General features: G+C 52.3%; 1 protein-coding gene across 2 annotated transcripts; it reads right to left on the reverse strand.

Annotated features, from left to right (window-relative positions):
* Nucleotides 1-4543: 4543 nt before the first annotated feature.
* GFRA2 (GDNF family receptor alpha 2) lies at nucleotides 4544-101959 on the reverse strand. Of its 2 annotated transcripts, none has more exons than XM_060153576.1 (9): nucleotides 101271-101959; nucleotides 95902-96175; nucleotides 89974-90057; nucleotides 60302-60656; nucleotides 20146-20255; nucleotides 19299-19439; nucleotides 17245-17417; nucleotides 6991-7044; nucleotides 4544-6079 (listed from the first exon to the last, which is right to left on the reverse strand). In XM_060153576.1, the coding sequence occupies exons 2-9, from the start codon at nucleotides 96041-96043 to the stop codon at nucleotides 5957-5959; spliced, it is 1182 nt and encodes a 393-aa protein (XP_060009559.1). In that variant the 5' UTR covers nucleotides 96044-96175; nucleotides 101271-101959; the 3' UTR covers nucleotides 4544-5956. The 2 variants fall into 2 exon arrangements, with proteins under 2 accessions (XP_060009559.1, XP_060009558.1); XM_060153575.1 differs by having other exon boundaries at nucleotides 95902-96216.
* Nucleotides 101960-144179: the final 42220 nt, after the last annotated feature.

Here is a 144179-nt window from a genome sequence, read left to right on the forward strand (position 1 = left end):
GGTAACTATGCAAACTCCTCCTACGGGGACGTTAGATGAGAATTAGTCACTTCTGCCTGGCTGGTCCCAGTGGAGGAGGCTCTGTGACCTCTGACTGCCCAGCAGGATCCAGGTCAAAGTGGTGACTAGAGAGCACCCTACCCAGGGAGGGAGGCCACGGCCGGCTCGGTGGGTGCGCCATGTGGCCGATGGGTATGAACTTTCCAGGAAACACTGTTGTCTGAAAAGAGGAAATGGGGCAAAGCATGAGGGGCACTACTGTCCGCCATACCCAGAATGAGACCCAAGGCAGCAGTCTGCAGTTCTGCATAAGATGATGGGTGAAAAATTGGAGCAGCCAAGCAGGGTGGTGTTTATTGAAAGAGAGATGAATTCCGCCTCCTTCCAAGTTATTCCGTGCCAGGCTGGTGAGTTCAGAAATAGCCGGCGGTCATAGAATCACAGAATCCTACTGTGGACGGGAACCTTGGAGAGCAGCGTCTCTGACCCTTCCCTTTGTAGACGAGGAAAGTGGGGGCCGGCCAGGTTAAGTGACTTGCCGACAGCCACGTGGGGGCTCTCAGAGCCCCACTGCCCTGCTGGACCTTCTCTGCATTCACGGTTGAACTTCTCCCCTCACACCCCTGGAGCGGCAGCTTCCCTTGCCCTGGACCACAGGTCCTTCTGATGCCTTCCTGCAGACCAGGGAATGGCACCCCCTCCTTAGGGCTCAGGTGGCTACACGGATGGATGAGTTGAGAGCAGCTGAATTGCAACCTCACATGCCCTCCCGGCCCGATGCCCCTGTACAGAGGACAACTTCAAAATCACCCGTGCAGCCCTCGTGCTCCAGACCACACCTATGTTTGTATGGCCCACAGGCTACCTGGATTCTCCCTCACAGCCCCTGCCCAATGTGGGGCTTCTCCTCCCAGCGTCCCCTTCCACCAGCTCATCTGCCTTTACCTCCCTGTCGCGATGGCAACCTGCCCTCTCTCTTCCTCCGACCTGTGGATGATTTCAGCCCCACCACCCGTCATCACTTCCTGCCACCAAAGCCCTATGGTCAGAGAGCCTGGGATTGAGAGCTTGGTCTCAGAGACCATCTAGAACAGGGGGGTCAACTCCAGCCTGGGTCTGTTTTTGTAAATCCAGTTTTATTGGAACACAGCCAGGTCCCATCACTTACGTATTGCCTCTGTTTTCGAGCTACAGTGGCCGAGTTGGTAGTGGCAACCGAGACGCCATGGCCCACGAAGCCTATCGTATTTATTACCTGGCCCTTGAAAAAAAATGCTTGCCAATCCCCAATCTAGAGCAACATTTCTGAAGCTCAGGGAAGTTCAGTGACTTAGCTAGGGTCACTAGCTGATGGGTGGCCAAGCCAGAGTTTGAGCCCAGGTCCCCTGACAGCCTCTCCAGGTATACCCCAGACTTCAGGAGGAGAGAATATGGACTTGAATATGTCCTCAGACTCCCGCCTCATTGCCAGCCCTTTTTCCTATAGGGAAGTCACAGGGGAGGCGGTTCTGCTCACAAAGCGTCAAGATGACTCAGAACTCATTCCCCAAAGCTTGGGTTGCGGACCTGGGGCTCCCTCCCTGCAGGGAGTTCCTCAAAACCCCTGGGGGTGAAGCTGCTCTGGTCTTGCCTTGGGCCCCACCCGGGATGCCACGCCAGCCTGCCTGCCCCAGCTCCCACGGCCAGTCGATGCGTCCTGGGCTCAGGTTTGAGCTGGTGCACCCACGGCAAAGGCACACCTTTTGCCCTCCCGAGGGGAGAGGGCGTGGCCACTCAGACAGCGGACTCCAGGGAGCGTGACATTTGCATGTTCTGTCGCCACTGTCCTCAGTGACTCGCAGATCAAATCAACTCTGCTTTACATACGGGAGGAAGTTCCCTTTTTTCCCTCACCTCCCCCCCCGCCGCCCTCTCAACTCCACTTGGCCATGCTTCCAAGAGCAGAGTCCGGGGGCCTGATCATGTCTTGTTTCTGCCGCAGGGAATCCGTGAAAACATCTCAGGACACAGAGAGGAGGAGGAAGGAGGGAGAAGCTCCAAGGGCAGACCCCAGCACCGCTCCTCCCGCTGCCAGGAGGAGGAACCCTGGCCGGCCAGGCAGGAGCTAAGAATCTACAGAGGCCCAGCGTCATGTGGCCACGGGGCGAAGGGAGGGGCGTAGCTGAGTGCCAGGCACTTGGCAGGATATCCCGTTTAATCCCAACACCGTTCTCATGAGGCAGGGCTGCCAGCCCCTTTTCACAGATGAGAAGCTGAGGCTCACATTGGACATGGTCACCCAGCTGGTGATCAGCAGATTTGGAATTCAACCCCAGGTCTGCCTCACCCCCAAACGTACCCTCTTTCCCGCCCTGGAGCTGCCACAGCCGGGCCCAACTGGGGCCTGGGGATGAAATCCTTGGAAGGACTCATGAGAGCAGCGTTGGGCAGTCCTGGGAAACCCGTGTTGCCAAACAGGGCCTGGGGTGCAGGGAACTGAGATAACAACTCTGTGTCTGATCTCAGAACAAGGCAGGGAACCAGCCGTGCGGCCCACACACCAGGGCCACCCAGGGCCAGGGAGCGGCCCGCTGGATGCCAAGTCCTCTGAGCCCCTGAACCAGCCTCTTTGGATCCCCCACTGCCGCTGTGGGTCTCTTCTAGGCCTTTAGCCCAGTCGAGTGGTCCCAGCTTCATTGAGAGGAGGGTGGCAGGGCAAGAGCCAGGCAGGAAGCTGATGTCTGGGTTCTGGGCAGAACCACAATTGCCCCAGGCTGGAAGCTTCCCCAGGGAGGACAGAAGTATCCCTATAGGATTTCAGTTTTGACAATATACTAGAGCTTAGAAAACAGGATAAGACAGCCTTGTAGACAGATGCATATCCCAGATCAGCAGTCCCCATGGGGCTGGTGGCAAAAAGAAAAAGCTCATTTTACAGACTGCTGACTCTGCAGTAAAGGCACAGTGGGCCTGTACTCCATGTGGACGACTCTCCCCGAAAGAACGCGAAAGTAATTTCAGATCTCCGGTGGCCCCTACCAATCTTGTCTCAATTCCTTTCCTGCTTCTCTTCACTTATCTGTCCCCCCAGCCTAACTTCAAAGTGTAGGCTCAAATGCCTTAATGTTACTAAGATTCATTCAAGCCATTAAACTAATTAGCATTAAGATAATGAAACTTTATTCTTCCCAGTTTTATTTACATATTTTGAGAGGATCATGGAGAACGGGAATCATCTCAACCAAAGGAATGAATATTTAATGGTAAAATTTCAGCTATGTGATACCTGGGTGGGGAGAAGTTTTAAGGCAGAGTAAAGCTGCCCAGCCTCTATTCCTCCTTCATAATGGCACCTCCATTTCATTTGGGGAAATTTTCTCTCCCCCATGATGCAAGCCAAGGGCTTACCTCCCATTAGGGAGGCCAGACGTGACATACAGCCTCCTCTCCCACCCAAGTGGGGCAGGAGGTAGGCACAAGGCCCCAGCTGAGCCAGCTGGATGACAATGGTTGGTTGTCGCTCATCACAGAGACAGTGGCACGCTGACCCTGTAGATTGTTCCTTCTGTCCCTTCAAATGTCCTTTGGTTCCTGCCCGAGCCTCCCTTGGTCCTCCCATCTCCCACTGACTCTATAAGCCAACTTCTCCCAAAGCCTTCTAAGTGAATCAGTCCTTGCTGTTTGCAAAGAACATGGATTGCCAGCTGAATGCCACAGCTGCTCTACCTTGCTCTACCCACGTAAGGCCAGCGGTGGCTGGGGAAGAGGGCAGGCTGGCTCACTGTCCCTCCATCAGAGGCTGGAACATAGCACACCAACCTGATCACCACCAGGGACCAATGTTCCTAGTGCGTGTGCAGCCAGGAACAAGAGCCACTGGGGGGACCCAGGATTGGGAGAGAGAAGCATCTCATCTCCCAGGGGTGACAGGATGGGATCCTGTGCAGCCCTGAAGGTCATGCTGACACAAGGAACATCCCTTCTCCTGGCAGTCTTCCCTCCTGCCTGCCGCTGTGTGCATACTCACACATGCCCTGAACACACACGAGGCCACATCCGCCAGCACGCATGCGCACACACACACATGCACACACACACACTCGGCCAGCAGGCATTCCCCTAGTATTCTCTGAAGGAGAGTCTCTCCAAGAGAATATGGCAGGCCCAAGGTCCGGGCAGAGCCTGGGTGGCAAACGGAGAAAAAGAGAAAAAGGATGGACTACAATTGTCTTCCTTCTCTGCTGGGACCCAAGAGGCCAGGTCTCTGCCTTCACAATCACATACCTTAAAAAAAAAAACAGGAGTCGCAGCAGGAAGATACCACCCACCCTACCTAAGACAAACTGTGCCGCCTCACAGGGCCACCCAGGCAGCCTTCTAACAAAAACATCTGCAAGATGTGATGTCAGGTTGTCTCCACCCCCCCCATCCCCACGGCTACTTTCATTCTCTTCCAGTTTGGGACCAACGGGCATCGCTGCCGATTGGGAAGGGAGGGAAGTGATGACAGGTGAACAGCCCACAGCCTCAGCACAGCTGGGACCTCAGCCCCACCGTGTCCTAACAGAGTTCTATCACCCACACCGAGCACACACGACAGACACACGTGTGCACACGCGGACACACACGCTCTCCCAAGGCCCACCAGGAGCCCCCGGGGAAGCAGCCACGAGGTTGGCACTGGGCCAAGAACAAAATAGGGGCAAAGGCACACCCAGAGTGAGGCAGAAGGGCAGACTGCTTCCTAGTACGTTTATTGGAGCCTCTGCTAAGCGTGATATAGATCAGAAACCCTCTTCCGCTGCCCAGTCAACCCGACTGGGGCGGGGACACAGGGAGCCAACCTCCTTCGTTTCCCATCATAGACAACATTATTAAAAAAAATAAACTTTACAGTAATACATTTTCGATCATCTGTTAGGGTATTATTTCATTAGTTTTGTTCCTTAAAAAAAAGGAAAGGAGGGGGAACCACACGATATATGTATACGGATGTGTATATACATATATGTCGAGAAAGGAGCCGTGTAATGTACATACAGTGTGCATACGTCTCGGAAATGAGGAAAGAGAAGAGCGAGGCAGAGAGAAAAGAGTTGGAGAGAGCCGCAGAGACCAGAGTGTGGTGCAGGTAGACGGGCCCCGGTGGTCTTCTCTGCCGCTCTCAGCGCCAGCCCCTCCCTCCCAAGGGAGAACCACCAAATGGACCCAAGAGAAACCAAGGGACTGGACAAAAAATCATTTCTCTTTGATTTCAAAACTCCTGCCACCAAGCAGGAAGAATCAGCCTTGAGGTGGTATCCAAGTTTTGCTCCCAACCCCCAACGGGATATCCCAGGCAGGCTGGGCTCCCAAGCCCCCTGGAACTGCCCCGCCTCCCACCCTGTGCTTCAGTGGAGGTCAAGGGGGCTCAGCACCGCAACCCTCCACAGGTCAGATCCAGCCCTCAGAGAAGGGAGGCGAGATAACCTCCATCCTTGAAGCCAGCTGGAGGTGCTGAAGGTACCCAGCTGGACCCCAAGGCGGGCAGCCTCGCTGCTCTGCTGCCTGACGTCCCCCGCCAGCCCCCGGCAGGTCCCCAGAATGGGGAGCTTGAGGAGAGCGGCAGCCATCCTGCCCCAGCCCATGTCCCTTAGGCGGTGGGGATGTCATCCTGGTCTCTCATGTCAGCAGGGTCCAGAGAGGAAAACACCAGAAGAAAGTGAAGGGCATCTCTAGACCCTTGTGCCCTCCTCAGCACTGGGCTTCCCCTGCCAGGGGACCTCTGGGCCAGCTCTTAGGCTGCCCGCCTGCTTGTCTGTTTGGTTTAGAAAAACTTCTCCAGAGAAGAAACCTGGGAGGAGACAGGTTCAGAGACAAGGTGGGAAAAGACTTTTTTTTTTTTTTTTTTTTTGCAAGGTGTGTGTGTGTCTGTGTGTGTTTCCATTTTGTCAGGCGGGTGTGCTCGTCCGTGTAGCTTTCGGAAACCTCCCAGAGTCTACAAGGCCAGCTTCAGCATCAGGAAGGAGACAGCGGTCAAGGCAGCCGATGGTCTGGCTCTGCGAGGGCCTGAGTTAGGTTTGACCACCCTTTTACTCCCTGGGATGATACTGGTCGTGAGCTGTGGCCAGGCAGAAGCGGGAACAGAAGCAGAGAGAAGGACAAACGAGTCAGTAGGGCTGGGATCAGGCAAAAAAAAAAAAAAAAAAAGAATAAAAGACTCTGGAAGTGGAGCACTAAGGCCCCTGCCCTCCTGGTCACCCAGGGGACCCTCTTCGCAGAGCCAGGCTTCCATGGAGCTGGGCTATGCCTCAGCTGACTACTCGGGGAACAAGGCAGCAGCCCCCAGGGCAACGGGCTGCTCTCCCTGCCTGGCTAATGCAGACCAGCGAGGATGGGGATGGTATAAAGATCTAAAGGAAGAAAGTCCCGGGGTCCACAGGACCTGCTTCTGGAGAGGGGAAGGGAGGGGAGGGGAGGGGTGAAGAGAGAAGCTACGTTCTCCGGGTTCCTAAGTTTGCTGGAATCCCTCCTCCACAGAGCCTCCACTGCACACCCCTGTCTGAACTCTCCCTCCTTCTGCAGACTCTTTCACTAATTTTACTTCTCCTCTAAGTTATATATACGCTATACATATACATAGTCACAGATCTACTCCTGTGCTGGGGCTCCTTCACGGAAGGGCCCACGTCCTGTGCCATCATTCCACCTCCTCAATGTCACAGAACCAGCACAGAGCAGGCTGCTGGGAACACCTGTCTTAAAGAGCCAGGAAGGCTTGCCAGGACCTCTGCTCAGAGCGGCCTCCTGCGTCTCACCCAAGAGACAAGTAAGGGCCCTGGCTGCAACATCTATACCCACCCACCCTCACCCCCAACAGAGTGAGCACCTACCAAGGTCCAGGTGGGCCAGAAGCTCAGCCAGCCCAGTCCATGCAATGGAATCTGGGAGCTTCAAGTCCAAGGCACTCCTGGAAAACAACCCACTCTGGCCCAGCCCCCAGCACCCACCCCCACTCAGGCCCTCACTCACCTCTGTGAAGCACATGCTTAACTCTTTGGAGTTATTGGCCTTCAGTCCCTGCTCCTGTGGGAGAGAAGGCGCTAGTAAGGATGGATCACTGGGGCTGGGTCTCTGGCCGGGCTTTGTCCCATGACTCAGATGAGACGACACATTCCATGGCCCTGCTGCCCACCCCTGACATCACAGTGTACACGTAAAGAGCACTGGCAGCACAGAGACCTTTGCCCTTCTCCGACACTCTCAGTGATCAGGGCTCTTGAAGAAGGGAGTTCTAACTCTGCTCTCCCACTTACAGCCTAATAAAATAATAAGCCACTCCCGGGTCTGTCTACCATACTCAGAGTTCCTCTGGATGAAGCAGGGACCATGTTTTCTTTCCTTGTATAACAGCAGCTCAATAAATGTTATACTCAGTTACTGTTTATTAACCACCATTCATTAACATATCTGTGAATGAATGAATGAATGAATGAATGCCACAGATCAGAACTAGCATCCCAGTGCCAGCTCCAGAAAAATCATGAGTCCTCATGGGGCTCATGGGGAAGAGAGCTGTGATTGATTAGTGATGTCTGCCACTGGGGCAGGTTAGGCGGACATCTGGCCATGGTGCCAGGTGTTGGCTGTTCCACCCTAAACAGTTGTGTGGCACCTGGGAGCTCTGTGGTCCAGGTGAGGAATGAGGAAGGAAAGCTGGCTTGGTGATGACTCCAGGGTTTTCCACCCCTGGCACACCACCTGGATGAGGACCAGAGGGTAGGTGTGATAAGCAGCGCTTTGCTGTCTCCATCATAATAGTGACCCATGGGAACCAGCTGGGAGATGTGATGTTTCTAAACTGGCCTCAAATGGCTCTGGCCACCAGAAGCAACTGGGAAGCCCAAGAAATTATGCCTAAACCACTGCTCTTGGCCAGAGATATGAATGATGCCTTGAACATCACAGGCAATCTACCACCCAGGGCATCTGGTCAGCTAAACAAGGCCCCAGCTGTCACACAAAGGCCCAGCCAAGAGCAGAGTCACTACCGAAGGTAGAAATGTGATCATGGGGACAACGAGTGCAGTCGAGACAGAATCAGGGACTCAACCAAGGAGGATCCTGTATAAGACCTCAGCACCAGTGACTCTGGGTGCCAAGATCTAGCCCGGCCAAGCCACCAACCTGCATCCCTGCAGAAGGGTGTGTGCTCGGAGGCCCTTGCAGACCCAAGGACTGGATTCCACTGCCCAGGACCAAGTGCAGCTCCAGATAGGGCTGTGGGAGGTCACTGCCTGATGGAGCCTGCCCACCCCACCTCAGAGGCTGTGCTGTCACCATTAGCTTACACCTGACTGCCCCCCACCATCCTCACTCGGTCACCTCCCTGAGCAACTCCCAGCCCCAGCTAGGTCCCCACCTATGACATCCTGTAGCCTGTCAGGGTCTGTGCCACGCAGCCCAGCACCTATATTTCCTGGCAGCCTTTCCAGCTCTAACTGTTGCAGGTACAGCAGCCGTGTCTCCGCCCCTTCCAGGGTCCCTGTCTTCTCCCTGGCGCCCCCTCCCACAGTGCTCACTAAACAGGAGGCTGTGTGGAATCACAGGCAGACAGCTGGGGATCCCAGTCCTCCCCCCTACCTCAACCAAGAAGCTCTATTTTGACTTGTTTTATATGTTGAAGTTATATACAGAATTATTTTTAAAAATAGTCTGTGGTGGGCTTCCCTGGTGGCACAGTGGTTGAGAGTCCACCTGCCAATGCACGGGACATGGGTTCGTGCCCCAGTCCGGGAGGATCCCACTTGCCGCGGAGCGGCTGGGCCCGTGAGCCACAACTATTGAGCCTGCGCGTCCGGAGCCTGTGCTCCGCAACGGGAGAGGCCACAGCAGTGAGAGGCCCGTGTACTGCGAAAAAAGGAAAAAAAAATAGTCTGTGGCTTAAAAATAAATAAGGTTTGAGAAAATAGCTAAACTAGACGACCTCTTGGCCTGACCTTCTGTGACAGGATGCCAGCTCTCAGGGAACCCCGGGTCCTGGGCACAGACCTGGACACAACTTAGCCTGGCCAACCACACAGAGAGGAGCCGTGGGGGGAGGAGGTGGGATCTGAACGCTCAGCTCTGGAGCCGCCTGGGACTTGATAGCCTCCTCTGAAGAGGGAAGACACAGGAGGGGGTGTTGGCAAATATTAGATAGGAAGCAAGAGGAAGAGGAGAAGGAGGAAAGGGATAGGAGTAAGAGGAAATGAGAGGAGGGATGAAGTAGAGAAAAAGGGAAAGACAGCACCCAAGGAGACAGGAGCACCAGGTAGGGAAGAGGGGGAGGGAGGGAGCATCGGGGGAGGAGAAGAAACAGGAGAGGACCCCTTCATCCTGTCCTCTGACCCATATTACTGGGAGAGAGGGATGCCACCTCCCAGGAACAGGGCCAAAGGAATCCAACCCACTGTGTGGTCTCTGACAGGCCACAGGGACCTGGTTTGGGTAAAAGGACTGGGCTCTATGAATATCAGGACAGGACCCCTCCCCATGCCCCTTCAGTGACCCACCTTGGATCCGTCATCCACAGCACTTGCCCAAGCCCTTCTGAACCAATGGCATTTCCATCTGGCAGGCTCCAGGGCTGACCTGCCACACACTGAACATGTGCTGAGTGGCCAGTGACACACTGGGCTTCCTCTCACTGTCCTCAAGTACTTCCTCCAAGTGCTACAACACCCAGCTTACAGATTTTTGTCCTCAGAGACCCATCCCAGCCTTTCCTTTTTAGACTGCGGGGTCCTAAGCCTTGGTGCCCATCCCCGTGGCACAGCCCCTTGATCCAAGGAAGGACCCCAGAGGCCAGAGGCCAGGGCTCCAGTCTTGGTTCAGCCACTGACCCCAGGCAAATCCCTTCATCTACCGGCACCTCGGTTTCCTCATCTATAAAATAGCGATAGTCAAGCGAACCTCACTGATGCACCGTGAGATACATGAGACCGTGCGTATGGTGCAGTAAAGCTCTGGACAAGTATAAACGCCCCTTAATCCCCAAGCGTGATGCAGAGCGAAGCAGCGTTTGCATCCAGTAAACTCCCAGGACTGGGGCTGCAGGGTGAGACCCAGGTCAGCTGGTAGCCTGGGGCTATCCTAGCTCTACCCTGACAGCTCAGCAAGCAAAGCCAGGGAGAAGTCTGGGCCCCCGTGGACCCCTCCACCTGACTTCCAGAAAACACAGAACAGACAGCGAAGGGGTGAAGGCTGCAGTAATCTCCCCCGACAGCAAGCCCAAGACCTCTCCCCCAGTCCTGGGCACACAGAACAGTGTGGGTGTTTGCCAGTCAGCCGACCTTTTCTGAAAGTGGCAGATGGGGGAAGTGCAGAGAGAAAGAGGTTCCACTACCTAATGCCCAAGCCTCAGGCTCAAATTCACCGTCTCCTTCACCATTAACTCCCCCCCACTACCATTCCCCTGCAGGGGGTTCCAAAGATGAAAGAGTCACAGCCCTGCTCACACCCAGATGAGAGAAATAAACACCCACAAGGTCACCTCTGCCCCAGTTCAGCAAATGGGAGGGGAAAGAGGCTGTATCTTCCCCAAGCCCCCCACGGTGCAGCTGTCCTCTGAGGTCACACCCCCTCCCCAAGACCACCCTTGATGCCTATCTCACCTGATTATCTTGGTGGCAGGAAGGGAGGATGGCAGAAAAGACAAGATTCATCCTTCTAGAAATTTCTCTCAGAGGGGCCCTTTGCTCAGGAAGTTAGAAGGAAATTATCGTCTTCCTCCTCTTCCTTGCCACCTCTGTCCACACTCCCGAAACTGGGTCTGGCATGTCCAGGTGCCAGGGACCAAGTCCAGTGTTGTCTCTATGGGAAAACCCCTGGCCGGGGCTGGCAGGCCCTCTCCTGTGTCCCCTGCTTCTGTCCCCAGCCCCATCCCCAAATCTCAGTGCCCTTGGGGACCTCCGTCCTGCACACGCCCACCCCCAGTAACACACCTCGCCCTCCTCTACTCCCCACCATCCACTAGTACAACCCCTCTTTTCTTACCTCTGATGACCATTGACTATCACTGACTATTGCAAAAATCTCCTAACAGGTCCCCCAGTCACTCTCCCTCGACAACAAGTCTCCACCTGCTGTCAGATTAATTTCCCAAATCACACTTGTCATCAGACATCCCTGTTCAGAAGCCTTCAGCGGCCTCTCCACACTCACCAGTTCAACCTGAAAATTAGGTTTGACTCCCCACCCGCTCCTTCCCATATCAGAAAACTGCGTTCTCCCAAACGCACGGCCTGTGTTCCTCTAGGTCAGGGGGAGGCAAACATTTTCTGCAAAGGGGCAGAGAGTAACAATTTTAGGCTCTGCCGGCCATAGCGTCAGTCCCAACTTAACTCTGCCTGCAGCACGTGGACAATACATAACAATAGGGTATGGCCCGTGTTCCAGTAAAACTTAATTTATTCAGGTGTGGCCCGTGTTCCAATAAAACTTAATTTATTCAAACAGTCAGCAGGTCAGATTCAGCCGGCAGGACCCGCCCCCCTCCTCAGCTGCCCTGTACTGTCCTGACTCCCGTCTCTGCTCCCTCCTCGCCCACCCCTCCCGGTTCCACATCTCTGCATCTCTGTGTCCTCAATTCTCCCTGTTCCTCCAGGCCCAGCGGCAGGGTACACCTGGTCCATGAGTCCTGTGCTTCCACTGCCAACCCAAAGCCGCCTCCCCGCTCTGCGTCCATAACGCCTTAGCCAGCCCCCTGGCGCACCCATCACCTCCTGCCCCGTAATTCTCTGAGCGTGTACCCTGTCCCTCCTGCTGGTATGAGGACCAAGGTACCAGCCTCATATGCTGGTCAGCCTCAGTGCCTGGAACAGGGTGACGTGCGGTAAGAATTTACGTTGAATAAATGAGGGAATGCATTGACGGATGAATAAATGAATGAGTACAAGGGAGGGAAGAAAAGAAGGAATGCATCAGCCTCTCAAAGCTTTGAAACGAGCCGAATTTGTAAATCAGAAACGTATGCCTAATAGGCAGACGGATACACTGAGCAGCCTCTGGGTCCCGTGCTCTGACAGCCAACGGCCTGCGTGCTGAGTAAGAGACCCGTCCAGGGAACAGGCAGGGGGCTGAGGAGACGGACGTGGCTGCCGGCTGCTGAGCCTGTGGCCGGCATGTGGTGAGGAGGGTTCATGGCAAGCCCTCCAAACTCATTTTTAATTCCCCCAGATGTGATGGGCACTAGCAAGGGTGAGAGCAGAAACTGGCTGGTGGAGACAAGGAAAGCAAAGGAGATTGCGTTAATAGGGCCCCGCAGCCCTGCAGAAGGTGATATGACAGGGTCCCGCAAACTGGCCCAGAGCCACCCGCCGGGAACACCAAGGACACTGGAAACAAACCAAGTCCAGGGAAAGTGGGAACCCACTGCCAGTCTGCCCTGCCCACGCTGCACTGCCCCGGTCCAGGCCCCATCTTATGACAAAAGAGCCTTCTATCCAATCCTCCTGCATCTTCACCTTCTTTACCTACTTCTTTACCTTCATACCTCACGGCACACAGAGGGCATCAATGAGAGAGAGGGAAGCTGAATAGAGTTGCCTGCGAGCGACACAACAGACCGTTTTCTAGAACAGAGAGCAGGAAGTTCCCATCAATCCGATGATCGGGAACTCTGGGCTCTTTCTCTTGACCTGTGTGGAGCGCCCACTCGATGCCAGGCACTAAGCACTCAGTTATAAGGGCTACCAGGGGGTGATGCGGCCCCTGCCTTCCAGGGATGCTTGTCTGGTGCGGGGAGCAGAACACGTCGTGATGGGGGCTGAAGGGAGGCAAAGCGGGAGCCCTAAGCAAAGAGAAGGCAGTTCTGCCAGAGTCGAGTCAGGAGACCACCCAAGAGGTGACATCCAAGTAGGACTCAGAGGCAGAGGGTTGGAAGAGAAGGGAAGGAGACGCCTTTCGCTCAGAGGAACTGACGAGCACAAGGGCCAGCATGTTGCTCAGCCTGGCCGTTGGGCCTACACCAGGGGTGCCTGATGGGCTTCAGAAACAAAGGACCTTGGAGGAGGGTGCAAGGTTGATGGCCTGTAGATTCCTCGCTTTAGGGACCACTGGGCAGGAGGGAGGGAATTCACACAAGGGGTGTGTGTGTGTGTGTGTGTGTGTGTGTGTGTGTAGCAGGGACAGAGGGAGACACTGTTCTGCAGATTCTGCCACAGTTTCTCCAAGTTCCAGAGAGCCCCAGGCTGGCAGGGCCACCCGGAGAGGGAACCACAGCCAGGAACGGAAGCGTATGAGAGCCAGACTCTAGAGAGCGTCAAGGACCACAGACACGGGGCCCACTCGGGGCCTGCCCAGCTGCCGGCTCCTTTCTGGTACCTAAGACACCCACAGTTCTGCTCAGCCGCCCCTCGGTGGAGACAACAGTCCCTCCAATTCCAGCCCCCGCCCCACTGTGGGAAAGTCCTTTGGGGGAGCGGATTTGGAGGAAGAGTCAGCACAGCGTAGCCAAAAGAAAACTGTCCGGGAGCCGGGGGCGCTGTGCACAAGCTACTGTCCACACTGGCCTCCCATCCTTTGGGATTCGGGAAGCAGCTCTCGGAGAGCCCACTGACGCTAACATCCAATCACTCATGTGAGGTCCCCACCTGGCTACCATCTCTGGGTCAGTGAAGGAGGTTCCTAAGGCTTCCCCCAGGGTCCACCTGTGGATAAGAAGGAGGACAGAGGTAAGTGATCTTGCCGCTCTCTCCAGGGGTGTCTGGGGTGTGCGGGCTTCCTCTCCCTCCCTCCCTCCCTCCCTCCCTCGCTCAGCTCCCTGTCTCTGCCCTCACTCAGAGACTCCCTTCTGTGGCCATGGGTTGCTGTCATTCCCAAAGGCCCCACAAGGGCCACCACGGAGCCCTTCCAAGCTAGCAGAGCTGAGGGAGGGGGCACGGGCTGGGGAGGGACAGACCACCCACACCAGCCTCCAGCCAAGCTGAGGGCAGGGACGTGGGCTTATTCCCTCTGCACGCCCAGCACCTGGCACAGAGTAGTAGGTGCTCATTTAAAAGACCGCAATTAGGGCTTCCCTGGTGGTGCAGTGGTTGAGAGTCCGCCTGCCGATGCAGGGGACACGGGTTCGTGCCCCAGTCCGGGAAGATCCCACAGGCCGCGGAGCGGCTGAGCCCGTGAGCCATGGCCACTGAGCCTGTGCATACGGAGCCTGTGCTCCGCAGCAGGAGAGGCCACAACAGTGAGAGGCCTGCGTATCACATTAAAAAAAAAAAAAAACCACAAAAATAAAAGACCGCAATTAGGACTTCTCTGGTGGTGCAGTGGTTAAGAATCCGCCTGCCAATACGGGGGACACGGGTTCGAGCCCTGGTCCGGGAAGATCCCACATGCCACAGAGCAACTAAGCCTGTGCGCCACAACTACGGAAGCCCACGTGTGTTCTGCAACAAGAGAAGCCACCGCAATGAGAAGCCCGCGCACCGCAAGAAAGAGTAGCCCCCGCTCGCCGCAACTAGAGAAAGCCCGCACACAGCAACAAAGACCCAACGCTGCCAAAAATAAAATTAAAATAAAGAAATTTTTAAAAATGAAAGAATAAAAAAAATAAAAGACCGCAATTAAAACAGAATCAGAGGCCCTTTCCTTTCAGTTTCTGTGAGAAAGAACGGGGGTATGAGGGTGATCGTGGGTGGGTCCCTCTGAGGGTCTGCTTCTCTTCCATTCCTCCTGGGAGGTCCGCCCCTGCTGTCCCACCCAGAGTGACTTAGTCAACACATCCGAGTGGACGGACCCTGGGGCCAGGCCTGGGGGAGCCCCCTGCCAGACAGCCCTCCAGGATTCAAAACACCTATCATGTGTGTAAGGTTCCTCACATACGTCATCTCTCATACAGATCGTGTGTTAACCTCACTGGAATCAAACCAAGTGTAAGACAAGCCCCCAGATGGTGAGTCTGCAGAAAACCAGGCTGGGGCTGAAAGAAACCAGGCGATGGTTTAGCAAACCACTGGAGGGAAACAGCGAGGGGGAAAAAGGGAGTCAGAGTCATCAGGCACTGAGGGGGCTGCGGTGGGCATGAGACCAGGGCTTTGAACTTCTCCACGCCCACAGTGACTCTGTGGGAGTATTAAGGAAGGGTCCACAGCCCTTGATGAGTGGGCATCTCCCCGGTGAGCCAGCCCCAAGGGGCTGGGGAGGAAGGTTGGCAGTGCCCAGAGAGACCACGCCAGAGCCTGGTCACCTGACAGGTGACACAGCCCTGACCTGCCGAGCTGCCCGCCACTCTAGCATGAAATTGAACTGGCAACCGTCTGTGGAGTGGCCCCCGAGCCCCGCCAGCAGCCGCTGAAGCGTGTTGAGTGTAATTAGAAGCCACCCAGGGGTGACACGGGCACCTCAGCCCAAATCAGGAGGGGCGGCCTAATGGAGGGGAGCGGGGCATGGAGGAGCCCACGCTGGGCCTGACCTGAAGGCACTTGGAGGTCAGCTGTTACAGCCCACCGGGAAGGGAAGGGGGAGTGGGCTTCCCAACCAGGACGGGCACCAGTAAGGGGTGCCCGGGGCAACCTGGATACCTCTGCCAGGCCCCATCCCTGCTCGGGTCTCATGCCAGCACTCTGAAAGCCCACTGCTCTTCATCTCTGGCTGTATTGAGGTTATATTGACCATCAAAAATTGTATCTATTTGCGAATTCTCTGGTGGTCCCATGGTTAGGACTCTGCGCTTCCGCTGCAGTTGCCCGGTTCGATCCCTGGTTGGGGAATTAAGATCCCTCAAGCCGAGCGGCATGGCCAGAAAAAAAAAAAAAAAGTATATTTTTAAGGTGCACAATCTAATATATATAAATATTCTAAAACACTCACCACGAGTCAATCAACACATCCATCGCTTCACACTTCTACCATCTTCTTTTTGTGCTTTTTTTTTTTTGCACTGAGAACACTTAAGGTCTATACGAATTTCAAGTACACAGTACAACACTGTCAACTACAGTCACCATCACTGTAACCAGTTCTCCAGGACTTACTCATCTTGCAAGACTGAAACTTCGTAGTGAGTGCTCACTGGTGATCACACGAGCCCGCCCCACTCAGACTGGCATCTTCATTGCCACACGCAGCCGGGCCTGTTCCCCCAGTCCCCAAACCTATGCTCACGTTGTGCTCTCACTGGCTGGACTCCAGACCCCACCTCTCCTTAGCAATTCCAGCCCCAATTCCCGCCTGAAACATCCCCTTATCCCCACCACCACACCCTTACTGTTTCCCCCCTCCTCTGTTTTCCCTGATATTCTGCACAAGGTCTTCTTTTAAACTCTTTGTTCTATAGTATGAGTGTGTATATGAGTATATATGAGTGTGTGTGAGAGTGTGTGTGAGAGAGAGTGTGTATGAGTGTGTGTGGGGGTCACGTTCTGATTAGAACCAACATCCTAAGCAAAGAATCTACTGTAGCAAATGGTGTGACAGCATGAGGATAGCTCAGCAGAGAGAAAGGCTGAGTGGGGAGCCCTGTGGTGTGTCTCCACAATGCCACCCACGTGGTCTCCTCTTGTGGCACTGACCGCAGCCCACGTCTGGTGCTTGTTGAACTGTCTGACCCTCGACAAGACCACAAGGACCACAAAACACAGGACTGCATCAGCCTCATTCACCAGTGTCTCCCTAGCATCTCACATAAGACGTCGAACACAATGCATGCATGACACAAATTGGATGGATGCATGGATAGATGCATGGATGGACGGATGGACAAACAAATGAAAATCACAGGTTTTGGAATCAGATGTAGGTTTGAAATCTTATTCCACCACTAACCAGCTGTGTGACCTTGGGTGTGTCGCCTAACACCCCTGGGCTAGTTTCCTGCATGTACAACAAGAATCCCAACAGGTCATGGTGTGAGAATCAATGAAATAGGTAGAGTCTACTAGCGCAGTACCCAGTAATTAGTACCCAGTAAATAGGTAGAGTCTACTAGCACAGTACCCAGTAATTAGTAGGTGCTTAATAAATGGTAACCATTCCATTTCTCCGGCACCCCCGTGGTATCTAGTACAATCCTGTGACAGAACAGGTGTCTGATACTTGCAAGGTGATAGTTAGTGAATTAATCATGGAAAAGTAGCCCGCATCAGCTCTTCCTGCCTCTTGGGTCCTGATCCAAAGGGAGGAACTTGCACGCCCCGTCCCGGGTCCCCAGGCTGTAATTTCCCACCTCGCCTCTGGCGTCAGGTGATTCTCTAAGCCCTCAGACTGCCCCGGCTCCGTTTCCCCAGCGGCAGAGCTGCATCCCCTCACCTGGACAGATGTGCAGGTAGTGATGACGCTGGTCCCCAGGCTGGTGCTATCACTGAGGTCATCTGGCAAAGAAGGCGTTTTCTCTACCCGAGGGGCCTGCGTGGCCTGGAATGAGGGGTTTTTAGGGGACAGGTTCACATCTGTGCCATTGCCAAAGGCCTGGATGGCGTTCCCTGTGGGGAAAGAGAGCAGGAGACACAGAGAAATCAGGGGCCGCTCCATCACTCTGCCCCTTGCCATCCCAAACTTGACCTTCCCTGTGATAGCCCAGAGCTGGGGGCAGGGTGGAACTCGTCCAAACGAACTTGGCTGAAGCTCCCTTTCAGATAGCTACCAAGGTCTCATATTGAGAGAAGAAAAGAGCAGGAAGGAAGTTGAAAAAGAGAAACCGGAATAAAGGAAATGTACCAGATGCGGAATGAAGAGGAAAACAGGAGGAGAAGTGGGGTGTGGGGAGCCAGGAGGCGAGGGGCAGGCTGTGCCCAGGGCGCAAGCCCACCTTCTCTGCGGCATTCAGTATTGCGGACCACCACGCTCACGTGGCCCCCGACGTAGTCCCCCTCCCCAGGTGGCCTCAGCCACCCCCCACTCAGTCCGTTACACTAATCCACTCAGGACCAACTAATGGCACCTCTTGGACAAAACTGCGTCCCCAGGCCAAGAGCCTGCATGGAGCTCCACCTCCAAGTCCCAGGGGCACTTCAAGTTCATCATGTCACCCCTGAACTAAGCACCACTCCCTCCACCGCAACATTGCCTCCCGCTGCGTTTCCAGTCCTGACGGTGACATCTTTCTCCACCCAAGTCTCCCAAGTCAGAAATCTGGGTTACTCAGGACACTTCCCTAACCACCCGCTTGCCATCAACCAAGGCCACCTCCCCACTCCACCCCCCGCCGCTGCTCTGGATCAGTGGGTGCTGTCCTCCCCCGAGAGCACCTACAACAACCTCTAGCGGACTCTGTGTTGGGTCACCTGTGCGAACCACATCCCTACCCCCACCCCCTCCACACCAGAACCAGAGAGTGAGCCTTCCGAAATCAGATCTGACCATGGTACCACCTGCCGACACCCCTTCAGCGAGCTTCACGCCACCTCCGCCACCTGCAGGACCCTAAGATCCAAACGCCTCCAGATCTTCAAGGGCCCTCACCAGGAGGACTCTCTCCACCTGTCCAGGTGACCCTGGGCATCCTTATGCAGTGTGGCAAGGCTAAGTGGTCTGCAGTTCCTGAAACCCACCTCTGCCCAGAGCGGACGAGCAGGCCCTCCCTGCCCCTTCAGCTGACCGGTGGCCAGTGATCCCCAAGTGGGTCTGAGATGCCTTCAGGGCACCCCTCCTCCAGGCTGACTTGGGCAGCCCCACCCTGGGCTTCTGCAGACCCCTCTGCAGACCTCCATGCTAGCACGGTTCCTCCCCCACCGTACTGTGATGGCTGTGACCCCCTGACAGTGCACCTCCTTCAGAGGGTGAGCTGCTCAATGACAAACACTGTGACTTCCATCTCTAAGCCCCCCCGTGCTGTCAGAAAGGCAGGATGGACAGATGGACGGAAGGAAGAAAAGAAGGCAGGAAAGAGGGAGGAGATCTCCAGGTGGGTGTGGATAGCGAGGGTGTCAGACTAGAAAGACCAGGCAGGCAGAGCTTGTGGCTGACCTTTCCTTCTCTCTAGCCTTCGGATTAGGAGTTTGATGACACTCCAATTCCAAGGGGAAATCGATCCTTAAAGGGAAAAGTGACAGATGCTAAGACCTCACCCCAGGGCTGTGCCTGAAGGAACCTGGCTGAGACTGTCAGGATCACAGACCAGAAACCTTCGGCCTTGACTTGACATAGGTGGAGGGCCTCCAGTGGCCTCCAGACAGCTCCAGGGTGAATCTCCGAGAGCACAAAACCCATGGTCTCCGCAGGCAACCCCCCTGCTGGAGAAGCCCTGCAGGTGTCACTGGCCACCGCAAGGGGAAGGAGGGAATGGCCAGGCAGAGCTCCAGGGCCCCCTGGGATAGGCGGGGTGGGGGGTGGCTGCTGGCTGCAGAGGACGTGGCAGGACTCACGGAGGCACGGGTTCTCGGTGAAGTCCCTCAGGAACTTCTCACACTCCTCCTCCATGTTTCCACTCCCACGACAACTACACCAGGGAGACACCACGATGCCAGTGGGGCTGGAGTCCACGTAGTTGGGTGTTATATCGAACCCTAGGCAGGGAGAAAGGGAGGCAAAGGAGAGAGGAACAGTAAGGCTTCCCCTAGGGCCCCCAGACCCCAGGCCTATCAGAGAAGAGGCTTCGGACACCACCCTCCCTCCCATCCACCTGCCCCTCAACACACATATATCCCAGCTCACATTCCAAACCAAGGGGGTCAGCATGGGGGCATGGCATAAAGGACAGACCAGGGCGGCAGAGGGGATACCCAGGAGCCCCCCGACCCCGCACCCGAGAGCACGGGCCCTCGCTTTCTCTTTCACCAACAAGCAGAGCATGTGTCCTCCAGTCAGGGAGGCTAAGGCTCTCTCTTGGGTTTGGATCCCAGTGCCAATGTTGGCCAGCAGGGTGAACCTGCACAAGTTACTTAGCTTCCCCAAGCCTCAGTTTTCCCATCTGTAAAATGGAGCCCCACCCCCTGCCTAGTAAGGGCTGCCGTGAGACTTAAATAAGACAGTCCCTGTAAACTGCTTAGCACAGCGTCTGGAATGTTGCACAATGAATGTTACCCTTTCTTCTTATTTGGGAAGCTCCTAAGGCCCCAGGGGCCTCCTCCCCCATGATAAACCTCTGGCTCCCATCACAGCAGAGAGGGGCCAGCTCAGGCTGTCCACCCGCCGGCCCTGAGCTGGGCCTCGGTCCCTAACTGAGCCTGGGGCAGCCAGGAGCCACCGAGAGCCCGGGTGGGGGCAGCTTACCGATCATGCCCGCGTAGGAGCCCAGACACGCCTGGTAATTGTCGGTGGGGCAGCCGGTGAGCGTCCGGTAGGAGGCACGACAGTTGGCGTGAAAGTCCGCCAGCCGGGACCTGGGGTCAAGAGAAGACCCATGGGACAGCAAGTTAGTCTGGTGGCCCTCCCACTTTCCCGGCGGCAGAGCGGCCCCTCCACAGCCTCCCAGGGTGGGAAGAAGCCAGGAAGACAGAGAGGAGGAAGACGGAGGGAAAGAGCTTGGAGGGCTTTAGGCTAGGAGCTCCTTGAGGACAGGACTTCCTGGAGACTCAGGCACCCAGGTTAGGCAAGGCCTGCTCTGAATGGGTCTCTCCGTCGGAGGAACACAGAGGGAACCCGGGTGGGTTTGCTGAGAATGCCTGGGACCCAGGCAGGAAGGCCAGGCCCTGCTTCCTGCTCAACCCACTCCTGGTGACCTTTCCCAAGTCCTCCAACACAGCACCACTGCCACTCACAGAATGGGTACAATCATCCCTGCCCAGCCACTTCATAGAATCCATCTGGGGGTCAAAGGGCACAGCCCCCAGGGAGGTTAAAGAAAGAGTCCCCCTAGGACGAGACATCCCCTGGGCATTCCTGACCCATCTCTTCTGCATCAATCAGAGCAAAGCCTCCCCTGCCGTCCCTCCACCAGCTTCCCCATCCTGCAAGGCAGAATCAGCCTTTTCTTCCCCTGGTGATGTAACCTGTCATCAGCGTTCCTCTCTGTCAGTGCAGATAAAGCTGCTTTGGAACCACCTGCACACAGCTCTGTGCTCCCCACTCGACCATGAGCTGCCTGAAGGCCGCTGCTGTCTGACCCGGTCTGTCTCCAGCCCCCAGTACCTGGATGCAGAGGTCACAGGGAGCCCAGGGCACCCAAGTCCAACCTGCATAGTAATTCCCGTTCCTTCTTCTTCCTGCCCGAGCACCCTGGCCCCAGGCTGTTACCATCCATCAGCCCAGGCCACCGCCCACCTCCCCACCCACCGGGGTTTCCTATAGGCGAGTGCCCTTTGCCACAAGGTCCTCGCCATCATATCCCGAGTGTCTTACAGCAGCTGCATGCAGCAAGTACCAAGGTCTTGTTCACTGGTGTTTTCCCAGTGATGGGCACATAGTAGGACCTCGAAAATACGGGCTCGGTGAGAACTACTACAGTAGCCACAGGAAGGACCAGAACCCAGGCCATCTGCCTCCCTGCCCAAGCTCTGTCCATACCGTGAGGTACCTCACAAAGCCATCCCAAAGGTCACCCCGAATTCAGCTCCCCTGCTTCTCCACTGGAACTCAGTCCATATCAGGAAGGAGCAGATAGAGAAAAAGACAAGAAGTTGAGAGAGACCAGGACAGCCTAAGACGAACGCTCTCAACACAGAGGCGGCTCCTTGGGTCCCACCTGGTTTCCCTGGAGGCCCCACAGTCCCGGGAGAGGGGGTTTAGGAGAACGAGGAAGCTCTCCAGAGTGATTTGACCCCAAAGAGACCTTGAGTGTCCCTGGATCCCTGCAGCCCGCAGAGGCAGCGAGGTGCTGGAGATGGAAGGTGAGCTCCCAGCTGAGAGCTGGGGGTGAGGTCTCACTTCAGCTCCGCCCCATCTTGCTGCGAGACCTCAGATGAGTCCTTGCTTCTTGGGGACTAATTTGCCTTATTTATGCAATGAATAAAAGTATTTTCACAGTCAGGGAAGATGAAAAAGTTCTGGAGACGGATGGTGGTAATGGCTGTGCAACAATGGGAGTGCACTTAACACCACTGAGCTGTACGTTTAAATATGGTGGAAACGGTCAATTTTATGTTGTGTGTAATTGACCACGATAAAAACGTGACTTAAGAAGAGGTCCTTTCACATCCACCTTTTATCACGTAATCCTCACAGAAACTTTGCCAAGATCTGCCAAGCAGCTGTTATCACCATCCTCCTTCACAGAGGAGGAAGTTGAGCCTAAGAGAAGCTGAATAACTTGCCCAAGACCCCAGAGCTTCCGAGCAGCGGAGCCAAGACTCCAGCCCAGAACCCCAACAATAAGGGCCACCCCTTCCGGCAGGTCCTCCACCCACATCCTGCTCCTCTATAAAAGTATCTCGTCTTCCATAGGAAAAGAGAAGGAAAGCTGCAGTGTCTCCGCCCTCCTTCCTGCCCGTAAATCATACCCTCTATTGCCTCACCACACAGTCCCCAAAACAGGGAAAAGCAGCATTTCCAACCAAGCCCCCAGCCCCTGCAGAATGACACTTGGGGGCTTCCCTGGTGGCGCAGTGGTTGAGAGTCCGCCTGCCAATGCAGGAGATGTGGGTTCGTGCCCCGGTCCGGGAAGATCCCACATGCCGCGGAGCGGCTGGGTACGTGAGCCATGGCCGCTGAGCCTGCGCGTACGGAGCCTGTGCTCTGGAACGGGAGAGGCCACAGCAGTGAGAGGCCCACGTCCCACAAAAAAAAAAAAAAAAAAAAAAAAAAAAGACAAGAATGACATTTGGTCTTGAATGGCCAGACCGGAGTCTGTCCTGCTCCATGGACTAGCAAATGAATGAAGGTCAATGAGAGATGGTCTCTGCCCACACCCCGGACCTCCAGAGACCTGTCAGGGGGCCAGGAGGGGACACAGACTTAACAGGTAAAGGAGATTGGGAGGCCAACAGACCAAAATCTCTCAGCAGCTATCGTGGGTTGAATTGTGTCACCCAAAGAGCTAGGTCCTCATCCTTGGTACCCGTGAACGTGACCTTACTCAGAAATAAGTTCTTTGCAGATGTAACCAAGATGAGGTCACGGTGGATGTGGGTGGGCCCCCAACCCCCCAACCCAGTGTCTGGTGTCCTTATAAGAAGAAGAGAAGAGACACAGACACAGAGTGAGAATGCATGTGAAGATCAAGGAAGCATTTGGAGTGAGGCGCCCACAGGTCCAGAAATGCCAGAGATTGCCGGCAACACCAGAAGCTAAGAGGAAGGCATGGAACAGGTTCTCCCTTCAAGCCTTCACAGGGAGCACAGACCTGCCAACACCTTGATTTTGGACTTCTGGCCTCCAGAATTGTGAAAAAATCAGTGCCACCCAGTTGTGGCGCTCTGTTACAGCAGCTAGGGAAATGAATACAGCACCTTCAAAGATTTCACTGTTTTGGCCAAATGTCTGCCTCCAGAAGGAGCCAAGGGGCTGTGGTCAGGCCCTGCAGTGAGGAGGACCACAGGGGTCAGCGTGAAGCCACATCCAAGCTCCTGCAGGGTGTGGGGCTGCAAGATTACAAGCAGAGCTGCTAGGTACCATCTCCTCCCCACCAAAGAGACGTTCTAATAGGATCTCTCAGCCAAAATACAGGAGTCCATTCTAATGTCATTTGATCACACAGAGAGCCCAAGCCCCTCCTACCAGCTCCCCAATGCTCACTGTCAGTCCAGCCCGTGAAGCCCTTTCTGCCCCTCCAGCCACATGGACTTCGTCCACCTCTGTATTCCAGCTACACATATAGTCTGGACCAGTCAATTTCATACTTAATTGCATACAGACTTACTGATATTGCCCTGTTCGCTCTCTCCAACTGAAACACACATTCCCAAAGTGGCAGACTCTACTGATTTCTTCACCCATATCCTCCAAACCCCTTTGGGCAAGTGGTAGATATCCATTCATCTTTTCTCCAAATACGTATTGAGGCCCTGCCATGTGGCTGACAGACTAAGGATGGGAATGGCACGCATGTCAGTGCAATGTCAGGAAGGTAATTCCAGCTGATGGGGTCAGGGCTCCACAGAGGTCAATGCCGGCTCACCAGCCTGGAGGAGCATGCCACCTGCTGCAGCAGACCTGAGAGCCCAGCTCCATCCTCCCGGAAGCTCACCTCCCTTCTGCAAGGCTGGTTCTCCAATCACTGACATTAAGAACCTCAAGGATCTTGCTGTCCTCACCATCCATGAGGCTTCTTAAAATATCACTGGGTCCCAGGCTGGAGACGGAGGGAACGTGTGAAAATGGGAATATGATGCCCTCAGAGAGAGACAAGGTCATCCAGAGGGAACGGGTGGGTAAAGGAAGTAAGCCAGGACACGGAAAGTGAAAGAGTTCCAACACCAGGTGCCGCGGGCCAGTGAGACCCCTCAGTGAGGAGGGGAGGGCAGAGCCAGCTGCTGGGAGAGAAGGGAGTAGCTGTCACGCAACCACATTCAGTCTACCGCTCGCCTGCTGTGTGACCTTGGGCAGGCCTGGTGTGTCTCTGTGCTCAGTGTCCCCAGTTATCAAATGGGGTGGGCTGTGCCTGCCTATCTCCCTCACGGGATACGTGGGAGAGCTGGGGCACAGAGAGGAGACACTGTCCTTATCTTTCTTCTCTACCCAGATGTCTCATCCCCAGCACCGTGCCTGCCACAGACAAAGGGGGAGTAGCTTTTCCTGTGTCTGATGTAGAAGAAAAATACCTGTTCACCCCTCCGAGGCGGGTCTGGACCCCACACAAGGCAATGTGAGCCTGTTGGGGAGAGACAGCTCCCCCTCTCTCCCCGCCAGGCTCCAGAGTCACCCTGCTGGACCCAGGTGAACAATGGCCTCCCTGCCCCACGTCACTCTCCATGCCACGCTGAGGACACAGGAGGAGCAGCACAGGCCTCTTTGCCAGAGCTTGGGTGACCCATGGGGAAAGGCCACCTCGCTCCTGGGAGGCCACAGCCTACTTCCTTTACAGCAGCCCTGTGGCTCTCTTCAGAGCACAGGGAGGGGAGGGAGAGGAGCTAAGGGGAAGGGTGGAGGGAAGGGAAGCGGCCAGGCCTTCTGTTGCTCCATTTCTCTGTCCTCAGCATCCAGGCAGCCTTGGCAAGCCAGAGTGACAAATGGGGCCGTTTAGGAGGACGCCGTGTCCAAGCCTCCAGGAGGCCTTTGATTTCTCAAGTTCCCTCTGTCTGTCCCTTAAGTCACACCAAAGCCCATAGCAGCCGGCTCCCTCCACCGGCATGCGAGACCAGCGGGGCCAACTTCCGTCAAGCCCATGACACTCTCAACTCCAACCATGAGTGAATCAGTCCAGTCCTGGTCAGTACAGTCTCCAAGGCAAATGTTATCCTTTTTATAATGTGCGGTGAGGCAGCTGGGGATCTCGGGCCAGATACCACTCGTCCCTGCTGACGCCATGAGGTCCCCAGTCTCTTGGACTCTGTTCTCACTTCCAGGAACAGCCTTTTCCTAGACCAGCCTCATCACTTCTCAGATTTCTGCCTTGAAGAGCCCCCATAGGAGTGATGGCATAAAAGAAAGCATGAGAGACAGACAGACAGACAAAGAGAAAAAACAGAGAGCCAGCAAGAGAGCCAACAATGAACACGAGTCAAGTCCATCTCAGCAAGATGGAGTAAAGACTGCCAAATGAGCTCAGGACAGCAGGTGGGTCTGTCCAAAACACACAAACCCTCTGTGGGCTTGTTTCCTCAGCAGCTGTAGCCTATGCAATCACAGGAAAGTGGCAAGAGAGGCAGAGAGAGACATCTGACCCCCAGTTTTATTAAACAGTCACCAGATTAAATACAGGATGTCCATTTAATTTGAATTTCAGATAAACAATGAATTTTTTTTTTAGTATAAGTACATCCCATGCAGTATCTGGGATATACTTACACCAAACAGTTTTTCAATGTTTGTCTGGAATTCAAGTTTAACTGGGTAGCCTGTATTTTTATTAGATCTGGCAACCCTATTTGATGGACAGGTGTGTTCCTGAAAGGAAAAAAGAGGCAAAGCTGGAAGTGCCAAGGTCAACCCACATAAGCAGAATCATCCAGAACTGGGGGGCGGGGGTGGTGGTGATGGGAGAGGGTGGACTTCCTATAGCTCAGTGGTTCTTAAAGTGCGGTCCACAGACCCACAGCATCAGTGTAAAACTGGGAACTTCTTAGAAATGCAAATTTTCCAGATCCCACCCCAGATATAACAAATCTTAAATCTAGGGGCAGAGCCCAGCAATCTTCATTTTAACAGCCCTCCAGGTGATTCTGATGCAGGCAAAAGTTGGGGGATGAAGCAAATCTGCACAGGCTTCAGAGCTGGGATTGTGGGAACCCTCCAGACTCCACTCCCTGGTCTCAGCTTTAAATATACCTACGATATAGCCCAGCCCATGGAAGAAAGTAGCGCTTCAGGCTGTAGCCCAAGAAGGTTCACAGTTACAAGACTATGCATGTTTGTACACACACGCACACACACACACACACACACACACACTCCTATCCCCATACAAACCCAGTTACACTTGGGTACACACCTCTCGCTTCTTTTCTTTGGCCTTAGCCAAGAAAGTACAGGTACCTGTTATCAACAAATCCCTCCCTTGGTGCAGATTGTAAACACCTTCCCAAGCACAAAGACTCTTCTCAAATCTGTCTGGCCTAGAATAATACTACAGTAAATTGCTCCCCCGAAGCCCAAAACGTTCCAATGCTGGCCAATACGTGGCTTTAGGGTCTGAAGCTCTTGGCCAAGTTCCCATTTATCAGGTTATACCTGTTATGCTGCTGCCACAGAAACCCATGGGTTTCTACTGGTTTAGAATCGGAGGAGGAGTAAAGGAAGCTAATATTTACTGAGGATACACCATGTGCCAGTCGTGGTTATCGCACTTAACTTTCTGAAAAATCCCACAAAGTAGACACATTTCACAGCGAGGACACGGCAGCTCCAAGAGGTAGGTCGCACGGTCACACACCCTACAGCCAGCAAAGCAAGGCCAGGCACCTGCCAGTGAGGACAGGGTCTTTCTCTGGCTCTGCTGCCATGACCCGCCCCCACTAACAATGCTTCCAGACGGCTGCCACCAGCACTGCTGCATGCTGATGAACAAGGCACTTGAATATCTTATGGAGGAGAAAAAGGGTTCCCAAGAAATGCAAATTACTCATGGTGGTCTTCAGAGACAATTTAGGGGAACACAGAGGAAATGGCTTTCATAGACCCAAGAGCCTCTGGAATGGCTTTCCGAGGTCCCCTCCGGTGGTGCAGGGCACGGTTAAGTAGGCTCAATGTTACGTGACACTGAGAAAGGGGAAAATGGATTTCCCCCACGTGCCTGTTTTCTGACGCCTCCAGGGCTCACCGTGGACAGCCTGAGCCCCCGTCATTTCCTGCCTGTTCCCGAGGACTACCGCCACTTGTCTCATGAAATCAAGAATCCACTTGGCTTCCTTCCCTCCTGTTTATTCTTTAAGTGTACATGGATACTTATTCTTTCTGCCTAGAACAGCAGCTCCCCTTAGGGGGTGGGTTTTGGACTTCCTCCTCCGGCCAGGTAGTTCTTACAGGCTGTCAACCGTGGCACTCCACCGTCCGGGGCCACAGGTGGACACGTGACCCAGGCTTGGCCCACCACACAGCTCTCTTCCTGGCCACACTGACTAGTCTAGGTATAAGGAAGTAACACAAGCCAGGTCAAGCAGACCCCTGCCCAGAGACTTTCCTAATGGAGCAAAGAAGAACATTCTTTTCTTTCTGGTTATAAGACACTATGGATGTGAGCCCAGATAAATTGGGACCATAGATCTAGCCTCTTGGTCACAGTAAGGATAAGCATGCAGCCAACCTGCAGAGAGAAACAGAAACTAGAGACAAGGAGAGACAGAGGGAGACCTATTTGTATGAGTCCTGGAATACACTCCTGCCCTTTCTAGATTTTACTGGAAGCCAACAGATTCCTTTTTAATTTTTCTTAAGGTAGTTGGGTCTCTGTCACTTAAAACAGAAAAATTCTGGGGAATTCCCTGGTGGTCCAGTGGTTAGAACTCCGCACTTCCAATGCAGGGGGCCCAGGTTCTATCCCTGATCAGGGAACTGAGATTCTGCAAGCCACGCAGCACGGCCAAAAAGGAAAAAGAAAAAGAGAAAAATTCTTCACTACTGCTTAGCTTTGCTCTCTGATTTTATCTGATCTTCTTTGTCCAAGTTCAAAGCAAATAAAAAAGGCACACACTGAAAGGGACACACACCAAAAACCAAACCCACAAAGGGTCTATCTAATCCACGTGAAAGAGGCAGGATCACAGGAACACTTCAGCGGGAGTAACTTAGAAAACAGATGACAGTACAATTAATGAAGGAAGACAGACCTGACCTTGGATTCTTCCTAGAGAGGAATGGTTCAGATGGGTAAGCCACAGAAAGCCACATCGCTATTGAAAATGACAAGGACGTAGAGGATACCAACATGTGAAAATTTAAACATGAAATCATGTTAAGGGATAAAATGCAGGAGACAATATACTTTATGCACCCTGGTTACGAACAGGGGAACATGGTGAGTGTGTGAACTGACACGATCCAGAATTAAATTTCAGAAGATGCTAATAGAATACACTGTTTATTATGTGCTCTTTTAATAAAGCTGCTTTAAGATGGTAATTATTTCCTTACATTTAATGGAATGAGGCCCCAGGAATCCTGCGTTTTTATAAACAACGATTTCTCGAAGCCTTTGGCTAGAGAAAATGTTATTGGTTCCAGAAGCATCAGCAAACGGGACTGACCCTAGATCCCAAAAGAAAGAGGCTGAGAGAGCAAAGCTACCCATCTCAGAGCACTGGCCCCTCACTCCAGGGCAGCTCCGAGTCCTAGGAGCTTGCAGGTGAGAGAACTTGATGCCACACTGGCCAAGGCAGGTCAGAACCCTTCTGGACCTGACCAAGAGCTCAGGGCAGGCTACTGTAAGGAGAAATGTTTGCTCCCTTTCTCCAGGAGGTCCTGAACTCTGAGAGAACCCCACCCCTCTACAGAAGGAGGCCCACCCGTGAGGTCCAATTTCTGACATCTTGTCATCCTGGTTGGGTCTGAAAGTTGGCTCAGTTCTGTGGCCTGGACAAGGTCATTAAACCTCTCCAGGTTTCCTCCTCTGCAAAACAGAGGTTATAATAGTACTTACCTCCTCGTACAGTGGGGACGAGGATTGTATGAGCAAATGGGTGATGCTGCCCCCTCAACACCTGCTACACTGTTATCGAGATTAGGGGACTGCTGAGCATGGGACACCGTGTAGAAGGCATGAGCTCTCCCTTCAGGCCAAAGGAGTATAATATCTGTGATCTATTAACAAGCATCTCCTGCGTTTACCCCGAGTCACACAAAGTACTTCCACTAACACCACCACGCTTTACCCTGACAACAATTCTCTGAAGTTAGCATGATTACCCCTGTTTTACAGGTAAGGAAATAGAGGCATAGAGAGGTTAATTAACTCACTTAGTATCACAGCAGCAAGGCACAAGACTTAGCTTCAAATCTTAGCTCCAAAGCCAGTGGGTCTTCCCCGCCACCACACTGCCCCCACCCTTACCCAGCCCTCTCTTTTCGCAACCCACTGCTCCCTCCCCTTCTCCCAGCATGTGACAGCCGAAAAAGGAGAAAGGCTTATTCCTCTTCTAGTGTCATCTGTGGGAATCAGTGAGGTGCTACTTTCCTCCTTGGCGCCCCCTTTTCCATCCGGTCTGGAGCTCACCCAGCATCCCCTCTCTCCTCCCAGTGAGCCATGAGGGCATCCAGAGGTAATGACCTGGAGATGACTGTGGTTGGAGCCACTGGACCCCAGGTGACCAGAAGCAATCAATTAGACCCAGGCCACCATCAAAAGACTGGCATGCCAACCAGAGTGGCCAACAGAAGCCTGCTTTAGGAGAGGATTGGGAGGGTCAGAAGCCCATCCCAACTGGATGGGACAGAAGCCAACCCAAGCCCACATGGACCTCCCACCCAGGTCCCAGAGATGGGAGCCAAGGCCACATCCTTCTTCTAGACACCACCATTGGATATAGCCCTTCGTGTTCTCTGAAAACACAGGCAGATGGGCAGATGCCCTTTTCCCCAATTTCCCCCCAATCCCTTCACCTAAGTTCCAAACCTATTATTACCTGGTAAGAGGAGAAAAGAATTAAACGTATGCATCATTTGATTTTAATTGAAGGACTGTTCTATTTCATTGAACTGCTAAGTAAGCTGAACAAGAGATTGTGTTTACATAAGCAAACCCAGAGTCACTATAGACTTGCTGTCACGTTAAGTCAATACTTATGAAGGCTCTCTATTTAATTATTCAGTGAGGATTGACTTATTATTGTGTTAAGAGTGTAGTTAGCCTTGAGCTAGGTAGCCATCCAGCTGAAAGATTTCTTTCAACTTTCTCCAAATGCTGATATGGTTCCTGCTGGTGGTATGAGGTTAGTTTCTTCTCTCTCTCCCTCCCCACTGCCACCCTCCCTCCTGCTCCAGAGCAAAAGGCTCCAGGTCCACCTCCTTTAAGTCCTTTAAGTCAGGGGTAGCAGGTGATCCTGTGGTGGCCAGGGAGCAGGCAAGATCCCCATGGCCAGTGGTCGGCCTCTCACGTGATCTTCCTAACCCCAGGGATTAGTCCTAAGATTCTGACACTTGAAGTCTCATGAGCTAAGTTCAAGCACTTTCAACCTTTATTCTTCCCATTCCAGAAGCTGAAGACCTCCCACTCAAAGACCCAGATCACTCCCCCCCTTTGCAATTCCCCTCTCTCCCACCTCCACAGAGTGTTTCTCAACCTTCACAATCCATCCAAACCCTATGATTCCACGGCATGTTGTTACAGAGATTCAGATAGGCTCTGACATCAAATCATATTTCGTAAAACATAACATACAGAGGAACAACCAGCCTAAACTACAGACCAGCACGAGGGGCACAGTGACTAAAAGCAAAACCCCAGGCCTCAAACAACCTGGGTTCGAGCCCCAGTTCTGCAAATCACAAAGGGGACAAGCTTGGGCAAGTTACCCCACTGTGAGAATCCTCAACCAGAAAAAAGGTCTAGTCATTTCTGGGAAGTGTCACTGAGATTCCCATACAGCACCTAGAACTGTGCCCAGCACGCTGGCCTCAGCTTTTTGAGGGACTTATTCTGACTCTGGTGACTATGGCCCCACTCATGCCCCCAAAGGAGGACTTCCTGGCTTTCAGGAGCCTGTCATTTGCCACCCTGACCCTCACCCATAATCGGGACCGTGATGACCTCTCCATCTCATTTCTCCCCCTCCTCCTCCTCTCTCTCGCCCAAACCCTCGTAGCAACAGCAAACGGCACGAGTTCCCCAACCGTGATGCTCCACAGAGTCTTACCCCACAGGCTCCTCCCGCCAGGATTGCCTTCCCCTAACCACACGCTCCTTATCTCCTCTTCCAGTTCACCCTTCCAAACCCAGTTCAGGAGGTGTCGGCGCTTCCAGAAAACTTTCTGAGAATGATGCCTTGCCCCAACTCTGAACGTGTTTCACAAACACCAGTTATTATGTTTTCCCCACCAATCATACCATAATTTATATTTTTTGTATCTGTTTCTCCCATTAAAGTATCAATTCTTTCAGAACAGAAATGACTTTATTCATGTTTGAATCCTCAGTGCCCAGAGTAGTGCCTGACACTGAATACAGAGCCTTTTGGATGGAAGGGGGAAGGGAGGGAGGGAAGAAAGAATGGATGGATGGATGGATGGATGAATGAATGGATGGATGGATAAGTGGATGGATGGATGAGTGGATGGATGAGTGGATGAGTGGGTGGGGACTATATCTGGAGGCACAGAAGATTTTCCGCTAAGCAGGAAAAGAGTCAAGAACTCTCCAAGCACCTCCCCTTGAAAAATAAAATTACAAGCAGATTTCCAGGTGGCAGCAGGGCAGAATGCATCAGGGTCACATTAACTTTGGCACTAAGATAGGTCAGCCCCCCAAAATGCCCTTGGGTGGGTCTGTCTCCCTCCACTCCTCAGACACTGCCTGGTGGTTGTTAGGAACTTGGAAAAGTATCTTTGCTATCTCTGATACCAGCCATTTGCTAAAGGAGGCCCCAGTGGCCTGCAAGAATTAACACACATGCTTAAGCACCACTCTTAACATGAACAAGTGCCTTGGGGACCCACAGAGGAAAATCCAATGGGTCCCAGTGGAGAAAGGCTGGGTAAACTGTCCATTCTCAAACAAGCAGAAGGGCAAAAGGAATCAGTGTCAGGGTGGAGTATTTGGATCAAAACACCTGCTGCTTATAAGCCGTAAACCCTGGAAACATCACGGTAACTCTTAGTGCCTAAATGGCTCTGACACCTACACAGAAGAGTGTGGAAATGAAACCACATATGCAAAAGTAAACAGTGAAATCACATATGCAAAAGTACCTCCGAAAGATAGAATTCACTCTGTACATGTTTATTCTTTTTCTCCCTAGGAATGATGAAAAGAGAATAAATGCAGGGGGCCAGAGCAAGGACAGGAGGCTGGTGTGGCAGAGAGGGAGAGAAGCCTGCATACCGCAGCCTGGCCCAGCAGGACGCAGGAAGGACCAGGAGTCCGGGTCTGCTCTCGCAGAGGACTGGGAGAACACACACTCTCTCGGGGCCACAGAGGCTGCAGGGGACCTTGGGCCCTCAGCCTGGCCCCCCGGCGTCCATCCAGGCCTTCTAGAGCCCACTGCATAGATAAATATTTTTCCATTCAGGCAAATATCTGGGCAGCTATGCCACCACTAGGAGTATTTCTCATTATATAGACTAATGAGAACGCTGTGCTTCCTGGGAGCTATTTATCAAGGCAATATCCATTATAAATGACATTTTTCCTCAACTAACAAAGGATATGAGGCTGGGGAAGCTGGTTCAAAGGAAATGTTTAGCTGATTCCAGAAACCATTCAGAAATTAATGACCCACCCCCTTGCTGGCTGGTGCTCCCCTCTGTGCTCTGCCTTCCACTTGGACCCCTGCCCCTGGCCCCCACCGGAGCCAGCAGGTTGGGGAAGGGGAGTGACGCTGGCTCCAAGGAATATCCTGCCTTAGGAGGAGAGCCGAGTCTTAAGCAGCAGCATCAGTGAAGCATATAAGACCAGATTATTTGTGGTCCCAACTTGCTGATGCAAGATGAAAAATACAGCAAACTACAGCTGCTGACCTCAGCTTTTTTCCTTTTTCTTCTTTCTCCTTCGCTGAGGTTAGTGTTTTACGAAAAAGGCTTTAAAAATAAAATCTATAAACTGAGGGACTCCAACCTGTTAGCTTAAGGTCAAGCACACAGAACACAGCCTCCAGAGAGGAAAGAACTGAATCCGGGCCATCTGTCTCACCTGCAAGCAGGATGCTCACTCACACGTGTCCCCACAGGCACGCCCATGTGAAGGCCCTGACACCCTGACGGACGCAGCACACGCAAGGCCACACACACCTCCAGGCAGAAAGTCCGCATCCCTCCCAATCACAGGCCCGTCCACTAAGCCGTGATTCTTGGGCAGGTCCTTCCTGCTTCTACCCTCCAATTCCACAACAGGTGACAACTCCAGGATGACATCAGAGGGCTGGGAGCCATGCCCCTCCCGTGTGGGTGGTACTTGCACCAACGCTGATTACAGGGAGCTGCGGTCCTGCAATGGGTCCAGTGCCTCCCGTGAGGAGTGGGCTGGATGGAAATCAGAGGGGACACGGCAAACCACTCAGGGAGAGCAAGTGGTCTCAAGGTCCCAATGGATTTGTCACCAGCTCTCTGAAAACTTCTACTGTAAATCAATGAAACGTCAGAAACTTGGAGCTTCTGAGATTTGAACTGGAGTTTGGCTTCATCCAAGAAGACAAAGTGTGAAGGAAGACTGTTCCATGTGACAGAAAAAAGATGGTGACTTCTACCTAACATAGACATAACACCAGGCAAGGAGTGAGAAGAATCTTAAGTGCTCATCAAGTGTTTGAATGCATTTATCTCAGAATAAGCAGTTCCTCACTGCTTCTACTGAATCTCTCACGCATACCCTAAAGGGCTCTGTTAAGGCCGAGGTTCAAGAGATAGGAGACAGGGCTTCCCTGGTGGCGCAGTGGTTGGGAGTCCGCCTGCCGATGCAGGGGACACGGGTTCGTGCCCCGGTCCGGGAAGATCCCACATGCGGCGGAGCGGCTGCGCCCGTGAGCCATGGCCGCTGAGCCTGCGCGTCCGGAGCCTGGGCTCCGCAACGGGAGAGGCCACAACAGTGAGAGGCCCGCGTACCGCAAAAAAAAAAAAAAAAAGATAGGAGACAGAACACAGGAGTACAAGGTACAAAGGGAAGAAAAGCCTGTAAGTGGAAATCGAGACACAGGGAGGAGCAGACCCAGGAAGAGAGGAAAAGCCATCACGGCAACAGTGCAACAGAGAGGGAAGTGGACCCAGCAATGGGAAAGGATGAATGAGTAGGTTCTTGAGGCAGAAACAAGAGTAGCATTTGTTCTGGATGCAATGAACAGAAGCCTTTCCAGGACACCTGGGCAGCCCTGGGCAAAAAGATTCCCCTGAGGGGCCTGCTATAGACTGAATGTTTGGTCTCCACAAAATGTATATATTGAAACACAATCCCCAATATGATGGTTTTAGGAGGTGGGGCCTTTGGGAGGTGATTAGGTCATGATGGAAGAGCCCTCGTGAATAGGATTAGTGCCCTTATAAAAGAGATCCAGAGAGCTTGCCCCTTCCACTTTTGTTGTTATACCCCCTAGTATATGGTATTTCTGTTACAGCAGCTCAAATGGGCTAAGACAGGGTTCACCACCAAGCCCTCATTCTCTCCAATGAGTACAAGGGGCTGGGCTCCCCAGGAGAATTCTGAAGTGAAGGTAGGCTCCCCCCAACTGCTCACTCTGTCCTCTTCCCAGTCGGCTGGAAAGTGGGTTGGCCATAACACCATTGGACATCCAGCACTTCCTGTAAAACACACTCCAGTTCCTGCATCCTGCTCCTGTGGTAGGCATCTGGGGTCAAGGTAGGAGGCAACATCTCAGTGTGTCAGTCAGGGTGGATCCCCACAGCAGCTGGCAGACGGCAGGGGTGACTCGACAGGTATGGCCCCAGTGCAGGGAGTCAAACAGGGCAGGAGAAATGAATGCTGATGGGCACAGTGGGTAGAAAGCTGCAAACCACAGACCTACCAGGACACACAGGGACCATGTGCCATCAGGGTCTGCTCAAAGAAAGCCACCAGAGGACACCCCAAGAGGCACAGAGCCTGAAGACAGCAGTCAATCAGGCTGATGATGTCTGAGCCCAGGCCCCAGGGAGCGGTCCTCCAGCTTCCGGCACAGGAAGGTAATGTGTCCCAGCAAGACAGCCTGACAGTGTCCCCCCATAGATGGTCTTCCATGGGGGCCTGGCATTTTGCGGTGGTCCTTCTCGTTGCCCCTTGGCCTACTAGACGTGTACTGGATGTCCTGACAGGCAACGTGAATTTCATCTGGGTATTGCTGGTGGTGATGTTGGTGTTCAAAGGAAAGAGTAGAACCTACCATTGCACTGAAATGGGGTACAGTGGGTTTTAATATACGGAAATGAATGTGGCAAGAGGAAAGTAGACCAGTTGTATAGCTGATAGGAAGGCCATCCCTTGAATACCCAGCTGCACTCCTCTGCAGCAGTATGTCTACAAATACTAGGTAGATAGACAGGCTGTTGGAAGGCCTTAAGCAGAACCCTTCCAAACCAGGAGGCAAACTGGGAATGGCAATTAGAGATCAGGTGGCTGGTGATCTGCAGGGAAAGGACCTGTAACGGGTGATGACTGACATTTTAATTAAGGTATCCAGGACCCCAAGACAATGGTAAGTCCATGTGCATAGAACTGAACAGAAATGAAAAAAAAAATAACTATGTTCCAATGGACATTCAGAAGTTGACAGAGGATGCCCCTGACCCTCTAGGCTCAGATCCAAGTAGCACACATAATGGCATCACACGGAGTGTCATTCCTGGCGGAAGTCTCTGCGGGACACACTCAATGTGTTGACCAGGCTACAATGGCCCACTGCAAAGGAGCCACAGCCCAGGTACAATCTCTGGACACCGGCCTTCCAGGCTAGGACTTTCTCCCACTCACCCTCATACAGCTGACCTTCTCAAAACCCATCACTTTTGACCCCTCCTGCTCTAAAAGGAAGCAGAGGGAGGCAGCAACAGCCATGAGAGAACACAGGATGCCACCCAAGCTTCCACATTCAGAGCAGAGCCAGCCAGCTCGGAGAAGTTGGGGAGTCAACGATTAATATCAGTTAGTTCATCCCAAAGGAGGTTTCTGAGTTTCTCCCAAAACTGAGACCTCAGAGCTGAGTCACTCCAATCCAGCTCCTGACAAAGAACAAGACCTGCAGCCTCGCTCCCACCACCAGGAAACAGGCTGCTGCCACCAGCAACGACACACTCAAGAGGCCGAGAGGCTCCAAGGCAGGCGGCCAGGTAGAAACCTTCACGGAATTCCGATGCCCAGCCCGGGGACAGCCACGAGGATGCTGAGCCAGCCCAGACACTCGGGATCTGAAGTCTGCACCATGGAAACCTGGTTTTTTTAATGCAGTTTATGTTTCCTGTATTTTTATGCAGTTTACGTTTGCTATAATTATTTCTATTTCAGTCCTGTCTTTGCAATTACTGAGACCTACCAAACTAATAATAAGTAATAATAGCTAACAATTTTGAGCATTTGCTGTGTGTCCGCTAAGCACCTCTAAAAGCATTAACGTGTTTAATCCTCACAAAATCCCCCACCAGACAGAGAAGGAAACCGAGGCTTGGAGAAATGACTGTGGCATGCCTGGGAAGTGCTGCGGCTGGGACTTGAACACTGGCCTGTCTGGGGTGCAAGCCCAAGGCTGCCAGTCCTCTCAGAGCAGCAGAGGGGCCTGGGCCACTGCTCCCATGTGGGAGGGACATCGCCCTCTGCCACAATGGTGGCAGCAGAATGTAAGAAAGAGGCCCCAAGGTACGGCCACAGCCACCAGGGCAGAGCCAGTGCTGCCTGACCTTAAACACGCTCTGCCATTTTTTCCTTCTCCCTCAAGAGTCACTGGGCTTTGTTGCCACGAGGAAGGCTCGCCCTTACAGGCCTACAGCACACCTGCTTTTCTTTTTTTTTCTTTTTTTTTTTAATTTTTATTTCTGGCTGCATTGGGTCCTCGTTGCTGCGTGCGGGCTTTCTCTAGTTGCGGCGAGCGGGGGCTACTCTTCATTGCGGTGCGTGGGCTTCTCATTGCGGTGGCTTCTCTTGTTGTGGAGCACGGGCTCTAGGCACATGGGCTCAGTAGTTGCGGCACCTGGGCTCAGTAGTTGTGGCTTGCAGGCTCTAGAGCGCAGGCTCAGTAGTCGTGGCGCACGGGCTTAGTTGCTCCGCAGCATGTGGGATCTTCCCAGACCAGGGCTCGAACCCGTGTCCCCTGCATTGGCAGGCGGATTCTTAACCACTGCACCACAGGGAAGTCCCACACCTGCTTTTCTTGATCTCTGCCCTCAAAATCGTGTCTTTCCCCAGCTCCTCTCTCTGCCTAGGAAACCATAGACCCCCTCACTCACGCCAGAACAGACCCCAGCCCATTCTCTCCCAACCAAGTGCCCTGGAATCCATCATCTTACGCCCTCTCCCCTTCCTCAGAAAGCCCCCTCCTCTTAGCATTTTCCCACCTTTCCAAGCAGCACCTGCCCATTTGAGGTCCCTCCTACCCGCCTCTCATGGGAAATCAACTGTCATGAACTTTGCCAGGGCCCACCAGCCTTGGGGGTCACAGTCTTTCTCTAGCTAGGGACGCCCCTGGAGAAGTGTGGGAGACCCTGCCTTGGTGTGTTCCTGTCCCATGGCCCCCACGGCAAGTCACCACAAATCGAGGGGCTTAAAATAAGAGAAATGAATCCTCTCTCAGTTCTGGAAGCTAGAAGCCTGAGATCAAGGTGTCAGCAGGGGCGTGCTCGCTCTGAAGGCAGCAGGAACGAAGCCTTCCTCGCCTCTTCCCACTGCTGGTGGCTCCAGGCAACCCTCAGCGTTTTTTGGCCCGAAGCTGCGTCACTCCAGTCTCTCTGCCTCCGTCTTCCTCCCTAGATGTCTAGGCCTGCTCTCTCCTTCTTATGAGGACACCAGTCATCGCATTTAGAGCCCACTCTAATCCAGCATGGCCTCATCTTAACTAATTACATCTGCCAAGACCCCATTCAAATAAGGCCACATGCTGGGGTTCCAGGTGGACCTTCTGGAATTTGGGAAGGGAGGCTATTTAACCCACTTGCACTCATCAATCCCCTTCCCCTTAGAGCGGGCACTTGACCTTGCCGCCCCCGACCCCAGCTTGGTTCAGATGCAGGCTGAGACCCTCTGTGTCTGGCCTGAGCAGCCACTCCTCCAGGACCAGGCTTTTGCTCTCCAGGGTCTCAATCTCTGCACGGGAGACAGGCAAGGCCTCCCCTGCCCATGCTGGGGGGCTTCTCTGGGTAGGTCCTGGGAGAGAGGATTGGGGCCACTCCAGCACAGTCCCTAGGACCTGCACCGGCAGCCATGACGCCCCGGGGGAGCGATTCCCACCGTGCTCTCCCCCTGGCAAGGACAGCTGTGGGGCCTGGGCCTCACTTCCTCTGGTTCCCAGACTCCAAGCCTGCGTCCCCCAGGGCCAGGCATGCCCCAGCGTGGGAGAGGGAGAGGCCGTGCGGGGTGCTGCATTCGGCAGCAGACTCGCTGTGATGGGAGTCAGCCAGACCTGTGCAGGGGCGCTCCCCACCCTTGTCTGGCCACAACAACCAGCCTCCACGCTGGGCCGAACCCCATCTTCAAGGCTCAGGCCCACCTGTGCATTCCATTCCCACCACAGTGGTCTCTCTGCACTGGCCTCCCACTTCCAGCGACTGTGTGGATTCACGGCAGATACTTTGATTGTTTTCCAAAGGATAAACAGACAGGGGTCATTTTAATAGTAAAAACACGCCAGCTGGATATTAAAGCAAAAGTGTTTAGATGCTCCACGCAAGCCAATGGCAGATGAATCTGGGCCACTCTCCGGCCCAGGCACACTCCTTCCACCATCAGGAGAATTCTAGAGAACACGGAGAAGCAGAAGACACCAGCAAATAAGCTCCTCCTCACAGGTGAACCTAAAACGTGGATTTGTTTGTCAGGCCGCACATCCAGGACCTTCTCTGCAGGCCCCCGTACCAAGCCGGCTCCAGGCATGGGCCCCAGCAGAGGACCTGGCGCCCGGGTGCCTGCAGGTGTCAGTTCTCAACTTTCACAGTGAAGAAAATCACCCAGGGAGCTTTGGAAATTGGATTCCTAGGGCCCCAAACCCAGGAAGCTGCCTCAATAGGTTTTAGGGAGGACCTGGGAATCAGCATTTTAATAAGGGCCGCCATTGATGGAGATGGGGGCCCACGGGCCACATCTGGAGACACTGCAGAATAACTGTGAAAACACAGCCTCTGGAGCCAGTCCTGCTTCAGGTTCCATCCTACAAGCTGTACAGTCTTGGGCAAGTCACTTAAAATCTGTGGCCCTCAGTGCTCTTATCTGAGCACAGAGAAATAATAGGAGGCTTGTATAGAGCACTTGAGGCTGCGTGTGACAATTCCTCATAGTGACAGGTACCTAACACACAGGCACGCCATCAATGCCACCTGCCTTGGAAGGCCACAGCCTTCTGGGCAAGCCTGGTCTCCCTAGGGAATGGCATTCCCAGCATCAGCTACAAGGGGAAGGGAAAGGTCCCCTCCAGCAGCCTTGCCCTCTGGGATCTGGACAACAAGGAGTCAGGCCTGTGCCCAGGGAAGCAGATGCCAAATGGTGCCTACCACACGGGCAGCCCAAGACCAGAGTACGATGGGGATGGGGGTGGGTAGCCACAGTGGGAAAAACAGATAACCTGGGCTCCGGGTACCCTCCGTGCCTACCTCCCTTTGGCTCCCTTTATTTAAGTGTCATTAACAGCTGATCCCGGCTGTGTGTGAGGTTTTAGAAAGTGGAGAGGCATCTCCACTGGAGCCTGAGTGTTAAAGGGGAGCAGGGCTGCCCCCACCCCTTCACACTCGGGAAGTGGCAGTGGTCATCCCTGAGAGAGCCCCAAGGGAACGGGCCCCAGGAGAGGACAGTGGAGCCCAGGAGATTTCCCCCTTTTCCTGTGGAGAGCCTGGGTTTCGTTATTATTAAAGCAGACGGCAATTTCTTTACAGCAGTAGCGCCTACAGTGCAGAGACACTTTGAGGGAACGTGCTGATAAAGTCTACGGACCACCCCTAGAACATCCCTCTCCCTTAGGGACACACACTTTCATTCACTCAAGCACCCTCCTCTGAGTACACACTCATCCCCCAAAGAACACACACGCTTGCATCAGCCTTCCTCCCACTGCCATCACCAAAGGGCATCCTCTGGGTGGAATCACCAGAGAACGACTCTCTCCTCTTTGCTCTTCCAGCCACCAGAATTAGGAGGACCCTGATCTGCCTGGCCCCCGTGTTTCTGAGCCTGGGAAGCCCAAATGCCACACGGCACAGTCCACAGGCCTATGGACCGGCTCTCAGACCTGGAAAGCCTAGAATTAGAGAGGCAGCACCCAGGATGCCCTGGAGAGCGGATCCGACATCTGCACCCCAACCAGAGACTCCAAGGAGGGGATGGGCCATTGGGCAGAACTCCCCACGTCCTCCCTGGCCAGGAAGAGGGGAGACTGTAAAGCGTTTCTCTGGTTCTCGGTGTTTGGGGTGAAGAAGGACCTTCGAGACCAGTGAGCCCAACCGTCTCACTCCAGAAATGAGGAAGCTGCTGTCCAGAGGCCCCTGTTTCAGCTCCTACCTGCACGGCAGAGAGGCAAGAGTCTGGCCTTGCACAGGCATCGAAATGGAGCGCCCTTCCTCCAACAGCTCCGCTGGTCAAGCTGCGCTTCCCTCGGTATTTCTGTCCCCACACCTCCTAAGGCCACACACACACCGCCTGCATCTTCTCATGCAAACTTATGAATCATAAGACAAAGACACTTTTGACCTCACTGGGTGGCAGGAAGTTTATTGATGCCCTGAGCCCACGGTTCTCCTCTGTCACATACTCCCTCCTCTCCTGCCCAAATCCCAGAAATAAGGCAAGCCACCGTTGATGAAGCATAGAAGTTGGGATATCATTTCCTTCACTCCCTTTGCTTTCAGATAAAGGAGCCAAGGCTGAGAGGGTACAGAGCACCTCCGAGGTTTCCCAGACAGATGGGGCCGGTTTGGGGGCAGGACCCAGGAATTCTGGCACAGGTGCGTCCCTTCCATCAAGCTGCTGACACCACCCCAGCTCCCACGTCCCTCGTATCTGAAAAGAGGCCCTCACGAATATAAATGGGTTCAGCTACTATGCAAAACAGTATGGAGGTTTCCTAAAAAGCTAAACATAGAGTTGCCATATGATCCAGCAATCCCACTCCTGGGCATATATCTGGAGAAAACTCTAATTTGAAAAGATACATGCACCCCAGGGTTCATTGCTGCACTGTTTACAACAGCCAGGACATAGAAGCAACCTAAGTGTCCATCGACAGATGAATGGATAAAGAAGATATGGTGTATACACACAATGGAATATTACTCAGCCATAAAAAAAGAATGAAATAATGCCATTTGCAGCAACATGGATGGACCTAGAGATTATCATACTAAGTGAAGTAAGTCAGAAAGAGAAAGACAAATATCATACGATATCGCCTATATGTAGAATCTAAAATATGACACAGATGAACCCATTTACAAAATAGAAACAGACTCACAGACATAGAAAACAAACTTAGGATTACCAAAGGGGAAAAGAGGGGAGGGATAAATGAGGAGTTTGGGAGTAACATATACACACTACTATATCTAAAATAGATAACCAAGAAGGACCTACTGTATGCAGAGGGAACTATAGTCAATATCCTGTGATAAACCATAATGGAAAAGAATATGGAAAAGAATATGTGTACACATATTCTGTGTACACAAGAAACTAACACAGCCTTGTAAATCAACTATATTTCAATTAAATTTTCTTTTTAATTTCTGAAAAGAGGCCCTCACCATGCACTCTCTCGACCTGGTCCACACAGCACCCTAACTGGGTCAGGCCTTACTGTCTCCACCGCTGACTCGGGTGCTTGCAGTGAGACAGTGCAGAGGCGACAGCTCCAGGATGAGACGATATCCCCTGCTGGTGTGACAACCCTCGCCCTTCCACGGTCCAAACCTCCCTCAACCAAATCCCCAGGCCCGCCGTCAGTGATAAAAAAGGTAGAATTGTGCCATTACCCAAGGTCATCAGGGAAAACTACAGATGATGAAGATTCCGTGATATTCTTTGCAGAAAAAACAGAGTTCGCCTCTCCTTATCCATCTATGTAGCCAACTCTAATTCCAAAAGGCCTTAATATGCTCTCATGTCCCTTTTCCAAAGTCATCTTAAAATATATATTTTTAATCTGAAAAGTCCACCATAATAGCACTTTTGTAGGTCACTCCTCAGGCAGCCCGCCAAGAACAAGGAAGCCGCCTGCATGGGGAGTATGGAGTTTGTACACTAAAATAGATATGTTACTCCTAAGAAAATCCTTCATCTCTTTGCTTAAAGTCTAATGGTGCCTAGTGCATAGATAATCTGAACACACAGGTAATCTGCTTTTCTGTTCCAGAGAAAACCAGTGAAAGAAAACGGATGACAGAGGGAAACTCCCAGGGGCAGACAGAACCTTCAGCGAGAAGTGACAGCAGACACAGTGAAGGAAACAGAAATACTAGAAAAGCAAAACACAATTACTCAAGATTCACGGTGTCGGAGGCTAATTAGCGTAGGGTCCAACAGTTCTCTGTACGTCAGTAACACCTGAAGGCATCGCGGACGCCATCTGTGCGAATTAACCGGTAGTTAAGGAGAGCACTGCGTCAATAAGAAAAGGTTAAGTTCCCTCCTACAATGTCTGTTTAAGGCAAGAAAGAGCATTCAAGTATCCAACAAGTGGGAAGATCCCACGTGCCACGGAGCGGCTGGGCCCGTGAGCCATGGCCGCTGAGCCTGCGCGTCCGGAGCCTGTGCTCCGCAACGGGAGAGGCCGCAACAGTGAGAGGCCCGCGTACCGCAAAAAATAAAAAAAGAAAGAATTCAACAAGTATTTCTTGCACCCTCCACTGTGCCAGCCCTAGGCTAGGTGCAGGGGCACGTGGACAGGCCACGTGGCAGCCCTAGGCTAGGTGCAGGGGCACGTGGACAGGCCACGTGGCAGCCCTAGGCTAGGTGCAGGGGCACGTGGACAGGCCACGTGGCAGCTGCATGCAGGATAACTTGGTGGAGAAGACACCGAAGGACGAGAATCGAAATGATAAAAGGTGCTTTCCCTTCCTCCCCCGACACCCATGTGTCCCTTCTAGAAGGAGAACAGGATTTTGAGGCCGGGAGGCCTGAGCGTGCCTGCCGCTAAGAAGAGGCCTTATCTTCAGAAGCCCAGTGAAAGCAAGCCAGGAGCGGGAGGTGCCAAGGCTTGGTGATGGAGAGGGCAGAGAAGCCCAGTGGGGCAGGAGAGAAAACCATTCCCCAAGCTAGAGGAAGCCTGGGCCCCCTGCTCTAGGGCCCACATGAGGGACCCCGGGAGCTGCTGAACAGGGAGTCCCCATGGCCTTGAGGGAAGTGCCCGGTCGGCGGGCTCCCTCTGGGCACATCTGGGGTCAGTGGAGATTACAACTGTGGGGCCTCGGGGGTGCCCAGCAGATGCTGAAGGCCCCAGCCCCACTGTAAAGCTGGCAGGGGGAGCAATGCCACAGGCGGGCAAGCAGCCTCCTCACCGCTGCAGGTTCCCATGCCCTGAGCCTGGATCCCGCATGCCACAGACAAGGGAAGCTCCATTAATGGTATTGCATTTCCTGCCGGCCAGGCTGGGGCAGGGAGAACCTGGAGCCAATTTAGAAAAATCAGGAAATGTGACCTGACCCCAGAGTGTGTTGTAGAGTGAAATCCACACATGTTACAACTGCAATGCATCCTAAGAAGACCTCTGACGGGGGTCGGGACAAGCGGTGTAGGAGCACAGGGAACAGAAAACATAGCCTCCAGGAAGACAGAGAAGCTTCAAAGAGATGGTGACCTCAGAGGGTCTCCTAAGATGAACGGGAACTTTCCATTTCATTAGGAGGACAGCCCAGGCAGGGGAGCTGGTCCATGCAGGACCCCAGAGGCAGGAAAAGCAGAGGGAAGTTACCCGTCCAGGGATGCTGGGGCACAGGCACCTGGAAGGAGGGCCAGGAGAGGAGGCTGCAGGCGGGGGTCCGAGGCAGGCGGTCTCAGATCCCAGATTCTTCTGGAACCAGAGGCGGGAGGGCCCTGGGGTTTGAGTGCTTTGAAAAGTTCATTCTGAGGACTTATCTGATGGCTGCTCACTGCCGAGCTATTTGCTTGCAAAATCCATTTCCAAATGGCCTGCTCATCTGTGAGAAGCTACAGGGACTATATATCAGGAGCAGCCATCCTCCCGATGGTCCGCCGCTGTCTCGCAGCTTCCTTAGGCTGCAGCCCCTCCTATTCCACCAGACCCAGCCTGCGGGCCCTCACACCCACACCTCGAATCACCGGGCACCTACCCTGAGCCTAGCCCCAGGCCTGCCCGCAGCCCGAGATCAGGCAGGGGAGGGTCACTTCTCGTTAGAATGAGCAGACTACAACCCCTGCATTTATGCACGGCCCCTGGTCAGAACCAAGGGAAGAAGCCCACAGGCCCACCACCGCAGCGCCTCCACCCCGGCATCCCACACCTGAGGATGTGCCCTTTCAATCCTAGGAGAGAGGAGACAAAGGGAGAGAAAGCCCTGGCCCCTCCCCCATTTCAACCACCACCTGGCAGGTTCTCCCGAGCCCAGCAGGACTCACAGCTGCTGAGTTGGGGACCCACTGAAAACCCTGCTCTGGTTAAAATACATCTATCTGCAGCATTCAGAAAATAGCTATCTACAGTATTGCTTTCAGCTATAATGGAAAACTGATGGCTTTTATCTCCCCAACTTTATGACTATTGATGGGATAGAGGCTGAGGTTTGATGACCATTTAATAGCCGACCCTGTGCAGTTAGGAGAGCATCAGAAAGCAATGAAAGCGCTGAGATGATTGTCTGGCAGAGAATTCTCCGCCGAGGTCCAGGAAGCAAAACAACCACCCTCCGCAAGCTCCGACAGGAGAAGAAAATCAGTCATCATCAGTTCAGTTTCTCCCCCCTCCTTTTTGCCATTGACCTCTGAGAGGTTGATCCAGGGGGGAAGGGAGGGCAGTGGGGGACAGGAGCAATGCAGGTGTGAGCCCTTATGGAGAAAGGGAGGGTGGGGGAGGGGCTCTGGACTGCGGACTCCCAAGATGGGCACCCCACGCCCCGCCCCTTCCAGCCCAGCCTTCACTGCGCCATGGGCAAACCAAATGGGATTCTCGCGCAACAACAGGGGCTCAGGACTGTCTAATGAGCTTCCTGCAAAGAGCTGGAAAGAAAAGGAAGGAAGCGGAGGTCCGGTCTAGCCCGTGATCCAAGTGGTCTTAGACCTCCTGTCCACAGCCAGAAGCCAAAAGCCACCTCCAGGGCTCTGCATGGACTCAAGCATCAAGCCTTCCCTGACAGTCTGTCCCTTCTCCCTGTGTGGGGACCTACCCATCACTGCCCGCCTCCCTTTCCACGGTACAGGCCAGGACCCTGTGCTGCGGAACATCACAGTTTTAAACATGGTGGGGAGGGGTGTAGAGGAGGGGGATTCTTTGCAGCGTTCCAAGTACCATCACGGCGCTTCTCTCATTTTCTGTTCTACGACAGCCCCATGAGGTGGACAGGACAGATTTGATTCTGTTCTTTTTTTTTTTTTTTTTGCAGTACGCGGGCCTCTCACTGTTGTGGCCTCTCCCGTTGCGGAGCACAGGCTCCGGACGCGCAGGCTCAGCGGCCATGGCTCACGGGCCCAGCCGCTCCGCGGCATGTGGGATCTTCCCGGACCGGGGCACGAACCTGTGTGCCCTGCATCGGCAGGCGGACTCTCAACCACTGCGCCACCAGGGAAGCCCCTGTCTGTTCTTTAAATAGGGAAACTCAGAGATGTTTCAAGTCCTGAGTCTGGGACCCCAGTGTCTGACCCCCTGTCCAGTTAGCCCTCCACTATGCCAAGCCTCCTCTCAGGACAGGACACTGCCCAGGGAGGCCAGACCTGACCTCTTGCCTGAGTCCTGCCACTCCCTAGCTGTGTGACTGTGGGCAAATAACTCCACCTCTCTGGGCCTCAGCTTCTTCATCTCTAAAATGAAATTTTCTGGGGATGAGCTTCAAGCCTGCCTCTAGCTCTGTTTTGAGGTGGAATCATAGATCCCCCAGGCTCCACCCAGAAACATTTTCAGACACAACGCTGTCCTGTTCTGCCCACAGCTGCCACCTCCTCAGACAGCACACTTTCCTCCCATCATGAATCAGCCTGAGGCACACTACAGACAGAGCAACCAAGGCCCCCCTCTCCGCTGCCAGCGCCCCCTGTTACACATCCTCGAACTAGGGGCCCTCCAAGCCACGCCTCCTTCAAGCAGTGCAGGAGGCAGGGTGCTCAGGCCAGTGGGCGGGGATCTCCAGGGCCCTCTCCTCCCCATCTAGGACCAGTGCAGGTGTTCTGGTTGGTTCTCTCTGAGGCCCCCTTACCAACTCAACCTCCTTAAAGACACAGGCCCTAATGAAAGCAACTAGTATACAATTGAGCCTGCAAAAGGAGAAACAGGCAGAAGAGGTAGCCAAGAGGTGGCCAAAGTGCCTCCTCCCGCCTGGGCGTCTGTGGATGAGTTCCCAGCAGGGGAAAGGAGGAGGCGGGGGCTCCCCAGACCTGTGCACCTGCCCAGCTTTCTTCCCGCCCTGTGCATCTTCCGGGAGGTAAGAGCCCACCTCTGCTCCAAGCACAGCTCTCCACCTCCTTCCGAGAGCAGCAGGGAGAGCTGGCAGCCTAATGACCTCTGCTGCTGCAGCCTCCATCTTCGGAGCTCACTGGTTACCACCTGGTAGCTACTAATTTTTGATTTCTTGGGATTTCCAATCATCTTTGCTGTAACTAGGGGAGGATTAACAAGTTGCAGGCAATGATCCTTGCTTGGTTTACTTAAAACTCCCCCAGAGACACAAACACTTAGGAAAACCGAACGGACAAAATACGTCACCACCCCAGGCCCACCTTCCTTCCAGGCTTGGCCCACCAACCCTCTCCAACGTGGCCCGCAGCCCTGCTCTTGACATTACCAACCAGCTTATTCTTTTACGATGCGGACACACATACAGATTCCTAAAACGTTCCACTTTGGGCATCATCCTTCCTTGTCTTTGGATGGCTGCTAAAGAGGTCTCTGCTTTTTCCGTTCTCAAATTCACTGCTTGGTACCGTCCTCACCCTGCACACCGCCCTGAGAAGTCAGAGGAAACAGACTATCCTCTCCTGAGTGGTCCCTCAGTGGAGAACAGCCCAAACCCACAAATGGCAACTACCCAGAAACACGCCCACCCACTGTGGAGATCTCACTTCAATCCAGTCCCCCGTCCTCCCCTTCACCTCGAGGAAGGCCCAAGTCAGGGATCCCAGAGCTCTCTTGTTGCCTAAGTACTCCCTCCCCTCTGAGGGCCCAGAATATCTGTCCCCTACCACGTGGCAGGCTCAGATCCAAACATGAGTTTCTTACATGACAGAGTGGATGTACACGTGTAACCATAGCAAGCTCTGCGTGTCACCCACGGGGGAAACGAGACCACCACCAAAACCAGTAAACCTGCGTGTGCGGAGACGTTAAGATTGAAACATTCATATATTTAGAGGAAAAAGAGCTAACAAAACAGCATGTACTGCATGACATCATTGTTGTTAAAAATACGTGTATGCATATGTTAAAAGCCTGGAAGTCTACATTCTCCTAAACGTTCACTTATTTCAGGGTCATTTCAGGGTGTTAGGGCCGCGGATGATCTCTACTTTCTCGAGGTGACCTTCCTGTCTCGGCAGAATTACGTTTTATAGTGAGCACATACAGCTTTTGTCATCAGCAAAAGCAGGAAAGTGAACTTCATTTTGAAAATCAGGAGAAAAAGAAAGAAAGGGGAAGGAGAGGAGGGGAGGGGGGCAGAGGGAGCCTCCTGGTACCCATAATCCACTCCCTTCACGTGACCCCAAGAGACAGGAGGTTCACGTTACAGCAGCTCAGAAGGGACCTGCAAAGTCCCAAACCTGACACTCATCTGAGGTCTGGCAAGAGGCCTCCAGCCTCTGCTCCATACCTCTTAGGATGCGGAACTCCCTACCTAACAAGGTGTCTCGTTCCAGTTGGCAACAAGATCACAGAGTTAGTTACAGGCCGAGGTAGTACTAGGACTGCGGCAGTATTAGGATGTAGTATGACTCCTAATCCGGGACTCTTTTCACATGCCTCTATTTCTTCCACTTATTGAGCAACAAGTTTGCTGGAATTGGGGACCAACAGGTGGGAGGCTGGGACAGGTCATCCCTATCTGCCCAGTGTCTCCCCAGGGCATCTCAAAGCTCCAATCTCTCTCCCTCTCTCTCTCACACACACACACATATACACACAGAAACACACACATATACACACACATACACACACAAACACACATACATAAACACACACATACACATAAATACACACAAACACACATACACACACATAAACATACACACTCCTCCCACCACTGGCACCTGTGCTGCGAGCAGAACATCCCTCTCTCCTGGGAGTAGCCGTGCCCAGCCCTGCTTCCCCCTCCTGCCCCCTTCTGGAAGCCTCCTTCCCTCCCCAGCTGCAGGACCCCAACTCCACACCGCCTTCCGTGGCTCTTCTGGCCACACCGCTCCCCTTTTCTGAATGGCTGCAGCACACAGTATAATCCTTACAACACTTAATTAAGCAGGGCCTCCTCTTCATGTTAAATGTTTCCACAGGTGTGAGCCTCATCTCCCCAGATAAGCTTACAAGCTCTCTGAAGGAACTAATGTTTGCCTTGCACCTGTGTGCCCGGCCCTAGGCTCTCTGCTTTTCCTGCTCTATTTCACTTAACCCCGTAATCTCAATCTCAAGCTCCAGCCTCTCTCCCAAACTCCCACATACACAATTCCACTTGCCTGTTCCAAAGGCTTCCCAACAAACAAGTTCGAAACCCAAACATCTCCCCTCTATGCCCAGACCCCCTCCTCCCTTCCCTCAGGTAACGGCTTCGCCAGCCGGCCGGCCACCAAGCCAGAGACTGCAGTGTCCGCCTGGACTCCTCCCCCCCCTCACTGTCCGTGTTCAGCAAGTCCCTGGGAACCGACCTCTGAAGGGCTCACACCCAGCCCCTCCCCACCCACCCTCTGCCTCAGCCTCCTGATCTCAGGCCCCATCACAGTGGGTCCCCAGCAGGCCCCCCGGTCTCCAGCCGCTCCCTCCTCTGATCCATTGTACACACAGTGGCCAAAGGGATCTTTCTAAAGCACTAACTGTACTGTGTCACTCTCTTGCCTAAGACACTTCATGGCTCCCATTGTCTTCCGGAGAAAATCAGACTCCTTGGCAAAATGCACAAAGGTTTTAGGAGCTGATTCACCCTTGCCTGGCCCCCCCTGTCAAGACACACATTCCCCCTGCGAGGACCAGAAGGGCTGCCTGCTAGAACAGGCCTGCCTACTCCTCCTTCAAGCTCGGCTCAGATACCTCCTCCAAGCCGCCTTGCCCGACAGCCCCTGCCAGCCTCGGGGGGGCCAGCCCTCCCCCTCCCAGCCGGCACAGCCTGGGGGCTGCTTGGGCAGGCCGGCAGTTTATCTCAGCATCCGGGCTGATGAGCACCTGGAAATGGAGCTCCATGGAAGTCCTGGGGAATGGGTGACCAAGCTTCCATGTGGGCGTAACCATCCTGATTTTGACAAGGAGCACAGAGGCTGCGTGACGTTAAAGAACCAGGCTGAGGTCTCACAACTGCCTACGCAAGGATCTGAAGCCGGGGCTGCGACTCAAGCCCCTCTGAAGAACATTTCTGGGGAACCTTTTCTTGAGCACGTCGCAGTGCTCAGAGACCACCCCCAGCCCACCAAAGGCTGAGTGATGGAGAACTCGCGCACTCAGGAGGACTCCTGTTGGACCAGCGCAATACACCTTGGGCCAGGCAGGGTATGAGCAGCTCTCCCCAGATTTCCCTCTCGCTCCGTTTGAGGCTCTTACTGTTCCTTGGTGCTTAATTCAACGTCCTGGTTCTACTCTAGGTGGGAGGGCGCCCATGGTGCTCCACTATGCTTACCCACCTCAGAGACCCTGGGATAACAGAGGCATGTGCAGGTCTCCGAGCATTCCAAGAGAGCCCCCAAAAGGGCCCTGAGGAGGACAGCTGGCCCCAGAATACCAGGCTAATGTTACTTAAGAAGAAGCAGGGCAGGATTCCTCACCTCTGTGGGTACCGCCCCGGGAGGTCAAAGACCACGTCCTGGCTGGCTACAGGAGAGGTCACATCCCACATCCAGCACGGAGAGGAGGTCCAGTGCAGGGAGCCTGGGGGCACCTCTCAGGCACTGCTCAGCCTGTTCTAGGAATCTCCTCAATGAAGACGGCTGAAAAAGCAAGGCTCCTCCTGGCAGCCCCAGAGCCTTCTTCTCTGAGAGGGCAGGCCAGCTAGGTTGCTCAGAAGAGCCCAGAGCTTAGAGAAAGGTCTCTTCCCACATTGTAAGGAGTCTCTCGGCCATGGCTGGAGAAACTGAGTCTGCAGTATCCATATCGTGGTCCCTGAGAGCCCAGGGAGGACATAGGAGGAGGCGATGCTGAGGTCCTAATCCCACTGCAGTGTATGCACTAGCATCCGAGACCATCAGGCACGCGTGGCCCACGCTACGGGCTGTCCCAAGGCTGCACGGCCTCAGGATCCAGACTGACCCTGGCCGAGGGTGTGCTCCCGGGACCTGCAGAGTGCCATGACGGAGCCCCTGGGTTGCCCGTGCTGGCAGGACCCCCAGCCCACACTTCCCAAGGCCAAGCCAGTGTTGAGTTTTCCTCAGCTATCTCTCCACTGAAGGGACAGATGAGCAACTTCCCCACACTGGATGGGTTCCTTTCCATGAGGATATTTCCCAGGAAGCTCTGACCAGCCAACTTACAAACATTTCTTTAGCTCTGATCAGGTTTCTTTTTTTTTTTTTTTTTTCGGCCATGCCACGTCTGGGATCTTAGTTCCCCGACCAGGGGTGAACCCAGGCCTTCGGCAGTGAAAGCACAGAGTCCTAACCACTGGCCCGCCAGGGAATTCCCTCTGGTCAGGTTTCTGTAATCACCACTTCATCCAAACTGCTTTTGAAGAGGTCACCAACGCCTTCCACTTGCCCAAATCCAACAGTTACCTGGTGTCTTTACCTTTCCAGACCTCTCAACAGCGTCGGGCACAGCTGTCCACGCCTTCTTTTTCAAAAATCTTCTTTGACTCCTGGGGCGCCATAACAACACCCCCAAACCCTTACCGGGCAATTACAGGGGAGCCAGGCGCATTCTCAGGGCCTCCTCTCATGCTGGCCTCTCCCTAGGAGAACCTACATATTCCCCTGGCCTTAACCACCATAAGTATGTTAATGACCCCCAGAATGTATAACTCCAGTCAAGCTCCAGATAGGAATATCTCAAAGGCATCTCAGAATTAACGTGCCTAGAATGGAACTCCTGATTTATCTCCCCCTCCAAGCCTTCATCATCTCAGAAAGTGGCACCATTGCCCACCAATGGGCTCAAGCCAGAAGTCTGTGAGCTCTCCTCGAGTTCCTCTGTCTCCCTCACTGCCACATCAAGGTACATCATGTCCATCTCCAAACTAACTCAAATTTACCCACTTATCTCACTCCACACGGCCAACCCCCTGGCCTGGGCTGCCGTCATCTCTGATCTAGTATACTGAAATAACCTCCTCCCTGATCTCTCCGAGGTCATTCTTGCCTTCTCCCTTAATTCTCCACCCAGTAGCCAGAGTCATCTTTTTATGTCACAACTTCGATAATGTCACTCGCTGGCTTCTAAGTATACTCAGAAGAAATCCAAACTCCTTGCCCCGGGCTACACGGTCCCGTGTGACCTGGCTCTGCCTGCATGTCTCTCCCGAGTCCCCTCTGCTCCAGCCACGCCAGCCCCGTCAATGCCAACGCCAATGCCGAGCTCCTCTCCTCCCCCCAACTCTTGCGCATGCTACTGCCTCTGAGTGAGATGTTCTTTCTTCTACCTGGCTTACTTCTGGCTCCTCGTTCTTCAGGTCTCAGTTTAAATGTCATCTCCTCAGATACGCTTTTCCTGACTGCTCTGCCCAAAGAGGTCCTCCCTCCTTCCCCCGTTATATTCTCTTTCTACATCCTGCTCATGTCAAAGATGTTAACCATATACTTGTCTGTTTGCTTGACTATTGTCTATCTCCCCCATCAGACTATAAGATCCAAGGGGGCAAGGACCATTTCTACTGTTTCTCCAGTAAGTATCCATATCCAGTGTCTAGCACAGTGTCTGGTACACAATAAGTATCCGTTAAATAAATTAATCAACATTATACATATTATGTGGCAGTACATATACATATTATATACATATAAGAATATTAAAAACAGAGACCTAGTTGGGAAGATAAAGTATCAAAGGAAAGCCACAGGATTAGTGCCACAGGAAGGATGCAGATGAGTTCTAGAAAGCATCATTGGAAGGAGAGGCTAAGAAAGGGCTCAGGGAGATGAGAACCAAACAGGCTTTGAATGAAGTGCAAGTCTAGGTGCTACAAACTGAATGTGTCCCCCCACTCCAAATGGATAGGTTGAAACCCCATCCCCCAATGCAATGGTATTTGGAGGTGGAGTCTTTGAGAAGTAATTAGGTCATGAGGGTAGAGCCCCCGTGATGGGATTCGTGCCCTCCTGAAAAGAGGAAGGAACACCCAATCCCTCTTGGCACGCATACAACAAGGAAGCCGCGTGAGGAAATTACCCCAAGGAGGGCCCTCGCTGAGAACCCAACCATGCTGGCACCCTGATCTTGGACTACCAGCCTCCAGAATTGTGAGATAACATGTTTGTTGGTTAAGCCCTCTGGTCTATGGTATTTTGTCAAAGCAGCTCCAGGGGACACAGACGGTAGCAAAGAGAAAGCCCAGGTCACTGAATGGAAGCAGAAATAATCAAGGAGCCTGGTGAACGAAGTAACATCTGGGTAGCTGAGAGCACGCCCCACCCTGTGTGAGCAAAAACACACCCAACCCTGACCAACTTGTACTCTGATTCTCTCTGCATAAGCAGCATCCCCACGATCGGTCATTCCTCCTTCCAATCAGCCAGGGATGGAGTGGGTTCTCACACAGAACTCCACCAATGGGAGCCTTGGCTAGGCAAGGGTGCACCTCATCTCTCTGGGGTGTGAGCTTTATGGAGCCCAGGTGCCCAGAGAGCAGCCTGGGTGGTAAAAGGTAAAGGCACTCTACCCAGCCGTGCTGACCTCCCTGTAGCAGCCAGAGCAGAAAGCCGTATAAACCCTATCTTGCAAACTAACTATCTAGGTTGCAGCTTCTCTCTGTGTTTATTCTCCCAGAGCTTTTAGTAATGTTCAACATTCCAGCCTTGTGTCAATTTGCCACAGGAAATTCCAAGAGGAAAAATCTAGGCACCCTTGGCACAGAGTTCAAGGGTAAACAGGGCCTCTACTGAGGCTAGTAGCAGAAGCCAACATGGGATCATCAAGGGGAAGATGGGTCTCAGGGTCTCTGGCAGGGCCGAGGATCCCATGTCCCTCCCCACAGAGTCTCCCCCAACTGCAACCTGGTTAAGTCTTCTTCAGGAGGATGTGACTTCTTTACCCCATGGCACTCCTGGGCACAGCTCTGCTCTGAAGACAGATAGGGCTGCTGGGTTCTGAGCTCTGTTCGAGGCCAGACGGGCCCCTGAACAAAGTTCATCTGTCTGTGCCTCATCTCCCCCAAGAAACAGCTGCTCTCTGAGCCACCAGAGTGACCCAGGGAAGGCCTGGTAGGGAGCAGAGCAGAATTGGGATTTCAAGAGAACTTGAATGGAAATGCTATCATCTGGTTCATTGTGTGGTTCCATTCCCATTGCAGAGGCAATCACCACAGTGTCCAGTCACTGGACTGGGAGTCCCCTGAGGGCAAGGGCCTCTGCCTACTTCATTAACTCTCTAATCTCAACACGAGGCCTGGCCCAGAGTGGACAATCAACAAACAGTGGTCAAATAAATAAAAGAATGGCCCCAAGACCCCCATTCCTCCTGCTACTGGTGAACCACTGGTCCCAGGAATGACTAGCTGGGTTCTAGCAGGGCACCCATTCTGCCCCTTCCATGCCAGTGGCAGACATCACTAATCAATCACAGCTCTCTTTGCTATTGAGCCAGGAGGCAGATTCACAATCCTTCAGACAGCCAATCCAAGTTGGCCATCTAGAGATGGCAGAGATTCTTAAGTTTGGGGAGGTCAAGGAATCCTTCAAGAATCTAATGAAAGCAACAAGTTTCTCTTTAGAATATACACGCAAAACTTTACATCTGATTTCGAGATATTCAAGATCCTCTCCTTTAAAAGAAGTAAAGGCATGGAAGCCCCAAGCCTGTACTCAAATAATCATTTGCTGCCCTTTAGAGAAAATCTGCTGAAAACATCAGCCAACAGATTCTAGAGTCCAAAAGAAGCTGAGGGACAGCCCCCAGGAGCCAAGAATCAAACCCAGACCTGTCCACCCACACTGCCTACAGACACCAGACACGCACCAAGCTAGGCAAGGGTGGGGAGGGGGCTTGCTGAAGGGATGCCTCCCCGCTCCCTGCAGACAGCTGAGAAGGGAGACACCAACCCCTCTGCCTTCCCAGCAATCCTCTCCGACAAGGACAGTGTCCACGGCACAAAGGAGCCCAGGCAGCCAGGGTAGTCCCAGGCTGGAATCTATTTATGCACATCCTCGGCACCAAAGGTTAACATACAGCCCGAGATATGGCATAGGGCCAGCACCGAGTTATTTATATCCTCTTGGCCGACCAAGAGGAACAGGGCATTTTAGCGGGCCTCTCCAAATGAGGCCTGGAGGGACACAGTTTACAATACAACACAATCATCACACACACACACACACACACACACACACACACACACACAATCTGGACCATCCTTGCAATGAGTGTAAGCTTAGAAAGTATAAACCAAAAGATTACATTTAAAAAAGAAGTAGGTCATGGCTCACTGGGGGGCTGGGGTGCGAGAAATTAGCCAAATTCCATGGAACCATTCCAAGAGATTCTCCAGGCTTTCCAGACTCCATATCAGACGGCTTTTAAAGGAAAAGCTTCTCCTGGTCCTAAATCCACCGCCCTAAAGGCCCGTGGGATGTGAACCAGACAAAGGCAGAAGGCAGGGCATGGGCTCCCGGAGTGCAACTTCAAGAAGAGTCGGACCCACGGCTTGAGCAGGAAGCTTCCACTCTCAGAGGTTCCCTGCCTTGGTCACTGACCCCAAACTGATCCTGGTCCAAAGAGCAGGAAGAGGGTTCGGAAATGCTCCCAATACCCACAAGCCCCCCCAAAAAATACCCTTCAAATCCCTCTGCAAACCCCTCTGCTTTGTGCTTAGTAACATTCGTAAGACAGCACAGCAGAGTCTGTTAAGTATCACACGGGGCTGTACAAGGCCTGCCGCTAGGTGCGCCGCACAGCACGTCAGTGGGCTTGCTTTAATGTAGTGCCGTGGGGCGGGGGTCTGGCCGAGCTGTCCCCCAAGGAGTCCTGGGCCAAGATTCATTCGGGGAGAAGCCTGGGCATAGCCAGGCCAACTCCCCAAGCTGAAGGGCAAGGGGGGCCAGGCAGGCCCAGCGAGGTGCAAACTGGACACTATAGCCCTGGAGGGTGGAGCGTGTTCTAGGAGATGCCTGCAGACAAGGGCCTCGTTCCCAAAGAGTCAGCCCAGACAGGCTCTCCCGTGATCCCCATCAAGGCCAGCTCCATCCACTAAAGTATCCAGGACAGGAAGACTTGGGGGGGTCCCCCGTTCCTGCTCCAAACACCATGGCACTGAGTCGTCCCATTTTCACAGACAAGATTTCCACCTGTGGTGGCCACCCTGGTAGGCAGAAACCTGGAGGAAACCAAGGCCAGGAGGGAAGGGAGAGTGCCCCTTCCTGGGCATAGTGGAGAACTGCCTGTTCTCCAGAGGCCCCCTCCCCCAGCCACCCATCACCTCCTGGGCTCCCCCATGGACCACAGAGACAGGGTCCAGGCGTCAGTAAGTCAAGCCCGCAAGAGCATGGAAGGAAGTCGGCTCCTCTCCATCAAAGCTGCCCTTCCACATCATCTACCCTGACGAGAGATCTCTGGTCATTTCCTCTTGTAGCAAGGGCTCACCTCTCTAGGAATATGACCTCAAGTGGAGGCGCAGGGGAAGAAGGCAGATGGGAAAGCTGCTTGTGATAGACTCAGATCCAAAGACCGGGAAGGGTCCTTGGAAAATGGGGAGCATCCTTGTTTGATCAGTGAAGAAGCAGCCCGGGCACGCAGAATGAAATGGTCCATCCAGGATCACGCGGAAGACCAGGGGCAGGGTGAACACAGAAGGCAGCTCTTGCAGCTGCGGGGTTACCATGGCAAACACCTCCACCCACCTCCCACTCTGCATCACAGGCAGAGCTTCCCAAGGACACTTGGCCACACTGTAACAAACCCCCAGGTCCTGCCAGACTCACCCTACACTCGGGTTCTGCCCTCACCCCTCGTCTTCCCACTTGCAGGACCATACTTTAAATCTGCATGGGGATGGGAGCTGGGTGGGATGGGAGTTGGGGGAGATGCCCTGGTTAGAGGAATGCCCTGGTTCTAGACCAGGAGCTCAGCCGGCCACATCCAGGATCACCCGGAACTTCCTACGCGAGACCCAACTCAATAATCCAGACACAGCACTGTCCTTGAGTCCCATGGTTGCTGTTATTTTTTTTTAAGATTTTTTTTTTGGTGTGGACCAATTTTAAAGACTTTATTGAATTTGTTACAATATTGCTTCTGTTTTATGTTTTGGTTTTTTTTGGCCGTGAGGCATGTGGGATCTTAGCTCCCCAACCAGGGATCGAACCCGCACCCCCTGCATTAGAAGGTGAAGTCTTAACCACTGGACCGCCAGGGAAGTCCCACTGTTGTTCAAATTTATATCAGGATGCATGGCACTCACAGGCTTGGCTCGGTGCCTCTCAGAAAACTGTCAGCCCTTAGGTCCTGGGACGCCTCATTCTTGACGCTCCCAATACTTAGTTTTGTTTAAACACCTCTGGTTCTACCACGTGAAGCTTCTGCCCCAGCTCTCCTGTTCCTAACTCCCCCCATCTCCAAACAAACAAAAACCCCTCTGGCTCTTTGAACAGACACAGATGTTCTACAGGCCACCAAAACCACCCTGCTCCACGCTCTCCAATCTCCTTAGGAGCTGCACATGTTGTCCTCCCTTAAAACACCACTAATAAAGGGCGTTCACAAGGCTGCTCTGCTCAGGACCCCTGCAGAGACGTCCACCTGAGGTTTGAAGCTGGGCAGTGGTGCACCTGGCCTTGGTCCTGACACCCTGGCTTGTGGTCACTGAGCCTGGACTCAGGCTGGCCCTCCAGCCCCTACAGTCCCTCGTCCATCCTGTCACCCCACATACACCTTTTGTTGTGCAGCCTGACCAGGTCAGTTTAGCATTTAGGACAAGGAGAAATGCATTTCCATCCAAGAATTAATAGGCTCTTTCCGTCACGTCTGGGGAGTGACATGGCCCATCCAGTCTTGGCTTTCTCTCAGCTCTCGGGAAGCTGAGCCCCAGCCCGCCAGACTCCTGACTCCCTTTTGTGGGCCCTCAGTTTCTAATTTTTTTTTTTGCCTTTTTCTTTTGGCTGCATTGGGTCTTCACTGCTGCATTCGGGCTTTCTCTAGTTGCGGTGAGTGGGGGCCACTCTTCGTTGCGGTGCACGGGCTTCTCATTGCAGTGGCTTATCTTTGTCGCGGAGCACGGGCTCTAGGCGAGCAGGCTTCAATAGTTGCAGCTTGCGGGCTCAGTAGTTGCGGCATGTGGGCTCAGTAGTTGTGGCACACGGGCTTAGCTGCTCCACGGCATGTGGGATCTTCCCGGACCAGGGCTCGAACCCGTGTCCCTGGCAGGCGGATTCTTAACCACAGCACCACCAGGGAAGTCCCTCGGTTTCTACTTTTAACCGTCCTCTTGTAGTGTGCATATCTTATTTGAAATCGCTCCCATTGTTTTTGTAAGCAATAAGGTATGTTTCTTTAAGTAAGCAAAAAAGAAAAGCCCACTTTCTTCAGGCTTTCCCAGCCCTGCGGGGATCAGCCCTTCTCCGAACTCCAGCTCATTTTCCAAACCAAGTAGTGCCTCCTCTTCAGCCACACAGGCCCTGAGCTCCCTTCCCTCTGCAGCCCCATCCTCCAGTCCCCACCACAACCCCCAACCCCATTTCTCCACTCCAACCTCTTTACTGAGCTCCAGGCCCACAGGTCCAAATGCCCCAGACATTGCAACGGGGGTGGCAATGGTCCCCCCCGCACCACCATCTCAGATGCTGCGCACCCCCAGTGCTGAATGATCCATCGCCCCAGAATTATTCACCCGTTAAACATGGTGGCCACCATTCATGTATCCATTCAAGTAACGTTCATGGAGCGCTCGCCATGCGTCAGGCTCTATGTGCAGGACCAGGTGCGGAGTAAACAAAACAGAAATGCCTCTCCCTCCAGGGAACTTTCAACCAGTCCCCAGTCCTGTCAAGTCTACTCACCAATCATCTCTGAACTGATACACTTCTCCCCATGCCCACAGCCACTATCTTAGTCCAGGCCAGTGTGCTACACTGGGAGGAAAGCACTGGAGATCGGATCCAGCTCTCAAATGCATGAGCTGTGTGACCTTGGGCAAGTTACTTTCTACGACCCTGATCATTTGACAGATAAAGACGATAACAGTACCTACCTCGTAACCTTGTTGCAAGGATTAATGAGATAAACCATATAATAGACCAGTGTCTGGGGTCCAGTAAGCAATCCCTGTCTCCCTAGCAGCCTCACCTCTGGCCTTCGCACCCCGTGGCCCACACTCCACGTGCACCCACCACCTGCAGGTGCCCATAACCACAGGCTCTCTCCTACCCTCCAGCCTTTGTATATTCTTTCCCCACATACAAATAACACAACAAATAATTCTGTGCAAAAGATGTTTCTCCCTCATCCATACATCCATCTAACATCCATCCATCTGCCCACCAACAACATGTGGCCCCATTACATGTTCCTTTTATTTGCATGCCAGACTCATTCCCTGGCTTTCTCCTTCTCATGTTCCAAGGTTCAGCTCAAGGCCCCATCCTCTGGAGCCCCAGTTTGAGGCAGATGCCCTTCTCCCGTGCACCCTCCTCTAGGAGCCCACAGCCCTCAGCCCACTGCATTGGGATCCCTGCTCCCCCTGTTTGTCTCCCTTCTGGGTGCTCCTTGGAGAGCATCGTGTTCACCTCTGCATGCCTAAGCCTTAGAACCATGCACTGGATGCAAGAGAGGTTCAATAAATGGTTAATAACAAACGAGAAAAACGGAAGAATCACAGAGGCAAATTTCAACTCACTGTAACAAAACAAACCTTCCAAATAATTAGACACTTATTAAGCAATTACTTTATGCCAAACTCTGCGCTAAGCTTTAACACATATGTCTTCTATTCCTCACAATAATGCTGTGCCTTGGGTATTTTTATTTCCATTTCATGGGTGAAGGGATGGACACTCAGGACATTTAAAAAGCCTGCTCCAAATCACACAGCTAGTAAGTGGAAAAGTCAGGATTCAAACCCAGGACCGTCAGAGTCCCCATGCTCCACCCAGCACTAGACGAGCTCAGCTGTCAGTGTGGAAGGAGATGCCTCTGGGATGTGCAAGAGCCCTTCCATGACGGCCACAGGACCTCACTGGGATAATGGGTGGGCTTCCTTCAGAAGTGGACCTAAAGTCACTGAAGGTCCCTTCTTACTCCAGGCTCTAGGATCTATGATGTTAAATTAGGAGCTGCTAGGGTGGTTCATCTTGGTTTCCCCCATGGTGCTTAGCCTGAAGCTGGGCACACAGCAGGCAAATGATAAACCTGTGCTGAATAAATGAATGGACAGATGAATGAACGGATGAATAGATGGATGGGTGAATGGATGGATGGATGGATGGATGGATGAAGGAAGGAAGGGAAGGACGAATGAATGAATGAATGACAATTTGTTTTGCACATGTCCGAGTCACCCTCTCTTCTGGGCTCAAGATCCTAACCCAGCGAACTCGGGAATGTCGAGCAGGCAGAGCACCCCAGCCGACTCCCCTCAGAGCTGCAGCGGCCCCTACCTGCAGAGGTGGTCCGTCCGGCACAGGCTGCGGAGGTCCAGGCAGTTGGGCTTCTCCTTGTCCTCGTAGGAGCAGCTGGGCAGGATGGTCTGGCGGCGGCGCTCGGCGCACGCCTGGTCCTGGCAGGAGCAGAAGAGCATGCGGTAGGTATACTCGCCGGGCACGCGGTCAAAGAACTGGCGCAGGGCCTTGTGGCACTTGCGGCGGTTGCAGCGCTCAGTGGGCGAGATCTCGCGGTTGCAGATGGAGATGTAGGAGGAGCGCAGCTTCTTGCAGTTGTCGTTCAGGTTGCAGGCTTTGGCGGCATCCAGGCAGTGGTTGCTCTTGGCGCTGACTGCCGGGTCTGCCCCTGTCCCTGGAGGGAAGGAAGGAGGCAGTCAACCAATGCTGGGGACACCCCCCAGGGTCACTGTGCTCTCGGACTCAGCTTGCTCATCTGTGAGATGGGGATCACTTAGCAGCCCTCCCGGCTAAGGCTGTGATGAAGATCAAGTGAGTTAATATGCGGGTCCACTGAGCAAGCTGTACGTACGGTGCACTTTTAGGATGACAACTATTAAACCAAAGTCTTATTTAAAACTTATTTCAAAAACAGTATGAAGATTCCTTTAAAAAGCTAAAAATAGAGCTACCAAATGATCCAGCTATCCCACTCCTGGGCATATAACCAGAGAAGACGAAAACTCCAATTTGAAAAGATACATGCACCCTAATGTTCATAGCAGTGCTATTTACAATAGCCAAGACATGGAAACAACCTATGTGTCCATAAACAGATGAATGGATAAAGAAGCTGTGGTGTATATATACAATGGAATACTACTCAGCCATAAAAAAGAATGAAGTAATGCCATTTGCAGCAACATGGATGGACCTACAGATTATCATACTAAGTGATGAAAGTCAGAGGAAGACAAATATTATATGATATCATTTATATGTGGAATCTAAAAAATAATACAAATGAATCTGTACACAAAACAGAAACAGACTCACAGACACAGAAGACAAAAAAGACCAGAGGGAAAAGGGGAGGGGGAGGGATAAATTAGGGGTATGGGATTAACAGACACAAACTACTATACATAAAATAGATAAGCAACAAGGATTTACTATATAGCACAGGAAACTATATTCAGTATCTTGTAATAATCTATAATGGAAAATAATCTGAAAAAATATGTATATAACTGAATCACTTTGCTGTACACCTGAAACTAACACAATACTGTGAATCAACTATACTTTGATTTAAGAAAAAAATTATCACAAGACCAAAAAGCAAGCAACTAGGTGTTCGTGGCCCTGTTCACAAAAGTGGGAAATGGGGAAACAAAGGGACTGGCTCAAGAGCACACAACTGGGTGGTCATTGATGCAAGATGGGTCCCCGGGTCCCTGGGCACCCAAGGTCGCACATGTGAGCAGGGCTTCCGGTCAGGGAGCACTGCTGGCCCTTAGGAAGTTCCCACGATGGAATCTTCAGCAGCCAGGGTACCAACAGCACCACAGCCACCATCCTCACCCCCACCACTGTGACCACTGAAACTGTCCCCACACATTTCAAAAGGCCCCATGGGGTGGGACTGCTACTGCAGACACTTAGTGCAGCCGGGACCACTGAAAGCAAGCGCTGGGCTGGGAGCCCGGCAGTGTGAGGAGGAGGCTGAAGGCCAGCCTCAGCCTCCAGCAGGGCTGAGCCCTTAATCAAGCAAAGCGCAGATGAGCTGGAGGCTGGGACCTTGGCATCAGAGCTGTGGCTTTGAGCTTCATGCCACAGCCTGTGGAGCAAAACACCTCGGTGATCCCGGGAACTGTCAGGTTCCTTCTGTGGTGTCTGCCCCAACCCCCAAGTCTCAGCTGTTCTGAGGGGAACACATGGCACAGGGACCCCCCCAGCCGCCAGCCTACTCCCACCTGCAGAGCACCTCTTGTCCATCCTGATGACAGACAGAGTAGGGAGGCAGGAATTCAGTCTGCACAGACCGCTCACCCGCCACCCCATGACATTCTGGTGAGAGCTGGGTGGGAGATCTTCTAGCACACTGGCAGCAAACCAGAGCAGGAGCCCAGATCTGGCCAGCACCGTGGTATACCAGGGAGAGCCACCGGCTTAGGTCCTAGGATGGATGCGCCATGGTCTCTCATTCATTCCTCATCCACCCAACAAATGCTTTTCAGTATTTCTTGAGCACTACCCTATCCACGTGAGGCCCTGCCCCACAGAGGGTGGGAAAGACTAGGGTGTGGCCACGTCTACCCTCCCATGGCACTTCCAGCACAGGTCCCAGTGTTCCGATCACCTGGTCATTAATGATCTATCAAGTCCCGCCTCTGCACAGCCCTCTCCCTGCCAGGTGCTGGGCTGGACCCGTACACGTAAGAGGAGCCCCTTCTCAAAGACCTCACAAATCTAGCTAGGAAACGAAGAGGCAGAACAGCGGAACGATTAAGACTGGGCATCCTAAAGCTGAGGCATCTGCATCGATTACTCATCCTGCTGCTTATCAGCTGTGTGGCCTTGGGCAAGTGGCTGGACCTTCCTTCGCCTCAGTCTTCCCGTCTGGAAAATAGTACCTACTTCATAGCGCTGCTGTGAGCATGAATGAGTTCATTTCTCTCTCTCTCTCTCTCTCTCTCTCGTCTACTAGATCATCCCCATCTGCTATTACATTGCCCATCTTTAAGGAAAAAAAAGAACTTCTCGTGACCACACGCCCACTGCTAAGCTACCACCCTATCTTTCTGCTCCTCTTTAAAGCAAAACCCCTCAAACGAGTCATCTATATCAGTAGTCACTTTCTCCCCTCCCGTTCTCTCCTGGACCCACGGCAGCCTGGCATTTGCCTCCTTCCTTGGCAGTGATCAGAGGCCCTGGGGGTTCCTCCTCCCCTGCCCATCGGCACACTGGACACAACTGGTGGCTCCCTCAGCCCCCCTTTTCTCACAGCCTTCCTGCTGCCTCCCTGTGCTCTCCCTCCAGGCCTGCTTCACTGGTTCGATCTTCTCCACCAGGGCTCAGCCCCCTTTCCTCTATATGCACCCACTCCCCAGGGCCCTCCACTCATTCATGGCCTTACACACCATCAATACGCTGTCGACTCCCAAATTTATATCCCCAGCCAGGGCAGGGACCTCCACTCTGAACCCCAGACTCATATGTCCAGCTGCCTGCCCATCAACTCTACCCGAAAGGCTATCACCCGCATCTCAAACCACACCCCACGTTCCCCCAAGGCTGTCCCCCACCCCAGGTCTTCCTCATCCCTCTGAAAACAACTCCAGCCTTCCAGTAGCTCAGGCCAAAATTCTTGGCCCTCCCTTGACTGCTCTCTTATCCACAGCAGAAAGACCTGGGAGAACATACCCAGAATCTAGCCACTCTCACCACCACCACCGTCCCCACCTCGGTCCAAACCATTGTCACTGTGTACTGGTAAAGGTCTCCTTCCCAGTCTCCCTGCTCTGTCCTTTTGCCTCCCACCCCACAGCAATCTTCTCTCATCACAGCTGGAGTGAACCTTCTAGAACCTAAGGCAGAGATAATGCTCCTGGGCCCCAAAGCTTCCAGTGGCTTCCCCATCTCATTCAGAGGCCTTGGCAGGGTCCACAAGGCTCTATATGTGTGCTGTCCAATATGGAAGCCATTACCTCATGTGGCCATTGAACTTGAAATGGAGCTAGCCCGAAAAGAGATGTGCACACCAGATTTTGAAATCTTAATGAGAAAAAATAATAATGTAAAGCATTTCATTTCAAACAATGTTTTACCTGATTACATGTTGAAGTGATAATATTTTGGATATATTGTGTTAAACAAAAGTATTTATTAATTTAACTTGCTTCTTTTTAACTTTTTTAATGCACCTATCAGAAACTTTAGAATTGGTGGGAGGGATAAATTGAGACACTGGTATTGACCTATACACACTACTATATATAAAATAGATAACTAATAAGGACATACTGTGTAGAACAGGGAACTCTGTTCAGTAGTCTCTAATGACCGATATGGGACAAGAATCTAAAAAAGAGTATGAGATTAGTTCAAGATGGAGGAGTAGAAGGATGTGCGCTCACTCCCTCTTGCGAGAGCACCAGAATCACAACTAACTGCTGAACAATCATCGACAGGAAGACACTGGAACTCACCAGAAAAGATACCCCACATCCAAAGACAAAGGAGAAGCCACAATGAGATGGTAGGAGGGGCGCAATCACAATAAAATCAAATCCCATAACTGCTGGGTGGGTGACTCACAAACTGGAGAACACTTATACCACAGAAGTCCACCCACTGGAGTGAAGGTTCTGAGCCCCATGTTAGGCTTCCCAACCTAGGGGTCCGGCAATGGGAGGAGGAATTCCTAGAAAATCAGACTTTGAAGGCTAGCAGGATTTCATTGCAGGACTCTGACAGGACTGGGGCAAATAGAGACTCCACTCTTGGAGGGCACACACAAAGTAGTGTGTGCACTGGGACCCAGGGGAAGGAGCAGTGACCCCATAGGAGACTGAACCAGACCTACCTGCTAGTGTTGGAGGGTCTCCTGCAGAGGCAGGCAGTGGCTGTGTTTCACCGTGAGGACAAGGACACTGGCAGCAGAAAGCCTCGGAAGTACTCCTTGGCAGGAGCTCTCCCAGAGTCCGCCATTAGCCCCACCAAAGAGCCTGGGTAGGCTCCAGTGTTTGGTTGCCTCAGGCCAAACAATGAACAGGGAGGGAACCCAGCCCCAACCATCAGCAGACAAGCAGATTAAAGTTTTACTGAGCTCTGCCTACCAGAGCAACACCTAGCTCTACCCCCACCAGTCCCTCCCATCAGGAAACTTGCACAAGCCTCTTAGATAGCCTTATCCACCAGAGAGAAGACAGCAGAAGCAAGAAGAACTACAATCCTGCAGCCTGTGGAACAAAAATCACATTTACAGAAAGATAGACAAGATGAAAAGGCAGAGGACTATGTACCTCTAGCCAAGGAACAAGATGAAGGAACAAGATGAAGGAACAAGATAAATGAACAAGATAAAAGCAGGAACAAGATAAAACCCCAGAAAAACAACTAAATGAAGCAGAGATAGGCAACCTTCCAGAAAAAGAATTCAGAATAATGGTAGTGAAGATGATCCAGGACCTCAGAAAAAGAATGGAGGCAAAGATCGAGAAGGTGCAAGAAATGTTTAACAAAGATCTAGAAGAATTAAAGAACAAACAAACAGAGATGAACAATACAATAACTGAAATGAAAAATACACTAGAAGGAATCAACAACAGAATAACTGAGGCAGAAGAATGGATAAGTGACCTGGAAGACAGAATGGTGGAATTCATTGCCACAGAACAGAATAAAGAAAAAAGAATGAAAAGAAATGAAGACAGCCTAAGAGACCTCTGGGACAACATTAAATGCAACAACACTTGCGTTATAGGGGTCCCAGAAGGAGAAGAGAGACAGAAAGGACCTGAGAAAATATTATAAGAGATTATAGTCAAAAACTTCCCTAACATGGGAAAGGAAATAGCCACCCAAGTCCAGGAAGCACAGAGAGTCCCATACAGGATAAACCCAAGGAGAAACACGCCGAGACACATGGTAATCAAATTGACAAAACTTAAAGACAAAGAAAAATTATTGAAAGCAACAAGGGAAAAATGACAAATAACACACAAGGGAACTCCCATAAGGTTAACAGCTGATTTCTCAGTAGACACTCTACAAGCCAGAAGGGAGTGGCATGATATATTTAAAGTGATGAAAGGGTAGAACCTACAATCAAGATTACTCTATCCGGCAAGGATCTCATTCAGATTCGATGGAGAAATCAGAAGCTTTACAGATGAGCAAAAGCTAAGGGAATTCAGCACCACCAAACCAGCTCTTCAACAAATGCTAAAGGAACTTCTCTAAGTGGGAAACACAAGAGAAGGAAAGGACTTACAAAAACAAACCCAAAGCAATTCAGAAAATGGTAATAGGAACATATGTATCAATAATTACCTTAAACGTTAATGGATTAAATGCTCCAACCAAAAGACACAGGCTCGCTGAATGGATACAAAAACAAGACCCATATATATGCTGTCTACAAGAGACCCAATTCAGACCTAGGGACACATACAGACTGAAAGTGAGGTGATGGAAAAAGATATTCCATGCAAATGGAAATCAAAAGAAAGCTGGAGTAGCAATACTCATATCAGATAAAATAGAGAATAAAGAATGTTAAATGTTTAAAATAAAGAATGTTACAAGAGACAAGGAAGGACACTACATAATGATCAAGGGATCAATCCAAGAAGAAGATATAACAATTGTAAGTATATATGAACCCAACATAGGAGTACATTGATACATAAGGCAACAGCTAACAGCTATAAAAGAGGAAATCAACAGTAACAAAATAATAGTGGGGGACTTAACACCTCACTTACACCAATGGACAGATCACCCAAACAGAAAATTAATAAGGAAACACAAGCTTTAAATGATACCATAGACCAGATAGATTTAATTGATATTCATAAGACATTCCATCCAAAAACAGCAGATTACACTTTCTTCTCAAGTGCACACGGAACATTCTCCAGGGTAGATCACATCTTGGGTCACAAATTAAGCCTCAGTAAATTTAAGAAAGTTGAGATCAAATCAAGCATCTTTTCTGACCACAATGCTATGAGATTAGAAATCAATTACAGGGGGAAAAATGTAAAAAACACAAACACATGGAGGCTAAACAATACGTTACTAAATAACCAAAAGATCACTGAAGAAATCAAAGAGGAAATCAAAAAATATCTTGAGACTAATTACAACAAAAACACAATGATCCAAAACCTATGGGATGCAGCAAAAGCAGTTCTAAGAGGGACGTTTATAGCAATACAAGTCTACCTCAAGAAACAAGAAAAATCTCATATAAACAATCAAACCTTATACCTAAAGGAACTAGAGAAAGAAGAAAAAACAAAACCCAAAGTTGGTACACGGAAAGAAATTACAAAGATCAGAGCAGAAATAAATGAAATAGAAACAAAGAAAACAATAGCAAAGATCAATAAAACTAAAAACTGGTTCTTTGAGAAGATAAACAAAATTGATAAACCATTAGCCAAACTCATCAAGAAAAAGAGGGAGAGGACTCAAATCAATAAAATTAGAAAAGAAAAAGAAGTTACAGCAGACACCGCAGAAATACAAAGCATCCTAAGAGACTATTACAAGCAACTCTATGCCAATGAAATGGACAACCTGGAAGAAATGGAAGAATTCTTAGAAAGGTATAACCTTACAAGACTGAACCAGGAAGAAATAGAAAATATGAACAGACCAATCACAAGTATTGAAATTGAAACTGTGATTAAAGATCTTCCAACAAACAAAAGTCCAGGACCAGATGGCTTCACAGGTGAATTCTATCAAACATTTAGAGAAGAGCTAACACCCATCCTTTGCAAACTCTTCCAAAAAATTGCAGAGGAAGGAACACTCCCAAACTCATTCTATGAGGCCACCATCACCCTGATACCAAAACCAGACAAAGACACTACAAAAAAAGAAAATTACAGACCAATATCACTGATGAATATAGATGAAAAATCCTCAACAAAATACTACAAACAGAATCCAACAACACATTAAAAGAATCATACACCATGATCAAGTGGGATTTATCCCAGGGATGCAAGGATTCTTCAATATAGGCAAATCAATCAACATGATACACCATATTAACAAACTGAAGAATAAAAACCATATGAGCATCTCAATAGATGCAGAAAAAGCTTTTGACAAAATTCAACACCCATTTATGATAAAAACTCTCCAGAAAGTGGGCATAGAGGGAACCTACCTCAACATAATAAAGGCCATATATGACAAACCCACAGTAAACATCATTCTCAACAGTGAAAAACTGAAAGCATTTCCTCTTAAATCAGGAACAAGACAAGGATGTTCACTCTCACCACTATTATTCAACATAGTTTTGGAAGTCCTAGCCACAGCAATCAGAGAAGAAAAAGAAATTAAAGGAATCCAAATCTGAAAAGAAGAAGTAAAGCTGTCACTGTTTGCAGATGACATGATACTATACACAGAGAATCCTAAAGATGCCACCAGAAAACTACTAGGGCTAATCAGTGAATTTGGTAAAGTTGCAGGATACAAAATTAATGCACAAAAATCTCTCGCATTCCTATACACTAATGATGAAAAATCTGAAGGAGAAATTAAGGAAACACTCCCATTTACCATTGCAACAAAAATACCTAGGAATAAACCTACCTAGGGAGACAAAAGACATGTTTGCAGAAAACTATAAGACACTGTTGAAAGAAATTAAAGATGATACAAACAGATGGAGAGAGATACCATGTTCTTGGATTGGAAGAATCAATATTGTGAAAATGACTATGCTACCCAAAGCAATCTACAGATTCAATGCAATCCCTATCAAATTACCAATGGCATTCTTTACAGAACTAGAACAAAAAATCTTAAAATTTGTATGGAGACACAAAAGACCCTGAATAGCCAAAGCAGTCTTGAGGGAAAAAAACGGAGCTGGAGGAATCAGACTTCCTGACTTCACACACTATACTACAAAGCTACAGTAAACAAGACAATATGGTACTGGCACAAAAACAGAAAAATAGATCAATGGAACAGAATAGAAAGCCCAGAGATAAACCCAGGCGCATATGGTCAACTAATCTATGACAAAGGAGGCAAGGATATACAATGGAGAAAAGACAGTCTCTTCAAGAAGTGGTGCTGGGAAAACTGGACAGCTACATGTAAAAGAATGAAATTAGAACATGCCCTAACACCATACACAAAAATAAACTCAAAATGGATTAGAGACCTAACTGTAAGACCAGACACTATAAAACTCTTAGAGGAAAACATAGGAAGAACACTCTTGGAAATAAATCACAGCAAGATATTTTTTGATCCACCTCCTAGAGTAATGGAAATAAAAACAAAAATAAACAAATGGGACCTAATGAAACTTAAAAGTTTTTGCAAAGCAAAGGAAACTACAAAGAAGACAAATAGACAACCCTCATAATGGGGGAAAATATTTGTAAATGAATCAACAGATAAAGGATTAATCTCCAAAATATATAAACAGCTCATGTAGCTCAATATTAAAAAAATAAACAACCCAATCCAAAAATGGGCAGAAGACCTAAATAGACATTTCTCCAAAGAAGACATACAGGTGGCCAAGAAGCACATGAAAAGCTGCTCAACATCACTAATTATTAGAGAAATGCAAATCAAAACTACAATGAGGTATCACCTCACACTAGTGAGAATGGGCATCATTAGAAAATCTACAAACAACAAATGCTGGAGAGGGAGTGGAGAAAAGGGAACTCTCTTGCACTGTTGGTGGGAATGTAAATTGATACAGCCACTATGGAGAACAGTATGGAGGTTCGTTAAAAAACTAAAAATAGAACTACCGTATGACCCAACAATCCCACTACTGGGTATATACCCAGAGAAAAACCATAATTCAAAAAGACACATGCACCCCAATGTTCATTGCAGCACTGTTTACAATAGCCAGGTCATGGAAGCAACCTAAATGCCCATCGACAGATGAATGGATAAAGAAGATGCGATATATATATATACAATGGAATATTACTCAGCCATAAAAAGGAACAAAATTGGGTCATTTGTAGAGATGTGGATGAATCTAGAGACTGTCATACAGAGTGAAGTAATTCAGAAAGAGGAAAAACAAATATCGTATATTAACGATATTGAAATGAAATTGAAATGAAATTGAAATGAAATGAAAAATGGTACAGATGAACCGGTTTGCAGGGCAGAAATAGAGACACAGATGTAGAGAAAAAAACGTATGGACACCAAGGGAGATAATTGGCGGGGGAGCAGGGGTGGTGTGATGAGTTGGGAGATTGGGATTGACATACAGACACTAATATGTATAAAATGGATAACTAATAAGAACCTGCTGTATAAAACAATAAGATTCTAAAATTCAAAAAAAATAAAATAAAAAAGAGTAGATTCATGTATATGTATAACTGATTCACTTTGCAGTACACCTGACACTAACGCAACACTGTAAATCAACTCTAATAAAAATTTTAAAAAAGGAAAGAAATTTTAGAATTGCATATATGTGACTCATAACATACCTCCATTAGCCAGCACTGTCATATACGACCTCACTTCCTACTCATTCCCCCTATTCACTTACTCCCTTCCAGCCACACTGGCCTCCTTACTCTTCCTGGAGCATGCCAATCATGACCCGACCTCTGGGCCTTCGCACTTGCTGATTTCTGCCCTGGAAAGCTCTCCCCCACCCCCATGACCACACAGCTCCTTTCCTCAACTTCTTTCAGGTCTCTGCTCAATGTTACCTTATCTGTGAGTCCTTCATGACCACCCTACACATAATAACAAGTCACTCCCTTCACCCCCTACTCTGATCTCTTTTCCCTAGATTACACATCACCATCTGCCATCGTATACACTTATTTAGTCATTTGTATTTTTCTACCAAATGTAAGCTCCATGAAAGCAGGGGTTTTTTCAGTTGTACTCACTGCTGATTCCATAGGTGCCAGTGTCTGGTACATAGTGAATGCTGTATCCGTATTTGATGAGTGAAAAAATAAATGTAGTGCAGTACCTTGTTCATAATAAGTGTTCAAAAAATGTTGGCTAATATTATTAAGGAAGCCAAAAATGACACAGGGCCAGCAACATCAGTACAAGACCGTGCGCAGTCAAGCATCAATGTGGGGTCCAGCCCGGGGGTGGAAGTGAAACTAGGGGGGCGATCATCGAAGACTGAACCATCACCCCAATATCCTACCCAGACAACAACAGCCCTGTGAAGGCAGAAAGAGAAAAGTTCCCTACCTTTTTGTAAAAATAAAAGGGGAATTAGGGCAGAAAGGGAATCAAGGTTCGTTTTCCTACCCATTCAATTAACGAATCTTTGAGGGTCCACCGTGTGCCAGGCACTTCCCCAGACACGTGGCTGGGGTCAAGGCTGAGGGGGATGCTGATGTGCTGGGGAGGTCAGGGCACTGCCTGTAGGAGCCAAGGGGAAAGTATCCCGCCCAGACCAGGGGGTCCCAGAAGCAGCAACAGCTCTCCTGCAACCTACATGATGAGGGAGAGGAAGCAAAAAGAGTGGAAAGGGGGTCCCAGGCAGAGAGAAAAACAGCAAGGTCAGAGGCTGGAAGGAGCCCACAGCAATCCAGCGTGCCTGGAGATGCAGCCTGGAAGAGGGACCACCAGAGACAATGCTGGGGAGCCATGCAAGAGCTTTCAGCCATGGGGCAGGGTGGGGGGCGAGTCTCTGAGCAGCTGTCAAGCCACTCTGCCCGGGCCAGGCGAGGACGCAAGGACACCTGTCTACATGAAGGTTATTCTGGGCACCACTTCCATGGGAGGGCTCTCCCGGACCAACCAGGGTGTTCTTTCCCATTCAGTGCACCTGTCAGGACGCTGGCTGGTGGAAGCGAACAGTCAAGCAGCCTGGGGCTGAGGTGGAGGAGAGCAAGGACATGAGGGGCCCCAGAGAGGAGCAGGGTGACAACCGCCAATGAACAGCAGCTAATTTAGGCCCACGGCGGCTCTCAGGTTCCCAGGTGCACCTTCCCGCTCCCCTCAGTATGTTCCCGAGCTAACGTGGTGTAATTACAGCCTCAGCGGCTTCCATTTGGAACTTGAATAGTGAAAGCTTTTGCTAAGGGGGTGGGAAATGTAAACCCCTGGGCCAAAACTTGGTAAATTTCCTACGAAATACACACACACGCGCGCACGCACGCACGCACGCACACACAAAGGGTGGCGAAAGTAACAGCAATTGCCTAGTTACCAGGAAGATGCCCCTTCTGATCCTCCCGGAGTGGGTAGAGAGGCCAGTGGGCCGACGATGGGGCCCCGCTCCACCTGGAGAGAGGCCCAGGACTGGCCTGCTCTGGCTCCCCCAGTAAGTGAGGAAGCCCGTGCTGGGGCAGGCAGACCTGGGACAGCCTCTTCCCAGCCCATCCACTGCCTCTGCATCTGCACTAAGGCGCCTCTCCCTCGGGTCCAGAAGCCTTTGTTATCCTTTTCAAGAGACCCCACTGGGGAGGAAGAAGGATGTGCTGGACTGCAAACACGAGCCCAGTGTGGGCCGCAGCCCCTGAACTAAAATATCCAAACAGCAGGGAGGGAGGTCCCTGCTAGCCCACCACCACCCTGCCCCATCCCTACACAGACCACACAGGACCTTTGAGGGATTCAGGAGCAAGGAATTCCTCCCAGGCCTGGGCCAGCCCGCTCTCCAGGCCTGCTGAGAAGAGCGCAGATGGGCCAAGGAGTAAATGGGAACAGCTGCTCAAAGGAGAGGGAGGTGGGATTTAACCGTGCTTGGCACTTCCCAAAACCTCCGTGGACTCATCCTCCCAGCTCCAGCCCCTGGGGACAGCTGTAGAGGGACTGCCTCACCCCAGCCAAGCTTCACCCACCTCCCCCCTTCCCTCCTGGGGTGCCGCCCAAGCCAATGACCATCTGTCTTTAAATCTTCAAAATGATATCCTTGAATATTTTCTTTTATAGAGCTAGGTTTACCAAACCGCAGTCACCCGGGTACCAGCTATATCGTTTTGGCCATGTTACCAGTACCACCTGTGCCGATATTTAATTAATTTTTTCTTTAACTCCCTTAATTCTTATATTAAATGAAATGTTTAAATTTCTTCAATACACTCACTTTTTAAATTTTTCAATACCTACCTAGATTTGTCCTGGATGATAACATCCATGTTAGCTCTGAATTTTTCCAAGACGTGTTAAAATGCACTACTATTCAAATATCTATTCCTATGCCCATTTCCCATTCTGGCAATGGTGTACATGCCCTTGAAGAGAAGTAACTGATTTAGACGTGAAGTTCTTAAACTTTGGTGCATTTGTGACTCGCTCGAACTGCCTGTTACCCACAGATGCTCAGTCCCACCCAGACCCTCCCAGTCAAGAGCTCTGTGGCTGGCACCCAGGAATCTGGATTTCACAAGCTCCCCATGATTCTGAGGGTGCCTTCCAAAGCTGGAGAACCAGAGGCTCAGAGGAGAAGCAGAGGTGCCCCTGGCCTGGTCCCCCAACACACACACACCCCATCCAGCCCACAATCAATCGACCAACCCATCCTCAGCAGAAGGGAGTTGATGGGCCTCTGCTGTCACCAGAGCAGGTCCCCTGGGGGCTTCACTACCCCACCGCCCGCCCCAAACTGAAAGGCCCATCAAGGTAGACCTTCCAACCACAGAGCAGGCCTTTCCCTGGAGGAGCAAAAATAAGATGCTTACCTTTCCACAAAACTTCAAAAGCAATAGGACTTGAATTTTTCATCTCTTCCTTCTGGCCTTCCAGGAAACTGCCACGCTTGTCGCTTGTCCCTAATCCTGCTTCTGGCCATGTCCACCCTCAAGCTGACCCTGGGCCCCTAGGCCATGCTCTGCAGCTTGGTCACTAAAGTGGAAGTCAGAAACCTGGCCCCTAATTCTGTCTCTATCTCTCCCAAGTGTGTGAAACCCCCAACAAAGACTGACCCTCTCTGGGTCTCATTTCCTCACCTGAAAAATGACAATTTTTTTTAATAAATTTATTTATTTTATTTATTTATTTTTGGCTACGTTGGGTCTTCGTTGCTGTGCACGGGCTTTCTCTAGTTGTGGCAAGCGGAGGCTACTCTTCATTGTGGAGCGCGGGCTTCTCATTGCAGTGGCTTGTCTTGTTGCAGAGCACGGGCTCTAGGCACACGGGCTTCAGTAGTTGTGGCACGTGGGCTCAGTAGTTGTGGCATGCGGGCTCTAGAGCACAGGCTCAGTAGTTGTGGCACACGGGCTTAGTTGCTCCACGGCACGTGGGATCTTCCTGGACCAGGGCTCGAACCCGTGTCCCCTGCATTGGCAGGCGGATTCTTAACCACTGCGCCACCAGGGAAGCCCAAAATGACAGGTTTTGAACTATATGGCTTTCTAGGAAGTTCTGTGACTCTCCTGTCTACTCCCATCCCCCCACACGCCACTGCAGGACTCTGCGAGCTGGAGGGAATAAGGGAGCTCCCCTGTCCCACCCTGCAAACTCAACAGCGCGTGTGCACACCTCAACATGCACACACACACCAGGGCTCACAAGGCACAGCTCCACATCCTGGTAGGTCAAACAGCTGTCAGCCAACGGCTGTTTTCACGTGCTGACCACATGCCCCAGAAATCCAGCCGTGAGCTGAAAAGACGGAGTCCCTGCTCTCCAGAGGCCTTTATTCTATTGAGAGGAAGACTGGTAATAAACACACAAACAAATAAATAAGGCAATGTAAAGCGCTATGAAGAAAATCAAATAAGCAGAATTCAGAAGAGAACGCGGAATGAGGGAGGGCCTGTCCTAGGAGGTGACATCCAAGCTGAGAAAGAATGAAGGGCAGAAGTGAAACATGCAAATAAAAAAATCCAAGGTAAGGGAAACCCAAGCAAAAGGAAGAGCAGGTACAGAGGTCCTGAGACAGGCATGAGCTCGGTGTGTTTATAGGCAAAAGGAAGGGAAAGTGGCTGGAGTTTCCGAAACGAAATGAGAGGAAGAGGAAGCCAGAGGGACAGTCAGCAGAGATCATGTGGGACCTTGCAGAGCAGGGTAAGAACTTCAGATTTTATTCTAAGATGCAAAGCATTTAGAGGGTTTTAAGGATGGGAGTCACCCGACCTCATGTACTTTGGCTGACAGATGGAAGACCGAGTTCCCATGAAGGGGAGGGGGCTAAAAAGGAGACTAGTTACAGGCTGTTGCCGTAGCAGGCTTGGGGAGAATGGTGACTGCAGAGATGTCAAAAAACGAGCGTATTCTGCATATAATTTAGAGATAAAGCCAACAGGATGGGTTGGATACTGAATGGGAAGAAGGAGAGAAATCACGGAAAACGCCTAGGTTTTTGGCCTGAGCACCCAGCGGATGGTGGAATCATTTGGTGAAACAGGAAAAACTTAGAGAGAAGAAGGAGGGGCAGAACAGAACGTTTTCAACTGAAGTTTGAGATGCCTGTGAGATGTCCACATGGACATGTTGAAAGGCAAGAGGATAAATGAGTCTGGAGTTCAGAAAAGAGGTCTGAGCTAGTGATAAAACTGAGCATGACTGACATTGGAGGCTATTTAAAGCCACATAACTACATGAGGTAGCTGAGGTTGAGGATGACAATGAAGAAGAGGAAGTGGGTCAGGACAGAGCTCCAGGTGCCATCGTTTAGTGGAGATTGGGGAGGAGCGGACCATGACCTGATGGACAATCTGGAGATGCTGGTGTCATGGAAACCAAGACAAGAGTTTCAAAAAGGAGGACAGTCAACTGAGTCCAGATAATTAGGGGCACAAGGGTGAGCAGAGAGGCACTCAACAATGAGATGTAGACTAAACAAACTCTAAACAGGGCTGGATGAAAGGCGGGAAGGGTGAGGAGGAAGAGGGAGGGGCAAGGAGAAGAGATTCCACGTGGGGGCCCCCCGTCTTCCCTGCTGGGTTGCAGCCACCCTGACCATTACCTCCATGCTTCTTGCCCTATGGGGCCACCCATGACCAGCTCTCCCTCAAGATTCATTAACTTTTACAACAGTCAATTACTGAGCACCCAGTACATGTGGAACACTGCTGGAGAAATGAACAAAACTGACAAAACTCCTCTCTTCCTAGAGCTTACATTCCGGTGTGAACATGAGATTATAATCAAGGTAACAAACAGAAACTTTCCCTTTGGCCTGAGGCTTACCCTGCAGGCTTCACGAGCATCCCTGCCCATCCTGCTTGGGGCTGCGCTGGTGATTAAGAGCAGGGACTCCCAGCCATGTCTGGGGAGTTAGAGGACCCGGCTGGGGCACTGACTAGCAGAGCAAGCGTGCACAGGTAACACAACCTCTTTCAGCCTCATTTTACTCATCTGCAAAATGAAGATACAACACCCACCCTGCCTACACACAGGACTGCACTAAAGATTCCACGGGATAATGTGGACACAAATGCCACAAGCGGTTTCCAGCCTATGGCACATGTGCAATAAATGTTTGTTTAAGAATGTGGTCCCTGCTGTTGGTGGGAATGTAAATTGGTGCAGCCACTGTGGAAAATAGTATGGAGGTTTCTCAAAAAATTAAAAATAGAACTACCATATGATCCAGCAATTCCACTCCTGGGTATACATCCAAAAAAAAAGTAAAAACGCTAATTCGAAAAGATATATGTACTGATGTTCATAGCAGCATTGTTTATAATTGCCAAGATATGGAAACAACCTAAGTGACCATCAACATATGAGTGGCTAAAGAAGACGTGGTGTGTGTGTGTGTGTGTGTGTGTGTGTGTATACATATATATATATATATACACACATACATACATACATACAATGGAATACTACTCAGCCATAAAAAAGAATAAAGTTTTGCCATTTGCAGTAACATGGATGGACTTGGAGGACATTAAGCCAAGTAAAATAAGTCAGACAGAGAAAGACAAACACTGTATAATATCACTTATATGTGGAATCTTAAAAATACAGCAAACTACGAATATAACAAATAAGAAGCAGACTCAGAGATATAGAGAACAAACTAGTGGTTATGGGGGGGAGGGGCAATACAAGGATAGGAGAGTGAGAGGTACAAACTGTTGTGTATAAGATAGGCTCAAGGGCTTCCCTGGTGGCGCAGTGGTTGAGAGTCCACCTGCCGATGCAGGGGACACAGGTTCGTGCCCCGGTCCGGGAAGATCCCACATGCCGCGGAGCGGCTGGGCCCATGAGCCATGGCCGTTGAGCCTGCGCATCCGGAGCCTGTGCTCCGCAACGGGAGAGGCCACAACAGTGAGAGGCCCACGTACCGCAAAAAAAAAAAAAGATAGGCTCAAGAATGTATTGTACAACATGGGGAATATAGCCAATATTATATAATAACTGTAAATGGAAAGTAACCTTTAAAATTTGTACAAAAATATTTTTTTAAAAGAATGTGTTCCCTGGCTAGAAAAACCCTCCCCTCCATCTCTCCGTTTTCACGCGCCCTGCTAGAACTGGCCTGTCCCATGTGCCTGTCACTCCAGCCACACGCATCACATACCAAGAGCCAAAAGGGTTCCCAGTCTCCCTGTCGGTGAGCAAGAGAAGGGCTTCAGAGATCCCTCTGCTTACCCAAGAAGCCTAAGAGAGCAGGACCTCAAAGATCTTTCTCACTTCTGGGCCCCCGCACCATCAGGAGCTGTGGCTGGTGTCCGGGAGCCCCACGCCATCCAGCATGAAGTGAAAGCTCAACTTCCCCGAGAGATGACCGACCAAGCCCAAAATGCCCTCCTGCCAGGGCTCTGCTGTCACTCAAGGCCCATGGGCCCAGTGGGAGCCCAGCCCTTACCCCACTGCTCTGGTGCCCGCCCTCCTCAAACCGGCCCCAGCAGTCTTAGTCCAGGCTCCCTAACGTCCTCAACTTTCTGTCAGAACTTTCCCCTCACCTCCACCCCACATAGCACGCGGCCACCCCAGCGCTCTCCGGAGCCCCTGCATTTTTGGAAGCAGGCCAACCCACCAAAAGTCAATTTGATGAATGGCAAATTCACTGCAAATCAATTCAAAAAAAATCAGTTGCTGGGCTTCCCTGGTGGCGCAGTGGTTGAGAGTCCGCCTGCCGATGCAGGGGACACGGGTTCGTGCCCCGGTCTGGGAAGATCCCACATGCCGCGGAGCAGCTGGGCCCATGAGCCATGGCCGCTGAGCCTGCGCGTCCGGAGCCTGTGCTCCGCAACGGGAGAGGCCACAGCAGTGAGAGGCCCGCGTACCGCAAAAAAAAAAAAAAAAAAAAAAATCAATTGCTTTTGAATATCATTTTATATTTTGACAAATTTTAAGCACTGTCAGAATTTTCTCCAATTCCGCAAAAGGCATATGCGTCTTGATTTTGTGTTTCTAGCAATTAAAAATTAAAACTTCATTCAGTATTTCACGTTTGAAGCGACTTTGTTAGCCACTTTTGAAGGCTCTCTGTCCTTTTAAATATAGTCTTGGCGTGATTTTTTTTTTATATATTTAAGATTTTTACCATTCTCATGCCAATTCCCACAATGGCTTATCAGCTTTAATTCTGAATTTATAACAATTAAAAACCAAAATTGAGGCATTTCATATTGATGTGGTTCACCTTAATCCTTCGTCAGCCTTTTTTGTGTGTGTGATGAATAAAGGTAAGACTGGAAGCACCAATCGTAAGCTAATTTTTTTTACTGATGATGAAATATACTTTATTGCTCTAAGAAGTCTACATCAACTCCTGATGCTTAAATTCCAGAAAACTGCATATATCTTAAAACACAGCAGTGGAGACCATTTGCAAGAATCTTCAGAAGCCATGAAAACCATATTCAAATGTGAATTTCTAAAAGTTTTACAAATGATGAAAGGAATCAAGTTTTTGCAGATTCATAAATCCGGTAAAATCAGAGATTTGGTCATTTAGCACACTGATTTGGGAAGAAGTGACCATTGGGCAGCTCCGGGCCCAGAGGTGGAGGGAGTCCTGCTTCCTCCGCAGGGTCATTTCCGGGCCATTTCTCCTCCTGTGGGACTCCTGACACCAGTCCACCCCCTACTCCTCCTTGGCACTGTCATCTACGGACCCCATCGTTCCCCGCTGCCCTCTCTCAAGAATGATCTCCCATCGAGCTCACTGTCCTCCCTTCCTCCTCTTCCCAAGCATCCCGCCCAGGGGCTCCCCTTCCACACTCGTCTCCCTGCCTGCGGAGCTCCCCTCCCCCCTCCCCGCCACTTGGTTCCCCTTTCCTCACTGGCCCTGGTCTCAGCCCCCTTTGCTAGTGCTTCCTCTCTGTGTGAAGAGCCCCAGCCTCCCTCTCTGTCTATACTCTCCCTAGGTGACCTCATGGTTCCACGGCTGTACATACCATCTATATGCTAACGATTCTCAACCTATATATCAACCCTGACCTCTCCCAGGGCTCCAGACTTACATCCGACTGCCTACCTGGCATTTCCAGGTGGAGGTCTAACTAGCATCTCAACACCCACGTGGTTGAAAGAGAACACTGGAGCTCAGCTCCCACCCCCAACCTGCTCCTTCCCTCATCTTCTGCATCCTAGTAAACAGTGGCACCATTGTGTTCAAGCCTAAATTAGCAGAGTCATCCTTAACTCCAGCCCCACAACAGATCCCAGCTCCTCGCGTCCTCTCCTCTCCTGCCGTTGTAGGACATGGACCACTGTCACAGTTCTTAGCCACTCTCCCAGCCCCTGATCCGCTCCCCCACAGCACAAGAGCAATCTTTTCCAAAGCATAAATCACACAGTGCTACTCTAGTATCTAAAATCCTCAAAGGTTTCTCATTACTCTTAAAAAGAAACGCAAACTCCTTAAGTCGCCTGCAGCATCTCAGGGATCTGGCCCCTGCCTTCCTCTGTGGCCACCTCCCAAATCACCTCCACCTCATCACTGTCCCAGCCTGTGACCTTCCCTAAGCCCCGCCCTCCACCACCCGCATCCCCACCTAAGGGCCTTTCCCCAGCTGTTCCCTCTGCCATTCCCAGGCCTTCCCAGGGCTGGATACTCTCCAGGAGTCATCCTTTGGCATTTCCAATGCAGAGTAGCCACCAGGCACCTCTGCCCATCATTGCTATTTTAATCCTTGCTTAGCATTCATCACTATCTTACTTTTTATTTTTGACTAGTTGTTGGCTTGTTTGGTTTTTCTGTCTTAGGCTAATCGAACGTAAGCTCCACTAGAGCAACAAGACTCCTCTGTCTTGTCCACTGAGGTACCCTCAGCACCTAGATCAGGGGATGGCATGCAAGGGATGCCTCGTGAATCTGAGGGATGGACTCACACACACGCCGTTTCTTCAGAGAGAGGACCTAAGCGTCCAGAGTCCAATGACATAACCTCCAGGCTGCAGGAGGCCGAGAAACACACACATAAGGTTCAGTCTGCTAATTTTTGTTGCTCAGGAGAAGGATGGCCTTCCATCCCTCAGGATTCACCCCGACCACTGTTCCCAGGGCTTCCCGAAGAGGTCAGAAAGAGGCCAAGGGCAGCGCTTGTTCCCCAAGGGAAGGGCCACACACACCCCACTTTCCCACTCAGGCCTCTCCATCCCTGCCTCCTTCCCCTCCTTCCCTCTCCACATGCAGAAGGAGGCCACTGCCAAAACCCATAAACACACATTACCCGACACACACACACACACACACACACACACACACACACACATCCATCACCCCACACACACATACATCACCCCACACACACATATAACACTCCACACACACACACCACACACATACACACACCACACACACACACACACCACACACACACACACCACACATCACCCCACACACACATATAACACTCCACACACACACCACACACATACACACACACACACACCACACACACACCACACATACATCACCCCACACACACATAACACTCCACACACACACACCACACACACATACACACACCACACACACACACCACACATCACCCCCCACACACATATAACACTCCACACACACACACCACACACATACACACACCACACACACACACACACCACACAACACACCACACATCACCCCACACACACATATAACACTCCATACACACACCACACACATACACACACCACACACACCACACACACATATAACACTCCACACACACACACCACACACATACACACACCACACACACACACACACACATAACACTCCACACACACATACCACACACATACACACACCACACACACACATCACCCCACACACACATATAACACTCCACACACACACACCACACACATTCACACACACACACCACACACACACACACACCACACACATACATCACCCCACACACACATATAACACTCCACACACACATACCACACACATACACACACACACACCACACACACACACACACCACACACATACATCACCCCACACACACATATAACACTCCACACACACACACCACACACATTCACACACACACACCACACACACACACACACCACACACATACATCACCCCACACACACATATAACACTCCACACACACACACCACACACATTCACACACACACACCACACACACACACACACCACACACATACATCACCCCACACACACATATAACACTCCACACACACACACCACACACACACACACCACACACACACACACCACACACACACACCACACATCACCCCACACACACATATAACACTCCACACACACACACCACACACATACACATACCACACACACACATCACCCCACACACACATATAACACTCCACACACACACATCACCCCCCACACACATATAACACACACACACCACACACACACACACACCACACACACATACATACCACCCATGTGCGTACCACACACACTTATACTCCCCACCTACACACCACACACACATACACACTTGACCCCATTCAGATCTGTTCCTTTCTCTACACACTCATGGGCTTAAAAGAACACATTGACAGAAAGAGAAAAATAAATACCGTATGCTAACACATATATATGGAATCTAAAAAAAAAAAAAGAGGTTTTGAAGAACCTAGGGGCAGGACAGGAATAAAGACGCAGACGTAGAGAATGGACTTCAGGACACGGGGAGGGGGAAGGGTAAGCTGGGATGAAGTGAGAGAGCGGCATGGACATATATACACTACCAAACGTATAATAGATAGCTAGTGGGAAGCAGCTGCATAGCACAGGGAGATCAGCTCAGTGCTTTGTGACCACCTAGAGGGGTGGAATAGGGAGGGTGGGAGGGAGACGCAAGAGGGAGGGGATATGGGGATATATGTATACGTATAGCTGATTCACTTTGTTATACAGCAGAAACCAGCACACCATTGTAAAGCAATTATACTCCAATAAAGATGTTAAAAAAAAAAAAGAACATGTTGACAGATCGGTTGGGAGGAGCATTCCCAGAACAGTTACTCAAATCCTACCTTCCACCCAGATAAGTAAGGTGAGCATGGCTCAGGGTAAGCCCGAGGAGCATGCCTGGGGCAGGGCCGGGGTTGGGTGGGGCCGGGGTGGGGCGGGCGGACCAGAGCCCTGCAGAGCCACCTCAGGAGCCATGAAACAGCTGGCAGACCCAGCCCAGAACTGCCCACACACACACACAGACCCCCGCTGCTGGCAGAGCCTGTCTATCCGCCCAAGGGGAAGCAAGTAGGTGCCCCTAGAAGATGCTATTTTTTTCCTCTTTGTTTTTCTTTTTTTTTTTTTACATCTTTATTGGAGTATAATTGCTTTACAATGGTGTGTTAGTTTCTGCTTTATAACAAAGTGAATCAATTATACGTATACATACGTTCCCATATCTCTTTCCACACAAGAGGGAAGATGCTATTTGAAGGGAACCAGAAATACCTTTCCCCCCCCAAGACCTCACCCCAACCGTGGCACCTGAACTTCTACCATTAAAAAGCCTCTCTTTGGGGTTAAATTTTGTTCTCTCCGGGTTGTTGTTTTTTTTTAATCGCAATTTCTTCCTTGGACATGAAGACAACCAAACATGAAGCCACCGACACCCTGCTCACGCCTTCTGTGAGCAAATCCTTCTCCTGGCTGGGGGAGCCTGGGGAGGGGGGCACGGAGAAGAGGAAATGAAAGGGAAGAGGGGAAGCGCTTGGCGCCCCTGATGGAGTAACTGGCATCCTCCTGTGGGTCCCAACTGCTGACCAGCGCGGCCAGGGTCACGGGTCACCTGGCCTGCCCTCCCCACTTCTCCCTGTTCCCATAGTCCCTCCTCCTGCCCCACACCCTCTCCTGGGCCATCAGACAGTTCCTCCCTGAAAGGGGGGGATGTAAGAGGTGACAGAGCTGCAGCTAAGGCCCAATTTTCATTGACACTCAGAGTCTCTGACAGCTGTTAGAAGAAGAATGTGATTTTGAAATTTAAATAACATGCTTCTGCATTCAGCTCAAGGAGACAACCTGAGGATAAGCAGTTTATCGCCCGAGCCACCATGCAGGTGGCAGGGAGACAGGCTGCCTGCTTCCTCCTCTCCTCCCATGCCCTCTGTCCCCAAAGCCCCACCGCCTCCTCACAGGGGCCGCCTCAGAGTGGGGTCTCTGAGAGGCACCAGCCGACCTGCTGGACCTTGCTTGCCATCTTCTGCTCAGCAACCCCAGGGAAGGAGGGGCTGGGGGCACAAAGGCTCGGCAGCCCCTCAGCGGAGCCAGGGAAGGGAGGGGGGCTCCCTGGGCATCCAGCGGAGTTAGGCCAAGCCCGACCCTCTCCCGGCCCCTACATGGCCACTCAGGCAACCTTCACAGGGGACTGAGTCTTGAGCCCGGGGCTAAGTTCCTCCCCGACCCAAGGGCAGCTCAGCCCCTCTCCACAGACCCAGCCCCAGAGCCAGGCTGTCACACTGAGCTCTGTCCCGGAGACTTCCTGGGCAGGAGTCCCAAGGGAGGAGACCCCAGAGACGCCAACCTCCCATCTGCCACAAGGCCTCTAGTCACTGTCATCTGAGCCCACCAGGCCCAGAAGGTATGCGGTTCCTGCTGAGCCTGGCCAGGCCTCCGAGCCATGATGCTATGATGCTGCCGGGAATGTCATTCCCAGATCCCAGTCTCTCCTCTTCCGAGACTCTGCTGATTTTCCCCAGGCACCGCCTATTGCTGTCTCCCTTGAGCTCTCACGGTTACTCTACCACCATTGACAAACCACCCAGTGGGCGTCTAAGTGGTGTCCGCCTGCCCCACAAGCCAGTAAGGACACGGTCTGGTGCCTCTCAAAGCAGCATCTTACGTAGCGTCTGCACCACACGGAGATCCGGCCCCAGCCCTACCTCTTCCACGAAGCCCTCGTGAGCTTTCCTTTCCTTCTCTAAACCTCAGGGCCACCTGACAGGCGGCACACACGGGACGCCTCAGACTTGCCTGGACCTCTTAGCCACCCTCCCTTGTGCAGCGCTAACAGCTCACACTAAACCACTAGCTCCCCCAGCCCCTGACAGCATCACCTGTGGCCACCACCTAGGGTGCTCCTGGGCTCCGGCGCCCTGTGGGGAGCCGTGCACACGTCATCACCCATCCTTACAGGGCTCCATTTTACAGATGAGAAAAATGAGGTTCAGAGTCAAATGACCCACCCTGTGGTCAACCAGCTGGTAGGGCAGGACCAGGATTCAAACTAGGACCAGCAGGCCTCCAAGTCCACAACCGCCCTCTAGTCCAGGATCCTCCATGGATGGGGTCAGGAGCACAGCACAGCACTAGACACCCAGGGGAACACAGAGAGAGGCGTGGGTGCAGTGACACAGAGACCAACGCCCACAATCAGAGGGTGAGTGCTGTAATAAGAGCCAAGTGCAAGGGCACAGAGTGGGAGGGTGGTATCCCTCAGGGGCCATCTGCAAGGCTTCTTGGCAGGGGTAGGGTTCCCTCCTCTCCTGAGCCCCCAAAAAGGGGACCACTGGAGCCTCCAACTAGAACATCCCCGGGCCTCTCCTGGCTCCATCCAAGCAAGATGACCCACCCCAGAGGCTTGCGGCCAGCTGAGGCTGTCGCCACCCATCGCTTCTTCCTCCAACCCACAAAAGGCCCGAGCCCAGGCCTCTCGCCAGCCTCCCTGTGTCCCCACCCAGTCACAATGCAGCTAAGGCCACAGAGGCTCAGCAGTAGCCCCAGGGACCTACTGTCCCCTGCAAATCGCCCCGTCACCTCCCACTGCAGCCCCCACCCAGCACTAGCATGGGTGGAAGGCAGCCTCACGTCACCAAAAGCCATGCAACCATCTCCCGGATGCAGGCTCCAGGCCGGCCCTAGCCCAGCCGGCCAATGGCCTTTGGAGAAATCACTCCACTGTCAGTTCTAAGAAGCTACGTGTTTTAGTGCAACGTGCCAGGCACCGGACCAGGCACCTACCTGCACGTTCTCATTTAGTCCTCACAAAACCCGGGCAGGTAGGTTTTGCTATCAGTCCCGTGTTGTGTAAGAAGAAACCCGGGCTCAGAGGTGAGGCCCCTGCCTGAGGTACGCACTGAGCAGGGATAGAAGCAGGACTGAATCCCGGTCTAGTCCATCCCTTCCCTTGGGGCCTCAGTTTCCCTTTTTGTCAGGTAAGGGGTGAGCTTAGATGATCTCCAAGTCCCCCTCCAGCTATAGAAAAGACAAGACATGTTTGCATAAAATACGCTCCACACCCATGTATCTCCAATGCCTGCGTCGGATGCCCAGGGCCCCGGGGGCCCCCAGCCTCACCAGAAATGCAGAGGCCGCGCTCGCTGACAGCCCGGCCCACACCACCTGCCTGTCGCTTCTCCCAGTCCCTGAGGCACAGCCCAGCGGCGACGGAAACCACTCTCTGGCCCTCCCAGGCCTTTCATCCTCACTCTGATGGTCTCACCCCACGTGGATGGAGCAGTTCCCTTCCCTCACTGCCCGCATCACCCCTCACAACCTCTCTCTGCCTGAACCATCTCTTCTTTCCCTAAGAAGCCTTTCTCTCCTCTCTCCACTTTGTTCCATCCTCTCCTGCCTCCCAGATGGGACCAGCTGGGATTCAGTATTCACGGGGTCCCAGGCGCTCGGGGAGGGAGGGACTCCACCCAAGGGACCCCTCTAGAGAAGCGTCCTCGGCAGAGGGGATGGCTGTCACTTTGCCTACATCCATCCTCATGGTCTCCTCTGTATCAACCAGACCAGTAGCCATCCCCTTCTCACTTTACAAATGTAGGCACTATAGCTCAAAAAGGCCCGACAAGACCTCCAGAAACACTCCGTTTCCTGTTTCCAAGGGCAGTTTAAATTGCTAGAAACAGGACAAACCTCATTAACAAACTTCATTTCTTCTCCGTGAAATCTCCCTTGCCATCTATAACGCTAGGGCAGGACATCTGGATCCCTCCAACAGCCCTGTCCCCACTGTTCAGGCCAGAGTCAGACTGCTCCCCTCCCGGCCTTGGACTTGGGCTTAACTGGACACCAGGAATCCCAGACCCAGTCGCTGATCCCAGCGCCTGTCTCTGAACTGAGCAGACAAGAGGGGAGGACTTGCCCTTCCCCCAGGGCCTCAGCATCAGAGAGTGTTGGGGGAGTCCCAGCAGCTTTCTTTGCCAACAGAATCCCAGCTGGGCTTTCGAAGAAGCCCAACAGAGAGAGCAGGCCAGCAGGAAAGAAGAAAACACATTCCAGGAGGCCCCGAATTCTCAGACGGTAGCAACTCGGCCCCAAAGATACAAGAGCGCCCTTCTCCAAGTCCCTGGGCCCCGACTGGGGGAAGTGCGACCTAGAGGAGCCCCCATGGCCCACACCGCAGCCTCTCCACACAGAGATGGCGGCGGGGGCGGGGGGCATCCTGGAGCATCAGTGCAGGATCTGGGGTCCCCCAGACCAGGCTTTCCCAGGCAGCAAGCCGCAGGTGGGCGGGTGATACATGCGCCCAGATATTGACCCCTCAGCCCGCAGGGCAGCCAGGCAAGGGCCTGCGACCACCAGAGCTCCAAGCTGCTCTGCTCTTCTTAGATACCAAACAACACTGCCGTTGTCTGTGCGCCTCAATGGGGAAAAGGCTGCTCTGAGCCCACCTCCTCCTTCTTCAGAAAAGAAATGTAAGGTCCGGAGCAGGGAAGTGACCTGCCCAAGACCACCAGCTCATCTGTGGCAGAGAATGAGCTGGAATCAGGGTCCCGGCTCCCCATCCAGCCTTCTTTCAGCTGCGTGCTCCCCACCATGGCCCACTTGGTTTCTTGTGGCTGGGCCAGGGCCTCCCCACCCAGCTACGGACCAGAGTTTCCCCAGATAGAGCCACCCGTGCAGCAACTTGAGGGCTGCTCTGGGTGGAGCGGGGTCAGCAGGGGCAATGAGGGGGAGCCTTGCCCTCACTGTGGGGAGTGGTCCCCAGAGCCCAGGGATCTACAGTCATGTGGGGCCCAGTTCCATCTGAGCAGCAGGTAAAGAATGCTGATTCAGTGAGCTGCAGACCAGTAACCTCCTCATTTGTCTTGTCAACATCCTTGTCCCACAGAGTCTCAAGTCCATTACGGAAAGATTTTCTGCCGGGAAGATACTTAGTGTCAGTCCAGGAAGCAGCAGGGGCCTGAGCTCGGGTGCTGACCTCTGACCTTCAACCTTCAGGGGGCAAAAGCCAAAGCCATTTCTTCACTGGAGGTAAACCCAGTGGCTCCCGCCCAGGCAGTAGCACCTGAGCCCACGGTAGGGTGGGAAACGGGTATGTCGGGCCACTGGGATTTCCCCATCACAGCGTCCACGCGCAAACCATCTCCTCAATCTGCTGGAGCCCCCTAGCACTGTCTCAAAAGTAGTGGCCCAAAACTAACCAGGAAATGTGAGAATCAGAACGTCTGTGCTAGGAGGGGCCTCAGTCAGTCCATCACCCAGTTCAGCCCTGTGGGATGGGCAAGGCTTGTCACTGCACCATCACAGCGCCACAGGCAGAGGCAGGATGGGAACCTCGGCCATCACCCCACTGCGGGGTATGATGATGAGAACCCAGGGCAGGCCACTCAATGCACAGACCATCTTCGAAGTCACCATACCATCCACCACTAACCCTGCCCACCACCAGGGCCCAAGGATATGTCCAGATGGTCACCCTTTGGCCAGTGCCTCCCTTCTCATGGGGCCCAGGATTTCTCCCACCAGTACATGTGTATCATCCTATCTCAATCCCTTAGAGCATGCTTTCTCAATGGCAGAGGAGGGTATCACCCCCAAGGGAGCAAAAACGGGCTCCTGGGTAGGCTAAAAAAAGGTAGATATAACAATGGTTTGTGGTCCTCCAAAACTCAACCCTACCTGACAAAACTTTAATACTTGGCATTTACTATGGACTAAATTGTGTCCCCTACCCAAACTTATATGCTGAAGCCCTAAACCCCCGATGTGACTGTATTTGAAGATAGGGCTTTTAGGAGGTAATTAAGGTTAAATGAGGTCATAAGGGTGGGGCCATAATCCAGTAGGACTAGTGTCCTTATAAGAAGAGGAAGAGACCTTTCTCTCTCTCTCTCTCTCTCTCTCTCTCTCTCTCTCTCTCTCCACCCCCCTCTCTCTTCTCTCTCTTCTCTCTATCTCCCCACTCCAATCCCCCACTTCCTTCCCACCCATTCCCACCCCTACCCTGTGAGGACACAGTGAGAAGGCTGATGTCTGCAAACCAGGAAGAGAGCCCTCACCAGAAACCAAACCTGCCAGACCTTGATCTTGGACTTCCAGCCTCCAGAACCGTGAGATAATAGACTTCTGTCATTTAAGCCATCCAGTCTATGGTCTTTTGTTATGGCAGCCCAAGCAGACTAAGACAGTATTTCTCTAGTTAGAGAGAATTAACTTTTCTCCTTAGAGGGGCAACAATGAAAACAAGAAAAAGTTTGAGAAACATTGTCCTAGAGAGTTCTTCATTTGAAAGGGCTTAGGGTCTCACTGGAGAATCTTTCATTTCACAGTCTAGAGTAGTTCTTCCCAACTGGCAGCAGCTGTGCCCCCAGGGGACATTTGGCAGTGTCTGGAGACACACTGGGTTGTCACATCTTGGGGGACTGCTACTAGTGTCCAGTAGGTAGAGGCCAGGGATGCTGCTAAACAGCTTACAGTGCACAGGACGGCTCCTGCCACGGAGAGAATTACCCAGGTCAATGTCGATAATGTTGCTGTTGAGAAACCCTGGCTTAGAGCAAAAGAAACTTCGGAAGGTTTTACATATTTCCACAAAGTGCCTGGAAGTCTGAGGCCTGGGGCCCGCGAACAAGCCCACCCTGGCCCCCTTTAAGCAGCACTGGTGACTCCAGGAAGCTCATCCCAGCCCCAAGAGTTCCCCAAACCGGAAGGTCCTCCCTAGTGCCCGAGCAGGGGCAGGCTGCCCTGGGTCACCTGGGTCACCCAAAGGCCAGAGGGAACAAGGCCAAGAAGAAAGAACCAAAAAACTCACTGGGCTTCTATACACAGACCACGGCAAGCAAAGCTAGAGCTCAAATGGGTCTTCTCACTCCCCAGGCAGGCCAAGGCAGGAGTGACCAGAGAGCAGAGGCTCTCCTCAGCGGGATTCAAGAAGCAGAGCCCCCAGGGGAGAGGGGAATTTCAGAGCAGAATGGACGATGATGATAGGAACGCCGACAACCACGGCTAATGGCTCCCACGCACTCGGCAGCATGCTGAGCCCTGGACAGCCATTGGTTCACTCTGACCTCATGACCATCCAACGAGGTAGGTACTCTCCCCTCTGCACCAGAGAGGAAACTGAGGCATAGAGAGGTCGAGTAACTTGCCCAGAGTAGAACAGCTGGAAAGGACCCAGCCAGGCAGGACAGGTGACGAAATGGGAGAGCAATACCACGTTTCAGATTCAAGATCTCCTGCACGGCAAGCTCATTCTAGGCAATTCCCTAAATGCTTTATGCCACACACAACCTTGTGGGTGGGTGTTACGGTTCCCTCTTTACAGATGAAGACCCCAGGCTCAGAGGCGCTCAGGGACCTGCTGGCAAGCCGACACCTGAGCCAAGCCCCGAGGCCTGATCCACCACCCACGGGGACCAGAGCAGGTCTGGCGAGGCCCCAGCATGAGCCCACTCACCTGAGAAGATTGAAGCAAGCCTGAAGATGTCCGAGAGGCGGGCGGTCACTGGCTCGTAGGGTGAGGCTTCATAAAACTCCTCACCTAGAAGAGAGAACCGTGTCAGGCCCGGGCTCACATCCTGCCCAAAGTGCTGCACAGGGCAGGTTAGGAATGAAATGCTGCACATTTCACATGAGCAAGGTACTTCTCTCCAACCAGAGCAGGTCAGAACTGCCTAATACATCTCCCTCGTGACCTCTCTGCATGTCCCGGCCTCTTCTAAGGACTTCCGAATGCTTCTGGAAAGAAGGCACAGGGGAGCTGGAACCCTGTGGAAGGCCAGGTACAAATCCCAGGATCTGAAGCCAAAGGACCCTCCACAGTCATTGAGTACAACTTCCTCATTTCACAGGGGAGGGCTCTGAGGTGGCCCAGAGAGGCGAAGCAACCTGCCTGAGATCACACAGCTACTCATGGCAGAGCTTGAGCTGGACTCCAGCCTCACACCAGCATTCTCTCCCATCACACCAGGCTGGCTCTGCCCAGACTTAAGGGGACAGGATTTCCCCTTTGCTTCCCACCATGCCACCAGGAGAATCTGACTGGCTGAAGGTCCGCTGGGTGGAGGCCTGACTGCGGCTCCTGTCTTGACTGACTGCCGACCCGTCTTCCCCTCCACCTGCTGCTTCTCAGCCCTCTCCTCCAGGCTCCGGGGTGCACCAGAGGCTCGGGGAACAGACAAGCAAGCGAGTGACAGGAGATAAATGACACAAGGCTGCCCTGGAGACCCACCACCACCTCAGCGGGACTCCAGCCTCCTCTGCCAATGCCTCGGCAGCAAAGGAAATATCCTCTTGAGACATGACGGCGAGGAGAAATCAATGGATAATCACTCAGAGTGTGTGTGTGTGTGTGTGTGTGTGTGTGTGTGTGTGTGTGTTGAGCGGGCGGGGGAGACAGATGATGACCACAGCCTCACACACTGATTTCCCATCCACCCGGGGCCCAGTGCCATGGGCAAGTACCCCCGCCTAAAGAGCAGCACGTGGGGCAGCACCCCTGGGGGCCACCTGCAGGAAGGAGCCGGCCCCCAGAAGAGGAGCCTTGGAATCTGCTTGCAAGGGGCTCGTTCAGCCAGGCCCCCAAAGTCACCCACAGGCTAGCCCTCAAGGCTTAACCAGCCCTCCGCTGGTCCACGGACCAGGCACCTGTCTGCTATACCAGGCAGACCCCCCAGAGAAGGGTACAGACCCCCCAGAGGACATGGAGGAAGAGCATGCCCCCTGGAGAAGCAGCCCCGCCCTTCACTGTACCTCACAGGGGCACCTTGGGCCCTGCCACACCCAGCACACAGGGCACCTTACGCACAGGGGGTGCCCACTGGTACCGGCCAACGGACCTAATCCAAAGGTTACCCTTTCCTTCAGGCCTGTCTCCAATCCCACCTACCCCCGGGGCATGCAGGGTCCTGGCAGGCCTGCATGATCTCAGCATCCTCCACTCTACCCACCGGCACTGGAGAAACTCCCTGTGGTGGGGTTACCAGCCATGCTCTCTGCTGCAGCCAAACAGCACAAGCGTTTAGGAAGCACTTTTGTAATAAAGATGATGTTGTATTGTGCTGCCTTCATGCCAGCACTATTAGAAGCGCTTCAGAGGTACTAGCTCATTTAATCCTCTTAATTTCTCTAGGGGGTAGGCACTATTATTCTCCCTATTTTACTGATAAGGAACTGGGGCACAGAGACACTGAGGTACTTGCTCGAGGTCACACAGCTGGTAAGTGGCAGAGCCTGGTTCCAAACCCAGGAAGTTGGCTCCAGAGTCCAAGTTCTTAACCATTATGAATACTGTCTCCAAAAATAAAAAGTGTTATTGAAACCAAATTGTTCTTAAACAAGTACTACTGTTGCTTAACTTTTCACACAGCAACCTTCTGTGGGCTGCACTGCTCCCCCAGAGCAGGGTCTGTCTGTCCCTATAGCATCTGGCATAGGACCGTGCCTGGGTATGGCTAGTACGATTGACTAGGAGGCGACAGGGGATGGATCTCTGGGGGAAAAGAGCCTCTTCCATGACCGCGTGGGAGGGGCCCGTCCTATTTAACTCAACTTCCATCTCCTGCTCCTGCAGCGGAATTCACCAGCAGGAAACCCGAGACCTGCCTGGCAGCCAGACTGAAGCCAAATGCAGGATGCCAGATTCCGGGGCCACGACCTGGGAGAGGACACGTAGGAGAGGCCTCGGCGCTTCACGTTGGCAGGACCAGGATGACCCTGAACTTCAGCATTGCCTTTGGAGAAGGCAAGAAGCCTGGTCCCCTGGGCAGCCAACAGTGACAGCCCCACCGTGTAAATACCGGTGGTTACGGGGGTGGTGATGGCAGAGGGGAAGATGGGCCCAAGGCCACAGCTCTCCCTCAGGGCAGTGGAAAGGGGTCCGGATAAGGAGTCGGGGGCCTGGTCCCACCAGCTGCTTGCTGTGTGCCCTGGGAAGCCCCCGACTCGCCTCCCTGCATCTCAGCTTCCCCGCCAGAATGATCCCGAGGCCCTTTGCAGTTGGGACTGTCTAGGAGCCTGGCAGAGGCCACGATCCTGCCACCGCCGGCTCTGCCCACACGCTGAGAGCCTCAGTCTGCACCGCGAGCTCAGCCTCAGGTAGAGGCAGAAGGTGGAGCCGAGTCTCCGGGGAATCGCAGCAGGAGAAGGCAGAATCTAAGTGCAAACCCACATGGGTCTCTCCTCTCCGCGATCCCCCCACCCCGGCCCAAGCCAAGTTATTAAGAGTCTTAAGGAATAGGGAGGGTGTGCCTGTAGCCTCCCCAGGAGACCATTCACCCCACACTGGGAATAGCCCCCTCTCAGGAAGATCCTGTCCCTCAGAGGAACACCACCTGCTGTTAAAAAGCCTCTGGGTTCCTCCGGTCAGCCCTGGATGGAAACCACCTCTAGCCCCAAGACCCAGGGGGAGGGGACTGTGCAATCTGCAAGGGGTGGGGGCCAGGGCTCTGAGGAAGGAGAAAAGCAGGGGTCTGCCTTTCTAGAGTGGGACCAGGGGAAGGGTCCCCCAGCCAGTACACGCCAGCACAGGGACCACGGCTTCCCCAGTGCTTTCACCCTCTGAAGCACACAGTAGATGCTTAACAGATATTTGTTGAGTAAATGAACCAACAAGCCATCTCAAGCTTTGGAACGGGGAGAGCTTACAGTCAGGCCCTCCTGGGTTGAAAGGGCCTTGAAGACACAGCAGGAGGCAGCATAAAATGCACATTATGCTTCTTGTTATCTTCAAACTGCCTCATCCTCCCGGCTCCGAGCAAGGTCCCCGGAGCCCTGATGCGGTGCCCACGGAGCCAGTCCGATGGCAAGGTTCTCAGGCGGCCCGCCCAACTCTCTAGCCGGCAGCTCTTCCATCCCTTTCCTGTCCATCCTGCACCCACAGCAAGCCCACCCACCTTCTGCCCAATCCCCCTCGGGCTGAAACGGAAGGCTGTCGGAAACAAAGCAAAAACCTAAACAACCCAGCAGGCTGAATCGGGGCCTTTAATGTTCTGGGCACAGAGTCAGCTGGTGTGGTGGGCGAGGACACGGCTCCTTGTCTCACGGAGAACAGAGTGCCCGTCTCTGTGGCCAGCTCCCTCTCTTTGCTAACTTCTAGTTCTAGGACTCCAGCATTGCTAGCAACGGAAGAAGTGACCACCCGATTCATGAGGAATTACTTTGTTACTAATGGTGGTAACACTATTAATAATTCCATGCCCACTTATTCCTATTTTCAGGGCACATCGGAACCCTCGGGGCCACTGCTCAGGAAACTCTCGATATCCAGGCCCCACCCCTGGGTCCAGTTTCCTCCTCCCCCTCCAACAGCTGGAGGCGGTGCTGCCCCTCAGATCCTAGGCTGACGCCTCCCCGCCCCCAAGGGCACAGATCCACAGAGCACCCCTCTCTCTTCTTCACCTCAGCCTCTCCAGCACTACTATCCTACTTTAGAATTTAAACTGCTCGACTCTCGCATCTTTAAAAAAAAAAGTCATCCTTTGTTCTTCTCCCATCTTCACACCAAAATTCAAGAAGTTGGCCACAGTCATCACTCCCCTCTCCCCGGCTCCCAGGCACCCCCTAAGCAGGCTTTTGCTCCCAGCAGCCACCTAAGGCGCTCACCCCAAGGGCATCAGGGACCCTTTCCGAAAACCCCTCTCCTGCTGGGCCTAAAGTCTTAGAGGCTGGTGACCCTCCTTCCTCTGAGAGTGAGTCCCTCCCGAGGTATCCTACTGTCCCTCTTACCTCACCCCCAGAGCCTCCTTAGTCCTCCCTGCAGCCCATCTTTAAATGGCAGTGGCCCTGGGGGCTCTGTCCCTGACCTCCTCCCAATGTGACTGCACCCACTCCCTCGGCCCCAGTTACCACCTGCAGTCTGCTGGAGACTTCTAAATCCCTATGTCCAGTCGCTCTTCCTCACGTGACCCCCAGCCCTGCGTGCCCAGCTGTCTGTAGGGCGGGGCCGATGAGAGGCACACACCCCAGAACAAATTCACATCTCCCAGCCCTCCCCCCACTCAATACCTTCACTGTGACCAGCCCCATCACGCACCCAGCTGCCCAAGACCGAAAACTGGGAGCCCCCCGACTCCTCTGACCCTTCCCCAAGACCTGTTGCTTCTACCTCCTGGACAGCTCTTAGATCCTTCTTTCCTGCCACTGTCCTCATTCAGCCGCCAGCATTCCTGGCCTGTATCACAGCAGTGGCCTCCGAACAGTCTCTCCAATCTACTCTCTTCATTGGAACCACATGAACTTTGTCCTGAAGCACATATCCATCGTGTAAAACCTTCCAGGGGTGCTGCCCACCAGATCCGTACCCCTCCCATCTCTCCTCCCCCATCCCCACTTGCACCCGCCTCTACCACACTGAGTTACCTGAAGGTCTGTAAGCGAGTTCCACTAACCTGAGTTACCCGCAGGCCTTTGCCCAAGCTCTCCCTCCACCTCCCATACTCTCCCCATACACCTTCCCCAGGTAACTGCAGCTCGTTCTTGAATCTCAGCTTGGAGGCTGCCTCTTCCAGGAAGGCACTTTAGATTTTGTAAGAAGGGGTTTGACGCCCCTGCTCAGTGATGCCGTAGCACCCAGTGCTTTCCACTCACATCACCAAATAACAGATAACTGCCACCAAATAACTTCTCTGCATCCCCCCGACCAGGAGCTCCACGAAGGCAGAGGCTGCCTCAGCTGTTGCCACAATGCCTAGCAGCTGGTAAACTCTCAATAAACAGTTGCTGCATTAATAAGTGAATGCCTGACCCCGGTGGCCAGCAAATCCTCCACACCCCAGTCTGGAGGGGGAGGAAATGGGGAAGGTGGCTGTTCGGGGAAAGGCTTACAGGTTCTGCCTTGGGCCTTGGAGGCGGGCCTGCCTAGGGCTGTGGGACCTGCTGCCTTCACGCCGCTCAGAGCTCTGTTGAAGGTGCCTAGGCCAAGCCCGGGGTCAGGAAGCCACCTGAAGGGCAGGCCTCCTGGGAGCAGGAAGGCAGGAGGGGGGCAGCAGGGAGCGGCAAGGGCTGGTTTGCTCTCGTGCAGACCTCACAGCTCCACCTTCACGCCGCCTACCCCTTCTCACTCCTCTGTCCCCACTTGTCCATCCACCTGGGTACCCTTGCCTCACCTTCTCTCGTCACCACTGCACACGGCCGTCCAACCAGCCCCGGTTCACTTCCCCTCCCACCACCCCACCGTCTCTCCTCCCCACCTCCTCCTTCGTCTGTCTCTCCCTCCTAGGCTGGGCAGCTACCTGCTCTGGGTTCTAGGTTCCCTGGAAGGTGGAGAGAGAGAGAGAGCTGTGGCCACTCTGCCCCATTACCAGGCCCTCCCGCTGAACCTGGGCCCCAGGAGGCCCTCCCATCACCCCATCCCCAGCGTGCCTCCCATCGCGGCGGGCGGACTTACCCTCGGTCAGCCCCAGGTGGATGCTCCAGTAGATCTGCAAGCACTGCAGCTCCTTCTTCATGCCCCGCTTGCAGCGGCAGTCGTACAGCGGGCTCTCCTGCAGCACCTCCAGGGCCGCCTGGCACTCCTTGTTGGCCAGCATGGTGTTGCGGTCCCGGCCGGCCAGGCACTGGCGCAGCGTGCGGTAGCGGGAGCTGCAGTTGGATTCGGCCGCGCACAGCTCATTGGCCCGGACACAGTCCACTGGGGGGCGCCAGCCGTGAAGCTCGGGGCCCTGCGGGGAGGAAGGGCTGGCCAAAGAGCGGAGGGTCTCGTCTGGGTGGTGGGGAGGGAAGACAAGCACGAATGAGGGCCGCAGTCTCCGACCCCAGAGGCAGGCCTGGGGGCTTGGGCCTTTCTGGGAAAGTCACACCCATTCTACTCGGCACAGCAAGGCCGACTCAAGGCTGCCTTCCCCAACAGACAGCAGGTCGGAGGAAGGGCTGCTAAAGGGTCCCAAGAGTCCACCAGCTCTCCTCAGACCCAAAGGAGAAAAGCTGCCCTCTGCCCTGGTCCTACCAGACTCTCTTCTGGTTCCACTCCGTAGCCCTGGGCCCAGGAGCACAGGAAAGCCAGAGGCCCCAGCAAGACCACAGACAGTCTAAGATGCCAGGAAGCCAGAGAAGGATGCCGCAGCCTCAGCAGAGAGCTGGCGGCTGCAGGGCCTCCTGGGGTGGGCCGAGGGGGCATCTCACTTTCAGAGCACCCAGACCTCCTCCCAGCAACCTCAGGTCCAGCCAGAGGTCCATCTACCACAGCCTCTTAGAGGCCGGAGTCAGCCCCTGCATTCTACCCTGGGGAAACTGAGGCCCAAAGAAGGGAGATGACAACTCAAGGTCACGCGCAGGCCGAAAATGCCCCTCTAACCCCCCAGTCTACCCATTCTGGGTCCCCAGACTTCCCGAGGAGACAGGGAGAGACAAGCATGACCCCATGGTCTGAGCCCAGAAGGAGGCGCTCCTCCAGGGGGGCTCAGCCCTCCACACCTTCCTGTCCCACAGTGCAGCCGGAGACAGAAAACATACCCTACGGACAAGTTCCACCCCAGGCCCCGCCAAAGAAAATGCTGCAGACCCAGCAACTCCATCCCACCACACCTCCCACCCCCACACACCTCCCTCTCTCCCTCTCTCCATCGGGCTGTCTCTCTCCCTTTCTCTCCCCTATTTCTTTTTCTCTTTCTTTCCTCTCCTCCCCACCCTCCCCGAAACCCTCTCCCCTCTGTCTCCCCTTTTTTCTCTTCTTTCCAGAAGCCAAATAACAAGTCAACTGCAAGCTGACCCTGGCCTCGCACACAGCCCCTCGCCTCCCCAACGATGAACAAGCAGGAATCAGCCCACCCTCCTCACCCACGGCCTCAAGTGTCCAAACCCACGGTCCTCGGAAGGGAAGAGGTCAAGTAAGGAGATTCGGAGGGGAAGGGCAGGGAAAGAAAGGGCCGCTTGGTCCTTTCAAAAGCAAGCTCCCAGAACGGCTTCCTCTGGACACAGACCTCCTCCCGGTCTCCAGGTCCTCTCCAAGCCCCTCACTCAGATCCTGCCCCACAGAAAACCATACCATGGCCCAAAGCCAACACTGGCTTTTCCGAGACCCAAGGAGTGATCTGGGGGGGTTTCCTCCACTCCATCCTGCCCCAAAACATAAAAAGATCCTAGGGAGAAGTCCCCCACCCCCACCCCCTGTCCCCAATCCCACAGAATCCCCTCCATCTCTACCCAGAACCGCCACTTCTCACTCCTTTCCCCAAGGAGGCCCGGCTCAGGGGGCAGCTACCACAGGGAGACAGCGACACCTAGAGGCAGAGTGCTGCACCGCGAGCCTGTCACTCCCGACTGAGTGCCGAGGGGAAAGGAATCAAGGAATGGGCTCCTGGAGGGCCAGGCCTACCCCACTAGGAGAGCAAGGGGTGGGCCTGGGTTGGAGAAGCCCTCAGGGTCCAGAGCAAAAGACTTCCCTTCTCCTCCTGACCACACCTCTGCCTCAGGACAGGAGGAGCTGAAGGCTGTGGCCAGGCTGGGACAAGACCATTGAAGAAACCAGCATGGAATGTGGTCATGGACAGTGGGGCATCTGCCCAGGTGTGGGTGGAGAAGTGTCCTCCGCCCGGCCCAGGAAGCAGCTTTACTGCCCGGCTTTAGCAAAGTCCTGGGTCTCTGAGCAGGACTCGGCTGTATCTGGGCCACCCAGCAGCAGCTGTGTTGACCCAGCCTCACTGGTACCTGCTGCCCCACCTAGCCAGCCAGGTAGCCAGCCTGCTGGAGCCTCAAGACCGGCCCAGCCCTGGGCCTTCCACTGACTCCGCTCACCCCAGCATCCCAGCAGGCATCTCCCCTCCCCCGTTGGCGTCACCTGAGGCTGCACTGTCAGAGGTAAAATGAGAAAGGGGCATCCTACCCAGGCTTAAAGGTCAGGACCTTAGCCTAGGGAACTGGGGCAATAAGGAGCCTTCCTCCCTGCCCTACAGGTGAGGTCTAGAGCCCCAAGGGATGATCCTTATAGAATCCTGGGCTTCCCTCATCCTGCCAGCTCCCAGGCAGGGAAACGCTCTGTAGGAGGGCCGGTGCATCTTCCGACCAAACTCCCTGACTCTTCTAGTCGGAGTCATGACCCCCAGAACCAACCCAGCCACAGAAAGAAGTCATGGCAACTCGGTGCCTTCGGCCAAGAATTCTAGGAGAGTAAAGGTTGGAAGGCATCCTGGTGATGTTTCCAAATTCTAGATCAGGAGAAAACTCAGATCCCTCAAGGAAAGCAAAGACATGTAGAAGAGCTTTTAAAGACACAGAAGGACTGAGAGGCCACACAGAACTACAGCCACCCTCGTGCATCAAATGCCCCGCAAGAGCTAGAATGCCAGGGAGAGGTGGGCCCTCGGACCAGCCCTGATCCCCACCCCCAGCTCATTTTCTCCCTGAGCTTGTCAACACTGGAGGTCAGGCAGGCTGGGCCAGAAAGGCCTCTCCAGCCGCAGACCTCACTAGAACCTTGGAGGGGCGCACCGAAGGCCCCTGCTCCTAGGAACATGCTTCACTCTACCCCCCCACTGAAAATGCCCCCCACCTCTCAAGCTCCAGAAAAGCCTCTCCCCCAAGTGGAATTTCCAACGAACTCCCAACTATGGGTTCCTTGCCAGGAAAGGGCCCTGGTGCTGAAATGTCCTTAGCACCAACCTATCCCTTGTTCTCGACTGGCCTAACCCAGAGCCTTTCAATGCCCTGTGGTCACTCAGTTAACCCCACACCCCAGCTTCGGAAAGGGGCTTCTCATGGGAAGGGACTGAAAGGCTGTGACCAAAGAGGATGCCGACAGCACCCTGCTCTTTTCCTGCTCTCAACTCCCCGCACACTAGGGTCACAGACACCTGGGAGGACACCTCTGAACGGGCCCCCTACACATGCACAGGAGAACAGTCTCTCCTCAGGCTCCTCAGCTGGGACAAGCCTGCCTGCAGCCTGGGGGGCTGGGCCTGGAGGTGACTGCCGGGCTGGCACTGCCCTCCTCCACCGGGGGACGGAGACCCGGAAGACCTGCCGGCCCCGGGTGTGCGCAGCTCAGGAGCAAGCAATCTGGCTGCTTTTCCTGAAATACAATTTTCTTTTCTTCTTGGCCCTACTCATTCTTGGCCCAAAAAAGCTGCGTTTTTTAACCAGCGGTAGGAGAAAAGGTCAGGTTTCGTAACAGCCCCTTCAGAGAGAGAGGATTGCCGGGAAAGGCCGCAGGAGCACAGTAGGCCAGGAGCACCGACCCAGCCTCCTCCCTCAGCCCCTCCCACCCCGAGAAAGCTGCCCGGAGAAAAGCCACCTCTGGCTCGGGAGGCTGGACCGTGAAGGCCACACCCTAGAGCTCAGCCTGGCCCCCTGGGGAACTCATGCCTGTGGGAGGGGGAAGAGGAGGGAACTGGCAAAGGGCCCAGACCCCAACCAACATCGATGGGACTGGAAGCCCCCGTCCTAGTCAGGATACTTCTTAGACACCCCCCAGCAAGTGTTTCCGGGATCTGCACCTACCTCCCCAGGCCTTCCCCTCTCCCCTCCTCCAGGAGGGAAAGGGTGCCCTCGTGACCCATCTGGGCAACCTGGCTCACCGCTGGCTACACAGCAGCCCAGGGGGGCAGGAGCAGTACCCACAGTGAAGCAGATGTGTGCTCCTTCAGAGCCTGCTCCCTCTCTGGAGCACCTACTGGGGCAGCAGCCTTGCCTGGGACTCCTGGTTAGCACACAGCCTTGCAAACACCCACTTTTCTTCACCTCCACCCCCAAGAATGCTCCCTCTATACCCCTGTTTCCCAAGCAGCTGAGATTTTGTGTAGCATAAAAAGGGGATGAGGGGTTGGTAATTCGGGGTGCAAAAGACACTGCCGGGGTTCAGGGGCACCAGGCAGCCCCTGCTCGCTGCCCTTGGGGGAGTGGGCTTACAGAATGAGCAGTGGTCTTTGTTCAGTCCAGGATTCTCCCCTCACCCCTCTCCTTCTTCACCCAAGGAAGCAAACTTTGGCCTCCCTCCCATCTCTTCCCACCAGCCATGGGGTCCCCTGCCCCAGAGGTGGCCAAGGGAACACACTGAACAGCGGCTAGAAACACTCCACTCCCGCCCACCCACCTGGCTCGGGTCTGGGCGGGAGGGAGGGCAAACGGTGGGGAGAAACTTGAAAAGTGTTCCAGGCAGTGGAGCCGCTAGGAAGGGGTTCGGAGAGTGGGAAGCGAGGTGCATTTTCCAGAGGTTGATTGGCAGGTGGGGGATGGCTGCCAGGGCTGCCCCCACAGATGTCCAACCGGGAGCTCCTGGAGAAACCCATGTCCTCTACCACGATCGACTCAGGGAACCGCCGGGAAAGGTGGGACTGGCATGATTTTCCTTTCCACGACACTGAGCCTCTCCCCTCCCTTCTCCCTTCCAGATCAAGAGTTGGATTTTATTTTTTTTCCTTAAGTTGCCGCAATTTGAACCCATTATTTTGAGGGAAATGAGCGCTATCACTGCGTGTGAGTGAGCGAGTGTGTGTCTGCGTGCGTGTGCGCGGGGATCGTCTGGGTGTTATAAGTCTCCTTGCCAATCCCCCGCGTAACCAGCCAGCCGCGGCTCCCGTCCCTCCGCCCGCATCCTCGCCGCCAGCTCCCGTCCCTCCGCCCGCATCCTCGCCGCCGGCCCTGCTCGGTTCCCCTACGCCCGGGCCCGGCTCGCCCCGCCGCGCGCTCCCCGCCGGTCCGTCCCCCGCCAGCGCCCCGCTCGCCCCCCGCGTTCCCGGCTGCTCTCCAGCGCTCTAACGCACTGCCCGCGTAGCCCCCGAGGCTCCGGCGGACACGCTGCCCTCGCCACCCGCAGATACTCACCTAAAAAGAAGAACAGGCAGAAGGCGTTTGCCAAGATCATGTTAAATAAATCCCACAGTTTTGTTTTGTTTTTAGTCTTTCTCCCTTGGATTAAAAAATAACAACAATAATAATAATAGTAATAGCCAAGCAGTGATAATCGGCCCCAAATCCAATGCGGAGATCCCAGCTAGTCCACCCGATGAAGATCCTGAGTCCTGCGATTCTCGCCTCTGGCTGGAGGAGGTAGTGGAACGGAGGGCGGTGGGCGGCCTCTCGACGCCCCCCTTGCCCACTAAAATCAAATATACACGTATTCGGATGTATGTTTGCTTTCCAAGCCGACAGCCGGTCCTCAAGTCTGCCCTCCCCTCAGCTCATCCGGGAAGGCGCGAGTCCCCACGGGTCCGATTCCCCTGCGCTTCCCGGGAGGGGACTGGGGAGGTGGGGGAGAAGCGATCTGAGAGCGAAGGGCTGGAAGGAAGCGGCGAGGGTGGGGGTCAGAATAAAGCGCAGATAAGAAAGAAATCCACCGACGGGTGTAAGCGCCTAGGAACAAACCAGCGGGAGCTTCGAGGACCAGAGACCGGAGTCGCTTCTTTCTCACAAGACGACGGAAAGATTTTAAAAAATCTTCTCCCGCTAACCCTTGCTCGTGTCACTTTTTTCTAATATAATTCCAGTGACCGTGTGTCTCTGCGTGCGTGTGTCTTTCTCTCTCCTCTCCCTCCCTCTCCTCTCCCCAGCTCTCGCTCTTTGCTCCCGCTCTCTCCGGCTCTCCCTCGCTCTCCTCTCCCTCCCCCTTCTCCCTCTCCCTGCTCCTCCCTCCGCCCGCCCCCTTCCCCCTTCTCGGCTCCTTCGCCGGGGCTGTCGCACCCAAGCCCCTCTCCTCCGCCCGGGGCTCGGCGCTCGGGCTCCCAGGCGCTGGCGGCGCGAGGCGCGGGCGCGCAGCGGAGCAGCGACACTCTGCAGCGGCGGCGGCGGCGACAAGGCGGTGGCGGTGGCGCCGGGGAACGTGGGCCGAGAGGAGAGCTCCGCCGCTGTCTCCCTCTGGTCTGCCGCCCGCCCTTCCCCGGATTGACCTGCAGCCTTGCCGGAAACTGACCGGCTCCCCCGGCAAAGGCTCGGGCTCCAGCCCAAACCCACCAAAGCCTCCGCACCCTCCTCCTCCCCCGCCGCGCGCCAATTCCCCCACTGCCCCCGCCCCCGCGCCCCGGCCACCGGCTCACTGAGGCCTGGGGAGGCTCAGCGGAGGCCCAAGGGCGTGGAGTGCCGGGCGCCCGAGCCATCCCGGGGCCGTGGGGGGAAGGGCGCTAGAAAAAACACCCTGCTTGGTGGCTAGGGTCTGGGCAGGGGGCTGCCACTATCCGCGGGCGGATGCGTCCTTCGGCCAGCGAGCCGAGGCAGAGCGTCTTCCCGAAGGTGCTAGGGAGAAGAAGGATCCCCTCCGGAGCCAGCCCCCAGCGTCCCCGCGCAGCCTGCCTGCCCCGGTCGAGCCCCGCGTACGCATACACGTGTGCTCTCCGCGCGGAGCTCGAGAACTTTCCCCGCACGCCCGCGGCGCGCTCGCCCCCTATACGCCCCAGCGTCGCAGCCCTTCGAGACTGCCCTTCCCCACTTGTCTCCCTCCTCCAGTGCGGGAAGAAGTCTGCCGAGCCGTGACGGCCTGACCTCCTCATCGGAGGCCGGCGAACCTGCCCGAACTGCGCTGGAGGGATCGGGGAAGGGGACTCGCACCCCACCCCGGCGGGAGCGCCCCGGGACCGACCCGGGCCAGGTCTCCGCACCAGGCTCGGCGGCCGGCGCTAGGCTGCGAGCTGGGCTCCGGGGGGCTCTCCCGAGGCAGCAGGCAGCTACCCGCTTCCTAGGCTCTGGGTGGGGTCCCCTCCCCCTTCCGGGAAGGGGGCGATTGATCCATCTGTCAACGGGCCGGGCTCACCAGCGTGCGTTAGTCACGGCATTTACAGTAAACGCTCAGAAGCACCAAAAAGGAAGCGTCTGGCTGGGATAGGGCTGAAGGAGAGGTGAGACTGCTGACACGTTCCGACAAGAGGGGGCGAGACGGTGGGCTGTGGACACGCGCGGGCACACCCACGCACCCCGGGTACCCCAGTTTCACTTTGCCATCTGACACGTCCTCAGCTGCGTTAGAGCTGCCCAGCATCCCTCGGCTCCCGCGCACACATTCAGCTCTGCGCGCGCACCCGAAGTGCCGGGGCGTGGTACACACAGTGCCTCGTAAAGTTTACGCGCTACCCAAAACCGGATCTGGGCTGGATCGAAGGAGTAGGTGTTAGTGCATTTTAAGATGCGTTTTTAAATGAACAAAACTCTGGAAAAGAGTAAATGCTAGAAATGGACCTGGGCGCGAAGGGAGGGGTCACTTACAAAACCTGCAGCCTAGCCTTCGCTAGTGGAAAAGCTAGAGGGAGCAACTTCCATCTTGCGGATTCAGGCGGGAACGCGGCTTCTCCAGCCTTGGAAGCGCAGAGCTGAGGGTCTCCTCCGAACGCCTCACATCTGCCCCATCCTGGGGCATCAGCCCTCGCTCCATCCTGTCACCCTGCCATTGAGTGGTGCCCGCTTGGAGGCATGGCCCTAGACAGTGAGTGGAGAACCTGGGGCAGGAAGGCTTGGGGATTGGAGCTGGGGAAAGTCCCCTCGGGGCTGCCCTCCCTGCCATTCCAACGGGCCTCTTCAGTTCTAGGAAAGGACTTCACATTTTCACTCCAGAAGCTGGGAGACTTTAGGAACCGGCTTCAGAAAAGTTTAGGTTAAGGATTGAAAACCTGATAGGAATTATACTCTTGGATCAGAGGCTGGAGGCTGGGAGACTGGTTTGAATAAATTTTCCCCGTCTCCTCTCCTACTTCCTGGGCCTTCTGGCTCCCCAAATGCCCTCCACCACTCCCACATTTCCGTATCCCACCTCGGATTTTCCCTCTCCCAAGGCCCTACTCCAGGCTCCAAAATTGGTGCTAGGCACATCTCTCTACCTCCCCCATCTCAAAAACAATTTCTATAACTTTCTTTTAATCCTGGCTGGGCATAAGAAGGAAAATTCTCTGAAGCATGTATGGGAGCTTTGCTGAGAAAGCAGTGATGAACACCCAGGGGTGATGCCCACTGATTTCCCATGGTGGCAGTGGGGGAATCTAGTAGCAGGAGGTGAGCGGCTGAGATCCTTCAGGGACTCCAGATCACAGAGTCGTCACAAGGACAATGGACAACACCAGCCAGGCCAACATTCACCTTGTTGTGTCCATGAGGCCCTCTGACCTTGGGCCCTTTCTTCCCTCCTGTCTATACAAGCATCTCCCACTACACCTCAGTCTCTGCTGACCCACCCTGCACCTGAACTGCCGATAGATATGGCAGAGTCCAAGTGTCACCCCATGATTTCCCAAGAATCTCCCATATGCACGCACCCCTGCCCCATGCCAGGATCTGCAGAGGAAACACAGATGGACATGTGCTAGCCATAGGCAATTTAATCTCTCTGAACCTCAGTTATCTTATCTATAAAATGGGGATTTAAAAAAAAAAAAACCAACCTTGTCCAGATGAGATACTGTACACAGAGCAGCTAGTCAAATGCCTGACTCTTAGAAAGTTGCTCGTAAAATGTCACCCCTTTCCTCCAGGATCCAGAAGAATTCGGAACCTATGACAAGGCATAAACACCAAAGTGGCAAATGAAAACCAGAGATAAAAGGCTATGGGGCTTCAAGGGAAATAGAGACAGCTTTGTAGAGGGTCAAGAGAGAGACTCTCAGGAGGTGTAAACAGCTGCCCTTAGGTTCACGGATACATGTTCACACACCCTTTCTCAGACTTTAAGGGCCCATCCCAGCTGAGCTCATGGGTAGATGAGCCCACCCAAGATGGCCCATCCGCCATCACAGATCCAGGAGTTATAATGTGCAGGGAGAGGGAGAAAGGACACTGGGCCGTTAGTTTCTTCCCCTTCCCTCTTCTCTCTTGGTCTAGTCGTCTGGTGGAGTGGATTCTCTGGAGGGGAAGAACAGTAGGGAAGCAGAAGAACTAGTGGAAGGGGGGAGGGTTGCAGGCCTACCCGAGGATGCACGCATGCGCACACACACTCTCATTAGCCACACGGCTCAACAGACCAGACTTGTGCTACTCCCAGCAGAATCTCATCCCCTCTTTTCCTTCTGTGGAGCAAAGAACGCTGAGGATTCCCTTGCCCCAGAGAGAAAAATCCAACCAGGAATAAAAAGAAGGAGGTGCAACTAAGATGTGTCAGAAACCATGGAGCTGGCAAGCGGAGGTGCCCTCAGCCATGGGACAGCAGCTGACCCAGGGCCTCCCACACGCCATCAACCAGCACAAACACTGGATCCCGCACCACAGTGCCAAGGGCTGTGGGGAATACGGTCCTGAGCAGGACTGCCCCTGCCACGGAAGCGTGCACAGGTAGAGTTAGATCGGGGACCCATGAAAAGAGCGAACAGCCCAAAGGCACACTGGGGCCAAGTGAGAGGAAGGAGAGGTTAGTACCCGTGGGCTTCAGGAGGACTCACAGGGGGACGTAGGATTCGAGATGGACCTGGAAGGATGGTAGAGTCTGGGAGAGCACAGAGGAGGGCACTCTGGGGAGGGGACAGCATAGGTCAAGCACAGTGGCAGGAAAGGTTTGAGGAACAGTCCAAGCGTTGGGAGGAACGAAGGGCACAGGTGGGGAGGGGCCTGACAGAGAAGATCTGGAGGGTCCGATCGGGAGGTACGGTGGAGGACAAGCATAGAAGGCTTAGCCCTTGTTCCCCTAGGAGCCACTGAAGGTGTTCGAGCAGGCCAGTGGCATGAGAACAGTGTTCTAGAAGATTGATCTGACAGCTCCATGAAGGATGGAGACAAGAGATGGGTTAGGAAGCGATTTTAACAGCCTCAGCCTGAAATAATGAGGGTCCAAAACAGGAAGTAGTGGTGGGCCTGAACACGAGGAGAGGGTTGTCAGAGGCTCTATAGAGATGAATCGGCAAGATGTGATAGTTTCAACACAGGGGACAAGGAAGAGGGGAATTACCTTCTACTCACACAGTGACCAGCCAGGGGACAGTCCTGACTTCTCAGACTTTGTCATTGGAAAAAATAATCAAGGTAGCCAACTTTATGGCAAGATACATGTGGATATTCCTTTAATTTTTATAATAACTCTATGGGGTAGTTACTATTAATAGCCCCAATTTACAAATGAGAAAACTGAGGCAAAAAAAAAAAAAAAGGTGACATAACTTGCCTAAGGTCATGTTTTAAGTGGCAGAACCAGGATTTGATCCAAGCCCCCACCCTGCTAACCTCTATGCCCTGAATAAATAATCAAAGTAACAGCTCTCCAGGCTATAAATTTTCATGTCCCAATTCAGAACATCTTAGATACCCCCTTTCTCCCTGCCCTGTCCGGCAACAGAGTAAAGAAATCATGAGAATTGAAATTTCTTTTTTATCTTTCCTGTGGCCTCGTCTGGCCTAATCCTTGGAGTTCAAATCTAAAGCCTAGAAAGGATCCTGTCTTACCATGGCACGTGCCACAGTGTCCAACTCAGTGCCCTGGGCCTGAGTCATGATCATCCATGAGCTTTCCCAGGCCCGTTCCAGCCCTGTCCCCCCTCCTAATGGCAGGCTGACCCACTCACCAACCTTCCCTCCCCACAGGGGCCACTCCAGATCCCTGAGGCCCAGCCTGGCCAGAGTGAACTAGTCTGGGGATGGAGAGCAGCAGGGATTTAACTAAGGCTTCTGATTCCCAAAGAGTGAACAGGGCTGCTGGGGCGGGGTGGGTGGGACCAGGCTAGGAGGAAAGCAATGCATACCGCAGTCAGGGGCATCGATTTCTCTAATTGATTTCGGTCTGTGCTCCCGGGTTTCATCATTCTCTTTAGAGGTAGGCACCAGCAAGAGGTGGGAATCTGGCTTTACTTAGTCTCTCCCCAGGGCCTCAGAGACATCTCTGCAGCTGCACCCATGCCAGAGAGGCCCCCCTAGCCCCAGGGTAGGGGATGAAGGGATGCAGACGGGGAGTCACTCGGTCAGGAAGCTGTCAGTACCACCTCAGGTAGATATAGCACCTCACAGTTTCACAACTTCTTTCTCCCAGATCTTGAAGCCCTTACACCATCCTCCCTCCCTCTGGGAAGAAGGCGTGGCCAAATCAGCATCCCTTCCAAGTGAACAAACTCAGGCTTGAAGATGGCCTATGATGAGGCCCAGGTTACAGTGCAGCCAGCAAGTGGCAGAGCCAGGACTGGAGAGTAGGTCCTCCCACACCCTGGTCTAGTAAGCTTTCACCTTCGGACAGAGAAACCGAGCATCCAGCCAGCCAGGGCTCCAGGGCTCTCTGCTGCTTTCTCCCATGCAGGAGATCACGGAGGAAAGGGAGAAGGCACCCAGCAGTTTTGGGCTCTTCTTTTCATCTGGGATGGGTCTGGGAAGGGCTTTTTCTCTAAACTCCTCTTCCCCCAAAAGTCACAGGCGTCCTGAGAAAACTGAAGCCCCACACCTCCCCTGCCACCTTCACAACTCCCCAGTGGCAGCAGGAGCTGAGCTGGTAAACATCCCTTCTGATGAGCTACTGTCAGCTTAAAATATCCCAGCTGTCGAAGCCTCCTCCCCACTGGCACTGGCTACGCTGCCCTCAGCTGATGCTGGCCCCATCCCGGCCGCGCCCCAGCGTTTGTCCTCATGCCAACCCTGCACTTGGCAGACCCCAACTGCCTTCTCTCCTGAGCATGCCACCCACCCCAGCTCTCAGGCGCTGGTGATCTGCCAGGTTACCCAAGGTCAGAGGCAGAAGCCAGGGAGAGGGGCAGTGATTGCTTCTGCTAAGCTGTGGGGAGCCGGCTCCTGCTGCCTGGAGCCCCCCGGAAGAGCTCTCAGCCCCAGCGGCTCCCCACAGGCCTGGCAGGGTGGGTGGAGCCTCAGAGCTGGGTCTGAGATGAACTGTCACTTGAAGGGCCCAGCTTGGTCTCCAGGGCCTGGAAGGCAGCTCACAAGGGGCTCTGGACAGAAAATGGGGACCAGAATGTCCCTCTTGGAGCAGACATGCCTTCCTTAGGCCCACCCTAGAGTTTGGCCAGAGGAGCACGTTTACCTGCGTGCCCACCTCCCTCACCCCAATCTCTTGTCCTGGGAACTTCTTTTCCCATCATCCAGAAGGTTGTTTCCTTATCCTCACTGTCCCCAGGTACTAGTGCTTTCCTGTTATCCTATCTCTCTTACTGCTCCCAGGGGGAGGGGTAATGTTTAACCAGAAAGAATGAATTCCAATCATCATCAGCCCTCAGGCTCTTAGAGTTGGAAGGAACCTTCCTTGACAACAATAATAAACAGTCAACAAGTGCAGAGCACTCAACAACTCACAAAGCTTTTTTCTATAAATTCATTTCTCTTAGGCCTCCCAAACAGCCTCTTGAGGTGGGCATTTTTCAGACGAGAAAACCTAAAGCCAAGGCACCCAGTGACTTGTCCGTGATCACAGTGAGTGGCTGACCTAGGACCTGAACCCAGTCCTGACGGATTTCAAACTCCCTTATTTGGGAAGTGGTCTTTGCTTAAACGGTTCAGCGAAATAAAATCAAAATAAAATCCTTTTAATTACAAAAACTAAGACAACGTCACAGAAACACTTCCCAGGACTGGGTACTCCCGGGGCCCCCATTCCCTGATTCCAGACAGCTTTGGATATGTGAGTTGTCCCTTTGCCTCCCATAACTCCATGTCCACACAGATGGGAAGCCTGAGGGAGTCTCCCAGAAGTCCCTCAGACCGCACACGTCCCTGGACAGCCAGCTGCCCGTCGGCCTCCCTGGTGGCAGGCCTGCGTGGATGGTGTCTGCCTGCAGCAGAGCAGGCCGAGTCCGCTTCTGTCAAAGCCATCAGGTGCAGTCCCCACCTCCTACTCCACAGCCCAAGTCACCACCCCCCCAAAGCAGGTTCGGTCTGGAATGGGCCACTCCCCGGGGTCCAGGCACCCGCTGCCTCCCTATTCCAAAATGGGTGAGTCCCTGCTCCTTGGAGAGTCCAGGGCTGGCTTCACTAGAGGGTCTGCACTGCTGAGAGCAGTGTGCGCTCCACGATTCTGCAATCATCCTGGACCTAGGGTGGGTCCCATTTCATCATATTCTTGCTACCTGACTCCTGGGATGATACCCCAACTGGCAAGTGTGGCATTTTGGGTTTTTTGGGGGGGGTTGGGTATTTTTGTGTTTTTTTTTTAACATCTTTATTAGAGTATAATTGCTTTACTATGGTGTGTTAGTTTCTGCTTTATAACAAAGTGAATCAGTTATACATATACATATGTTCCCATATCTCTTCCCTCTTGCATCTCCCTCCCTCCCACCCTCCCTATCCCACCCCTCTTGGTGGTCACAAAGCACAGAGCTGGTCTCCCTGTGCTATGCGGCTGCTTCCCACTAGCTATCTATTTTACGTTTGGAAGTGTATATATGTCCCTGCCACTCTCTCACTTTGTCCCAGCTTCCCCTTCCCCCTCCCTGTATCCTCAAGTCCATTCTCTAGTAGGTCTGCATCTTTATTCCCATCTTGCCCCTAAGTTCTTCTGACCTTTTTTTTTCTTTTTTAGATTCCATATATATGTGTTAGCATACGGTATTTGTTTTTCTTTTTCTGACTTATTCACTCTGTATGACAGTCTCTAAGCCCATCCACCTCACTACAAATAACTCAGTTTCGTTTCTTTTTATGGCTGAGTAATATTCCATTGTATATATGTGCCACATCTTCTTTATCCATTCATCCGATGATGGACACTTAGGTTGTTTCCATCTCCGGGCTATTGTAAATAGAGCTGCAATGAACATTTTGGTACATGTCTCTTTTTGAATTATGGTTTTCCCAGGGTATATGCCCAGTAGTGGGATTGCTGGGTCATATGATAGTTCTATTTTCAGTTTTTTAAGGAACCTCCATACTGTTCTCCATAGTGGCTGTATCAATTTACATTCCCACCAACAGTGCAAGAGGGTTCCCTTTTCTAAGTGTGGCATTTTGGAATGAGGGTCCAACTAGGGTTCAAGTTCCACTTTTGACCTGGGCTTTCTGGCAGCCCAGGAAGGAGTTCAGTACTGTTGCACCATGCACGTAGTCAATGCTCAGTAAGGCTTTCCACGTTGCAAGAAAGAACAAAAGGAAGAGGAAGGCTGAGCTATGTACTACTGGAATCTCTGTCCTCTCCTCGTCTCCGTCTCCATGCTAACTCCCCCAACTCATCTTCCACCAGTGTACCCCATGGAATGAGGGAGCAAAGTGTCCTCGGGTTCTAGCCTCCAGCTCTGCCCCCAGCTACACATGTGACTTTAGGTCCCCTGGAATGATGATTCCAGCCTCACAAGGAAGAAGGAAGATCAAATGAGATGCTGAACAAGGCAGTGCTTGGAAACGTATGTGGTGCGGCTCTCTGCAGGTGCAGGCAGCAGCCATTCTGTTTGGGGGCAGCCCACACCCCAGGGGGATGTCTGGGGTCACCCTCTCCCACCTGCTTCAGGGACCAGCAGCCCACGCCCCAAGCACTGCTGGGACAGCTCTTGCTGCTCTAGTGACTTGGAGACAAGGTAAAGAGGAACATTCCCATTTCACAGATGGGAAAACTGAGGCCTCCAGAGCTCGGCACCTACCACACTCTGTCAAAATTGCCTACTTCTTGTCTATACTCCTCATTGACCCAAGCTCTATGTAGACAGGACCTATGTCTTCTTCATCCATATATCATCAGAGGCTGGCACAGGAAGTGCTTGTTGAATGAATGAATGGATGGATAAACCAATGATTCCTTTCACCTGACATAACCTTAGTACAGAGACTCGGGCCGGCATCACTGACCCGGTTCAAAGCACTTATCCCCTGTCACTGGACTCACTGGGCTAAATGACCCATATATGAATATTTCTCTTTCCTCCTATTCTGTTCTTCTTAGAAAAAAATTGATAAATCTGACCAGAGGATTTTTTGACCATTTAAGTTCTTTTCATTCACACTAGATTGGCTTATACTCTTCAAAGTCTAATTCTGCAAAGACTTAGTACATTGATGGAAGTCGGACTCGTTAGAATTCCCGATCTACACAGTGAACTGCCTGGCTCTTACTCGAGAGCGTGTGAGTCCCCCACCCCCTGACACGCTGCCCAGTGACCCCAGTAATTGTTCAGTCTGAAAACTAAACCTTGGTCCTCCCCCAGCCTGACCCCTCTGAAGTGGGTGGCAGGGGTACAGCCCACAGAGAACAGACCACAGTGCTGGGGACACGGGGCTCCCCCAAGAAGGAGTTTCTGAACAGAAGAAAGAGTAAAGCTGAGCTCGTGTGCCCGCACCCCAGGTGGTCAGTGCCCCTGGTCACCTCTGGCTCCCTGGTGTCCCTGTTGCAGGGTGAACCCTGAAGGGGGAGCCCCAGTGTCCAAGCTTGTCTTCCGCCACATCCAACTAGTTTCCCGTTTCTTCTCAGCCGGCTGCCACTTTGCAAGGCCGTCTGATAACCCATCCTAAGCCAAAAAAGAATCTACGTATTTGAAGAGTTGCCAGCGCATCGTTGCATCTTCCAGAACGAGCAAAACAGATAATGATCTGTTTTGGGTCATCAGTCCCAATCAATCAATCACTGAATTAGTTAATACCTTCTCGGTACTCCTCTCTGACGCATATGCATTTTAAAGAAATGTGAACAGAGACAGGCCTTAACGCGAAGTAAAGGCTCTCTAATAGCAGAAATGAGGCACCAGGAGAAGGAGGTTCAAATGAGAATCCGAGAAGATGAATCTGCATCTGTGGCATGTCAGCCGCTCCCCTCTCTCCACTAGGGCAGATGCCGTTGATTGATTACAGCTAAGACTTCTCAGCGCAACGCACCAGGCAACCATAACCAGTCACTTGAGCCGGCACATGAGTCCAGCGAATCCACCTGCAAGTGTGGCTCCATGAATTCTGAATGCCCTCCGGTTCTAAGATCTGGGGTTTGGGCAGGTACCTGGGAAGCTGTTCCCTCCGCCCTTCAAATCACACTCGGGGCTGAGCCCCACGTATGCCCAGCCATGCCAGGAGTGTCCCCTGGGGGTGTCCAAAAGGCTTTTCAAAAGAGAGAAAACTTCCTACTCCCTGAAGGAAGACAGGGAAGGGGTGCGTTGGAGCAGACCTATTGTTCCGAGAAAAACCATCAGTCCCTGTTGGAATCTGATCCCTGCTACAAAAGTGCTTCCAACCTCCCATCAGTCCTGAGGGAGGGGGCATTTCTCCCTGAGGTGCTGCTCGGTCCCTACCGGACCACCACACCCAGAAGCTCCATCCATCTCTCTCCTGGCTCCTGGCTGTGACTCAGGCCGCCTGAGGATGAGAAAGGGCCTCCCCTCCGGCCTCCCCGACAGGAGGAGCCAGGAGTCGGGGAGGCCACAGGGCGTGCCTGATGTTGTGTCTGTTAGCGAGTGATCGAGAGCGCTTAAACGGGCTGCACAAGTGCCACACCGAGCCGGCTGCCCCAGTCCCGGGGGCAGGAGACAGGGGATGCAGGCAGGCAGAGGGCACACATTCCCCACCTCACGCACTCCATCCCAGACCCCTGCTTTCAGAATTCAAGTTACAGTTTCCTTTCTTGCCTTCCCACACCTGCTTCTTCCTTCCCGTTGGTTCAAGAGGACGCTGTATTGAGCACCTGCTCTGCTCCCGGTACCATCCTGCTGCTGAGGGTAGAGCAGACAAGCCTCCTCCCCCGGGAGCCCCACCCAGTCCTCTCCTGGACAGACTACCTTGGGCCAGCCAGGCCCTTCTCCGGTTAGGACACCACCACGTGGGCCTCCTTACTGGCCTTTGGAAATAGGAAATGCAAAAGTAGTGGAATGCCTTACAAGGCACCCTGGCCCATACGATCTCATTTGATCCTCAAAACAGCCTGTGCACAAACAGGCAGGTCAGGCTCTCCAGTCAGAAGGAGGCTGGTTGGCTCTGCCACTTACCAGCTGTGTGACCTTGGGAAAGTCCTTTAACTGAGATGTGCCTCCAGAGGGGGACAGTAGGGCCTCCCTGTCTCCCTCACACAACCGGTGGTCCATCAGCCATCATTAAAGCACCTGCTGCGATAGACACAGGCAAACCAAATCAACGAGGCACTGCCTCTGTCTTAGATAAGACGGTATCAAAGAGCTTCCAGCCTGGCTGGGGGAGGCAGATGGACAAGCAATTAAGTGCAACAGAGTTTGGAAGCTATGGTGTAAAATTAGGGTATAGTGGGGAGAGGGGTTGATTTAAAACTGGATATGTACAGAAATGGGGATTTTAGAGCAGTCAATGCATAAAGAAATAACACTAAGCTCTTAGCAGGGGCATTCCCATATATGTAATTGTTCCAAGGATCAAAAACGATGGTAGGTGTGAGCCTGCTCTGTAATAAGCTGCAGAAAGCTGTCCAGTGCAAGGTATTATACTATTAATGTAAAATGTCATACCTCACCCAGCCAAGATGGGTTGTATTGGTTAAGCGAGGCTATGCTACAGCAAAAAAAAAACAGCTGCAGAGTCTCCGAGGGTTACACCACCAAGGTTTATTTCTTCTTCATGCAACATGCTCCGTGTAGGTTGACAGGGGGCTCTGCTCCACACAGCTGCTCAGGGATCCAGGCTGACTGACGGGCTGTCATCTTCCGTCTCCCGGAACACAAGGCATTCTCAGTCACTGAGGCTGGAGGAGAGAGAGCTGGAGTGTGGAGAGCCAGGAAGAGTGATAAGTGTCCCTTTCACCCACAACCCATTGGCCAGAACCAATTACGTGGTACTGTCTAACAGCACTGGGACTGGTAGATGTGGGGGAACAGATGGGATGTCTAGTGGGCATCAATGCCCTTATCACAGGGGCCAAAGGAAACCTCTCTCCATCTTGGGTGTTGGGCTAATCAGAGAGTCCTTTAGGGAACTCTGTATCTGGTCCCCTGGGGGCCAAGAAGTCTCAGGGGGATGGGACTGGACCTGAATTCTACCCATCTCCAGAGTGACTAGCCATGGCAGAGAACTCAGGGACAACCACAATATTTGAGTTATGTCGGTGACTCAGATAAGCCCAGAGTTAATAATAATCATAGTTAACATTTATTGAGCAACTACTATGCACTAAGTCTATAGCACCTAAGTTGCTTCATTTAAGCCTCACAATAACCCAGGAAGGTAAACGGTATTGTTAGCCCCAGTTGATATATGAAGATAATAGAGAAGTCCAGAGTTCTTCATACTCTTCAGTGAGTAAAACAACAGAGCAGGAAGTTGAATGCAGAACTACTCTGTCTCCAAAAACCATTCACATTACCACCAAGCTATACTGTCTCCCACTGTAGTCCCAAGATCCGGATTCTCACTGGGTATATGACCTCTGGTAAGTCAGTTCACCTCTCTGAACCTCAACTTCCTCATCTGTAAAACGGGATTAATAGAAATACATTATCTCATGGAAGTGCTGAGAGAATCAAAAGATTATCTCTTAATTATATTACAGAAGAGTTTTTGTCAACTATACACTTCTCTGCTGTTACATGACCAAAAAAATAGCTGTGGATTAGACATCTCTGAGGGACCAGGCAAGAGTCTGAAGAAAGATCACACCTGCTGGATGGGGGCAAAGCAGGACAGATCCCTTATTCCCCGAGGAATCTTGCTGACACACTCGAAAGAGCCCCAGCCAACCAGCCAACTACAACTGGGTATAGACCTGCCTTGCCTCTTCCTCTGGCCCCAGGCTCCCTTTGGCAACTCTGTTACAGCTTCATATTCGTTTATTTTTCCTGCAGAGGTTTCTGCAATATTTCTCCCGAGTGGGACAGCTACATCAATAAGTTCCATTGCATCACGAATGTAATGAAGAGCAGAGTGTCTGGCTTGCTGGCTGGGGCTTCTGGTCCAGTGCACAAGGCACTGTATCACACACCCCTCCCCCCTCGACAGTTTGGCCCCTTATGCCCTCGCCGGCCCTTTTCCCCTTCTTCAGCCTCTAATTCCATTCTGCCCCAGGACCCCGGCTCCAGCCTGCTTGGTCCACACATCCATCCCCCAAAGTGCTGACCACAGATCCTACACTTCCCCAGCCCGGAGCTTTCTGTCAAGACACTTCCTCCACCTAGAATATCCTCCCATCATCTCTGCCTGGCAGATCCTCCCCGATACCTCCCCGATACACACAAAAGAGTCAACAGCGGTTATCTCTGGCTGATGAGATTACAGATTATCTTTATATTTTTCTTTCCAATTTTCTCTCTTCAGAGATTTGGGGGAATGAGCACATGTTATTTTTACACTCAGAAAAGCACAATGAAGTCATGCTTCAAGTCCCTGCCCTCCTGCAAGGCACACCCCTCACCCTAGCACACAGTTATCTTTCTCCTCTGAAATACTATAGCTCTCAGCTCTATCACAAATTGTTTTGTACTCGAGTTAATTTACTGCCTGTGAATGTCTGATACCCTCAACCAAATCGTAAACGCTGTGAACACAGGGACACGTCATCCGCATCTGCCCTCCCCTGCATAGCCCTTTGCATACATCAGGGCCCCAGGCACACACGAAGTTGTGAATGAGACTTAGCGATTTCCAGTAACAGGGACAGCCCTGGTATACTTTACATTGGCTTGGGCTGGGGCGGGGGAGGCGGGTGAGATCATTGGAAGTTAGAATGAAGGGGCATTGGAGTGTGTATAACCCAATGGCCTGAATTTATACAGACTTTCTGACATTGAATTTGCCCACTAATAGGGCTTTATTACTCCCACCACATGAGCAGCGAAACTAAGGCCTGGAGAGGTAAAGCCATTTGGCCCAAGAGTCTAGAACCCACATATCCTGTCGCCCAGCCCATGCCTTAACCACTAAACCACAGCTGCCACTCCAAGATCTTATTAATAGCCATTTCTCCCCCCAGTCAGCAGCTGGACATGGCTTGCCACGTTAATAATTCGTTCATTAGGTGCCTAATGAATTAGTTGTTAATTGCTAACTTGATGCACAGCCAGCAGTCCCCATCTGCCTGGAGAAATGGCAGCAAATAACCATAGAAGGGCCGCCCAAGCTCCGGGCTCTGGAGAGCAGGAGTTTTCAGCCTGAGAGGCTGGTGGCAGTGGTTCCCAGGGAAAAAGCCTGTCTCGGCCAGTCACCTGGAGCACTGAGAAGTCCCCAGGGAGTAGCACTTTCCGGGTGAGCCAGCACAGACAGGGCACCTCTTGCTGGACCGATAAGTTCCCTACAAATGTTCAGGGCTGCCCAGATCTTCATCCCCCATCTTTCAAGCCTCCTCTCCACAAGACTTCCCCTAATGATTTTCTTATATTTTCATTTTCTCTGAGCTTCCACCACTTGAAGTCAGCACCGTTCAATTTAAACGTCACATCGTGTTTTCTCTTGAGTATCGGTCTTGTCTCCCCATAATGAACGCTGCTGCAATATCCCTAGTGGACTCCAAGCTTCCTGAGAGCAGAAACCACATATTTCTTGTTCGTCTTCATATCTCCTGTCCCAATAGTGCCCAACTTAATAAGTATTTATTAAAGGAGTGAATAATTTACACTTTCCTGGATAAATGTGTACTAGTCTGCTAAGGCTGCCATGACAAAATACCACACACTGGGTGGCTTCAACAACAGAAATTTATTGTCTCACAATTCTGGAGGCTGGAGGTCCACGATCAAGGTGTTGGCAGGTTGGGTTCTCCTGGGGCCCCTCTCCTTGGCTTGTAAACGGCCGCCTTCTCACTGTGTCCTCACGTGGCCTTTCCTCTGTGTGTGAGCATCCCTGGTGTCTCTCTGTGTGTCCAAATTTCTTCTTATAAGGACACCCTTACAAGATTGGATTAAGGCCCACCCTAACAGCCTCATTTTAACTTAATTACCTCTTTGAAGGTAATTATCTCCAAATACAGTCACATTCTGAGACAGTGGGGGTCAGGACTCCAACACAGGGATTTGGAGATGGACACAATTCAGCCCAAAGCAATTTCCCACCCCACAATGCCTACCTCAGTGCTAGGCATGTATTAAAGAGTCATTACATGCTCCAAAGGTGATAAGCCTTCCATTTTCTCTGCAGGAAGGGCTCACCTTTGTGACCTGGGTTCGCAGTCCCGCTCAGGTGCCAGAGAAACTCCATGGTGGAATATTTAAGGCAACCCTCTTGGTCATGTTGGCTCCCAAATCCTAATAGCTCTGTTATTTTTGAAATCATTTTAGAGGAGCACTGAATAAAGATGATGATTTTTCACATTTGCATAGCAATTTTTCTTATCAGAGCAAGTACCCGTGTTATCCTTCCAGCATTGCTGTGAGGGAGGAAGAAGAGGGTTACGACGTCCATCTTACTGACAAATAATTGAAATGGGAAGGAATTAATAAACTTTCCCAAGTCGTGACTTTCACTCCCAGGTCCCTTCCTAGGAACCCCTGTAGGACGGGCCTCGGTCGTTTCCTTCTCTGTGTCTCAACACCCGGCCTGGTGCCAGGCACGGAGAGGATGCTCAGGGGATGTTTGGCATTAACAACAGTGGAGCTGCCAGTAGAGCCTTGATCCACAGCGGAAAGAGGCTGACGAATCAGTACTGACTACCACCACCCACCCCCACCCAAGCACCCTCAGGAGAAACCAGCTTGAGGGCCAGGTAGGTGGCCAGCTTCAGTGTCTGAGGTTCCCATGCCAGCCTGCTTTTCAGATAAGACCCTGAAGGCCAAGGTTAAATCGAACATGATTCTGGGAAATAATATATCTATTATCACTTTCACACTGCTCCCAGCGACGATAAGGAAAATGTGTTTATGGTACAATCGCAAAATGATTTCACGTATTATTTATTTTTATCCCTTTATATCACAGGTGTTTTTAGAAGCTCTCTCAAATTCGTTGCGGAGTGAAGCAGGGGATACATTTTAAAAATGCACTATCTCATTTCGTCCTCAGAACAAAGCTTCGAAGAGGATGAGAAGGATATTATTATACCCATTTGGCAGAGAAGTAAAGCAAGGCAGAGAGAGGTCAAGTATTTGCCCAAAGTTGAACAAGGAGCAGCAGGCCTGACTCAAACTATCTGTCCTTTCCTTGGTATCACTGGATTGATGTGGGAAGAACTCTGAGGCGATGGACCAGGAGAGGTCCCTTCTGAGGGCAGGAGGCAAAGAGAAAACTTTGCACCAGCAGGTACCAGATTCTATCTGCAGATGTATCATCTTTGGCAGACATAGAGTTTTTAAGCACTTTGAATGATCTCAGCTGAGGTGCAGACTCCCCACCCCCACACAGGCCGCACCACATCAATCCCCACTGTCCACAGTTATGTTGCCATCCGGATGCTGATGGCTTTTGAGTTTGCAACCCGTTTAGCCTGTGAACAGCAGCCTTGCAGTGGGCTTCCTTGGGCAGCCCAGTGGATGTTTGGGATGGGAGAGATCTTTAGGTACGAGACTCAGGAAGGGGAGTGGGGGAACAGCCAATGCAAACTGCACCCCCCGTCACCCAGCAACAGAATTCTGCCACAGTCAGGCAGACCCTGAACCAGGTGATGAGATCTGGAGCCTTAAAGCCCCCAGAGGCTGCTTACCCCTACAGTCCTGGGCATAACTGGACCACATTTTTTACCCTCCTTGATCATCCTCCAACACATGGTGTGACATAGGCAACAAAATAAACCAGCCGAGGTCTCTCATCAGCTCAGCCAACCAGGAGAAGTTGTGAGCCTCACAGTCTCCATTAAAAAACCAATACAAGGGGCTTCCCTGGTGGCGCAGTGGTTGGGAGTCTGCCTGCCGATGCAGGGGACGCGGGTTCCTGTCCCGGTCTGGGAAGATCCCACATGCCACAGAGCGGCTGGGCCCGTGAGCCATGGCCGCTGGGCCTGCGCGTCCGGAGCCTGTGCTCCGCGGCGGGGGAGGCCACAGCAGTGAGAGGCCCGGGTATCGCAAGGGGAAAAAAAAACAAAAAAACCAATACAAGAAGCACATAGCCGATGACACAACAGTCCCACTGCTGCCTCCCTGCTGGCTTTTTCTCTGATGAACACAGGTGCCCCAAACCCAGACAGGCTCCCTGCTGCTGTGTATAACTCTGGACTCCTGTGTAAATGACCTAAAACATACAGTCCTTCTCCACCCCTCTTCACCAGGGACGTCTGTCTCTAGCTTGGGTGTGGTCAGCCTCCCTCCCTCTCCCCTCCTCCCTTAATTGGTCTGGAGCTTTAGAGTTGCTCTTTTGTGTCATACTGATGTCCCCAATGTCTTCAAGTCCTTCCCTTCCCCAGGCAGAGGCCATCCTAAGCATTTGCTGCCAGCATAGGTCAAAATCTATGACCACTTGGTGCCAACGCCTTGGCACACTGAGGATGCAAAAGGAGTGGCCTGGGGGTGGGGCGGGAGCATGACAGGTCCCAGCGGGATGGGGGAAAAGGGAGGCATCAAAGGGGCTGCCACTCAGAGACCCCCTCTCGGCAGCACTGCAGCACTGCCAAGGACCCAGGAGAATGCCATCGGGAGAGTGGGCTGCGGGCATCCAGTGGAGCCGATGGTGTTGGCAGGAATGTCAGCTACAGAGGCCGAATTCTCTGGGACTCTGTGGCACAAAGAGGAGGCGGTGCAGGACCAAGGCCCCGGCTCCTGGAAAGGGGCCCCAGGAATGAGGTGAGAGATGCACTCAGACACGCCTCCTACTTCTTGTGCCCTGGGTACCAGTCTCGGTGGGATTGGGGGGATCTCCCAGCAACCAGGCAACCCCCGTGGAGAAGGGAAACCTGGAAAGCACCTGGCTCTGCCAGGACCTCAGGGGAGGGGGCTGCCTCTTGATGGCCTTGCAGAAATATTGGACACTTCTGCCCTTTCCAGAAAATCCATTTTCAAATCCCACTGTCTTGGGAACAGGACAGTGGCTGGACTGGCCTCTCAAACCCCCAGGAGAGAGGGTGGCAGCGTGCAGAGAGCAGGACAGACCCAAACCCCCAAGCTGGGCCAGGACGGAACATGCACTTGCAGCCACCTCCTTGGAGGCCACCAGGGCCCCTGTGGAGTGTCCCTCTGCTCTCTCTGCCTCATGTCTGCCCTGGAACAGAAGGCAGAGCTGGCCTCCCTCTGAGGCAGCATCACAGCTGGTCCACAGCCCAGCCAGTGCTGCAGGAGGTCCCAACCGAGGCAGGGTCTTCCCTGCAGCTATAACCCCTTCTAAATTCCCAAGCCAGGAGACCTTAACTGTCCGCTTTTCCCTCTGTTAGAGAGCTTGGGGCGGGTTTCCCCAGGCTGGATCAGCCAGATAATTGAGTGTTCCTCCCAGGACTAAACCCCAAAGAATGTCTCCACTAACCAAACTCTAAGCAAACTCATGGGCGGGGCCCGAGCGTGTGGAGTCTCCCCAGTCCCCTGTCCAGCTGGGGTTTGTGGTGGGCTCAGGGAGCAGCCCTTTATATTCCCAAAGTCCCGGGTCCCTTGTCACAGGTTCTTCAGTTGCCAGAAACCCTGGGGTCCTCCTGCGTACAAAGCCTCCCCCTCCACACGCCCCCAAAGGCTGTCCTAACAGCGCCGTTCCAGGAGTGAACGGAGATCTGCCCCTCCACTCCCACCCCTAGGACACTCATTGCAGAATCTGCCTTAGCTTCTTTTGTTTTCTTTCACTTTTAAAAAATTAATTACAGATTCACAGGAAGTTGTAAAAAATAGTTCAGACCCTTCATGCAGTTTCCCCTCGGGATTACCGTTTACATAACTCTCTTACAGTATCAAAACCAGGAAACTGACTCAGTACAACTACAGTGCATGCCATTTTCTCACAGGTGCAGATTCACGCAACCACCACTGCAACCAAGATACAGAACCATTCAGTTGCCACAAAGCTCCCCCCTCTTCCTCCTCCCCCTCACCTCCCCAGCTCCAGGTTGTCACCAATGGTTTTCTGTCTCTGTTAAGTATCACTTCCGGTCTTTGCCCCACTGAGCTAGTGCCCATTGGGAAACACCTCAGACACCAGGCAGACCCCAGCTGAGAAGAGGACTGATCAGAGCAGGCAGGCCCAGGACAGAAGTGGCCCAAGGCATTGGGAGCCCAGCCTCACTTGGATTCAGACACGCCGCAGACCTGGAGCCTGTGTGCCACAAACCCGTCCTCACCTGCCCGTGTCGGGCCTGCCCAGTCACTCCTGTCCCATTCAGCCTCCAGGCCACTTGCTGCCCTGGACAGGGTCCCTCACCTGCCTGGTCCACTCCCCCACAGGTGAGTTCTCCAAAGCAGCTGCTCTCTGCTGCCCCCATCAGGCAGTCTGCCACTCAAGTGTCCCAGCCCCAGGATTTTAATTTGAAATTCTCCCAAGTCACGCTTCCCCATACTGTACCGACATAATTCATTTTTATTACCTAAATATAGAGCTTAATATTTGTCCCTGTTAAATTTCATCTTGTTTGTTTCAGGCATCATTTAAGCCTATCAGGATGTTTTCAAACCCTCAGCTATCTCTCTGGACCTCAATTATCCCTTCTAACTGTCATCTAAAAATTTAATAATCCTGCTCTCTGTGTCTTCACCCACGTCATAGATGAAATGGTTGAACTGAACAGGGTTTAGAACTGAGTTCTGTGGCACAATACTAGGAACCCCCTTCTACACTGAGATTTGAGATTTAATCAATCCCCTTCAGGGAACAATTTTTCAGCATCTGTAGGTCCCCCCAAGTGCATATCAACTGCACTTCATTTTTTCATTTATTCACAAGGCTGCCACGGATGATGTTACACTGTCTGCTCAAGGGCTGACCAACCCAAGTAGCTAAGCCTCATCAGCCCCTCAGTATAAAATGTGTGCTCACGTTTCCTTTCATACCCAAGTTAGGACCCCTTTTGAGTCCTTACTCACCTAACTAAGGTTCTGATTCCCAAATATTCCCAAGAATACCCGGGATTGTGTGCATTTATCGAAAACACAGCCCTCCTCAAGGCTACCTGGCTGCTTTACCTGCAAAGAAACTGGAAACCCAGAGACCAGCTCCCTGGCCTTGTTGTAGACCTCTGCCTGATTTGTGGAGGCAAAGATGGCTTTCTAAGGTGGGAGGGAGGACATCAAATCTGCTCAGGACCCAAGTTTTGCACCTGTAATTGGAAGTGTGCAGCTTTTCTCCAGAATCACCAGGGTCCTGGGCCACTAGGGCTCCAGAGCTGTCCCCCACATCCCTGACTGAGGGTCCTGGAGGCCTGGCCCCAGGCCTGATTCCCCCTGCCTTACTGGTGAGTTTCCACCCGTGGAGCCATGCTATTCTTTCCTGCCTGCTGGCCTCAGCGGCAGCCATCCAATACATCGGTGTGGACATGGGGTCCCATTCCCCCTGTCTGTGAGCACCCCTCTGCTCCTGTGTATGTTCAGGATAAAAATAGAGACTTAAGAGTGGCCATCGATGGTTGGCCATCGACAAGGCCAACCCAAACCTAAGTCCCAGGTGCACATGGACAATGTCAGGAGAAGGGTGACCCCCACCCATCACCCTCGGCTGAGCAGAAGCGCCCTGGGCCACACTGCCGATCAAGCTAACAGCTGTCAAAAAGAGGAAAGAAGGTGGGTTGATCTACTTTGTTCCAAGTGAACTCACGCTGGCTTCTAGCAATCACCTTTCTTTTCTGAGAACTCACAGATCAAAAATGTCAGGTATCGGGCTTCCCTGGTGGCGCAGTGGTTGAGAGTCCGCCTGCCGATGCAGGGGACACGGGTTCGTGCCCCGGTCCGGGAAGATCCCACATGCCGCGGAGCGGCTGGGCCCGTGAGCCATGGCTGCTGCGCCTGCGCATTCGGAGCCTGTGCTCCGCAACGGGAGAGGCCACAGCAGTGAGAGGCCCGCGTACCGCAAAAAAAAAAGAATTTCAGGTATCTGTTTTAGAATTTTGCCAGGAATCCACACTGAAATTACTGAATAATCATTTCCAGAATCAGGAAAGGTTTCAGGCTATCTGGGGCCTGATGAATAAGATCCTTAAGTGGAAGCCAGGCTTCCCCAAGCCCTGACAGTTGTTCCTTCCCCTCTCACTCGCCATCATGATCACACACACGCACACGTGCACACACGCATGCACACACACGCACATGCACCTGTGAGGCACCCCCCCACACCAGACTACACTCAGAGGACAGACAGCCTCTCTAACACAGACATGCCATCCGGCACAAAGACACCCAAAGTCAACTTTCCTGATTCTTCCCCATCTTTTCATCTCACTCAGAATTGCTCTGTCCTCTGTCCATCACCCCCGCCCCCCCCCACACAGGTGGTAATAAACATCTTCATATCTCTGTAATTGTGACTGTGGCTAAGGAGCCGTATGATGGCAGGGAAAGGGGAACCAGGTGCACGGGAAAGTGCTCAGGCGGGCTCTGACCCGTGCCGCGCACACACCTCCATCTGTCAGTGGCCGCCCTCCCTGCGTGGGGAGTTGGTGGAGCGTTGGGGAGTTGATGGAGCGTTGACTGCCAGTTCACTAATGTCCTTGTCTGCGGACGCTGCAAAGACATAGTTTTCCGTGGAGGAATTCTAAGTCTTAGACTCAAGTCTTCTCAGAATTATAGTAATTAAAGCTGAGAAGAGCAGCATGCCAGGGCCCCTCCTTAACCTGTCATTTCTGGGCTGATGACGGGGATCCGACTTCAAGGTCACTCTGTCCTCCTCCCAGATGTCCTCTCTCTTTCCTTCCTGCCCCTCTCTCCTCTCCAAGCCAGGCCTCAGACAGCCAAGGGCCCAGCCTTCCCCGGTCACCGATGAGAGGCCAACCAGGTCCCCTAGAATGGCAGGAGCCTTCAAAAAGCAGCTCTTGGGAGGCCGCTGAGTCTTCCTGGGCTGGTCTCTTGGGGTCTGGGGCTGTGTCAGAGACAATGTCAGAACTGAAAGAGACCTCAGTACCATCAGAACCTGCTAATTCCACAAAGGAGGAAACTGAGGCTCCAAAGAGAGAAGTAACTTGCTCAAGTTCATCTGAATAGTCACAGGGTCAGAAGGAGGGCTCAATTCTCCTGACTCTTGGTTTATTCCACTACCTCAGGGCCATTGATTGAAGCCAGGCACTGTGCTAGGGGCTTTAGATAAATTATTTCTAATTTTGAGAAAATGGAGTGATTTGCCCAAGGTCACATAGATGGAAAATGGTAGATGAGAAATTCAAGCTCATTACCCCATTCTTTTTTTTTTTTTTTTGCGGTACGTGGACCTCTCACTGTGGTGGCCTCTCCCGTTGCGGAGCACGGGCTCCGGACGTGCAGGCTGAGTGGCCATGGCTCACGGGCCCAGCCGCTCCGCGGCATGTGGGATCTTCCCGGACAGGGGCACGAACCCGTGTCCCCTGCATCGGCAGGCGGACTCTCAACCACTGCACCACCAGGGAAGCCCTACCCCATTCTTTCTCATAAATAGCTATCAAGAGAAGACAGAAGCAAGTCTAAGTAGGTTTGTGAACATAAGAGTGTTTCTCTCTCTCCAATGGGAGAAGTCCCGAAGGCTATGCCCCGACTATGAGGCTCCACTGATAACATTCAACTCAACATGTCCCTCACAGTAAGGACCACATGTGGCCAAATGTCATCAAAGGTGGGGTCAGGAAGGAGAGATGCACCTGAATACAAGAGACGAGAAAGGACGCATGGGAGAAGGTGTGCCCGGAGGTTGACCTTCCACGAGGAGGATCTGGAATGTCAGATGGAAGCAGGGAGAACCCTGGAATTGATGGAATCTCAAGGCAGACCTAGTAAGACCATAAGCCTCCCTTGGGTATGGTGGCTCTTCGTAAAGGAAACAGAAGGAACACAGATTCCCAGTCTAGCTCCCAGATGTCTGCCCACCCCCTCCCCGTTTTCCATCCCCTGCCTCCTGGATTGACAGGACTGATCAGACCTCAGAGAAAGTGCTGGGATCGTTTTGCTTCTGGGGCACTGGATCCGTACACCACACGCCTACCCAAGCTCTTGGGAAGTTAAGAGGTTTTGCAGAAAGAAGTCAGAGGAGAGGGAGTAGAGGGGAGGGAGCAGAAAGTGGCTGTTTGTGAGCCCGACACAACTTGGGGATGGCCCGAGGGGATGACCACTCCCTTCAGGGACTTAGGCACGCCCCCCGAAACTTTCGCGGGTGCTGGGGCACTGCTTTCTTAGCTCTCTCCATGAGATGAAACAGTTACCATGTCATCAGCAGTTGAGTTATACCAACCTTCTCATCGTTTTTCTTTGCAAAATGAGGATGATAATAGCATGCACCACACAGGTTGGATTAAATGAGACGCGAAGCACCAGCTATAGTGGCTGGCACATAATCGGCACACAATAAATGTGAGATTTTTATTATTGTCTTTATTTCTAGCTTGATGAGAAATGTATTATTTTTACACTGTTATAAAACTAAGAAAACCACAAGTCAGGTCCCACAAATTTCATTGCCAAAATCATGTATTTGGACAGTTCTATTACATTTGTGTTATTTAAACAAAAATTTACCTTCTCGAGCAAGTGGAGAGGAAAGTGTTCCCTCTACCACCCCAGGGCAGTGCCTATGCCCATAAAATACACTTCTTCATTTCAAGGTGATTTCTGACTGCTCGTCATCATATGCTCACAGTATAATGCTGAGGTCAGTGGGGCAGACATTGTTACACTTCCTTTATTAGATGCTGAAACTCATGGTAAAGAAAGTTTGTTGCTGGACCTAAAGCCAGGTCCCTGGTGTCCCGCTCAGCCCACAGTCCTAAAACACTGAACACAGGTAGCTCAGCAGACTGCTTGCCTGTCCACCGCAGCAGGCACAGGGGGCTCTATTTATGACCTGCCCCTGCCCTTTGCTGAGTCCTGCAGCTGTCTCAGGCTTCAGCCCAATCCGACGGGACCCTCACCTGGAAATGAGATGTTCAGAATCTTGAGGAGTCTAGAATCGTACGCAAAGATGCTAAGACTGCTCTTTTAAAAGGAGCATAATACAGATCCCACAGGGGCTTCTGGTTCCAACCCTGCCATTGCCAGCTCCACCACCAGCCCCTGCCCCTGTTCACAACTAATCCTTTTCCTTGCCTAGCCTGTTTCCAGAAAGATGGCCAGGCTTACACTGGTATTATTGCTTTGAGGGGGGGTCACAGCTGGTACATGTTCTGATTGGTCAAAGCCCATGTTCCTCCAGGTATCAGAGCTATTCTAGGTATTAGCTATTTTGAATATCACCCCTGCCTGTTTCCATATTTCCCATTATTCCCTTTTGCCCACTCTCCAACAGGTAGGCTGACCACCATTCACCAAACATCCAGGCTCATCCTCCAAGGCTTTGCTCAACCTTCTTTCCTAGAAAGACCTTCCCTTACTAATCCAGCTCCTGTCCACCCTCATGGATTCCGGTCAAGGGCCTTTTCCTACGGGAAGCCCTCCTAGACCATCCCAGCCCACAGTGTTTACCACCACTTTCTAGCTCCCTAAAGGCTCTATTGCATAGGCTGTTTTGTTTTTTTTTCCAAACTGCAGGTTTTATATCCTTAAGGGTCATGGAAATCAATTCTGTGGGTCACAATGAGCATTCTTTAACAAAATATCAGAATATATTGCCAGTGATAGGTATTGAAGCTGGCATACCCATGCAAGTATACATATATATATGTGTTGCATACGGATGTAATGTAAGATCTGTTTCTCAGGGGAAGGTGCAGGTAAGGACACGGCGCCCGGGGACACTGCCCAGCTGCTCCTGCCCAAGAGCGTGCTCCCCAGCCTGGGCTCACAGGCTCCGGGACCCCGGTGGAGGCAGCAGCAGAAAAAAAAATGTTTCACTCTGAGTTGCAGTCAAAACTTTTTTTTAAATATTGGATATTAATGCTTTTCATCCTCAATAGAACCACAAACCTATAATCTGCCTAACTTCTCCACCAAAGATGCCAGGAGTGAGGCCGTCAAGAAGGGAAGGGGTGGGGAGCTTCCCTGGTGGTGCAGTGGTTGAGAGTCCACCTGCCGATGCAGGGGACACGGGTTCATGCCCCGGTCCGGGAAGATCCCACGTGCCGCGGAGCGGATAGGCCCGTGAGCCATGGTCGCTGAGCCTGTGCATCCGGAGGCTGTGCTCCGCAACGGGAGAGGCCACAACAGTGAGAGGCCCGCGTACCGCCAAAAAAAAAAAAAAAAAAAAAAAAAAAGAAGGGAAGAGGGGAAGCTAAGCTGGAGCCTCTCCCACCTGGGAGAGAAAACATGAACTGGAAAAACACAGTCAGAACTGTCCACGACCTGGCGTGAGTGACCTGACGACACGCTAAAGAGGGTAGGGCCTCGGCACCCCCAACTTACCTCTCTCCCTAGCACCTAGAACCAAAGAGCAGGAGTTCAAAAGTAAGCGTTAGTGAATAGATGGTGCAGGTGAGGCTAGATTACTCTGGTAACAAAAGAAGAAACTCCATGGCTTGATGTGGTTTGTTTCCCACTCATGAAAAGTCTGTTCTGGGTAGCTGTCCTCCAAACAGGAGCTCAGATATCTGGGCTGCTTGCATCATATCACACTGCCTGCTGCATCAACGCATGGATTCCAGGTAACTGTGGCAGGAAAGAGAGAGCTGGAGGGCTGCACACAGTGACACGTCACTTCCCCTCCCAGCCATTGGCCGGGCCTTGTCATATAGCTCCCACCGAACTGCCAGAAGGATGGAAAATACAGAGAAGCACGCAGACATCTGGTGAGCAGTCAACGTCTCTACCACGACACCGTGTGACCCCCCTTTGCCTTGTTGCTTAACTACGCTTCACTCTGTGTATAGACCTATCCTCCCCATCTGTCCCATTATTCATTCCACTGGGCTCTAGATGTCTGCTCTCAAGTAAGCACTGTGCCGACCTCTGGAAATACAGAGATGACTAAGATGATGCTCTAGTTTGGATCACCCCAGAAGCAGACCCGGAGCCAGGGACCAGAGCACACCTGGCCAACCTGAGGGGATGCAGGAAACACCAGCTGTGAAGAGGGAAGTGACCCAGGAGATGCATTTTATTAAGCCAGCTACCTGGGTGGGTGTCTGAGGTCAATTCCATGGAGAAGCTCTGGAAAACAGAGTGACGCCCATCTCAAAATGGTCCCCACTTGAGGGTTAGGGAGCTCAGCTACTTCTCAACCCATTCCCATAAGCCAGTTATGAAATCCTCATCCCCTTGCCGGATTCTTGGTCTTCTAGGCTCTCCTGCACCTAGCAGTGGTCATGTAACCCCGTTCTGGCCAGTGGGAAGTAAAAGGAGATCTGCTGGCAAGCGTTCTGGGGCAGCATCTGCTCTCTCGCACCAAAGAACAGATGGATTTGCTTCTGGCCCTTCCTCTCCTCTTGCCCTGAAGGCAAATGTGATGCCTTAAGCCACCATAGGCAGCTTGCTACCATCAGGAGTTGAGAAGAAGGACAAAACGCTGACAAGCAAAGCATGGCGGTGCGGAAAGGGAGAAGGGACTTGGAACTCGGACAGCATCACTGAACAGCCAAAATGTCTGGCAACTGCCTGTCTTCTTGCATTGTGAGAAGGATAAGGTCCTCCAGACTTAAGCCCCATCTACCCCAACACCCTCTACTTGCAGCCCAATGCAATCCTAACCAACCCAAGTGGGAGACTTCAGACAGAGGGAACTTTGTGCACATCTCAGTCACGCGTGGGGCTGGTGAGAGGTCTGGTTTGGCTGGAGGATGGCGTGTGTGTTACAGACTGGAGGGAAAGAGGCTGCAGAGGAAGGTTAAGAATAGCATATCAAAGGTCCACTTTGCCACACAAAGGGATTCAGTGGAGAGGTTTACAGGGCCCCGCACAATGACGTGAGATGATCATTTGTGTTTTAGAAAATAACTGTATCAATCATACAAAGGGGAAAGGACTAAATTAGGAGTTGGGGATTAACGTATACACACTACTATATATAAAATAGATAATCTACACGGACCTACGTAGAGCACAGGGAACTCTACTCACTACTCTGCAATAACCTATATGGGAAAAGAATCTGAAAAAGAATGGATATATGTATATGTATATGTATAACTGAATCACTTTGCTGTACACCTGAAACGAACACAACATTGTGAATCAACTATACTCCAACATAAAATAGAAATTAAATTTAAAAAAATTTTAAATCATACAGAGGAAGAACTCTCAGCCCCTTAAAGACATAGATGATCTCCTGTGGGTGGCGTCCAGTACTGTCTTGCATTCTCTGCAATTTCTGATACAGTTGCCACTTAATACTTACTGAATTGAATTGAAATGAAGTTACCCTAATTACTTTCCTGCGACACACTGCTTCCATCAATTGCTAAAGCCATTCAGGCAGGTTTCAGGTGTGTTTCTGGCCCTGCCACTAACCCAGTTTAGAGACAGTTTAAGACCTTGGCCGTGTCCCTTCCTGCTCCGGGCCTCAGCACCCTCACCTGCACAAGGAAAGTGTAGAACTTCGTCTCACTTTCTTGAATAATCCTGGGGACCTTGACAGACTGCATGCAGCAACCAGGACAGGTGTCTGAGCTCCCCCCTCTTTATTTCCACAGAACGGGCAGAAGAGGTTGGTGGGAGAGCTTTATCAAGGCCCTTAGCTACCTAGTGCTGAGCAGAGAAAATAGGTCAATAGCTATGCCATTCCAAACCTGATTTGGGAAACAAAGACTACAGATCGAATATACATATTTCTATAGGTCTCTGATCCCAGTTTGGTTTTTTATATATAACATATACCCAAGTTTCGGGGGTTTTGTTTTTTTACTTTTCCAACTATTATTTCAAAACCAAAGATGAGGGGAGGGGGGAAATCAAATATTTTCTCATGTGGCATTCAAACAGTGATCAGTTAACCCCCCAAATCAGGTTCGTACCAGGGAGACCCAGAAAGATAAGGCGTTAGACTTCATGCTCACACACCTATCAGCGCTCCAGTCCTAAATTATATTTGACATTTAATTAAAACCCCAAGGCAGTGAAGTCAAGAGCTGAACTACTACATTTCTAGAAAAGGAGCTGCTCTTTAGGATGGATTCATTTATCTCCTGTCACCAAAGGCATCAACATCCCACCATCACCACCACCACCCCACCCCCGACCACTACAGGAGAAATACAGTGACAGGAGGAAGGGACCACCCCCCTCCCTTCCCCTCCCCTACACACTCCCTCAGACTCTGCACCTGTAAGGATAGAGCTGGTCCTTCCCAGATCCCCGGCCATCTAGAGCCGACGTCCCTCCTGGACACTCACCCACACTCCAGCCCCAATGCCCCACTCATTTCCTTTCCTAGAGACAGCATTTTTGCCTGTCCCAGGACATGAAGGTTTTCAGCATTGAGCATTTTTCCTTTTCCCCTTCCCTCTCTCCCTCCTTCCTTTCTTCCCTTCCTCCCTCCTCCCTCCCTCTTTCCTCCTTCCTTCTTTCCCAGCTCCACATTCTAGGGCTGTGCTAAATGTGATGGGGACAAAGACCCATAAGACTCAACTCCTGATCTTTTGCCCCTGGAAATTTTTTTTTTATTTGGTTGCGCTGGGTCTTAGTTGCGGCAGGCGGGCTCCTCAGTTGTGGTGTGTGAACTCTTAGTTGCGGCATGCATGTGGGATCTAGTTTCCTGAGCAGGGATCAAACCCAGGCCCCCTGCATCGGGAGCGTGGAATCTTAACCACTGAGCCGCCAGGGAAGTTCCTCAACTCCCGATCTTTTGGTGGAAGCAAGGGAACTCAGGGCACGCTGAGGGTCTGCACTGGACAGAATGAGACAATGTGTAGTTCATGTCCATGGTCAACAAGGGCTCCAGACAACAGGGGCTTTTGAGTCAGAGGGGAGGAAGGGGAAACTCAGGCGGGCAGGAAGGTCTTCTTCATGGAGGAAGCCGGGCTTGTGCTGGGCCTTAAATACGATGACATCTAGGAAGACAGCAGGAAGAGGAGAGGCATTCCAAGCAGAGAGAACAGCACGTGCAGGGGTATGGACACAAGAAATAGTGGGAATGCCTTTCTGCCTAAAGAGAAGAGGGTCCGTAAAAGGGGTAGAGAAGATGGAGTGGGAGAAGCCTGCTGATAATAGGAAGTGCGGGCGTGGGGTCTGGACTTCCTCTGGAATCCGATAGGCCCTGCAGGGACTGCATGTTGGAACGCTACAGCAGGCAGAGACTGTGCTGCTTTCCGACTTTGCTGGGGATTGTCTGTGTAGCCTTGGGCAGGATGCTTTCTCTCTGAGAAGAATTTTCTTCTCTCTGTGAAGTGAGGAACATCACCCTCATCCCTGCTTCCTCCCAACCTACCTTTCTGGGAGCAGGTCAGGGACGAATGGTACCACGTGCCAGGCTGGGGACATAGGGAGGGCCCCTGGACTCTTCTTCCACAGGTTTAGGTATCAGACCAAATGGTGCTTCCCTAAATCAGATCACAAACCCAGCACGGGAACAGGACACATTAGCAATGATTCAAATGCACAGAAATCCCACTCTGCTAAGAACAAAGCCTTCCATAACCTCTTGACTCGCCTGGCTCACAACTTCATCTGCAGAAGGTTTAGGAGGTAACAAAGGCAGCAGCCCTCTCAGACTTAATTCTGATCCACTGAGAAGAAATTACTGAGTAGTGGAAACGACAGAAGCCATGAACAGAGGCACAGAAGCTTAGAGGTAAGTAAACGTGTCATCTTAGCAATTCAGAGCGGCCCAGAAAGAGAACACTGGTGCAGAGACTTCTGGAAAGTCTTCGGCGCAAAGAGAACACTGGTGCAGAGACTTTTGGAAAGTCTTCGGTGCAAAGAGAACACTGGTGCAGAGACTTTTGGAAGTCTAATTTCAAGTCATTCAGAGAAAAGGTGGCTATAATTCTGTGACCAGAGACTCTAAACAGGGAGACAGCTCAAGAAAGATGGGAAACAATTCCTGGAATCAAGATGCTCACTACGTGACTGCAAAATATTCCAGTGGGCAAGAGAGGAGAGAGAAATCTAAAGAAGACAATAAGAATTTGGGGTGCACTAGAAGCTCTCTGGCTTCAGCAAGAAAGCGGAATTACTAAGCTCCTACCTCCTTCTACATCAAGGAGGATGATCTTTGCCCTGAACATCCAGTTTTAGTCACATCACTCCTGGCTCTACAATGTTCCATGGCTCCCTCTTTCACTGTGAACGGCCTACCTGAAGCGGACCTGGCTTCCCCTCCCAGCCTCAGCTCCACCCCACCACCGCACTGCCACATCCAATGCCCTGGCCAGGGGTCAGCAGGCTACAGCCCACGGGCCTAACAAAGCTCACCGCCTGTTTTTGTACATCCCACCAAGCTAAGAATGGTTTTCACATTTTTTTAATGGTGTGGAAAAATTGAAAAAAAAAATACTTCATGTTGGTAGGAATGTAAATTGGTGCAGCCACTATGGAGAACAGTATGGAGGTTCCTTAGAAAACTAAAACTAGAGCTACCATACGACCCAGCAATCCCACTCCTGAGCATATATCCAAAATAGACAAAAACTCTAATTTGAAAAGATCCATGCACCCCAACGTTCATAGCAGCACTATTTACAATAGTCAAGATATGGAAGCAACCTAGTATCCATCAACAGGTGAATGGATAAAGAAGATGTATATATTCTCTATATATACAATGGAATATTACTTAGCCATAAAAAAGAACGAAATAATGCCATTTGCAGCAACATGGATGGGCCTAGAGATGATCATACTAAGTGAAGAAAAGTCGGACAGAGAAAGACAGATATCATATGATATCACTTATATGTGGAATCTAAAAAAATGATATAAGTGAACTTATTTACAAAGCAGAAACAGACTCACAGACATAGTAAATAAACTTATGGTTACCAAAGGGGAAAGAGGAGGGAGGGGTAAATTAGGAGTTTGGGATTAACAGATACACACTACTATAGGTAAAATAGGTAAACAACAAAGGCCTACTGTAAGCACAGGGAACTATATTCAGTATCTTGTAATAACCTATAATGGAGCAGAATCTAAAATAGAACATATATATATATATATATATATATATATATATATAAAATTGAATCACTTTGCTGTACACCTAAAACTAGCACAACATTATAAATCAACTATACTTCAATAAAAAAGAATAATACTTCATGACATGTGAAAATAATACAAAATTCAAATTTCAATGTTCATAAAAAAAATTGTATTGGCACACAGTCACACTCATTCGTGTACAGACTGCTTGTATCGGTTTGCTAGGGCTGCCATAACCACAAACTGTACCACAGACTGGGGAGCTTAAACAGCAGACATTTATTATCTCACAGTTCTGGAGGCTGGAGGTCTGGGATCAAGGTGTCAACAGGATTGGTTTCTCCTGAGGCCTCTCTCCTTGGCTTGTGGACAGCCGTCTTCTCCCTGTGTCCTCACATTGCCTTCCCTCTGAACACATCCGTGTCCTAATCTCCTCTTCTTATAAAAACACCAGTCATATTGGATCAAGGCCCACCCAGGGACCTCATTTTAACTTAATCACGGTTTAAAGACCCCATCTCCAAATACATTCACATTCTGAGATACTGGGCGTTAGGACTTCAACAAATAGATCTGGGGGACACAACTCAGCCTATAACTCTGCCTGTGGCTGTTTTTTCGCTACCACAGAATTAGTTGTGACAGAGACCGTGTGGTCCCCAAAGACTATTACAGGTAGACTTTTACTAACTGTGGATTATTTACTATACAATCCTCTACAGAAAAGGATTACCAACACCCCCCAAGACAATCTGTGCTTGCTAAAGATCCCCCCAATACCACACCTCCCTTTCTTATTGCTGATCTGAGCTCCTGCTGAAACTTACATGCCCTCTCTTTTTTTTTCACTTTTTGCATGTTAGTATATTTTATTTTTTTTTACATCTTTATTAGAATATGATTACTTTACAATGGTGTGTTAGTTTCTGCTTTATAACAAAGTAAATCAGTTATACATATACATATGTTCCCATATCTCTTCCCTCTTGCGTCTCCCTCCCTCCCACCCTATCCCACCCCTCTAGGTGGTCACAAAGCACTGAGCTGATCTCCCTGTGTAATGCGGCTGCTTCCCACTAGCTACCTACCTTACATTTAGTAGTGTATATATGTCCATGCCTCTCTCTCGCTCTACCATATGGCCCAGCAATCCCACTACTGGGCATATACCCTGAGAAAACCATAATTCAAAAAGAGTCATGTACCAAAATGTTCATTGCAGCTCTATTTACAATAGCCCGGAGATGGAAACAACCTAAGTGTCCATCATCGGATGAATGGATAAAGAAGATGTGGCACATATATACAATGGAATATTACTCAGCCATAAAAAGAAAACGAAATTGAGCTTTTTGTAATGAAGTGGATAGACCTAGAATCTGTCATACAGAGTGAAGTAAGTCAGAAAGAGAAAGACAAATACCGTATGCTACCACATATATATGGAATTTAAGAAAAAAAAATGTCATGAAGAACCTAGGGGTAAGACAGGAATAAAGACACAGACCTACTAGAGAATGGACTTGAGGATATGGGGAGCGGGAAGGGTAAGCTACGCCCTCTCATTTTCACTGATAAAGCCCTTCCTATTCTTCAAGACACCAGCACCTGCAATGAGTTTGTGTGTGACCACTCCCGGGGGCATTTGCATTCAAGCCAAAGAAATGAATCCCTCATGAGATAACTTTCAGGTAGTCAGACACACTGAACAGAAGGACAGCAGCACCACCCACGTTCCACACGTTCCATACGAGGGTGGGTGTGAGGGCTGGAGGGCTGGCACCAGAGAGTCTGCATGAGGAACAGGAGACATGGCTGGGACTTAGATGTGGATGGAGCTGTCATCTCTCTGGGAATGGGTGGGTCTGAGGAATGAGCTTTAGAGACACAAGTGGAAAGAAAAGGTAGCAGAAGATTCTAGGCCAGAGAGCTCTAAAAGGTTAGGCCTCATCTCTCTCTCTCTCTCTCTCTCTCTCTCTCACTCCTCTTCCTCTTTCTCTTTCTCTGCTATGTGAGGACACAACAAGAAAGCAACCATCTGCAAGCCAAGAAGAGAGCTCTCACCAGAGCCCAACCACCCTGGCACCTTGACCCCAGACTTCCAGCCTCTACAACTTACGCGGGCCTCTCACTGTTGTGGCCTCTCCCGCTGCAGAGCACAGGCTCCGGACGCGCAGGCTCAGCGACCACGGCTCACGGGCCCAGCCGCTCCGCGGCATGTGGGATCTTCCCAGACGGGGGCACGAACCCATGTCCCCTGCATCGGCAGGCGGACTCTCAACCACTGCGCCACCAGGGAAGCCCTGAATGTGGATCTTGATGTTTGAATATGTTTTAACCTTGCACGATGTCTATACTAACAATGTATGGGTTGTTTGATAAATAAATATTTTTTTAAAAAATAAAATAAAAATAAAAGGTTAGGTATCAGAGGAGAGAAGAGGGGCAGCTGAAAGAGGAGGAAAGCCAGGTGACAGGGAATGGAAAGGGGGCTTGGAGAGAGCACAGGGGCAATTTGGCATCCCCTGAAGACAGGTCCCTGCAGCACAGAGTTTCCTGGCGCCCTGAGGGAGATGCTGGCATTGAAGGGAAGTGGCACGGAGAAATGAGTCAGGGACCTGGGGTTCTCATGCCACCAGGTTGCGTTACAGGGCTGGTTGACTGGGCACGAGACTGTAAAGGACACAAAAACGTCAATGGGATAAAGAAGTAAATTAGTACCAAATAACTTGGGTCTCTCCACATAGCTTCTTCAGTAAGCTGGTCCCCACTCCCACTGAAACAGTCTTGGGTTGGAACACCCAACACTCCTCTCCGGCACCAACTCCAACCCCACTAAAAAAGGGTGGGATGGATATTTCCCAAAGCCTGTTTGTAGCACACCAAACACATAACCTGCCTGGATATGTACATAAGTGGTCCAGGCCCAGGCTCCAGCTCTACCAAGCATTAGTGTGTGACCTCAGACAGCTGCATCCCTCCCTCAGCTTCAGCACCCTCATTGGAAACACAAAGGGCTGGGTCAGGCCCTTCCAGCAGTAATATTCTGGGAGGGGAAGGCTGAGAGAGATTGGGCATAATGCGGGCCCTGTGGCGGCCTGACAGGTGTGCGGAGGGCTGAGGGGAGCAAGAAAGCATGCCAGTTGGATGCAGCCCAGAAACCCTCATTGTGGCTTGTTTGCTTTGAAAGCTTAGTACGGGAGTGATGCTGAGGGGAAGGACAGTGACCTTGCAAATGGGGCTCCTGGCAGACAGAGGGTGTGCTTAGCAGGCTGAGCTCACGTGTATGTGTGCGCGTGCGCACACACACACACACACTCAGCTGGTGCACACTTGTCTTGAATGTGCCACCCCAGCTGAGGGGGAAGGAAGGGGCTTGGCAAGGAGCTGTGGAGAAGGAAACGACAGAGGGAGATCAGGAGACCCTGTTCTGCTTCAGTCCTGCACAAAGCCATGTAACTCTCCCCATTTTATAGAGAGAGAAACTGAGGCAGCCCTCAGGAGATGATCCTCTTACGGAAGAAGGCGGACGCAGGACGGAAGCCTCAGGCACTGACAGTCGTCTGGGTGGGTCTCACTTGGACTGAAAGGCAGTCCTCCCTCGGCCTCAGCAATCTCATTGGAAACACAAAGGGCTGGGTCGGAAGACTGGTAAATGAAGAGGGCTCAGATGGAGGGTGTGATGGAAAACATCTCACCCCTTCTAGAGGAAAAAGCCACAACGAAACAGAGCTGCCATCAGCAGGGAAGAAAGAGCAACCTTCCGGGCACTGAGGCCTGCGGTCAAGTAAATGGTCCCACAGCTTCATCTCCTGGCCCCTCCTTGGTGTCTGCTTCCATGTGCCCAACCTCTAGAAGGAGGAGGCTTCCAGGGTGACTCAAGCCCTCACCTCTGTATTCCTACTCCTCAATTTAGGGCGCTAGTCTCTTGACTCCCAGACGTACTCCAGGCCTCACTCGCCGAAGTCCCCCTCCACAGGGATGTCTCAATCCCTCACAAACGTCTCTCAAAATGAGACTCATGCTCATCTTGTTAATTCTGCTCTTTCCGCGCCATGGAAGGGAGTCCAGGAGCCGCTGGGGGTTTGGAGGGGACCAGGCTTCTTGCTTGTAGACGTTGAGTCCTGTCCTAAGTTAGGACCACAGGGAGGGAGTAGGGGTGGAAATCACACAACTAATTCTTACAGAACAACTGGCCTGGGCTTTACTGCTCTATTGGGGTGAGAATTTCCCATCCGAGGTGAAACTGCTTCATCGGGCTCAGGCTCTACTCAGGAAGTGGCCTTGAGGGATGACTTCCGGGAGTGAACACACTGGGGGTGGTTGTTCTCCCACACTCTCATCCCAAAACATCCTTAATTTCCTCTAATAACATGTCATGGAGCCATCAGCACCCACAAAGTAGATGAAACTCTGAGTGGACCCATTCATAATTCCAGAAGGGCTCCTCTCAAGGGTGACACACTCCATCCACTAGCTTTCTGTCTGGCATAAAACTGCCTCCATTAGCTCCCTGGGGCCCCTTATTCACCCCTTGTACTTGGATACAGTATGTCCTCCCGGGCAAAGGCAAGGAGTGAGAGGCTGAATTCTCTGGCCAGCCCTGCTGCCATGAGTTCAGTGTGGAGGACCCCAGTAGGCCTCAGGGGTCTCCAGTGGGGAGTGCAGTGGGCCCCAAACTGCCCTTGGGGAAGCAGATCCCACCAGTCTTCACTGCCTGTCATGTCCCTCGTTCTAAACAGAAGAATTTCTGGCTGCATGAGTTTCCTGCAGCTGCTGTAACAAATTACCCCAAACTAGGTAGCAGAAAACAAAAGAAATTTTCTCAGCAATCCAAAAATCAAGGTGTCAGCAGGGCTGTGCTCCGTCCAAAGGCTCTAGGAGGGAATCCTTCCTTGCCTCTTCCAGTTTCTGGTGGCTCCTGGCATTCCTTGGCTTGTGGTAGCATCACTCTAATCTCTGCCTCTGTCTTCACATGGCCTTCTCTGTGTCCCTGTCTCAAATCTCCCTGTCCTATCTCTTATAAGGACACCAATCATTGGATTTAGGGCCCATCCTAAATCCAGGATGACCCTATCTCGGGATCCCTAACTGCAGCTGCAAAAACCCTATTTCCAAATAAGTTCACATTCCTAGATATTAAGGGTTAGGACTTGGATATGTCTTTTGGGAGGACACAGTTCCTCCCACTATACTGGTTCACTGGGCATTTTCTTGAAGGTGACGGCCTCTACCCAGCTTTGAGGTCTAGACTCTCCTATGAGTTATTCAAGGTTCCCCATCCTACTTACCCTGCCCCATTCCACGTGCTCCCCACAGCATTCGCCCATAGCAGTCTGCTCCGTTCCCCCCTCTCAGTGTCCTCATTCTTGTTAATAAACCCTACTCAAGCTGTCCCCCTACCCGAGCTGTCCTCCCTTCTTCCCCCTGGGTCCCGCCTCAGAGGCTTCCCCGGCCACTCCAGCCCGAAGGATGGTGGGGAAGGAAGAACCTGGCCCCAAGGCCCTAAGCACTGGCTCTGTCACGTACCAGCTGCTTGAGCTTAGATACACCTCTCAATGTCTCCGGGCCTCAGTTTCCCCACCTGAAGATGGAAACAATCCCTTCCTCACAGATTGGTAAGGAGTAAATGGCACAATACACATGAGAGATCCTGTCACCCAGTAAATGCCCAGTAAACGTTTGTCCTCTAGTTATTTGATCTTCCCTTCTCTGAATCCAATTCCATTTACAGCCAGCACTGCCCTGCATCATTTGCTTCTCATCTCCCCAGGTTAACCTTCTTGAGGAAAGGGACAGGATGTGAGCCCTCTCTGGAGTGTCTCACAGTACCTGGCATAGACTTTAGTCAGTAGAGGTCTGATGCCTGGGATAAACTCCACGGCAACACCCAGACATCTGTATTTCAGACCAGAGAGGCGGCCTCGGCCTGGATCCCAGGCCCTGCGTCCCTCTGGTCACCTCCCTGGTCTCCTTACCCCCAGACCTCACATCTCATAGGAGAGGCAGGGCCATCCTGGCTCCTGCAGGCAGCAGACAAATGGGGTGCAGTAATGGAATGAGAGGCACTGAGATCAAATTCCACAGTGATTAAGGTGAGGCGACAAACTCCAGAGGCCAGTTGTTGGTGTAATTAGGGTGAGAAACGAATCACGGCAGGCTGAGAACCCCAAGGCCAGAGAGGCGGGGCCCATTCCCGTTCCAGGAGGACCACTGTGGTCAGCCAGGTCGAAGGAGATGGCTCTCCATTAGGTCCTGGCAGGGAAGGGCGAGCGGGCTGCTGCTCTGCGTCATCTGGGTAGAGCTGTTGAGTGGATGTGACATAATTGAATGAGGCCTACACATCCTGCACCCAGAGCGGGGGAATTAGCAGTCCGACCCTCGCCTGTGGAGACGGCGTTCCGCCCTCATCTGCCTGCATGGCTCCATTCGATGGCCGCCTAGCTGGTGGGGGGGGGGGGCGCCAGGAAGGGGCTCTGGCCAGGGCTGTGGAAGGCAAGGAGGGGCAGCGGGAGATGGGCAGGGAGAGGGGGCTCAGCCAGGGATGTCCCAGAAGAGGGGGCCGTGGGGAGGGGGCAGGGGGATAGGCAGGGGCAGGAGGGAGCCATGGGGTGTTTGCCAGACTGCCAAACGGATGGCAAGGTGACATAACCAGAGTGAGGCGGGAGGATGGGGCTAGAGGGACCGGGGAGGGATGGAGACAGGCAGAGAGTGGGAGATGAGGGCAAGATAGGCAGGGAGATAACATGACAGCAGCCAAAGATAGAGAGATGAGATGAGCTGAGCCATGGAGGGGAAGAAAGGGGCAGATAAAAAGAGGCTTAGTGAGGGCTTCCCTGGTGGCACAGTGGTTGAGAGTCTGCCTGCTGAGGCAGGGGACACGGGTTTGTGCCCCGGGCCAGGAGGATCCCGCATGCCACGGAGTGGCTGGGCCCGTGAGCCATGTCCGCTGAGCCTGTGCATCTGGAGCTTGTGCTCCGCAAAGGGAGAGGCCACAGCAGTGAGAGGAGAGGCCCGCATACTGCAAAAAAAAAAAAAAAGAAGCAGCAGCTTAGTGAGAAAGACCGACTGACGGGCAGCCGGAAGAACAAGCAGACAGGAAGATAGGTGCTTCGTGGAACGGGGCCGGGCCCTCTCCTGCAGTAACAGCAAGATTTCTTTTTTCCTCTGTGCACTCACTGTGTGCCTAGCAAGGTTCTAAATGCTCCACGTTACCTCATTTCTTCCTCACAATATACTATCTTACAGGTGAAGAACCCAGAGTTGGGGAGGACAGGTTACCTGCCCAAGGAGACCCACCTAGACACAAAGGAGCCAGATGTGAACCCAGGTGGAGCCTGACTTCATGCCCCGCCCCTCACCACCACACTAGCAGGGGCCCCTCCTGGGTTTAGCCCCAGTGAATCTGTCCCAGGCTAGGGCTCCCCAGGCTGGCCAGATACAGAAGATGTCCTGGTGGCTGTAGGCGTGGAGAGTGGTCAGGAGGCTGTGTCTTTTTCACCTTTCCTGGTCTCTGTCCCCTTCTCTGAGACCCCTGGCACTCCCCCTTGCCATCAGTGGAGGCCTCTCCAACTCTCAGCTGGCCATCAGTAGATCTCCAAAGTGTGGACTGATGTCATTTTAAGGTATGGCCTCTGCCAGGGAGGGCGTCAGGGAGTAATAAGAGAGACATTGGAAGGACAGGAAGGGTTCCCTGTAACCTTTAGTAACCCAACATGGGTAGATTCCTCCTATACTGACTCAGCAAGCTAGTTCTGGCTGTGTGACCTCTGACCGGGTGGGGAGAAAAGATATCTGGAGACCTGCTACCTGTTGCCTTTGCGATCCTCCCCCACCCACCACCGCCCATGGAAAATTCCCAGCCACAGGCACAAGCTTCGAAAGCTCTGTCAGCCAGACCCACCCAACCTCTCCCCAGAAGCAGGGGCAGCCTTGCTTCTGGTAGGAGCCACTGATCACTCCTGGAAAGAGCTCAGCTGTCCTCCCTGGCTGCCCTCGGTCATGAGGGTCTGGCGAGGGCCCCCCGTCCCGCCCAGCACCTTCCCAGGCCCCTGTGGGGAAGACAGAGGGGTTGCCCATTTCAGCTCACAGACAGCTCTGCCAAGGGGCCCTGAAGGGAGGTGAGAGCCGTTCACCTCCACAGGCAGTAGCTTCCTAACAGCAAAGCTGGGATGCTCGGTGCCCGGGAAGGAGGTGCTGAGCCCTCCTCCTACCTCGGCCCTGGCGCAGCAATGGAGAGAGCAAATCAGCTTCTCCGCTCTGCCTGCGGGAAGTGGACCGGCAAGGAAGGCGGGGGGAGAGGCATGGAGGAAAGGAGGGGAAGCAAGGAGAGGTAGGCAGGAAAGAGACTGGAGAAGGGACACCGGTGATAGAATTCACAGCTGAAGGAATGACTTCATCCAAGCCCCTACTTCTACCCATAAGGACCCAGTTAGGTGAAGGGACTCACCCAAGGTCACCCAGCTAGTCCGGATATTGGATGGGGTCCTCCCATAGCACTCCCCTCGTCACATCCTGATGTATGACTCCAAGAGGAAGCTCATGGCTTAATTACCAAGGGGCCAGGAGTCTAACTCTGCCCTGGGAACCAGAAAGTCATGTCTCCTCTCCTGCCCAAAAAGCCTCCGTGGCCTCCCCAACCCAGGCTGCCTCCCGAGCCTGGTAGTCAGTGCCCTCCCAACCTGGGCCAACCTCTTCTCCACTTTGCCTCCCACTAAGCCTCCCCACATATCCCTGATCAAGCTTACCCCTTGCAGTATGGTGACAACCTGTACTCTTCCATGTTGGCTCACACTGGAATCCCCTTCACTTCAGTGTTACCCTCAGATGTCAACTACTTTGGGAGGCCTTCCTCGAGGCTCCTGGGCCTCAGGAAGCTCTCCCTGTCCTGTACTACCATGCCACATTTTGGGACCTCTTTTACGGAGGAAGGAAAGTAACATTTATTGAGATTTAGCGCTACCTTCAATACGCCTGGTATCATTATCTCTACTTTACAAATGAAGAAACAGATTCAGAGAAGTTAAGTAACTTACCCCAAGATCACACAGCTAACTATTAAATGAATGATGGAGGCAGAAATCAAATCTAAAGCTAACCCTAAAACCCTGTTGTGCTTTGCATTATAGTTGCTGTATATTGCTCATTCACAACCTCTTGTGCAGTAAGTTCCTTCATGTAGGAGCTACGCCTTCTTATATCTTATGTCTAGCTAATCTAGTAGAGTGTTTGGTTTATAATTGGCACTCCAAATAACCATTTTTAGGATGGATAGATGAATGGGTGGATAGATGGATGGATGGATAAGTGGGTGGGTGAATGGATGGATAGATGGATGGATGGATAGATGGATGGATGGATGGATGGATGGATGGATGGATGGATGGATGGATGAATGGATGGATGGATAGATGAGTGGGTGGGTGGATGATGGATGGACAGATGAGTGGATGGAAGGTTGGATGGATGGATAGATGGATGGATAGATGAGTGGGTGAGTGGGTGGGTGGGTGGATGGGTGGATGGATGACAGAAGAGTATAACATCTCCATATGACATCTGCAGAGTGGGGTTTGCGCACCACCCCAGGGATCATAATCAGACACCAGCAACATCTCAACGGAGTCTTAGGAAAGAAGTGACGATGGGGGCGTCACCATGGAATCTAGTGGGTGGAAAGTTGCTATACTGCCAGGACAGGAGAAGGCCACTTCAGCAAGTGGCAAGGATTCTTAGACTTGAAACATCAGCACTGGACTGGAATATCCTTAGAGATAATGAGGTCCAACCTCTCGTCACCCCTCCCCTCTCATTTTGCAGATGAACAAATTGACTCTCAGGGAGAGGAAATGACAAGCAATACCACACAGCTAAGGTGATTCTAGGCACTCAGTTTCTATAGCAACAAAGTGACTTTTGTATTATACAAGAGGGCAGTCATTTGGATGAATTAGATGATATTCAGTGTTGTGTCCTGATCACAGGAACCTCTTCTTGGAGACCCTTTGTGAGGGGACCGTGGAAAGGTGTGATACAAGCGAAGTCCCTGACGGCCAGGACAATCAACCACCAAGCCCAGGGCACTGAAAGGGGCTGCATCTTCTCCCTGCTAGCATCCTTGCCCAGCCCAAAGGGGGCTTGGCAGTGCAGCCCCCTTAGGCTACCATGTGTGACCCCAAGTCTTGGACTGCACGGGAAGGACTCTTGATCTACTCCACCTGCCTCCATCTTCAGAGGCTACTACAACCCCAGGCCACATCAGCTTCTCCAGGCCACCCTCGGTCCAGCCTCTGGGCAACTGCCCTGGGGGGGGCAAAGGGACCCTCTCTCTCAGGTTGTCGTTATACTCTGCCCTTTGTTCCAGGGGACACGGGCAGTGTATCCAGACACGTTTGTGGTGCTTGTTTGGGCCCCCGTGATGGGTAAACTGAGGCACTGTGCAGCTTGGGTCATTTGTTCAGGCTCACCCAGGAAAGAGAGACACAACCATGACTCCAGGGCCCCTCAGTCCCAGCAGACCCAACCCTGCCCGCCCCCGAGCCTCGGCAAAGCCCAGAGGCACAGCTGAGCTGAAAGAAAATTCTCCCTGAGAGACAATATCAGCCCTTCTTGTTCTCGTAGTCCAGATCCACATCCTCCTGTTTACTAATTTTCATTTCTGAGCACTCATGGGGCCCCTGAAGGAGCTTCACATGGAATTCCCCATAAATCCCAAGAAGAAGGGGAGCATCTGGGGAGGGCAACAGAGGCACAGGGAGGGAGACAACGGGGCTCAGTGTAAATTCTCAAGGCCTATAGATGTCCACAGAGCGTGTTAGGAGCATAACAAGAGAGGCCACAAGACAGGCCCACCCCCGACCTCCCTCCATCCCCCAGCTGCCCCTAATGGTGGCAATAAAGTCTTCAGAGACACAGGGCTGGGTTTTAAGCTCCATGCAAATCCTTGATCCCTCCCCCTCCCCCAATGAGAAGAAAG

The sequence above is a fragment of the Lagenorhynchus albirostris genome, chromosome 7 (genome assembly GCF_949774975.1).
Source record: "Lagenorhynchus albirostris chromosome 7, mLagAlb1.1, whole genome shotgun sequence".
NCBI lineage: Eukaryota > Metazoa > Chordata > Mammalia > Artiodactyla > Delphinidae > Lagenorhynchus > Lagenorhynchus albirostris.

Excerpts from the sequence above, each read along its gene's own strand:
- GFRA2 (XM_060153575.1), bottom strand. The coding sequence starts at position 101,310 with ATGATCTTGGCAAACGCCTTCTGCCTGTTCTTCTTTTTAG. Across the intron at positions 60,657-89,973 it reads GCTTGCTTCAATCTTCTCAG|GGACAGGGGCAGACCCGGCA; the intron begins GTGAGTGGGCTC and ends CCTTCCCTCCAG. Across the intron at positions 19,440-20,145 it reads CTCCTACGCGGGCATGATCG|GGTTCGATATAACACCCAAC; the intron begins GTAAGCTGCCCC and ends CTCCCTGCCTAG.